Here is a 144,179-nt window from a genome sequence, read left to right on the forward strand (position 1 = left end):
ATAATAGTCATAATGATAGCGATAATAATGATAACGTTAATAGTCATAATGATAGCAATGATAATGATGATAATGGTTATTATAATCAATGATGAATAGTATGATAGCAAAACGATAATGACAATAATAATAACTACAACTTTGTATGATGTTTATCTTTCTACTGTAATGGTAATTGCAATGCATATTGTATCATTCTCATTATTATTACTGTTTATATCAGTCATAGTGACAATGATTGTAACATGAATGATAGTGCTGAAAGAGATAAGAAAAAAACTCTTTAGGTAGCAGTTGTATAACATGATAACACCGATTTTCTTGTATCTATAATAATTCGTCGTCCAGCTGACTTTGCGAGTCAACTTCTGACAATGTTGTATCTAATGTGCAATGATGACTGCATCTTAAATGATATTAAATTATATTGGAGTATGTCAGGCCTGTGAATATTCATTGGATTCCAATAATATCTGTATGTTAATCCATTGTGAGGGTGTAATATGTAATTGACCCGTTCCATACTTAATTCCGAAATCCCCGTAGATTTGATATTGTGAAATTACTTCATTGTTCAAATTGTAAAAAAAAAAAAAAAAAAAAATAGCCATAGTGTAACTTATCACATTTGTATATATTACGTTTGATGATATTGCTGAAAAAAAGGAATTGCAAGTGATGTGCCATACAGAGAATAAATCAAATCAAATCAAATCAAATGAAATCAAATCAAATCAAATCAAATCAAAGTCAATTTGAACACGATGCATAAAGAAATGCGACGCAACACGATGTATTGAAAGAATCATGAGAATATCGTGTTCATTTTTTACAAGTCTTATGTGCAAACTTTTGTAGAGTGCAAAATGTTCATTCAGCGATATTGTGTGTATGTGTGTGTGTGTGTGTGTGTGTGTGTGTGTGTGGATGTGTACTTTCATTCCCTAAGATATCGTGAATAAAAGAGTATAACATTCAATATCTTCAGAACGTTGTACAGAAAGAAAGCACAAAAAATATATAAATCTCTCTTTGTAGTTCATGAGATGTGTTATGAAGCTGATCAAACCCCCTCCTCCAATAGTGCACGTCACCCCAGAAATAGGTTATCTGACGCCTCAAACGCCCTTCTCCTTTTGTTTTGCTTTGGACTGTTACCTTCGGTGTAAAAGACCAGTGAAAAAGGCTCGTTTCCGGATCAACAATTTCTGTAAGAAATGCGAGGGGATAACAAGAGAAAAGAATGACGGCTTGAATGGACAGTTGGAAAGCAGGGGGAATTAAAAAAAAAGAAAAAAAAAAGAAAGAGAGAAAGAAGAAAGAAATGTGAGGTTACAACAAAATTATGTGTCGTACCCTGGCAAGGGCCTGCGCGTATAATCAATGCGCGATGTCAGAAGACGGAATTAAAATCGAATCCTCGCACAGCGGGGGTCGCGTTCAAATTGACAACGGGGGGAAAGAAGGAGGCGGGTAGTGCCGGGGAACGGCGAGCACAAGAACAGGAGGCATGTGGCTTGTGCGGTTTAAAGAAGCACAACTGGACTGCGCGTGTTTCACCCTCTTGCCCGTACCCCCTCTTTTCATCATCGTCACCTTACCACCCCCATTCCCAAAATTAAAAAAGAACAAAATGAAAAAGAGATGATTTTTGGAACCGTGAAAAAAACCCGGAATCCCTCTATTTTTGTTCAGCGTCTTGTGTTGTTACCTCTGGTACATGCATGAATTTGGAAACAACAACAACAACAACAACAACAACAACAACAACAACAACAACCCAAAAACCACGAACCCCCTTAAAAACAAAACAAGAACAAAAAGCCTACCTCCGCCTTCCCTTGCCTTGTTAAAAAAAGATAAAATGTCAACTTTTGATACCGACAAACCAGTAAACCGAGCCCTCGTTTTCTACACTTCAGCCAAATTGAAATTAAAATTGAAATTGAAATTGATATTGAAATTGAAATGATAGCTGGCGGTGGATCCAGCAGAGTATTTCTCACAATCACTATCGCTCTTTAGTATCTGTTAAGTTCCATTACATCTTAGGTATAAACATGACTGAATGTTCTTTGATCTTTGCTTGAGAAAACCCACGTGCACACGCAATGGAATTTATAAGAAGATTAATAGATAATTAGGTATTAGAAGTTTTTTAATTACAGCACTCACGCTTAATGGTATCAAATTTTGTTGCCCAAAATTATTATCTCAATCGAGCATTCACAAAGCCTGGTATATGCGGAACATCCCAGAATGCTTGCCAGTGTGATCGGGGGATTTATACGTACTGTTAAAGGGATGTCACCTTGTTCTTTATGATTTTATTGTCTTGGAGCAACCACCGTCAGTGTGTGTATGTGTGTGTGTTGGAGGGTGGGGGTTATGTGTGTATTACGTGTCTCTGTGTGTGCAACACTTCATGTTCATTTACCTTACCAGTATCATTGCACTTCATTTTTTTTTAGGTATGAAAACTGCATATCGGTAATTTTTTTTTCTCTTCTTTGCTTTTTTGAAGAACCTGTTTGTTAGCTTGCTTTAAAGCTTTTGAAATATTGAGGTTTCTTATTTTTCAGCCAATTAACCTTACTTTGTGGTTTCCTCGGCGTTAATGTTTGCCACTTTTGAGCACTCTTACAGAGTGGATTTGGCGCAATATAGATTCATATTATCATTATTAATTTTTATTATTATCACCTCTTTGGAGAGTCCTGATGGTTCGTTGTCTTGTCCGTGGCTCTCCCTTGAAAACGAGGCAGCCACTTCGACATTATCACAAAACATGTTTGAAACGAAAGTACATGTATTAGATTTTGGAAAATAGGCAAAGATATAAACAGAAAGGTGACCGAATAGGTTACCCATGGCTTAAAGGAATGAATAGAAAAATTAAATGAAAAATACAACAACAAGAAAGAAGAAGGACATGTATGAACAAGTTCATACATTGAGGGTTTATTTTCACTAAAAATGTTCTGCGAGATTTTTGCAATACCCAATCACCCTGGGGATGATAATCTAATTTATCAAACAAAATTAGAAATATTCTACGTTCTTTTTTCCCCTCTTTCTCTCTTTCTATCCTTCATACACACAGAAGCATACAGCGAACACATAGAAACCCACACACATTGTGTTCATACACACATCTTTCACCGAACGGGGCTTCGAAGGAGTATACCATGGGGGAAAAAAGTGACCACGTTTGAAAATATTCTTCCGTAGCCCACCCCATCCCCATTCCCCCTCGCTTTCCTGTTTGAGTTCTGTCGACTCAATATCAAACACGGAAGATTGCCATGTCGCTGGATCGAGCCCATAGAGAAATGCCGGCAGTTGTCTCCAGAACATTGACCGTATACGAAATTATGTCATATCATAATACGCCCGAAGTCACTACTAAGCTCTGGGCGAACTCTTACCAGGCGACTCGACGCGAGTCTAGGGCATCCCCGAACGTTCTTGCGCCCTGGCCGAGGGCACTGCGATCCACGCCAAGCGCAGCGCGCAGATGATACGTCAATCATTAGGCTTCTGCAACAGCCTGAACATGGAGCGCCTTGGGCAAATGAAAATATTGGTAGTATGGCCGATATTTCGTGGTCATGTTGAGCTTTGTTTTTATAAAAACACAAATTCGACGTCATAACAAAGAAACGAGACAAATAGATGCTTAGCGTGAAAAGAGGAGAGAGAGGGATAGAGAGATGTATGACAGAATGAAAGAGAGAAAACGAAGTCACCATAGACTTCTGCAACCCACCAATCTGACGTATTTGCGATGGGAATTACTTGGAACCTCTATAACTTGAAGAAAACCTCCAAATTTGAACGACTTTGCTAAAAAGAGAATACCAGCGAGCAAATAAACATCATACAAACAGTTGTATAGCGAACATGACATCAACCCATTTCCATATTCTATCCTGCGATTTTAGCATGAACTTTGCAGATGACTGAAAGAACAAGAAAAAAAAAAAAGGTTTGATCTTGCTTTTCTCAAACAGGTTCTTCCATACTCGGGCAGTTCTAGATTGTATCGGGGAGGCGGGCGCACTCATAACTGGGGGATGTTTTCTTGCTTTCGTTGCCGACCATTATCTCGATTAATATTGCACTAATTCTGGAAAACAAATGAATTTGCCGAAAAATTGGCGCGTACATTGTCAGCTGATTCGGGCGGCAAAAGTGGAGTATAGTAGAGTAGAGAGAGAAGATGACCAATATATTATGTATATATATATATATATATATATATATATATATATATATAATACATATATGTATATGTTTATGTTTAAATATATATATACATATATGTGCGTGTATATATATATATATATACGCACATTTAATTCTCTAAAGTCGAGGAGAGACACTGAGAGAGAAAGACGGAAAGAAAAAGAGAGACAGAAGGCGAGAAAGAGAAACATAATGTAAGAGATAAGGTGAAATGGAGGAAGGACATAATACAGAAGCTTGGTGAAAAGACTATAGGTGAAATCAATTACCTAATGAAATGTAATTCGAATTAATAATAAAGCGAGTGCCACAGAAATCATGTAAGACTCACGGGCAGCTTTGGGCGTTGCCGTTGACATCGGCTAAAATTGACCCAATTAAAAAAAAAAAAAAAAAAAAAAAGCACCCGTTAGATGATGATATAAATGAAACCGGTGAATTTTTCCTATATTTTTTTTTCCTGTGGTTCCCGGGCTATACATGTAGGGAGACAAAACTAAAGTTATCATGATCTCGTTGTTGTTCTTGTTTTATTTCTCTTTTGACGGCATCAACTCATAGATTTTTTTCTCCTCTCTTTCCCCCTTTCTGTCTGTGTCTTGCTCTCTCTTTTTTTTTCTCTCTCTGACACACTTTACCAAGTACACACACACACACACACACACACCCCGAATATTTTTCCAACAGTTATACTCTCATCTTCTTCTTTTCTTTTTTGATGTCGTAAAAGAAAAACTTTCATCAAGACAACATTGGACATGGAAGTGCTAAAATGAGAAACTATAGAAGAATGTGATCATAAATAATTGAGAATTCACGCACAGTTTCTCAAAATAAAAGATGAATTTATAGATAGATAGATATGTACGTATGTATGTGAGTGTCTGTGTGTGTGTGTACCAAAAGGTGAACCTGTGCGCTATACAAATGACCACTATCATTGTTATTATTTAGCAAATACTTCCAAAGACCTCGTACCGTCCAATATTTGTCTATTTATCCCATTTTTGTAAGTTATTGGACATTCAAATAAATAGAATCAACTTAAATACTTTTTAAAATCTTTTTTAACTTTGATCATCTTTAATATGTTTGACATTGATATTCTAATATGATATAAGAATGATATTACGATAAAAGATAATATGATCATATACAACATTGTAATGCGATATAACATGATACAATGTAATATTATATAAAACAAAATATATAGTATAAACCATAATTAAGTGCAGCCTTCCTAAAGCTGACTTCGCTAGGTACCGAGGGCAATGACCTTTTCCCTTCTATTCTTCTTGCCACTTTACTGTAGAAATGTTTCTAGAAGCCTCCCCTCCCAACCTGGGTCCACAAAGTGGGAAAATATTGTTTCACTTCGACTAAGCCTTTTAGCACAGACTGCGCGTTCATGAATAATCATAATGTCAACATAATGTCCATTTTAGACTGTCGGAAAAGTAAGATTCACTGACTGACATGGCATGTCACCTTTTTAACAATCTTTAAGTTGAAAACAAACGAATTGTGATTCTTTTTTTAAAGATGTGCGAAATATTTTCTGAAAATGTCATTACTCTTCAGGAAAAGAACGATATATTTCGAGCGTTGTGGCTTTACAGAGTCAACTAGTTTTTATTATAGGCTTACTTAGGATTAGTGCTATATATTTACTGATTTTATTCCACTTTCACGTGCACTTGAAATTAGCATTGAAATTCTGGCGGAGTTGGCAAAATATTTTGGTAATCTTTAAAAGAAGGTGAAAGCGTGATAATGGACATCTGTCCGAAATTGCTAAACAACACAAGAATGTCAACCTTTAAGAAAAGACTAAACAGGAAAAAAAAGTAACAGCAGAGGGAAAGAGAGGGATAAAGAGATGGGGGGGGGGGGGGTAGGAAGATGGAGGAGGGGGCAAGAACCATATGGAAGTCATGAATGTTACCAGGATAAACCTAAACTGACAATGGGCTTGCACACTATACGCCTGGAGCAACAATGGGTCTCATTTAGAACCAGCGTCCCGAAGAAGGAGAGGAAGAAAAATAGGGTGGAAATGCTCATATATGCTCTCGAATTAGTTCGTTATCAAAATCGATTTCTCTGTGCGCTGCACTCTCTTGAATCCGTTGAAAGACAAGAGGTTGTCAGTCATTTTAAGATGCAGGAAAATCTGTCCCCCTCTTGTCTTGTGCGTTATTTCCCAATTCCCTCCCTCTCGCTCTAGCTAGCCGTACACGACACTGTTGTTATCTCCGTCTTGTTGCACACGTCCCCACCGGCACCGATTGTGCACGCGTCACCTCCCTCGCCCTCATCGCGCTTGCGCAACTGCGCGCGCATCGTTTCACACTCAAGGTCACAGGGACTGTACTTCGGCGCACTTCTGGCCAGGTCAAGGTTATTATGCGTGTGGTTTAAACAGCGAGGTGCTGTAGGGAAAAAAAAAATCCTATCTACTGGTATTGTGGAAGCCTCTTTAATTGAACTTTCATGCCGAAGTGTTGGCAATTTTTTAAAGCTCTTTACTAGCTAACCCAGGTTCACATTTATCATGGGTTCTCTATGAAAGGAAAAATTAGAATATTCCAAGCCCACACATTCAAAATTGCAATGCACTGTCCAAAGAAGCTACTCAACAAAGAATCTAGGGCACCATTAATGCCCCACTGATGTAGTTGAGTTTTGATTGAATCGATCATCTGCATTTCAGGATTTCATACTGACTAATCAGAACTGTAAGTTCTGTAAATTTCAGCAACCTGCATTTCTTTTAGACCCCGGTCGTTTTGATTTATTGTGTGTATTTTTTTTTTCTTCTTCACCATCATTTTCTTCTTCTTTTTTCCCTCTCTCTCCCTCTCTTCCCCTGACTGCTTTACCCCCACTGCTTACTTTGGATTCTCCTAAAATCTGGTAGGGGAACAAAAAAAAACCAAAACAACAACAACAACAAACAAGCAAAAAAAAAAACAAAACAAACTAGCAAAAAAAAACAACAAGAAACAAACAGAAACACGCAAACACAGATATAAAACAACAACAGCAAAACAAAAAAAAAAAAAAAAAAAAAAAACAACAACAACGCAAAAAGGTGAAGTCATGCACTTTTGAAAAACCAATAACTTAACCCTTTCTGCGCCTGAGACTTTGGACAGTTTGCACAATGCTATGGGTTTTCTGTGCGGATTGGCGCTCAAAGCCCACAAAGGCTTAAGTACAAAATGAAAATATTTTCCAGATGGCGCGCACACACGAAGTTTTCGGCCCTCTGTCGTCTTTCTTTGCTAGATGTTAATCGCTTATTAGTTTCAATTCAATATTTCTCTGTTTGCAAAAACCTTCTATCAGGTCCGTCTTACGCTGAATTAAACCATGGACTGTTGGATATGCGGAACGTGTGTTTATTTATTTATATTACATTACATCTGAAGAAAGATATATAATATAATGTTTCTGATAAATCTCATGTGTACGTCCAGGTATGTTATACTAGTAGTCGGTTCGTTCACCTCTCTTCCAAAGGAAAATCAAAGGTTGATACCGAACATAACCTAAAGAATCAGTAACTACTATTGGCTAGTAGAAGTTTGCTCAAGAAATAACGATACAATGCATACATAGATGGGGTTTTTTTTTCATCTTCTTCGTGAATTTTCAGATGAAAAATATTGCATATTGCATTGCAAAACGACAAGAAGTATGAAGTCAACACACACACACACACACACACACTCACATACACACAAAGACCAAGATGCAGATATTACGTATAATTATGATAATGCTATATGCGTATGTATCCACAGGTTGAGTAATAATTAATCAGTTTTCCGTGAGTGCATGAAGGCTTCGCAGACTCCACGCATTAAAACATGTTGCCGTTGTCAACAGGTTAAAGTATTAGTGCAAATGATATGGATTCCCGTAGAAGAAAGCGTGATGAGCGGCCTTTAAACCACTTACAGGCCACATTAAGGCAGTAAAGGGCTAAGTGTTTCGTTTTCTTTCTTTTTTTTTTCTTTTCACAGTGCCGTCTTCGATTTAAGTTCGCTCTTGCATTTATCCCAGAAGAGGTCTACTTTTCCTCTCTGTGGTAATGATGCTGTTCAATTTGGAATACTTTTGTCGTGATGAAATCTGCGCGATCTTTATCAATTTGTTGTTGTTGTTGTTGTTGCTTAATCTCTATCAGGATTTCTTCCCTAAGTGGTAATAGCGGAGTATGCTCATTTTAACCGTAACTTTTCCATCCTATGAGCTTTGCAAAGATAATTATTCTCCCTTGTCTCAATTCATTCATGAAAACTACCACAATAAAATGCGTTCGAGGTTTGCCATTAACATGACCAGATGATGAGGCACAACTGTTTACCCACCAACTCCATCCCAGCCCTCCCCCTCCCCCTCCCCCCCAAAAAAAAGAAACCACACACACACACACAAACACGTACAAACAAGAAACAAACAACCACAAACCACAAACGAACAAACAAACAAACAAACAAACAGAAACAAAACAAGTGAGTTTAAGGAAAATAGAGAAAAAGAACAGACGCGAATTCAAGAATATTCCTTAACGATCTGAATGAAATAGCTATGTTCAACAAGTATAAAATGTATAGTGAGTGGCTTCCACCGCTTTTTTTGTTAGCGATGTTACCAGCTTGGTGTGATCATGGAGCTATATTCGTTTGTAGCTCCATGGTGTGATTAATAACATACATGTGTTTAACGTCAAATTCAATATTCATTTCTAAAAAAACTGTGATAAGTTCTCGAACTAATCCTTTTGACTTGATTTCATATACATTAAAGGGATCGTATAGTTTTGGTTGAGACCTAATGTCAGGTTTATAACATTTTTTGGTGAGATAATGAGAAACCTCTTGTGAAATATGAAAGAGCGTGTAATTCCACGAGGAATTTAATGTTTATTCGATGAAAATTGGTTTTGTAATGGGTGAGAGATCCAAAACAGAGCGATTCTAGTAAAGTGTGGGACCCACACTTTATCACGATCGCTTTGTTTTACTTTGTTTTTGAATGTTTCCGTCATTCCAAACCCGATTTTCATCGAATAAACTTTGAATTCCTCCTAAAATGGTATGCACTGTACTATTTCGTAAGTGTTTTCTTGGTATCTTGCAAAAAGTTAAAAGCCCAATTCTCATCTCCACCAATACTGTACTATCCCTTTAAGAGAGAGGGGAGCGAGGAAATATAGATGTGCTTTTTATTTTGTTGCTGTTGCTTCTTTTTTATACTGTTGAAAGTGAAGAATAATTGTTCAGGAATTTTTGGAACTTTCTACACTGGCAGAATTGTATAACCTCTCCATTTCTTAATGATTAAACGATGGGCTTTCTGAGCATTGTCTCGCGCTCATGACGAAAAAAAAAAAAAAAAAAAAAAAAAAAAACCTTGCGTGCTCTCTTACACAAGTGAGAAGAAAAATTCCAAACTTTGGATCGAAAAGAGTAAAGCTCTTTTTGAATAGAGACTCATAGAGCAAATGCTAACATAGCCATTTCACACCCTCAATGCGTTTGTCATTAGCAGTTATTTCAAACATTCATAAAACCAACATTTAAAAACTATAATTGTCTTCCTTTCCTGTGTGCAGCTCTGCTTGGATGACAAAAGGAGGGAGGGACAGATACAAAATGAAATAATGTCAAGTTATTTATACCGTAATGTTCTATTCGTAATTTCGATGTGCGCAAGTGTATAACAATGCAATTAATTTAACAATGTTAATGACTAATGTCATTGGGGTCACATATTTGTTATAATGCTGAATGACACGCTCTACTGCCAATGTAAATTGTTTCCAAAGGAGGAAACAAAATCCAAAGCGCCCTCTTTTGGTGTTAAGATGTAGGAATACATTACATTAGGAGGGGGGTGGGGGGAGAAAGGAAGGTAGAGAACTTCCTCATGCAATGTCACGACACTGGCCGAACTGTCGGTGTTCTGAGGCGGAAACAGTACGAAAGGCCTTACGGTTGTTTTACCTCAAACAGACAGGTCGCACTGAAAGGCGATTTCCTCTCTTTCCTTCTCCGCGAATTATCTTCTGCGAGGCTCAGGAAATAAACAGCGACGCCTACAAGAAAGAAAAAAAAAGAGAGGAAGAAAGAAAGAAACAAGCGATGTAGAGGAGGAGAACATTTGAAGTTGAACTTTGCATGAGAGCTAAAAAGGATTGGAAGCTACTCCCGCGGTACCGTATGTAGGAAACCAAAACATTTGTATTCCCCCCCCTTTTTTTTTCCTTGCGATGCATGTTTTCGTCCCAAGTGACTGCATAATATCATGGCTTTGCATTATTACTTAACAGGTCAAAAGACTAGCGAGTCATTCAACTCGCATTTATTTTCAACCCATAGCAGGCCAAAATGCACCAAGCTCCTGAATATTTCATGATTTGCATAAGGGTTGACAGTAGAGTAAAGTTCTTGGAAACTGTGTCTACCTTCTAAAGGAATTAATGCGATAGTAAAAGCAAACAAAGCAGTCTCTCATGGAGATAACAAGAAAAAAAGAAAACCAACAAAGAATTAAAAAATACAACTATCAAAGTGAAGATATTGAGTGATATTTGTTTTATAATTACAAACTCTCATCGTGAGAAAGACTCATTCCAAGTGTTAATGCAGAAGGAATGAAAGACGAGACTTTTTGCAATCTTTTTTCTACTATTCTTGACTTACCATGGCTTTTTGTTTCCTCCAAACTTTTAGCCGTCCAATTCCAACATTTCACAACCCAATAAACTGATATCTTCAACCAAGACCTCTAGGCTCCATGATTTACATTTCTCTCGTTTTCTCTCCTTTTCACCCATAGAAACAAATGTTGGAGTGACTGCCACTTTGTTTAAAATATGTTACACGTATACAGAATAAGTTCATTTATCATCTCCATGATATTCATTTTTTGATAATGTTCCATATTCAAAATTTGACCTTTGTTATTTAACTTTCCCCCCCCCAAAAAAAAATTGTTGCTTAATCGGAATTACAACTCAATAAAGTATTACTTCTTTTTTCTTTAAATCAAAAATGATATTTTGTAAATTCTAAATTCTTAAAATCTAAACCTTATCCGAACCCAATATACACTGCTTCAACCTCATTACATTCTTCTGGATCATTCCAGATTGATTTACCAATCTCACATTCATTACAAAATGTACAATGTCTTCTAATTTGTCTTTCATTAAAAACACTTTTTACGAAATGAACATTCATCATTACTGACTATTTTCATCAACAGTTCCTTGTTCAAAATAAAGATCCTATTTATACGATCTTATACTGAAAATATGTCAAACTGATATCTAGAAAAAACAAAATATCACAGTACGATATTTCTATTTTTGAAACCCCATTTCAAACATATAACATGAGGATATACATTTTGAAAGTTATCTTGTTCATTTTTCTTCTCTTGAAATGACCCTATTGAAATTCATACCATCTTATATACAAACTATTGTAAAAATCGAAAATAGGCAATTGATATTTTACTGGGGACACTCCCTTATTCTGTATCGAAAAATTTCTAAGAAATAAACATTTACACATTTATTTAGTCATTCTTTCATCTTTTTTTTTCATTATATTGAACATAGGACAATGCTGAGAAGGGAAATATACGCAACTGATTTTTGCTCTTCTGTGAAGATTCTGTTCCTCAAATATCTTTATAGGGACATTCCAGACAATTTTCATAATTTCAAAATCATGGAGTACATAAATCAACAGCTTCATGTATAGATTTGTGACATTTATCGTGGTCCTTGAGCAGAGAAATCAATCTTCTGAAACAAAACAGGGATGATGACATAGGAGCCTCACATATCTAAGAAATGTAGCAATGTAATATATACCATTACAATACCTGACAATACCAATACAATATATTACAATAATGCTTGATAAGTTCATCGGTATAGAATTTATGCATGCTTTTTTCTTTGGTGCTGCTTCCTTGAGCTCCTACTCATGCATTCTTAGAGTAACTATTAGGCTGCTATCTCATCATCCTTGTTCATTGTGATTTGTTATAAATGTTGAAAACATTCTTATTCCTCATCCCAATCACTATAAATTCTGAAACTCTGTTCCAAGAATAATTGATTTATGCTTGTTCATATGTAAAAGTCTGAAAATCATCCGGAGGTCTCCTTTAAAAGCCAATTATACTGCGAATGACTTGTCTCGTAGACAAATTACCAAAATTAAAGAAATGATGATAATGATAAAAAAAAAACTAGGTAGAAAATAGATAGGTAGAAAAACAAAGTAAACCATTTTATTTAATTCATATGCTCGCCAGCCGGGATCTCGCTTGAAATCATTAGGAAGGTTATATTTGGGTTTTAAATTTAATGTCTTTCTTACGTATACATGTCAATAGCAGGTTGCATCTTTTGTTTCATTTCAAACATAGTTTATGGCTTTTTCCTTGTCACAGCGACACACAATCGCGACGTTAATAGTTCCTGTCTGAATATTGTCGTTGTCGTTGTTGAAATCATGTGAACTTTAAGGGCATATTCCAGATCCATGAGCAGACGGTATAGGCTGCTAATGCCAAAAAAGTGCAAGCGGGTCAGAAGAAGCATTATCATATCTTCATATCTAATAGTGGTGTCGTATTCCGTCGTAAAGACATTAAACTGTTATGTAACATACCATGTAAATAGCAGCCTTACTATTTTACGTCGCGTACTTGCCGTCAAAGTCGTGTGGAGGGTTTTATACTTTGTCAATTACTTACCCGCTTATTTCGCTCTTCCCCGAGTGTTCCAAACCGTTATACCTGCGCTCGGTTTGTCGAATTTCGCCGCAGCTATCGTGGGTGATTTTTCGATCATACGCAACGGCATCTCCAAAGGGGCTGGATGTATTTCTTTCTGTTGTGACAAAATGGCAGCTACACTGGACACATTTAATACCGGTAAGACCAATATATTCTGAATATCTCATTTGTTGATAATCTTTGAGTTGTAACTTTGCTTACATGTAAAAAGATGCGCTGCTAGGGAAAAAAAATGAGTATGTATGAAGCACTGTAAACGTGTTTGCCTCTTAATTCTGATGAAGTGAACAAAAGTTGTCCTCTGCATTTTTCTGTTTCTGGTCCTTGAGTTGAAGGTGGTCATGGTAGTCAATAACGCATGTTAACCATATCTGTGCTAATGAGTCAAATGTGCACGAATTTCAGACACATACCTATTGATAGGTAATTAATGTCGTTTTCCCCATGTGCTTTACCATGTCACGATGGTTTTTTTTTTTTTCAGGGAAAACAACCGAAGTTTTGCTCTCTAAATATCCTTCAGAACACGGGATAAAATAGGGCGAGCGGATTAGTATTACAATTTACAACCACCAATGGAACATTGGACGTGGTACATGATAAACTGAAATATTAACAAAATTTGCACTCCTGATGTCCAAGTTGAAGGTTATGTGTTAACCATAAGATAAAAAATTAAAAAAAAAAGTGTTTTGAGGAATCGTTGGAGATTGAATAATATCTTTGGGGATTGGAGATGTAAACATTCACAACATCGCGATATACGTGTATTTCGAACTCTTGTACATGTAATTTCAACAGCTTAAACGTTGTCCTGTGTAGGTACTTACATAATCGTAATAATAATAATAATAATAATAATATATATATATATATATATATATATACCTATTTGTACTTCGTTAACAAAATCCAGGTAGGCACTGAAAAGTGACGATTGCACTAAACCAATATACTGTATATATATATATATATATATATTTAATTCATTTATATACTTAGGTATATACATATGTGTATATACATATGTGTTCCACCAATGGAACATTGGACGTGGTACATGATAAACTGAAATATTAACAAAATTTGCACTCCTGATGTCCAAGTTGAAGGTTATGTGTTAACCATAAGATAAAAAAAAAAAAAAAAAAGTGTTTTGAGGAATCGTTGGAGATTGAATAATATCTTTGGGGATTGGAGATGTAAACCTTCACAACATCGCGATATACGTGTATTTCGAACTCCTGTACATGTAATTTCAACAGCTTAAACGTTGTCCTGTGTAGGTACTTACATAATCGTAATAATAATAATAATAAATATATATATATATATATATATATATATATATATATGTATATATACCTATTTTTACTTCGTTAACAAAATCCAGGTAGGCACTGAAAAGTGACGATTGCACTAAACCAATATACTGTATATATATATATATATATATATATATATATATATTTAATTCATTTATATACTTAGGTATATACATATGTGTATACACATTTATTCATATACTTATATAATAGGTGTATAATGTTTATCATTAATTTATACCACTATGTATCTCACAACATGATTTTTGAGCCCTGACAAAAGAACTTCAGTTTTCAATGTAAAAATGCAATTCAATCTTCATCTAGTAAGAAACCTTTGAATCCCAATTCTATAATATTGGGAGGTAAAAATCAAAGAAACAATAGGGTAATCTCACGATATAGTATATAAGAATTAATAAAAAAGACAAAATTAATGATAAAATCATAATCTACACGCCATATATATACAACAGTCACGTGGCAAAGATGAAACCACGAACTGAATCTTGACTTATTGGGCAAGCCATTGCACAGACGGACTTATGGCATGTAATGTACTTATCATATTATGTGAGACATATGCTATAGATCTATGTGAGAAATATGAAAATAATTTGAAATGAAATATTGAGCATCTATTCTTAGCATTTTACGATCTTTTCAAAAGCAGCGAAAATTGTTTTGTTTATATATCAAAACCGTCAGTGAATGTTCCAGAAAGTTCAACAGCTTAGCGCGCCCCTTTGTTCAAGAGAGTTTTTTCTGTGTCACCCCCAAATGTTGAAAGGTTATAACATTATTATGCAAAATATTGTTTGAAAGAAAAGCACTTTAGAAAGCGGCGTCATCTATGGCTAGATATATTTTTAAATCAAGCATTGACATTGCAATACAAACTTGTCAGGATCGAGCGCGGATACTGAAGTACGTAAACACGATGACGTAAATGTTGCAGTCAGATATGTAGATCTTCAGTCTGTGCATAAGTTCACGTTGATAAAGTTGACACTGATAATGTTGATATGATAAAGTGTTACATAAGTGTTTGCATTAAGAACATTAAAGCTTCCAACCAAAACAACAACACTAACGAAATTAAGTCGGTCAAAGATCTGACAAAATAGAAAAGAGTATCACTTGTCAGTCACACTCACTTATACTGATTCGATTATTGAAGACGTGGGTATAATAAGCTTATGGTATAAAGGCAGCTTTAAAATGTTTTGAATCTAAAAAATCCTTAACGAGTGTTCCAGAAAGTTCAACAGCCTAACTCTGTTACAATCTGTGGAGTTTTTTTGTTGTTATTTTTTCTGGGTTAGCACCAAATGTTGAAAGGCTGTAACATTACTATTCAATGTCATTTTTTTTTTAGTGTAAGGAGGAGCACTTTAAAAACGAGGGTCATTTATGGCTGAACAGAATATATTTGAATCCTCAAACTGACGATGTAATACATATTCTCGTGAGAAATGCATACGTAAACAAGGTGACGTAAATGATATGGGCGGGGGACTCTGGTCCGTGTAAAGGTTGACATTAATCAAGTGTTATGTAAGTGTTTGCATAAAGAACATTAAAGGCTTCCAACCAAAACAACAACACTAGAAAAATTAAGTCGGTAAAATATCTGACAAAATTAGAAAAAAAAAAATTTAAAGGCATAATTTACTATATACAGATGAAACAAAAATCCAGCATTAATGCTGTAATTATTTTTTTCTAAAATGTGAGTTAGGGACAGAAACAACCACAGTAAAGATTTGAATCCACAATGTGACCATGCATCACAAAACAAACAAAAAGTCGCACCCCTTGATTTTACGTGAGGACTCAAAAAAGGTTAAATGGGTCAACCGAGTTTATCTTGAGTTTTCCATATTTTCTGAAAGAGCTATCCTTCTTCTACATTATTCTTTAGTTTGGGATCATAACATGAATGAGAAAGTGTGTTTTCAGCAGTTTTTCTACAACTTTTTTTGGGAGGAGAGTAGGATGATCAGGTATGTCTTAGAGGCCCCTTGTCATTTCTTGAAATCCTTTGCACACTCTTCACTTTCAAGTCTAATAACTTTTGAAAGGATAACGCTAACTAAAATTCCATGTCTGGTGACTTTTCATGCTTTTTGTTGGTTTTGTGACGCAGAGTCAGATAAGTATTTTGAAATACACAAGATGTGAACAATAGTTACAATAAAAATGTTTCCCGACTAACTGGTCTACAGTTATGGTTCAATGGGGAAAAATTCTGGTGTTTATTGTGACAATTTTGACTAGTAGGGTGTTTTGTGATATAACAGACCTATACATATGCATCAAATGTAATATCTTGAAAATTTTTAAATCACTGCTCCTAAAGGTAAACAGGACCTTTGACATGTAAAACGTGTAATATCAGTCACACTCACTTATACCGATTAGATCAGTAAAAAGGTGAATATAATAAGCTTGTAATTTAAGGACAGCTTCGAGTTTGTAAGAAATTTCAACAGCTGAGCGCTTTTACTTTCGGTAGAGTTTCTCTGGGTTGAGACGTTGAGAGGTTACAATGTTATTATTGTTGTTATCTTTTAAATGGTACACTGAAAAAGCAGCGTCATTTATGACTGAACATATTTTTGTGTCAAAACATTGACATTGTTTTACTCAGTACATGCCTATTTGTGAGAAGCGCAGAAATAAATACGTTAACAAGATCTAAACATGATCTAATTGATGTATTGTCAAATATAAGGAACTCTAGTCTGTGAACAGTTTGACACTGATAAAGAACATACATAGCTTCTATCCAAAGATATACAAAACTACAAGTATAACACAGATATCTGTCAAATATCTGACAAAATAGAGAAATGCTTCACATGTAATCATGAAATATGTCCTATTAACCACACCCACTAACATGACTAAGACTGATTCGATGAGTGAAGAAAATAATGTCGTTTTGTCAATAGTTTAGCAACTTTTTTATTTTTAAGATTAATTTCATGGCAAAATTTAGTTTCTTGTTGTTGTAAATTTCCCTCTCTCTCTCTCTTTCAAAAAAAAGAAGAATATATATATATATATATATATATATATACAATTCAATTCAATTCAAAGTTTATTTCATTTTTCGACAAAACATATGTTTCACTTCTTTTGATAACAGAGAATAAGGTAAATAGAACATAGTGAAATGAAAAGACTGTACAACAATTGAGGACCTATAGTAATCATACATTGTATAGTAAAAAAGAAACAGAAGTGATCAAAGTGAAGTACATGTATACCGTTGCTTAAAGTGCGGAAAATGGAGGGACCCACTAAAAAGACAGAACTTGTAGTATGTGGGCTCCTCTGAAAATTATATATACAGAGAGAGAGAGAGAGAGAGAGAGAGGGAGGGAGAGAGAGAGAGAGTTATCACGTCATTCAGCTAGATCTTTGGCCTGGATTATTGCAATACGTGTTGACGGTCAAATATTCAACTTTCTTGTTTTTAGCCAATGTGAATGATTTTATTTAAATCTGTCATGTAATTTGTTTGATTTGTTTAGTTAAACAATAATGTGAGATGGTGTTAATAACGTAAATGTATTACATACTCTCTCGTCAAGGTTATAGTAATGTAACACTTTACATCCCAATCTAAAGTGCAATTAGAATTTATATGATATATATATAATCTATCATAATTGTGTATACGTCATGTATATATATAATTATATATTTATATATATATATATACATATACATATATATATATATATATATATATACGTATACATATATACATACATATGTATTTTATCTCTAAAATATACATTTGAAGGTGGAAATTTGACCAAAGCACCTACTCTTTGACACGCGTTGGCGCCATCACGCATGCGTCGTGGGAACTTAACATTGCTTCTCACAAGTGCTTTTGATTTTTCCCCTCCGTCATAACTCTGCATGGTGTATAAAATGCCATTATGTCAGTGATATTGTCGGCAATGCACTTTTTTTTTTCGTACGACTGAGCTACGAGAGATAGTGTGTTCACTTCAATGGCAGATGAGAACGTTTGTGTGTGCGTGTGAGTGAGTGTGTGTGTGTGTGTGTGTGTTTGTGTGTGTCGAGTTAAGGCAGGGAGTGGCGTACCCTGCATGAGGAGACTTAGGTTGGATGGGCCACTTACCAGCGAGGTTGGGCGAGTTCCTTCAATGGTCGCTGGCATAAAAGTGTGAGATCGTCCAGCGAAGCGAACCAGTCCACACGGCGTGTACTAATCGCACTCCTTTCATCTGTCGTGTTTCATTTCTGGCGAGGTTCCTCGTTCTCTTCACGCGTTTCCAACGCCAGAGAAGCCCGGGGCTAGACATAGTCTCAACAGCCCCACTGCAATTTGGCTCGTTCTCATCCCGGCGCGAGGACCACTGCAAAGGTGTCTTTTATGCCTGTTAGTTTCCGCTTAAGCCGGTCATTTTTTGCCGTTGTGAGGCATGATAGTGACTCTCAATTGTGTGGGTCTCACATGAAAGAAAGAAATAGCTGCCAGTGTGGATAAAAACAAATTTGTTGGACAGTACGACCGCTTTTCCCCTTCTGAAAGCACTACAAGTTCAACGAGCATATAGCTATAATAACGTCAACAAAATAAGTCCGGAAAAAAAAAATATGTCGCAGCACGGTTTAGCCGACCCAACACAAGCGTCAAACATACCAGGTGGTAATAATCAGCAACAAATGGATCAGAATGGTGGAAACAAACCGAAGAAGAGCAGCAGGTCGAGAGGTAAGCAATAACCAACTGCTAGAGTGATTAGAAATTCGTGCTTCATTGGCAATTATTAATGCACATTTAATCATTGTTCCCTCGTTTTACGCCTTGCCCTCATAATATCTTCCAAGGAGGAGGTGTAACCCGAGCTGCTCAATGAAGGGGGAATCAACACATGCTTGTTTTTGTTATTATTATTTTCTTTTTTTTTTCTTCTTCCGGCTTCCACTAATTTACAAACGCATATTCTTGAGTATTCGATGGAACGTGAAGAAATGGTCAAGAGGAGTAAATGCACCGAGATTGAATATCTTTGAAAAAAAAAATCTTCCGGAAGGCTGAGTAGGGGTGAATGTCAAGCGAACATTGCTCAGCGGGAACCTGAAATGAAAGGAAGGCCCTCGTATCGCCGAGGTTTTCCCCACACATGACATGGCAAGGTCACCTTACGTGGTGGGTGTACCGTGATCTTGAAATGACTGAATGACTTCACATCACCGCCTCATCACATATAATACTCGGTTCATTTTTTTATTTCCTTTCTCTGTTTTTTATTTCTTTATTTCTTAATGTAAATTTTACAATATTGCTGATTGTTTTCTGCTGCCAAACCTTTTTTAAACACTTCCCAGGAAATATTACATGTTTCAAGCACTAAGTCACAAGATGTGTGCCTTTGCTTCAGGATCCTTTAAGGGATAGACTCTTGACATTTGCTTGAGGGCTTATCATCTTATATTCGCACCAAGATTACAATTTCTTTATCTTTAATGAATTGACCCGTTTGTAAAAGGCGTTTACTGTTCTCAGACCCTGGTGGAACTGTTCGAGTCTTTTTGTTTCAGGTATATTATTACTACTTCTCCTTCATGACAACAATATTTGATGTGAGTTTTATCATGAAAGTTAATACGATGAAGAGGAGAAGGATCTCTTATAGTGAACATGCACTGTGGTGTAATGTGACGTAAATGCAATCATTTTGTGGTTTGTTACTCTGCTTGTTGATTTTATTAGGTCATTTGCAGTTTATGCCGATAAATGAGATTCAATTGTGAGGAGAAACCATGTCAGAATCTCCTGAGAGTGAATAGAGTTTGTCAGGGTATCTCTATGTTGAAACATTCTAAGAGGAGTAGAAGTAGATTTAGTTGAATAATATGCTTAACAATGCAAGACAATGCCCCAAAAGATGTTTTTCATAATTATGAAATAGATAGACAGACAGATAGATAGATAGATAGATAGATAGATAGATACCATAATGACACAATGAAGGTTCGTGAACTTGAAAGTGGAGTGATATTTAGTTTTTTCATGTGTGTTAGCTCCCCTTTTCTAATAGCAATCTGCTGAAAGATTCAACCAGCACACTGACGAAACGATCAGTAAAGTGATTTTTTTTGTCTGTTTTCAATGATTCAATACAGACGTCGAAATAATATGGGCAGATTATGCGTACAATTGCCCTGAACATCGTATTGGCTTTTTCTTTAAAGCCTTCTCAACTTGGCAGCATGAATATTAAGTGGTTTTTTTTTTTCAATTAGTATTCGATCGTACATATATAGAAAAGCGTCAAAATCTTAGAACTGCGCGGAGCAGGCCACTGATTTACCGAAATTGTGAGAGGTAAGGTTGCTACGCTGCCTCCACCTAAGTTTACCCCTAACTGACGGGGCCGTCTCGCCTCCCACTTTCCGGACACCGTGTCGCACTCCCACCCGTCCCTATAGGAAGAGACGCCATTTACACACAGGGAAGGAAACACACGTGGAAAGGCAGGGCGTTCGGCGGGCTCGCGTTATCGGAGCACGCCGCCTTATCCGAGGGGGAAGCTTTCGCCCGGACCTGGAGGGCAGGATTTAATGCTATTTGTGCTGTCAAGGTGTTCACGATTGCTGTAATCCGTCTCACAGCAAAATATGATTTTATATACTCCTAAAACACATCGTCACCGAAATCCTACCTCACGGGGAAGTGGAGAGAAAAGGAAGGGGAAAAAATAAGCGAAAGATGGAATTTGGAGCGAAGAGAGGTGGTCTTTTTACAGTTGTATCGCATCGGATATAAAGCCGTCAAAAACACAATGAATGCCAGACTACAAAACACAATATGCATTGATTTTATGCTGCATATAAAACATTCATATATTTTTACCTACATTCTCAAAAAGGTGATAAAAAATCCCCAACATTTATTAGCACAGTAATACGTATTTTATGTTATACGCTGAGAGCCAATGTGTTAGATAAATGTGTTCTCTTGTTTTTTCTTTCTTTCCAACGGAGAAATGATTGATAAGAGATTTTGCTCCTGCGATCAATGCACCCTTGCACCTTTTATCATTGTGGCATGTAATACGAGGATATACTGAAGGTTATGCGTCATTGTTAAATCCTCTTATTCAAAGTATAATCGGCATAATGGAATGTACCATCTATGTTGTTATCAATGGACATGATGACATCATACATGCAAAAAGTTCATGTTAAACCTCATATTGCAACAACTGTTTGTGACATTTTTCTTTGTTTAATTTTGTATTTCTAGACCCAAAATATGAAGAAGGTGTAATATCATAGGCACGAACACGTTGATATCTAGCTCTTATAAAGCTGTCTGTATCCCTCTCAATCTTAATATCATACACATGTATGTAAATGATTATGGTATAATTGTTTATATGAAGCATGCACGTTTATGTTGGTTAAAGTGATGATATCTGAAAGAAAATGAAGACAGAGGAACATATCGTAATACTATTTAACTTCAAACACACATACACATACACATACATACACAAGCATAACACATACTTAGCCCTTTATACACTTCTAATACGTAATATATTTAATACTAACTATAAAACTACGAACGCTCATAAGAAAGCGTATACTCTGGCTTTCGTCTCATGATTATAATTTGTGTGTGTGTGCGTGTGTGTGTGTGTGTGTGTTTTAGAATTAGTTTCATTTTTCACATTTCATTGTGTCTGCAGTTTTGATCAGGCATTCTAGCATATTTATAACATATCATTATGGATACGGTTCGTTTTGACAAACATTGTGTTTTTCATATCAATATCGCAGAGGAGAAAGGAGCACATTTTATTATAATGAACATTAGCCGCGGCAACGCATGCTTAGCAAACGATTGTGGCTTTTCTTTGTTAGAGTGTGGCTATTCTCAGACGCGAGGAAGTAATGCACAAAAAACCTGATTCCGCCATTGCAGTCCGCAAGATGTAGAAAAGGAATGCACCGTTGTGGATTTAACGCAGGAATTATTGTTTATTCAGAATCACCGCGTATATTATATGTGAATGCAGGTTAACGCACGCAGCGGATGCATGCAACAAAAGAGCCGCCCGATGGAAAGCTTATTAGTGCGACAAATTCTGTGGTCAGTTTCTTCAAAGCTAGTTAATGATGTTATGTGATGATCTAATCAATATATCATTCATATTATGACAAACGAGAGCATTGATTAAAAACTTTACTAATCTCTTAAAAAATGAATGTTATGTATCAGTGATCGTTCTTGAAAGACCACCATCTTCCTATTATTTCGCATGTCATCGTGTATCTTATTCAAAATTGTCTTCGCATTTCGTTTATGTTTATCCTTCAAAGATGGCCTTCATAATTCCATCGCACTATCAAAGGCTTCATTTATCATTCCAGAATATCACTCAAGAAAATGTACAGGCAACCTCACTCCCTTTCCTACTTTCATGGCATAATAATGTAGTACATGTATTCTTATTCACAGCTATGCGATGCCTTCTTCAGCACCTCCAAGTATTGGATATAATGCTGTAGAAAGTATAAGCCTTTGGAAACAATCGACCTTTTTCTCAACACACATTCTGCGGGTGTACACTCGCGGGCTGGCACTCAACGGGTTAAGGTGTGGGGAGTAGATAGGATTTGTACTGGCGTACCATGGCGCAACGTGTCTTGTAACTTTAATCTATTGTGGCGCCCCTGACCTTGCGCGCTCCTCGATAAAATCTCATTAAGCCTTGGGCCTCAAACCATCTCCCCCGAATCTCAGCGCTTGCACAAAAGTGCATTCGCTATCGCTCCAAAAAATCTCGCCTGTTTACTCCATGTGTTTACATGGATGGTCAGAATTTATCTCGGGAATTTTGCTGTTGTCGTTGTTGTTTTTCTTGGATTTCATGAATACGATAATGCATCTCCCCCCAACAACGGTTGCCTGTAGCCTACATCAGTATATAGCGTGACAGTATCATTTGCGAGTCTTTTGTTTCGTTTTGCCTTGCTTTTTCTCTATTATCTTTTTTTTTTTTCAACATGGGCGTATACGAATGATAAGTAAAGCTTTACATTTCAGCCTCCCTGTCACGCACAGTGGACGAAAGAGCTTATCTGAATCTCGTTCCACAGTCAAACCACATGATTTTGATACCATATTATTATGCAAACAATTTTTTTTGAGTTAAGGTATTATGATACGTACAAGTGTTTGTGTATGAGCTTGTGTGGGTGGGGGATACTCTTTGTTAATAGGAAAAAGCATGTGCCCTGTTTAGCGTCTCTAGCACTTCGACCAGTGTTCGGTAAAACGCTGAAATTATTTTCATTGCCGATGGTCACATGATAATAATCACATGATTTTGATTTTTTTTTTCAACCATCAAAAGGGCTACCAGTGCAAGGTAGTTATGATAATAAGATATGGAAAATAAGTTATGTTAATGACAATAATGTAGAATTAATAGTGACGATTATAGAATTTACGTATTAAAAAAAAAGCATAATTGTAAGCTCTCTGATGTTGCAAGTTTAAGATGGAGAGTGTAAGGTATTTGATTCTATCGAATTTCATCTTTTGTCCTCTACAAATAATCAGCTTGAAAGAAGTATTTCAACTGTCCTTTTTAATTGAATGTATTATCTATAATCCAGTATGTGATTACGTTAATGTTGGATGTTGGTGTCTTTGGAATTGAATAACATTGAGACAATCGCTCGGTATACTTCTTTCCGACAGAGACTTTCCGACAGATAAAGTATACCGCCTTCAAATAACACGGAGAACAGAGCTATGCGCGGGATTAGATAATTTATACATATTATCGAGTGTCCAGTTTGTGCAAACTATCGTTATGATGTTGCCTGACATGTTGTTCTGTGAAAACAACCTGTTGTTAGTATGTGGTAGATTTTTGTGTTTTCCTTTTGAATTCCCTACGGAGGTATTACTATTTGTCCTATTTATGATAGTAGAGAAATGATATCAATTTGAAGAGTTTGTTTGCAAAAACCGATAAGTCCATATTTGCCAAATGGAGATATTTGCGATTAAAGGTCAAGAAAAATAAAGAGAATAACGAGATTTTTTTTCTTTGCTTCTTTAGACCATAACTTCAAAAATGTACCTTTATATGTAGTGACCAATTATCATTTAAAAGGTATTATTTTGTACTTTATGACGGAGATCTTACTTCAAAATCTTCAAAAATGGACTTATCGGTTTTTGCAAACAAACTCTTCATTTCATTCTACATGACGAGTAACTATATATCGTGACAAAACATCAGCATGATAACCATGGGGTGTTTTTGACCTGGAAAGAATTTGTGAGTATTTTCTTAGTGTACTGAAGAAACTTTTCATAAGTAGCATTTTAATTAACATAGAGGTTGTATATCAGTTGACGTTTGAAATTCCATATTTTCTTTCACTAAACACTTCACTGCTGTTGCATTCGCTCTCGTTATAATATATGTAACAAGATAGACAAGTGTTGATAAGTATTGATTTTGATAAGTGGTTTTCGATTTAAAATTGTGTTGGGTATATAATGCAATTAAAGAGAAATCAAGTAGACATAGATTGCATGTATAGTAGTTGCCTCTAGACGACACTGTGATGAAAAGCCCTGTGAAACAACTAAATGGTTTCTAATAGCGCTGTACAAGAGTGTAATTATTGTGATTGTGATTTTATGCAATTCAACCTCCTCCTTTTCAAATATTAATTTTGACTTGGCTGACTCGCGTATGTACGTCTACGTAAAATCACCAGCAAAAAGCGCTCTGTTTCTATATCTTGTGATATCTTAGTCCTGACCTTCACAGTTCAAGGAAAGGTTTTTACTAAAAGCGGAGGAGAGCTCAGGGAGATAAAAGTGTTCCCGTCTATTTTCCAACTCTGCCCTTTTGTCGAGTCCGTTCATATTATGTTCTCCTCCTACATGTGCTGGGAAGATGATGGCATGGTAGCTGCTGCTGTCATCCAGATGAAAATAGTATAGGTATGCGGTGGTGCTAAATATGATTACATATCTTCTGTATTTGATGTTGAAAATGACGATTGACTTTGAACTCTTAGCCGTATAGTCCCCAGAATATCGGCGGTTGTTTTGCCACCAACACGGGCGCAAATCTTGGCATTTACACATGAGACATTTTTACCGCTTCTTCATATGTAACAACGGTATAGATAGCGTGACGTACAAGAAAACAACAACAACAAACACTTTACGTCAGTAAACAGGTGACCTATTAGTTAATAAATCGTTACACAAGAATATCCATATCTTCATTCACTGCCGAGACACAACCCGGCACCCCCTATGGAATGTTAGTGGTGACAGAATGTTACAGATTCTAGAAATATCTCAGTTATTGTTAGAGCTAGACTGTGAGTTATTTATTGCAGATGTGTATTGATATCAATTCATAGTATCCATTCAAAGTATCGCTTTAAGTTTTACCAAGTATTATCTAAGAAGATATATAGTACATATATATCTATATATAACTCAGTAGAATATAATGTCTATATTGGGGATACATTCAATGGACTGGAGCGTGTGTGTTTGGAAGGGGGGGGGGGAGGGCGTGACGCATGCAATACAAAGGTAACAACGTTCTCTTTGGATACACAGAAGCAAAATCCTGAACTGCAATGGATGTTTGGTGGTATCATATTTGCGTGGATGTTCCAATATCAAAATAATGGGTAACATTTAAGTCAGTGTTAAGAAAAAAAAAAGAATGTCACACGATACCAACGTATATATATATATATATATATATATATATATAATATATATATATATATATGTATATTGGAGAGAGAGAGGGGAAAGAGAGGAGACTACCGAAACAATGCGAGTATTATGACGTTATTATCAAGTTTTTGAACATTAGTCATACCTTGCACTTATGAAATTCCAAAAATCCACATGTATTTCACAAATGTGCCGTTTCCAGTTCGTCTAATGATTGTTCCATTGCAATATTGCTCATTTACAGCATTTCATGATAATAACGTCCAGAGAGGTCGGGAAAGTGAAAACTCAAAGTGAAATATCTCCATCTAACATGTCATCGCGGATGATGTTATTGTGCGCTGCCCCTTGACATTTTAGAGTAATCAGCAAATAATCTATAATGGAGATGATAATTCAAGATTCCGGCAAATGAATGCCATCGTATTTAAAAGAATCCTAATCACGTGTACAAAAAGAGAAAGAGAGAGATAGAAACAAACAGATAGAATGATATATAGATGGATAGAGAGGGGGTTAAAGAAAGAATATATAGATATATATAGGAAGAGGAAGAGAGCTATGATATTATACAGAGATAGTACGTCGTTTATAGGCAAGTCGGGGTTATAGTTAGAAATGTCATCTCGATGGCAATAGAAGGAAATATATGGAAATATATGGAAATATATCTCCATCTCTCATGTGGATTCATCCGGGAGTGATGATGACAGGTTGGATGATGACTTATTACTCAGTATAATCCCATCCCCATTGTATGTCCTGTCACAATCTCGGCTGATGTAATTCGAGTAATAGCTCTCCGGCCCGGGACAGGCGAAGGCAACAATCATGAACAATTCCGCACGCGGAAAAGAGAGAAAGGAAAACACTGTAATGAATGAATGAATGAATGAAATGAATGAATGAATGAATGAATGAATGAATGAATGAATGAATATGAATAAAGTTATATAAGAGCAAGAAACAGTCACATTGCCGGGGGTGGGTGGGGGGGGGGAGGGGTTGGGGGCGAGGGGGAGGGGCGAGGGGGGGGGGGGGTGTTTATCGGATATGACCTTTCATGCCTAACGAATGTTACATAATTCGGAAGTCGGAAAGAACGGATAAGGACACAACATATTTCATTTTTTATTGTCTTGCATGAGAATAATGAATATATATTTATGAAGAGTTTGTTCGCAAAAACCGATAAGTCCATACTTGCCAAATGGGAGATATTTGCGATTAAAGGTCAAGGAAAAATAAAGAGAATAATAAGAAATTTTTTGCATCTTTTAACCACAACTTCAAAAATCTACCTTTATATGTGTGTGACCAATATATATCATTTAAAAGGTATTTATTTTGTAGCTTTTATGACAGAGACCGTACTTCAAAAATCTTCAAAAATGGACTTATCGGGTTTTTGCGAACAAACTCTTGCATATATATATATATATATATATTATATAATATATATTATATACATATATATACTTATATACACACAGAGAGGGATATATCGATCCGTCTTTCCAAGTTCATGTGATAAATGTAAACTGCAATAGTAAGTGAATATATATCATTTTTGCTTAATAGAAAAGATACATAAATAGGTAGATAGATAAGATTGATTGGCATGATATAGCGTGAGGGGGGTGGGGGGGAGTGTAGTGTTTTGGGAAAAGAACTATAAGAGGTTGTTTATTACAAAACTTCACGAAGGGAGACCTGGTAATATAATCTTATTCTCATAAGATATATAGGTACAGATGATATACCTCATATAGACAGGAGTGTTTCATTGTGTTTAAAAAATTCTTCATTGTTTCTGCGCCTTTTTGATAACGTCAGACATTTTTTTTTCCGGTGGACGTCGCTCAATTTTACTCAAGCTCACCATACTAGAAAAACAAAATAGCCTGTTGGTATCCTATATACATTTCAGAGGGATTTCCGCACAATTATTTGTAACATAAACTTCCTTACAACGCCACAATTCTCTCAATTCCAAATTTATAAACGGAATAAATACCCCTTCGCGAAACACTTTCATAGTCCCAGTACCAAACTTGGTAATTAGAAATGTATCAACTTTTAAAATGATAATGCCGATTTTTTTTTTTTCTTTGGTGACATGTTGGCACCACTTTATTATCAGTATTATAATCTGTTTTTTTCCCCCTTAGGTGGCATTACAAGTGTTGTGACATGCATGGCTGTTTAATTTTGTGTTGAAAACTTATGGACTAGCATTGTGTAGAAACTTGTCATGTATTTTCTTTCTTTCTTCTTTTTTTTTTTGCGTGCAAATGTCTCCAAAGAATGTCAATTCAGTACCAATATCTTTACCTTTGTGTGTATGTGTGTCTTCTTCAGCTCCGGTCATGAAGGAAATCCCTCATACTGCAGATAGTTCGATTCATTTGCTACGTACAGTTCATTACACAGTAATTAGAAGTCAATTTCTATGGGCTTCCATGGGATGAACAAGAAGTGTGTTTTCTACTGGATATAATAATCTCATTCAAGATGGTCGAAAGGACATTGCAAACATCGCTGCCCTTCTCAATTTTTGTACGATTATCCTCATAAGTATGAGGTTGACGAACGCTAGCTGTCCACACGTGCATTATCTTCAAGCTGCTGGCTGTTGATATGAGGCGGAGCAAACGCGCCGGGCAACGGGGAAGTGGCGGGAAGACAGGACTGGCCTGTTCCGCAGAGATGTGTCAAAAGAGCAAGCCAAGGGCGCGGCAGCTTGCGACCATACGCGCGTCAAAACTCTCAACGTGGCCGCCATTTGAAGATCGATGTAGTGGAATACAGTTGGGATCAGTCAGGACTGTTTTTTCCCCCATCTTTTTTTTTTTCTAAAATTAATTGAAACTTCAATCTGCATCTAATACCATCATGGTGCTATAAAATGCTTTCTTTCTTTCTTCTTCTTCTTCTTCTTCTTCTTCTTTTTTTTTGGGGGGGGGGGGGTCATCATATCAATTAGATCAACGATGAGATAAAAGATTGCTGATTAATCGTCTGCCCATAATTTTATACTATGATAATATTGAAAATATGTAATATTTAATCTACAGGATTATACCCGTAGTAACTAGGAAACATACAATATCTTCGTTTTCAAGGTTCGCTGTTTGTGGTTTTTTTTTCTTGCTATCATTTCTACGTAGAGGTAGGAGAGCTTTTTAACAACTGTCAAAATTTCATTTAGTTTGGATTTTTATTCTTTTTTATTTTGATAACTGATTTTGATAAGTCACAGTCTTAAAAGATCCCGTACACAGTAGCATGGGAAGTTAGGAAGATCAATACAATGAATTTCAAGAATTTTCTCTCATCAGATTTATTGTGTGTGTGTGTGTGCAAAACCTTTTTCTTCTTTTTTCCTTTGACTGTTTGTCATCATTGAAGCAAAAGAAAACAAACGCAATCTAAGAAAAAATGCGCTTTTTTATTGACACTCAAGTTTAATCATAAGGAATAAAAATAATTATTCTCTCTCTGAAACGACAAAAGCTATGTTTTGATCCCAATAGAAGAAACGGTGTTGAGGAAAATTGAATTGTCATAATTGAAAAACCGTTTTCTTTGATGTCATTTGATTTTGATACATCCAAATGATTTCCAACTCAAATGATGTATAATTACATAAATTTACACACACACACACACACGACACACACACACATATATATTAATATATATAATATTATACCTATTATATTTATGCGTGTGCGTGTTTGTGTTTTATTTTATGCGCGTACATATTTTTGCATTTGTGATTTTTTTTCGTTAGAGTTGACTATACCGTCATCTTGAAAATGAACAGACGACTTGCTATTATGAATTTTAGATGTGAGTTTGTAAGAAACCTGTAGTTTTATATACATATAAATTGTTTGTTTTGTCGTTACTGATCATCAAGTGATTTATGAGAAATCGTGAGATCTTGTTGTCTGTACCAACGCGTGTACTGATGATCATTTAAGTACGTCACGATGCGTAATCAATTCGTTAAAAAATGTTCGCGCTGGGAGCATGCTGCTAGCATAGACGCAAAGTCCTTCTAATACATAGGTACACGTATTGGCAGAATGCAATGTGTCTACAGAGCGAAGCCATTTATCACCGTCAGGGCCTTTGTGTCTGGGCAGATTATGGTCCATCATTCACAGATAGACAAATTTGGCGCTTTTAAAGAAACCACTCACAACGAGCCGACCAATCAGCGGAACCAATTACGCGCGAAATGCAATCCGTCAACCATTGTCGCGGTGTCACTGAGCATTATGGGAAATTACAGTGCGGGGTGCGTGCGACTTTACGCGTATGTGTGTTTGTGTGTGTTGTTGTTTTGTGCGTTCAGGGCTCGTTGGCTTTTTTTTCGCGATGCCTTCAGGGGGAAATGCAGCCATGGATTTTGCTCTATGCAACTGTGGGAAGCACGATAGCGTAGCAAACGTCCATAAACGAGTTATCGTTTACTATATTGCCTGTATAATAGCGCGTCCCTTGAGTATCTCAGGCGACGAACAATTAAGCATTGAGCGAGTTTCTACTGTTTGATATTCAACAAATGTTTCTTGCTGTAACAAACTGCCTCTTTCTTTCGGCATACAAGAAAGAAACGGGATTCTATAAGGCTGCCATATATGTCAGGTGACAAGTAATTCTTTTTATCTTAAAGCTTCAAATCCTCAACCCTTCAATTGTCTTGTGCACTAAAGCCCTTTTACCACCAGAGTTTTTTTTTTTTTTTTTTTTTAGTATAAATCTTCAAAATATGTCAAGTCATTTAATCAATCTAGGCAGTCCTTAAACCATAATTACCCGCACCTATTTTCTGAGCACTATTGCATTCTGTTTCTATGTTAACTAAGTAATAAAAAGCTGGTTTTTATATTTGTATAATTATTGTGTTTATGAGTTTGTGCTGTAATCGTCTGTGCTTACGTTGTCCATTCTTTTTTGTGCGTTTATTTCCTGATTATGAACATAATAGTTACACACTTGTACACAACCATTTTTGTGGCGGGGGGCCACTTTTTAACAAGAATTCCCTTTTGTTCACTTCTCCCGTACGTTTCCCCGTACCATGTTGATTTCATTAGAATGAAATGGAAAATCTTATCAAATAAAATTGATTAACATAATATTTCACAAATGTTTAAATGATATTGTTCTAAAAATTGATAGTGAAGTGTATCGGTTCATTTGCATTTGCACTTGTTCTGCTGGAAAACAATACAAGCTTGTATAATGCTAAAATATATGTACAATTTTCGTTGACACATTTCTGGAAAGGACCCGTCCTATTATTAAGTTTTTAGCCAACCAACGGTGTTCATCTTAATATTACAATCATTGCTTTCTAAGATACTCCTCCTTTGTTTGCCACGATGCCAAAAATACCTTTCATTTTCCTATTTAAGTTTGATTTGAATTTGATGTGATTTGTTTTATGCACTAGAGGTATTGGCCTATAATCGTAAATGACATGCAAACAAGGACGCGTCATTACAAAACATGAACACAAAAAAAAAAAAAATGTGTATTATTTTAACCATGGTGTAATGCATAACATTACTAAGGAAAACTCAAGAAAGCATAGGCTTGTAAATATTGCCCCACAAAAATGAAAAGAATGGCCAGAGGTACGGAAATGAACATTGTAATCAATACAACATTTTCACCTTGTTACTTTTATTAATTTACATAGCCATACTAAAGACTAAGAACAAACAATGTTCATATGAAACTACCCAACAGCCTGTCTGCAACAAGATGTTCACGAAGACCGTCGATTGAGGCACCTCTGTTTTTATTCTTTTTGTCTGTCTTGTCATAATAATTAAGTGAATAATTTGATATGCTTGGATTTGGTGATTATGTCTGTGTCTTAAACGTCGTAGTTTAGAGAGATTTATAATAAAGTATGTGAGCTATTCATTCATTCATTATTTTTTTCAATTGTATTTCCAAACAAATTTACATGTATATTACAAACGTCAAAATGTTATATGTTATATATATCATGGAACATGCGATATGTAAAAACGCCATCTTATTTTTATCAAAGACAGTATGCTATTAATGTTATGTATTTTGTATACTGTGGGCGGGAAGTAGTGGCGCGAAGCTCGAGAACGTAAATAAACGGGAAGGGGAGCAACGCCTCGTTTGTACAGACAATATCTTGCGTAGCATGATATTCATATTATAATTTATCTAAATTTACATTCTTCGCCCGAATCATGTCAATAATATCAAATAACATGAGTGCGCGGGCAGGAGTTGAGCAAAAGTCGGGCCACTGGTCTCTGCAGGAGGGTATAGTCCCAAGTCTTAACGAAAAAAAAAAAACCAAATCCTGACAATGACTGAACCAAGAAAAGTGTTTTTACGAAATTATATATGAAAATTTGAAGATAGAAAATCGAAGAATCAAGAACGTTTATCTATATATTTACGTGCGTCTGACAAACTTGAATATAAGATTAACTCATCGTAGACAAGACAGTGTGTGACGCATGACATGACAAGACGCAATGTCTTAAAACTCCATCCTCTTTTGACAATATAGAAATCATATGTTTCAAAAGCTTAAAGGATGCTGAGAAAGAAAAGAACAACAGCGATGTGAATGAAATTACCGTGATCAGCTGCAACTGTCTTCCAAATTAGATTTGCATCCAATGATGAAACATTAAAAAAAGATACACGAAGTGCATTCAAAACCCCATCATTACCCTAACCTTTAATATTGAATGTTATTATTTATAGACAACATCTATCCTATTTCATCATTCCAATCTAAAAAGTTTAAACAAATTGTCTGGCAAATTTGTGATAGTGTTCTTAAAAGACAAATTATTAAAATCACTGAACTCTGTTACCAGCAGCACTTATGTATATGTATGTATTTATATTTATTTGCTTATTCTGTGTTCATTATACAGTATAAGTTTCTTCAGTGTATAAAACCCCTTTATAAGAGAGCCCTGTATTACATAAAAACCACAAACCAAAAAAAAAAAAATAGAATAGAGATTGCAATTCTGAACAACTCTTGCACATTGCAATATGTCACAGTGCATAACAATAATTATAGTACATACAATATACAGTATAAAATACAAATAGGTTAAAACAGTAATTGAAGTTTTAGATTGAATATGATATCAAATATAAGTAATACAAAACGATGTAAAATTAGATTAATGTCTTACATACAAAATACAATACGATTATTTCAACCAGCATATAGATCTCATATGACAATGTTTTATTTGACGTCTTTATTAATTGTATCGCTATATTGAATATAGCAATACAGTGTAGAGAGGCAAATTGCTCAGATGGAAAGGGAATCGCACTTTCGGACAAGATATTTCAATAACTACCATTGGGGACGAAAATCAAGAAAGCAACATAAGCAAAACAAACAAACAAAGCGTATTAACTCCGAAATAACATCAATTGAAACAAAAAAGCATTACGTAAAAAAAGACATAATTATTTTCAATTCCCAATGCCTTTAAGATTAGTCTGTCATTGCGATGTATTCATTCAACGTTGAATTTGAAGACTATGAACACCGAATGAATTGAAAATGTAGTTCGTAACGGAATGTACGGTTTCATGTAAACTTGAATCTATACCCGTGCTTGTCCAATGCGTTAATATCGTAAAGTCTGTCTGCATGCATAATAGCCTAACACATGACTTAATGTTTTATTATTAGTTTTTAACATTACTGTTGCCCCCCCCCCCCCTCCCCCTCCCTCTCTCTCTCTTCTTGGTGGATTATTTGCCCAATTCTTGCAATTTTTTTTTTTTTTTCATTCTGGTCGCGTAATACTCAGATTTCACGTACAATGCGATCGTCTATTATCTGATAGTCTGGTTCATTGCCTATGTCTGATAGTATTTCCCCTGTAAAGCCCTTGGTTTGAAGCTTTGATATGAGGAAATAAGTGCAATATTTAAGGCGAAACATCGCTAATGTTTGATATACACTGTGAAACCAATTCTCCAATATCTAATACAGCAAATCTACCGACCAAAGAAGGAAGGGGGGGGGGGGGTGAAAGACATGAAAAGATCTGTGCTTGAATTTTCATCTAGTTTGATCTTTATTTCAGCTTCCTCTGCGTTTCCAGTGATAAAAAGGTACTTGCCGCCCCGCGACAGAACCCTTCCACGCGGCTTGGGCGGAATGCGGCGCCTCGCTCTTAAATAAGGCAAGAACTTGGGAGCAAGGTGCGAGTCGTCTTTCGCTCGCCTTTTGAACGGGCTGCACGCTATTTCCGCGACTCCCCGCACAATAATAATCCATAGAAATACGCGCAAGCAAGTTTCCGATTATTATCGACAATATGACATCATTCAGAACGCCGTGATTATGAGTGGAATTACGCCTGCTGCTTTTCGTGCATTTTTTTTTATTTACCAGTCTTCTTCAGTTTTTTTTTATTGTGTATTTCTGTGTGGCATGTGTGTGTGTATGGATATTATGTCTGCATAAATATTATGTGTATGTGTGCGTGACCTTAAGAACTGCTAAATTCTTCTGACTTGTTATTCCACACACACACGACGTATCTCCGCAGCTTTCGTAGTGTCCAAATAATATGAAAGCATGTGGTATTTTGAGCGATAAAATCATAGAGAAAGAACGAGACGGTTAACAACAACAACAACAACAACAACAAGAGTGTCATCTTGTAGAATCGCTGCATCCTATCTGAAGAATATCAGTGCTTGAACGTGACCTTGTACAAAGGTGAAGACTAAAAAAAAAAAACAAAAAAAAAACCGGGTCTCTTTTGAGAGGGTTCACTAACATACAGAAGCACTACTCAAAAGATGACAACGAGTATACAGCCTGTGAATATTCTATACGTCTGATTAATGCCCACCTTTGTGTATCATATGTCGTGTGGAGGTACAAACTATGTGTATGATAATCATGCTTGCGATATGAATACATTTCGATCGTTCCCTATTCTGCAATGAATTGATGTTTTGAGGTTATGGTGAGAAGTCTGGCAAAATGCTTGACTACTTTGTCCGTTATATAGCTCAAGATGCAAATTCATTTAAGAGCGAAAACTCCTCAATAGAACGTACAAATCATTGACAAATATCATTTAGATTAATATTTCATGGAAAAGATTGTGATGTCGGCGCAAGAAAGCATATCATACAATGTTTGAAATGTGTGATTTTCATGTGCTTAAGCTGCCTTGAAAGTCATGGGTGAAATGTAATAGCATGGTCAGAATTAATTCTATACCACGTTTTTGTTGTCCCTTATTTTTAAAGAAGTGTGATGTTTACCGGTAAGGAGCAATCCAGATAAACTGCGTAAGTGCGTGGACATCTTCACGCAAACACATACACACGCTGACACACACACAAACACAAATGTAGGTCCTACTGAATTATGATTTTAGTAGGCCTATATAATGTTTCCATTCGAGGTTGACGACATCTTCCCCACGCATTTCGCGGCATGTTGGTGACTGATCTTCATTGCAAGATATGTGAGCGTTTCTTGTATTTGTATTTAACGCATTTAAGCCGATATTCTTTCATTTTTTTTCTCTCTTTGCGTTTATTCGCAGGGCATAGTGGGGTAAACCAGCTGGGCGGAGTGTTCGTCAACGGGCGCCCGCTCCCGGACTCGACCCGGCAGAAAATCGTCGAGCTGGCCCACAGCGGTGCACGCCCTTGCGACATCTCGCGCATCCTGCAAGTGTCCAATGGCTGCGTGTCGAAAATACTCGGCCGGTACTACGAGACCGGCAGCATACGACCCCGAGCCATTGGCGGGAGCAAGCCGCGGGTCGCCACTCCCCATGTCGTCGCGAGGATAGCACAGTACAAGCGGGAGTGCCCTTCCATTTTTGCGTGGGAGATTCGAGATCGACTCCTCGCTGAAAAGATCTGTTCTCAGGAAAACATTCCAAGTGTAAGTAAAGACTAACTTCTCAGATGAAGAGATTTAACCCAGGCAGCAAACATACAATACATATAGACATAATCGTTATATACATTATGTTAGAAGTGCACTGATATTAATTTTTGTATACACCCACTTGTTAAGACCTACAATACGTCCAGACACGATGTATATACACTCATATGTTATTCAGTATGGCAAATCAGTTAGAGGGACTAATAGTGCTTTCACTTAATACATCTAAACAGTTTTTCAATATCCATTGCATCTCTTCCTCTGTACTGATACCGCACATTTCAAGGTTGCTTCCATTATTCAGCGCTTGATTTGCCATGAAATCCGGATACTTTTCATATCGCATTTCTCCCGAAGAAAATGAAGTCGGCTGCCAGTAGCGGAGGAACTGCAATCACCGTAATTCTATTCAAGAAAGTATTCCATTTAAACATGTGTATTGCTGTCTCTTTGAAAATGTTTCAATCAGAAGTTGTTGGAATCCGTATACATATATGCGAGTGAGCTGTCCTTTTCGTCGTCCTTATACGGTACTATTGCAATGTGCTTACTTTCAATCTTACAAACAGAAATCATAAGAACATCAATGAATTGGGCAACTTTGAAAATAAAGAAATCTCCCTCCCCTCCCCCATCATTAGCAAAAACAACAACAAATATTGTTTATGACATTCTTCGACGTACGGAAAAATGTAGTCAGGGTTTATGAGGTAAGCAAACACTTACTTTTAAGGTCGCCTGAAATTGAAACGTGAAAGCAGCGTAACTAGATCCGACTGAACATAAATTATATAAAATAATGTCTGTATTTATGTTCATTTCTTTCTGACCACTTTCTCCGTTGAATATCTGTATATATTTATTATGATATAATTATATCTTCATCAAGTCTCCAAGGAAAGGCTATAACGTTGCGTAAGATCAACATTGTCACATGTGCCCTTAGCTGAACTAGTGTAGCTCTATCATGGCTGAACGAATAGAAACGTAAAGCTGTCATTTATACATTAAATTCTGACAACTTGATCAAATTACTATACTATAAAGAGTAAAAGATGCCGATTTAAGACTTCAATTTTAGCAAAAGTTCAGATTTCAGGTCTATTTATTTTTTTAATTCTGTCAATCAATTATAATAATGTGCTTCTGACCACTGGAAAGGCTATCGGTTGGCTTTAAATTCAGGTGTTCCCATCTGAGGTGACGTCACAACAATTATTCATTCATTCATTCTACAACCATTTTACAGAAATTGAATACATAAATTTCATCATGATACATAATAAAGGATAAGTTTACAAAATATTAATTTTTTAAGTCTGACATCATTAAGTCTGACTTCCGGAAAAGAAGTAACCTCTCAAAACAAAATAAAAAAACAAAAACAAAACGAAAACAAAATCCGCTCTCAAACATGTCAAAGCAAACAAACAAAATATAAGCAAACAGAGAAAAAAGGGAGAAATGGCACAAGACACGAATATATAAATGTGCATTATGATCTATATCTTTATTTGCGCATTTCAAATAAACATTTCTGATATAGATAGATGGAGAGAGAGAGAGAGAGAGAGAGAGATGGGTAAGGCGAGTATCAAAAAAGTGCACGGGCATGTGCGTGCAAGAACGGGCGGAACCTTTCCAATATTGCCCCGAGAACAAATCAATACGTGGTTGGCAAACCACAACAGCATTACATAAAAAATAGGGAGGAGGGGGAAAAAGCAGGAGCAGAGGAGAGGGGGGGGGGGGAGGGGACACCATAAGGATTGCATAGAGAGAGGCTTGGAGGAGACAGAGAGAGGAGGAGAAGGGGGCGAGAAGGAGAGCAGGGAGCAGTGAGGGAGGTGGACATAAACTGACCAAAAATAAAAATCAAAGCAGAGTGAGAGGGAAAGATGGAGAAGAGATTGAGAAAGAGAAGAGATGATATATAGGGAAGGAGTAAAAGACAGAGCATATAAACATGACATGTAATCAAGTAGACATGTGAAATTGATGTGAGGTAGGGGTCGATTTGGTAAGGAGATTGGGCCCGAATTGGAATGATCAAGATTTTATAATTATATACAATAAAAAAAAGACGTAATATCACATAATTCTTCGAAGAATTTTTGGATCGCAGTGGATTCGTTTGAAAACACAAGGTACTATTGGACTATAGCGCAAGGTAGTCTTGTTTGTTTTAGATTTGATTCCCAGGACCATTTAAATTCTTGATAAATTCGAAATGCAAGCTATCAAACGAAAACAACCCTATCATCTGATCTACATAAGACGATTCTGCGAATTAAAGTTCAATGCAATTTTATTGAGTTTTTTGTCCAACAAATATTAATAAATCAAGAAAATAATCATTTCTCCTCTAAACATGCCCACAGTTATTTCTCTTAATAACAGAATACAGAAAGTCATTATCAACTCTTCTTGAACGATGGAATCAATAAATCATTTCAATTTTTATACATGCACATCGCATTGGATTGGTTACCAAATACTAATAATTGATATCCCAATGGATCTTACTAAAAACTTGATCCCCAACACGAACACGCATTTACAATAGTGCGCGTGCATCACGAATCGCCACGCAATTCAAAGCGGAATGAAAACGCGTCCTCTATATACACAGCCTATCCTCGTGACAACGCCCGAGATCAGGGTAATTATTAAATATCTATCAAATAGAAGAACCCACCCCCTCCCCATCCTTCCTTTTATTTAATGTTTCGTCTTTGATTTACCTCGAGGAAAGGGGGGGGGGGGGCAGTGATTTTTTTTTCCAAAGAAAGCAGCTAGATCGTGTTTACCCAAAGTTTGTTGTGATAGAGGGGTGACAATGAGTGTTGTTTCCGGCCGAAAACCAACGAGAACAACAGCCGTTGCTTTCTGTCCAACCACTTAATGAAGTGGTAAAGTACGTACGGTATATTCAACATAAAAAAAAAATGTATATTATATTATTCTTAAAGTAGTGTAGATTAAGGCTTCAGCAAGGCAAAGAATAGTGGGTTTACTACTTCTTAAGGAAGTTGCAGCGGGTATGGGCTATATTTTTGCGATGGATGGTTATAATACAGCCTCCTTTGTTTTCCTCTCTGCTTTCCTCACTGGTAGCTTGTGGAATAAAGACGTTGCAAGTACCACAAATATGATTTCCATTTTATATTGTTGATTGCCCTTTGTTGATTCATATCATGGACATTATGGATATTATGGATGTGTACAGTTGTGGCATAGTACGGTGATATTGTTGATGAAAACAATATGACTTTAATCATCTATGGAAGCGATGAAATGACGATGACACCCTAAATACAAATCAAATATGATATTATTTCCACGAAATCATTTCCGAGTTCAAAATACTAGCCCCGTTTTCTTCTTATTTATCTTTGATTTATTCATGAAGTAATTTATCAATAAATCATTACGGTATTAGTAGCCGTTGGTGTATTGATTTATCGGAACAGTACTTTTTAGCTTTGCCCATGTCATTGCTATCCCATGCAAGCCCTGCTTGTCATTTAAAAAGAAATCATGAAATCTGTACCTAATGAAAGCATTAGCTGCTGTAATATCATGTCACTGTATACTGCTTTATGTACCGATGACATTATTGCAAGCATATTGATGTGCGCATCCATGTGCGTGTGTATGAAATGCATTTTGTGTGTATGTGTGTGTTGTGTCTTCGTAGTCTGCCTGCTCACGTATAGGCCTATAGGTCTCAATCAGTGAGGACCTCATGGTATTCGGTGGGACTTAACAAAGCCATTAAAGAGGCGACAAAATTGCAGGTACACTCTTTTTCTTCTCTTACGTTACACATTTTTGTCGTAATATTTAATGAGTTAAAAGGCATAAAAAGCAGTCCTGTGATATAGAGAAAAAGCAATGTCTGGGCAAGATGAAAAAAAAAGAAGAAAAAATGATTCAACTCGTCGACATCAAAGAGAATGAAATAATGAAAGTTAACAATGCGAGGTTGGATGCAAACGATCACTCAGGTCTACAGTGCAAGCACGAGTCTCACAGTAGGAAATGTCACTGCGGACACCATCTCTCGTCTGCTCTTTGCCTTTTTTTCCCGCCAAAAAAGTGAGGCACGGAAAAACGCGTGATTACAGGCATCGCAGTCGAATTTGTCGCGATCCCAACAGCCCCAGTTTTGCTTATTCCCCTAATTCGTCACCACGCCGGTCTTTTCTTCCCCTCTTCCTGCGCAGAAAAGAATGGAGGAACTACGGAATAAAGAGGAAAACAAAACAAAATGAAAGGATGGCGGAGGAGGAGGAGGAATATTCTCGGCAATTTCTTCATGAGTATGATTATTAGGGCACCGGAAAATGTTTCTTTGGCCACCCTTTCGGAAGAGAGAGAGAGAGAGAGGGGAAAAAATCCGAAGCAACAAAGATGGGCGAGCAATAAAAGAAGACAAGTCGACTGACACCAAGCAATCTGTGTGAGATTACATACATGAGCTGTATTCATTCGAATTCGTATGTGAATCGAAAAATGACCTCCCAAAGTACTATGAGCGTGGTTCTGTGTGTGCTCGGAAAGTGCCGAATCTTACAAGGGAAACTTGCACTACTGTGGTATAGTGGACAACGATCTGGACGCTAAAGCATAGTATCCCGGGTTCGAGTCCCAATGTGGACTTCACTGGACATGATCGATGCCACCCACCCTTCCGTCTTGCGCCAGGTTTAAAACCATCTAGGTGCATGTAAAACTACAAGGGTAATAGGCTCACTAATGGATTGGTGCTTACACTGAAAAAGGCTATTATGACCTACGCTGGTGACTTCATTAGTATGATTAGTAATACTACTATTAACAATAATGATGACATTATTATTGTTAATAATAATCTCATTTGCCAACTTCTGATGTACAACATTGTTGGATATGGGATATTGGGAAATACAGTATCCGATAAAGGTCGTCTTGTCAAGCACACACTCAAGGCACGTACAAAGACACACAATCATTCACATGCTACTTTGTTATGTACATGTACATTGTGTGTGGGTGTTTGCATGGGCGTTTTTATGATATATCTACGTCCAGACCACGGTATTAGCTTTCCAAAACAGCTATAAGGACAGTCGTATAAGTCCATCGGTAATGGTTTATTATGACCAGTGAGGATATCAATGTCGCTGTGTATCTCCTCACACAGAGGTATGTTTGCAAGCACCGTATGGCTTCACCACAGCTACCATTCACGAGCGTGATGGTTATTTGAGTCGTTGTCGTGATTAAGTCGCCGATCCTGCCTTTTGTGGTTGTGGTTGTTGTTGTTGTTGTTGTTTTACTTTCGCTATGTTAACGGATTTCTTATTAGTCTTAAGATTCCAGGAATATGATTTGTTCCAATTTGATGTCTGAATGCTTATCTAAGCGATTACAATTTCATTATGTGTCTATCTATCTATCTATCTATCTATCTATCTATCTATCTATCTATCCATCTCTTACTTTCTTTCTCTCTCTCTTATAATCATATGTTATTATATTAACATATTATAGTTACGGTGATTGTGTAAACGTTCATTATACAGACATAGCTTTGAAAATCTCAGATTCTAAGAGTACAGTACAATATTTCGTTTATCATGTCGTACCAAATACACGATATAAGCACTACTGACAGCAACAGTCAGCGCATTTAAGTGTTAAAGTTTCAAAACTTTTTTTTCTAAAACTGCGTTTTAGCAAATATATTTTAGTTTGTATTTTTCTGGGATTCGACTCTTCACCTTTATAAAGGTATCGTGGTGAAGGATCAGTTTTTGAATAAGTATATTAACGTGAACATAACATGCAAATATCCTATCAGCAGTAGACGAAGAAACAAGGGGGAGGGGGAGCTTGGAAGAGGAAATAATTTTGTGCAAAAGCTAACGACAACTTTGTTTTTTTCCGTCTGTGATTTACAGTCATTTACAGCGATATGCCGTCTGAGTTTACCCGGCGAAGATATTTGTCCGGACACCGGAACCCTGCTTCATTGTTCTGACCAAACTTTGAATGAAACAATGGATTATCAATTGCCCAAATCTGTTGCGCCTCTGAACTACACCTTATTTTTGTGTCATATTATACACGTGAAAGGTGAATAGGTCACCGATGTGTATGTTGTCGTGGTGCCGATCGACATGAAAAATACGTCGTCAGAGTGCGAGGCCGTTTTTGCCGCTGGCGGTTTTTGGATTCCGCGAAAGCGTCGCCTGGCCAAAATTCGTTTCCCTTTCTCATCAGTGGTCTGTGGTTTTTATCGCGCTTTTCCTTCCTTTTCTTTCATACTGAAAATAGCGGTAAGAATATAAACGTAAACACGATTAAACCCACCCAAATTCTAGAGGGAGTTTCGTAAAAGGATGATCAGATCAAATGATTAAATCATTCTTGTCACAATTTACATCAGCTCGTCGTTTAAGAGTGAACATCCAAGCACTTTTACCCCAAAACTACCGCAGAGATTCAAACACATCTCTTCAGTACATGTATCAGACTTTTGGGGTTCCCCTCGATGTTCTCAGCAATAGTTCTGCACTGTATAAAATTGCGCGTTCTTTAGCTATGCTTACCAGAGTTTCCTTCATTTTCCCCCTCCTTTCATTGTGTAGGACTTAAGATTTCAATAGGACACAAGGAAGAGGGATAGATACAACGAGCGGCTTTGCTGGGTCATGGGTGTGGGACTCGTCAAAAAAGTGCAAGCTAACCTGGGCAAGGTCTGGGTGTTTTCTTTCTTTACAACCTTCAAGGTCAGGAGCGTTTGTCAAATCCAACACGCCGATCACCACCGGGCCGTCGGCTCCATTCTCACGGGCTAGTCACCCGCATAATTGCTCTCTTGTCGTGCCGCTCTCGGCCCCGCGGGGAGTGTTCCATCCAGCCCCTCCGACGGTGCTCGCTGCCCGTACCCTACCCGTGTTTGGCATGGAATAGAAAGAGGGGGGTGAAAAAGGGCTAACCCCATTGTAGTATGCTTCCTCTCCCTCTCTATACATTGCTGAACAATGCCACACACACCACTTCCCCATTTTTTTCTTATTCCTCTCAATTTCCAACTTAGATATGCTGAACTCTTTTCGAACAACAATACTCAGAAAAGTTCCCCTGTTTACGTGAACTTTATTAATGCTGAGCACAGAGATCGAAATGGTTGTATTTTTTGATGGTGCAAGAGAAAAAAATACATACAGAGAGAGAGAGACAGATAGACAGACAGACAAACAGACAGACAGGAGAGGAGTCTAGAAAGGAGAGATAGATGCACTGTATGAAAATATTCAGATGTCAATTGATAAAAATTGATAATGTTGTAGTAACGTGATACATTATGTACTCTGTTCTACAGCGCCATGAGTATCTTTTAAGGTGGAATGAGCGCTTTATAAGAGTCTCTCTGTTATTATTATTATTATTATTATTATTATTATTATTATTATTATTATTATTATTATAACTATTATTAAAGGGACCTGTGTGTTATCTATGTATATGTAGTAATAGCTTTTATATTGCAATATAGGTCCTACATAATATCAGATGTTGTCAGTTGGTTGTATCGATTAAAGGCAGGATATTTCAAAGTGCATGTTTTATCAGCGTGTTTATATATTATATACATGCATAGATAGATAAATAAAGATAGACATAGAGATAGAAAGAGAGAATGGTGAGGGAGAGCAAGACAGATGAAGATGAAGAAGAAGAGAGAAAGAGACAGAGAGAAAAGATTGAAGTAGAGTGATACAAAGAGAAAGAAAGAGAGCATCATAATAGCGAGTGGTGGACTGTGAAATATCTTATGCGAAATCATTCACTACGCGGCTAGAAAGAAAAGAGAAAAAGAAACACGTACAAGCCGGCTTTTTATTAGCACGTTTCTATTGAGCTTGAAGTTTATTTCACAACGTTTTAAAGGCTACCCATACACACATTTTCTTTCCGATTTTTTTTTTGATATGGTTTGAGAGAAAACTGTGCACGCTACACGGTCACTTTATTCGTTTTTGACAATCAGAAAACGTGGGTAGAGCGCTAGATTTCTATTGTTACCGCCTCGCTTTCATAGCTCACATGTGAGATATGTAGATCCTAGTGCTTATTGGAATTCACGCCTTCCAGTTTACTCGATAACAGAGGTTTTCTCTAGTTCATTTTCGTTGGTTATAGTAATCACCACTTTATCATCTTCGTCATCATCATCGACGCCATCATCATAATTGCTTTCGCTGGCTTCGTCGTATATTTCGTAAAGCGATAAAGTTGCATACACAAGTACAATCCGATCACCCTTTACAGACAAACATGCAGTATAAGGGGAACCCTCATTTCGTTTCGTTTTATTCATTTTCATATCCAAGAAACAATTTCAAACAATCTTACACATCGTCATTTTATGAACATATTGCAAATATTCACATCAAAGCCTTGAATTGTCATGCATAATTAGGTAAAAAACTTTAAACAAAAGTCATAATTAAAGGATTATTAAACGTTGTATTGAGTAATGGGTAATTCAGTAGACATTGGGAAATGGAGTTTCCAACCTTTATGAGAATTATTCAGACACTTATTGGGAAATATTTACCTTTTCTTATTTATATTCTGACACGCCGGGATGTGGATATTTGTTAATACCGTTAATTCTGAATGGCAAAATAGATGATGATTGAGCCCTAAGAAGGGAATTATAGTGCATGGGTGCAATGTATAGGTAAGGTAGTGCATTAAGACACGATCAAGTTTGACCACCCAGACTTGAAAAAAAAAAGTAGAACCAATAAAAATACAGGAAATCGGGAAGTGAGTTTTCCTTTTTGACATTCTGTTCCCGTCCAAGCAGCTTTCTGTTTAAACTGTTGACAATCTTCCCACCAGCTCTCATGACAACTTCGCGATAAAATACGCTGAATTTCAATGAATCAAAGATTTTTTTTCGTTAAAATGTTGGTTTAGATTTGTTATTGTAAATGCTCGAATGAGCTGCAGTAGAATTAAATCAGGCATCACATAATTCAACATGAGTTCAAAGGTATAAATCAGAAAGCATCATGAAAAAACAAACATGAAAACGTGACAGCAATTATACATCAATTTCGTTGAAGAAGAGCCCTGCAGTTATTCTTCACTCTGGGAAACTTTCAGTTTCAGAAAACACAGAATAAATTGCGCCATGGTCACTTAGAGGCATTCTCTACCATTTGCCATGTTTGCTCATGAAACAAAAATACAGCTCTAGTGCTTCAAAACAGTTCTTAAATGTGAGTTAGGGATAGAAACAACCAATAAAAAATGTTAATCAGTATAATCAATGTTAAGTAATATTGTTAAATATACGAAATGTTAACAATGATTAAAAAAATATATATATTTTTTCGAGAATAAGCCGTCTACAGTTATGGATCATTAAGAAAAATAGTGATATCTCCTTATATTTAGGCTTTATTGCAGAATTTTGATATGATTGGATGTTTTGTGATACAACTGACCTACACATTATATACATCAAATGTGATAACTTGATTTTTTTTTTAATCACCCCTCCCATTGGTAAACAATATCTTTAAAATGGGAGGGGGATTTACGACAGAAAATACTCGGTTTTTGAGGGGAATAACGAATGTAGAGAAATGGATGTCCTATAGCGCATGTTAAAGGGATAGTCCACAGTATTGGTGGACATGAGAATTAGGCTTTTAACTTTTTGCGAGATACCCAGAAAACACTTATGATGTCGTACAGAGCATACCATTTTAACAGGAATTCAAAGTTTATTTGATGAAAATGAATGACTGAATCATCCAAAAACAAAGTAAAACAAAGCGATCGTAATAAAGTGTGGGTCCCACACTTTATTAGAGTCGCTTTTTTTTGGGGGGGGGGGGGTATCTCAGCCATTTCAAAATCAATTTTCATCAAATAAACGTTAAATTCCTCATGGAATTACATGCTCTTTCATATTTCATAAGAGGTTACTCATTATATCATCAAAAATGTTAGAAACCTGAAATTAGGTCTCAACCAAAACGGTACGATCCCTTTAATAAATGGATGTCATATAGGATGTCCTATAGGACATCCATTTATCTACATTCGCTATCCCAACCGTTAGTTGGACAAAAACAGAGTCATCCACAACGAACGGGTTGTTTCAAGTCAACTGGTGCACGTTTCAACTCTTGCCTATGTTTTTGCTTGAATTGCTTTTGGTGTCTCTCAGTGCAATATTGTCAATGGGCATAAATATAATGATGCCAACATACAAATGGTAAGCCTGCATACCACAATTTCTGTGTACACAAACAAAACGCATGCACACAGACATACACATCCATACACAAGACACATGTACACGCACACACATCCACACACTCGAACACACGTATACCTCCGTCCACACAAACACACACACGCACACACACCATACACAAGCACATGCTTTGAAGACACAATGCACATACTTCGAACGAACAGACCGATAAAATACTGAGGTGTACAAGTTGACACATTCCATGGTCACGTCCACCCAAGTACGGCGAAGCCCCGACGCCGCTCCAGATCAATTAAAAATCCCATAGACGTTACCGTATAGCTGCTGCTGTACTGGACGTATTCAGTTGCCAGTCTCGTGCCGCTACGTAAACGACATGGACTTGTTGTTGTCATCTCGTGAGGTTTTTCTTTCAGGGAGCAGCATTCTAGAAATAACATAAGATGATAACATCTTTGTTTGGCGTCTCCGAATGTATAGAGCACAGTAACCCATGGTATGCTAGAAAACACATTTATGCGAAACATTGATGCCTCGTCGTTCTAACTAATAGATATCTATCATTGAATGCATAAGTAGATCAAAAAATAGACTAAAACAATTCATTCTAATTGACTCCTATTTTGGTCACTTAGGCCATGGGTTGCTATTTCATGTTTCAATCAGCAAAAGATATTATTCATTTTATAGCTCAATGGACAACACATTGTTAGGCATTTAAATCGGCAATTCTCGTTACTGGTTTGTTTCTTGCAATTATAAACATAATATATATGATTATATATATATATATATATATATATATATATATATATATATATATATAGATATATCATAAGTGACCAGTTCAATCCACTATATCCCAAATAGAGGATAAGGAGTAAACTTCAAAGCTTTCAATTCAATGATAATAATACCATAATTTTCGCCGCACAAACTACCCCAAGTCTGTTGGATTGAGGGGCATGATAGTGCTTGAAACTTGCCAGGCGACAACAAACCCCAACAAAGACAGTAAGGTCGAAAAACAAAATAAAGCAAACAAAGAAGGGAGTAAAAAAAAAAGCAAAACAAAACAAACAAACAAAAACTTCTACTACTTTAACTAAAAAATATGATCCTAATACAGTCTGGTAAAAAGTCACCAAGTTATTGTAAAAACCACATGTATGCGGAAGCAAGTAAAGGCAAATCATAGATCCGTAGTGACAGCCCTGAATGTTTGTGAATACCCTTGAGAGCTAAGCCCATGCCATATTGAGATATACTTGTGGCCCATTACTTTGTAACTCTCATGGTGAAGTCTAACGCGTTCCCTGATAGAGTGTTCTTCTATTTTTGGAACGCAAACTTCTTAAGTCGTATTGTACGATTTGAAAGTTTGTAGGCCGAATACCCATACACTGACATCATATACACACGTTTAGACCACATGCGAGTACGTAACTTTGAGGTTAACTTGATGTTCATTTGATATTGTCAAATGATGTGAACTCTTTGCTGTTTACATCCCTACAGGTTGTAGACGACAGAGAAGAAATTGTATTATCTTGACTCAGGAATATTAGTAAGAATTGTGCATCCGTGTGTGGTTTGCCGACAATATATACTATTTGAATGTTAATACAACCTTATCAATATTATGCAACCTTGAATTATGTTAATCAATTCAGACTTTGAAAAAAAAAAGCTTAAAGATATGATGTTAATTTGATATATGTTTGATTATTAGAATAAGTAATATGTCGTTAACGTGTTAATCTCCCATTGGTTTCTCCGCCTCTACTCATTGCTATCATTCAAGCGAGGGTTAACATCGATTTTGGTTAAAGAGCATTTCATAAGGAATATCAAGTGTTAACACAAAATCAATCAGGTGTCGTCATGATACACCGTTTATACGTAAAGATATTTAACAAGATGACAACCCTTTCCTGACAAAGCGACTGGAAAACAGTCTATTCTCAAGGATTTACTCGCTACATATTATAACAAAACAAAACAAAACATAACAGAGGGAGAGGGAGGTAGTCACGAATAGCCAGACTCGATTTCAATTTAATAAAAAATATGTTTATAGTTACAGAGACATAAAATAACCGTACTATTGATGTAGTAAACAATTTATATTCTACTTTTCAATATATATATTCTTATATGTTCATTCATATTAATTCAAAGACAGTAAATTATCTTTCTACATGTATCTGTTATTAATAATTCTAATGTTCTTTTAAAAAGGTTTATTAAAAATGTAAACTGCCTGAGATGTTTAAGGAGAGCATTCCATGCATCAGATCCATAATGTCTTATAAAAAAGGTTTATGAGCCAACCGGATTTGTGGATTCTGTAGGTGAATATCATTGCATATACGGGTAAGATGGGTAAATGTGTCTTGTTTTATGAAAAATAATCATTAAAAACTTTAAGTAACATATATTTAGTGTACTTTGAAATAAATGTTACTGTTTGAAAATCGTTAATAAATCTGATTTGAAGACTTTTTGATCGATAAAATAAACGATCAGGATGTATTGTATATAAGTTAAATTTATACAAATTCTCACAGCTTTTGAACATTTCTTTTCAATTTGGATATACCACAATTTCCACAATCATGAGATTGCAGTGTTTGAGGTAAGATAGCAAGGAAGTGTTATAAAGCATTACAAGATATTTTTAATGCAAAATATGTTTACGCTGCACACAGCATGCAATTTGTTAAGCTAATTGTGACGATATGATTGAATTGGTTATATGATAAATCCACAATAAATGAATGTCAAACCTAAATCATACAAATGCAATATTATATATTTTATCTAATCAATTAATATGTGTGTCATGAACAATTTGCAGAATAGCATTGGCGTATGTAGTCTGAAAATGCACGGAATTTGTTTGACCGAATATTCAGCGATAATTTATTACAACAAAACCAAGATGACATTTTCTGTTATTCTGAATTTTGATATTCGAATCAGGTTGTGACTATTCTTATGGGAAGCTAAAAGAGTATTGCCATCCGCAAGCAAAAACAAAACCAAAATCGACGAATTTATTATATCATTTACATAAAAAGCATGGGGCCAAATATCGTGCCTTGGGGGACTCCACATTGGATATTTGACATGGATAACTCGTAATCTTGTACGCACAAAAAAAAAAAAAAAATGTTGCCTATCAAATATATAAGTTTTTAAATCAAGAGTCACCAAAGCTTCGCATAACATCATTATCTAAGATTATAAAGAACTGTTTTAAGGCCTTGCGTAAATCCATCTTAATGGCAATTACATGATCTTTTTTTTTTTGTGAAAGTTGTTTTGTAACATTATCTATATATTAAAACTGCACAATGGCAAAATGGTTAAACAACTTTCCTTGAATCCAAACTGAGATTGATTAAGGATGTTACTGTCAAAAACGAGCATAATCTCTTAATATATATATATATATATATATATATATATATATATATACACTCCTTACTAAAACATTTAAAATAACGGGAAGTTATGAGAAAGGGCGATAATTTGCTACCATTTTTGACTTATTTCTATATATTGATATCATTTTTCAATCTTTAATAAATTTAGGCATTTTTTTTCCAAACGATAAAGACATATTGGATATACATGTATATTTTGAAGGAGATGCATTTGAATAAACTATATATAAGTGAGTAATTTCATTTTGAATCTATCATATCCAGTTGAAGTCTTATAACGTAGATTGAATGATTTAAAAGTTGATTAGTTTGTGTTGTATTAAAAGATATTGCTTTTGTTGATGAACATGATAAAGATTTAGTAAAACTTAATTATTACTACCTATCTTTGAAACTAAATCCGCTCCAATGGAGAGGAAAAAAACCCAACTATTTCAGTTATTTCGAAATATCAGAGGGATTTTTTTTCTTGAATACTTTATCATTCATATTTATATGATAAGTTTTGTCACATAATCAGTTTCTTTATCATTTTACCTATTACTTCCCAGGTTGAATTCATACCGCATTGTCTTTTGCAGTTCTTTTGAGTAATACATTATCTTCGATTTTATGAATTAGTTCAGTAAGCTTATTACACATATATAATCTATAAAACCCGCGCTTAGAACTGTGTATTGTTAATTCACACATTGGTTAAAGGGTAACTCCAGTCCAAATATAAGTTAGTCTGATAAGAAAGAGTAAAATACTACGAGTTAAACGGTAAAAGTTTGATCGAAATCAGATGAAAAATAAGGAAGTTGTGACATTTTGAATTTTTGCTGATTTTTGAGGAAACAGTTCTTGAACGGTCAATATGAATATGCAAATGGCAAAGTGAGCATGTCATCACCTCACAAGTTGTCTTATAGTTTGTACATAACGTTTTGAATTTTTCAGTTTTTCATTCAAACGCAATTATGCCCGAGGCTCAAAATCCTGATATATCTAACTGATCACTATTTTAAAGTTATTCAACCAGGAAAAACATCATGTTTTAGACTTCAATGACATCGATAGATTGAAATTTCATCATTTTCTTTTTGTACACTCTCAATGGAGAATTGTGAGGTTATGACACGGTCAGCTCACTCATTTGCATATTCATATCCGCTGTACAAGAACTGTTTTGCAGAAATTGGCAAACTTCAAAATTTCATAACTTCCTTATTTTTCATCGGATTTCAGTTAAATCTTTACCATTGCACTCGTAAGATTTTGCTCTTTTTTTTATCAGACTAACTGATTTTGGACTGGATTTCCCCTTTAACCAAATTGACCGAGTCGTGGTAATGGATGTTACCATTTAGTGGAACATCTGATATACTGCAGGTTTCTGATGATAATACTCCATAACATAAGGGCAGATTGCTTCAAGTTTTCAACGTTGTCTACGTTAATTTTGTCATTGCTATTCTTTTTATATTCTTTTGACTTGTTACTTTTGGCAGAAACCCATTTTCAATATCATTACTATTGTCATACAACTACTACTATTACTACTACTACTACTACTGCAATAACCACTACATCCGTCAACAACAGAACTATCGTTATTATCATTATGATCATAATTCGGGTTTTCATCATCATTTTCTTCAGATTAGACATGGTCTACACAATTTTAGAGTGTGTGCATAGTATTGTGTGGAATGATCTCGATACTGTTGTAAACAGACTGCCATTTTCTTGAAATGAAAGTGGTTTTCAGTTTGCTGACAGGAATTGGCTGATATATATCGACTCATTTTATAGACCGGGCCTTTCCAAATGCGACAAGCATATTTGGCTGAGTAAACGCTTATAAGGTTTTTCCACTCGGACGTTTTGCCACACACCAATAAACCAACATGGATCATGTCATCTGTAAAATATTCGGCCATTGTAAGAACTTGTTGAGCGATCAATTACCTAGGCACCTCATTTACACGCTTTCGTACAGACTGTGAAAGAAAATACTCTCTCAGAGTTCAAATGAGTGAAATGGTGCGCGTTGAAACATTCTGATTGTTGTATTTTTTCAAGCTTGTTATACGAAAACTTAGCACTTGGAATTAGTCGCTGATAATGCCATGTTAGTGTTCAAAACATGATTAAAGGGACGGAATAGCATTGCCTGAGTTGAGGATTGAGGTTTTAACTTTTCGCGAGATGATAACAAACCACTCTATGAAATGTTAAAGAGCACACTATTCTAAGAGAAATTCAAATTTTATTTGATGAAAATAAGTTTTTAAATGGCTGAGATATCCATTAACAATGTAAAACATCTTGATAAAAAGTGTTTCCCACATTCTATAAAGATCACTTTGATACGAATATCTCAGAAATTTTAAAACCAATTTTCAGCAAGTAAACTTTGAATTCCTCTTAGAATTATATGCTTTTTCATTATATATCATAAGAGGTTTCTCATCTCACCCCCCCCCAAAAAAAAAGAGTTGAAAACCTGAAGCCCCATCTCAACCAAAACTATACCCATAGAGACGTTACAATAATTGGTATAGTTTTTTTTTTTCCCTTTCAGGGTGTAATGTTGTCTTCTCTTTTGTTCAATTTGTCTTTTCTTTAGCTATCTTTTATTGTTATTACAAGAATTATCCCTATCTTTAATTACTATTACAAATTATTATCGTTATTACAGGAATTATCCCTATCTTTAATTACTATTCCAAATCATTATTCTTATTTTTGCAAACCGTCATGTTCTCTCCTGGTACAGTAAAATTTACATACAAAGTTTGCGAAAGATTTAGAAGATGATGTTCACAAAATAGGGATTTATAGATTACGTAACGTCCGTGGTCAAGTCTGGTTTTGATCCAAATGACATATCACACGAAGAGAGTAGCGATAATTCACACGAAATAAAGGAAAATGAAAAAAAAAAACACACAATGAAAATGAAAATGATATTGCATTTATTATAACCAACCGGGAGACGGACCTAGCATTTTACCACCACAATCAATCAAGTAATGGAAAGCGTGAGCACAGTGAATGTCACGATGATTCGTGATTATGCCATTGTTATTAAATTGGTATCATTAATATTATCATTAATATGAGTGCGTTTATTTCATGTATCAAGCAAAGAATTTCACTTCACCAACACAAACAGATTTAGGCATGATTACATTCAAAGTTGTTTATATGCTATATAGATATCAATATGTATGTATACGTGCATGTACATGCATTATTACGTCTAAAATATTGCACTTGTCAGCTACAGTCCATGTGTTGGTGTATTCATGTGTTGTAAGTTGTGATCTGTTCGCAGAACCTTGAACATGTTAAAAGAAAGTATTGATCGAAGAGAACATGACAAAAGATGGAAATCCGGTCTGCTCTGTCATATACAAGGAAAGAACTCGAAAATGGATTTTTTTCTTCTTTCTTTTTTTTTTTTATAGGAGGGGTAAAAGGCATCTATTCTATCATGACGAAAATGCTGTTTTTTCGCCGTCCCTCCAGTCTGACTCCGTCCGTACACGGGGGAATACTCCCCGCCAGACTTTTCGGCGAGACACCGAGCTGCCACTCCGTCTCCCGTCGTCTAGACCGCGCGAGCTAGATAGTAGTAAAAACATCATCCTCGGTGGTTCGGCTCTCGCCAACAAAACCATAACAATCTCTAAAGCCTTTTAGTTGCCTTTTTCCCTCCCATTTTTTCTCCCTTATCCTTTTTTTTTATTTTTATTTTTTTACCTCTGCGTGCATGCTGCGTCCGAAAGAAACTGCGGGGACGCAAAATGGTAGGGAAAGAAGATTGGATCGTGAAGGCGAGTTCAGTTACCATCTGCTCTGCCATAGAAATCCAGACTACCGTTCCAAAAACATCAACCTCATATGACGCATTAGAATAACATAGAAATCGATAAACAGCCTGGGATAATGAGTCTAGATGGCGGTTCTTATAGTATGGAACGCCGCGCCTTCCCGTCTACGCTTATTATGCATTGAATAAACAAACGCGTTAACGATATCTCAGAAGCCCTCTTTTTTCGTGGTGAATAGAAATCCAGTATTTTTGTTTGTGCGGTTCCACTACACGGTACCACGACGTTCCCCGTCTGTTTCCTTCAGACAGATACAAAATGCCCTGTTGCTAGGAATAGCACGATACTTTCGGGGGAGGGGGTAATTTATAAATTATATATATCTTTCTTATCGACGATTACGGAAAATGAGTTTGACTGGACCTCCTGCAGACAGTGCAGATATGTATAGGAAATTTTATAATGGACCCGGGTGTACAGAGTTGTTTTACGAAATTCGAAAGGAGAAATACATTTTGCAGCAGTACGCTTTTTGTTCTTACAAGGCCTTGGCCGTAATGGGAAAATAAAGATATTACCATTATGACGATGTATAAACGATGTCTGAAAAGGAAAATCAATGGCATTAGCAGCAGTTATAGATGAATAAAGCGAACTCTTTGTCACAATACTACTCCTGTCTTTCGAGACTATGCCATCGTCCGCCCGCCCAGAAGAAACGAACGCCATCATGTAATTAGAAGACCAATAAAACAAAATCTAAATTAATAAGCGGAAAATATGCCTCATATCACGCGTAAAGAACCTCCTTTTGTCTCGTTAGTTTTCGATTGTCTGTGGCGTATCGATTTTTCTCTACGTTGAAAACATTTTGCACTGTCTGACTACTACGTACTACCACAAAAGGGATCGATCCTCCCTTTTTATGATAAGTCATTTCATTGATTATTTTCAAGTTCATTTAGCATGCAAAAGCAAACGCTTTATGCGCTCTTTCTTCTCACCATACGCTTATAGCGCCCTCTCTCATCTATAGTCTTTCAATGAGAATTATTGTCGTATTTCTCCTCACAGCATGCATTATTATGCCGTCGTATCCGGTATTGTGTGGTTGATTTTCAAACATTCATTTTCTAGTTCATGTACTCAGTCTGTCGGGTTGCTTTCCAAGTGTTTATGGTTAAGACCACAGAACGAAAATACGCAGTAAGCTGTATAATGCAATGGGTTTTTGCTGCTGTTTGTTCGTTTGTTTGTTAGTATGTTTTCTGGAGGGAGTCAGCAGTTGTTCTTGAAGCATATGCACCGCATTTATCCGCACAACATGTATATACACACTGAGCACGTGCCACTTGCAAGATGATTCAAACTTAATGATAGAGTGACAAAGACGATGTTCGTAGGAAATCGACCAAATGTAATCAACATACACGCATATTTGGGACTTTTCTGTTTGAGTCAAGTTTAGTGAAATATTACGTTTTGAGTGATACACGTATTACAAGCCTTGATTTTTAGTGGATCACTCTTTTTGCATCCTGTTCTGTCTACATTTTAAAGTATGCATTGATGTTCTCAGTTCTTCTGCTTCGGTGTACATATTATGCCCATATCTTATAATATATTTACGATTCATATTGCGTTATGTATTTTCTTTTTCAAACTGACCAAACAATGTGTCGCAGGGGGAGAGAGCGCCAGAGAGAGGGTCGAGAGAGAAAAAAATGAATAATATACGAAACATGAGACCGCAATTTCTTGGTTGATAGTATCATTTCAGTGTGGGTATAAGTGTTTAAGAAGATTATAAGTCAGTAGAATTCAACATCCAAAAGCTTCTTTGCTACACGTAATCGCAAGGCATCACATATATCAAAGAAATAAGACAAACAATCAATCAACTAATATCCCACGAATCGAAACATCCAAACCACGTTTTGATGTTCATCTGTCAATACCATAAAATTAACGAGCAAAACCGCTACGATGAGCGAGAAAACCTACAAAGTCATCATGGTACCATCCAATTCCTGACAAAGTATCAATAGTGAAAATGGCGTTCAGCCCATAACGATCAAATAGACGCCCCCCCCCCCCCCAAAAAAAAAAAAAAGACAAAGACAAAAACAAAAACAAAAACAAATACAAAACAAAACAACAGAAAAAAACAAAACAAAACAAAATAAAACAAAACAAAAAACAAAATACCCGCAATATCATTCGGCTGCTATCGCTTAAACAATGGCTCGCGATTGACTCGTTTTCTGTATTACTCGAAATTAAATTCATTTTAACAAACAAGTGCTTTTATAAAATACTTTCATTCTAATTGTATAATCTGTATATTTATGATCATTCTGATCAGTTCGCTATTAAATTTGTGAATATCATCGTTATCATGAACGTTTGTTTTGAAATAGCTGCGGGAAAATATCTGCAAACAAACAAACAAACAAGCAAATTCTACCCTAGGTTATATACTTTCAAGCAAATGATCAGTACTAGATACTGGATAATGTTGATTATTACGTATGACCTATGACCTCTTTTCGCTGCTTCCTTCCAGGTGTCGTCTATTAACAGGGTATTACGCAATCTTGCAGCTGAGAAGACCATGGGACATGGCGATATGTTCGATAAACTGCGCATGCTCAATGGCCAGTGGGCCCGATCCGGCCCGTGGTACGCCCCCAACGTTAACCCAGCGATGACGAGCCAACCTCTTGGTCATACCATGGATGCCTTTAAAAAAGAAGGTAAGTAAAGGAAAAACACACGAGAGTTGTATATGATAATACGGAGCCGTGGAGGCTTCCATTGTTACGGTGCTTGTCTACTAAACGTACACATGAAACATTGGACATCGCGAAGAACAAGATTAGAGGCTGCGGCTGCATTATGTACTCCAAATACACTGCAAATCGACTCCTTTATTCAATGTAAACGAATTGTTCTGTCGCCAGCAAGATTCCTATGACGTATATATGTGATTGTTAATTCTTTCTTCCCAAATGCAATTCGTCGATAAGTTTATTGTCTTACAAAACGATTTTGTCATGTTACGAGCGATAGCCGGGGAAAACAAACAGACTTGAAGAATAGACCCAACTCACAGTTGATCGCTGCAGCACATCCATCGAGTCGCTGCTGCGATCGTAGAGATTGCAGAGCTCCGAGAAAACCTAACTGCACTTTATACACAAGAGGTCACCTGAACTTTTACCTGACTTCGCGTTGCCTAGGCAACGGATGATTTGAGGCAAATTCGTTACACGCATGCCTTGGCATCTTCTTTCATTCGCTTTCTCCTCCACCGTTTTTTTTTTTTTTTTTTTTGGATATTGTATGTGTTAGTTTCCAATGCCAGACTCCTGTGCAGAGAAGCATGCTGTAATCTATCATCAGGAGGGAGTATTTATACATGTTCGACGTCATACATGCCGAGACCCCGTTCGTCACATCAGGAGTTTTTGCGACAGTCACTATCAGAGACATAGTTCTGTTGTCCATTGTGTTTTTTCCCCCAAAAAATGAAAGCTAGTGCATGCAGTCATAAAGCTGCCGTAGTTCATGACATAGGTTTTGCTTGTCAAAATAGTACAGAGAGAGAGAGACAGACAGACAGACAGAATGACAGACAGATAGACAGACAGACTGAGGGAGAGGCAGAGGAGAGAGAGAGAGAGAGAGAGAGAGAGAGAGAGAGAGAGTAAAGTATCAAAAAAAGTAGAGGCCATAGCAAGCGACTTTGTCACGAGGCGACCTTTCATCCTTCATTAGGCCGAACTTCCCGCTTATAGAATAACGCAAACCAATAACGTGGTTCATGCCATTCCGTCGGGGTCATCCCACGAGACCGACACCCACGAGTCATACAACCCACGAGTTCGACATTGAAAACGGGTCCATAAGTCATGCAGCTCACGAATCATACAGCCCATGAGTTCGACACTATAGATAAAAACAGCCCACGAGTTCGTCAGGTACAACACGGGGCTTAATTCGTCGGTATCGTGGGCTTTGTTTGCTTAGTGTCGAACTCATGGGCTGTATGACTCGTGAGCTGTATAACTCGTGGGCTATATGACTCATGGTATGTATAACTCGTGGACTGTATGACTCGTGGGTGTCGGTCTCGTGACGCGCACTCATTCCGTCGAGCTGACACGTTGTATCTACCAATAAACGCATCTACTTATAATCCTAGATATTCCTCTCTGCTCATGATATTGAGATTAATACAAGAAAATTCGAGAAAACCCTCCCCTCTCACTCTCTGTATGTCTGTCTGTCTGTCTGTCTGTCTGTTTGTATGTCTGCCTGTCGCTTTCCTTCTCTACCTTCAAAAAGAGAACGCAGGAGCGTGCCGGATCGACACCTGCAGGCGAAACATGCCCCTGGTCCAGGTGATAGGTTAGAGTGAGCAATGAGGCCGAAACGCAGGGCTCTGTTACGCAAGAATGCGTGCAAAGATTGTCTCATTTAATTATTTCATACAATTACGTGTAAATGTGGACGCTAGAAGGGCGCAATCAAAGGATGGGGGGGGGGGAATCCTGTGCCCCTCCCCTCCTCTGTCCCCCACCATCTTCCAATTCCTCCTAGCTTTATATCGCCCATCTATACGCGGGCGGGAAAAATGGAATCGAATTTTGTGCTCGGCATCGGCAGCTCCACGTGACCTTGAAAAGATGAATGAAACCAAGATACTGAGGGGGAAAAGAAAAGGCGAGATTACCACAACAACGTGGACACTGAAAATAATCAAATGAGATTATTGAAGAGAACACCTCTTTTTTTTTTCCCATAACTGTCAGGTACGATTGTACAATCACCAGCATTTGCTGTCGTTAATCTGCGGTGGGAAGAAATACACCTTTTCTATGGACGTAGACGTGATGATATTATTCGTTATTGCAGTGTGAGCCCCACAATCGGTCACCTTCGCTTCCTTCACTGTGAGCCTTGATCCTGATGTGTGATGAGGTTCGTCAACTCGATGGCACGCAGATCTTCAACAATTTGCGCAATATGTCGCACACGCGGACAAGGAACCGGCGCGGCGGTCTTCCGTGTGTTATCATAATAGGTGTGGCTAAAACATTGCCTTAAATACTGCAATCCAAAGACAAGAGACTGAAATTGGAGAGAAAGGGAGAGATTGGAGAGACAGAGAGAGAAAAGTAATGCAAATATTACCTCACTACGTTTTACTCATACTCACTTCCCAAGTGTGCCTCAGTCGTTCCCCATCAAGAGAATCTGAACGCCATGGATACACCAAACACGAAGCACTTTATTCTTCTTAGACTACAGCGATCATCATCATAATATAGGAGCTTTGTGTCAAGGTCAACCATTTGTGTCGTCAGATTTGTTTCCTCTTCGAAGCGTTAGTATGCTACGAGGTTTACCCGTTCTTTCCTATAGGCATTCACATCACGCTGATAGTGACAATCATTTTTCAGTTTTTCAGTTTCAGCCCTAAATGTATAAAAAGACAATAACAACAACAACTGACTTTTGTCTGTTTGACACCCACCTGATTTCTGCCCATAGAATGCATTTTCTTTCGAAGAAGCTGATTGATTCGTATGCAGTAAAAACGCGTAACAAAAGTCTGAAACCGCTCCAATAAGTTTTGACGACGAGCGCACTCGGGAATCGGAAAGCGACAAAGCACTTAGGTATTGTGTCACGCATCTCCCACTGACAGCAAGCTGCGGAAGGAAAAACAAAACAAAACGAATTGTCCTCAAATTAACCAGCAAGAACATAATACCTCATCTGACCCGTTTCCTACACAGTTCTGCCATCAAAAAATATTAGAAAAGAAAGTGCATGCAGCATTCAAATTAGTAATGTAAAAATTTTGCTCTCTTTAATTTTGCTCTGTTAAAAAAAAGAGTAATGTGTTCTTTTAAAAACAAGCAGTCGTAAAGGAGAGAAAAGGACAAAAGTATGATGGAGGCATGGGATCAAACATGCGATCAAAAGGAACTACTGAGTTGCTTTCGTCAACTTGAGAACCCGCACTACATAATGGAACTGCTGGTTGGATGAATATTTCAAATTCTCAACCACAAACGAGCAGTAATTCAAGCATGTATATATGGCACAATGTGCCTGGTTGATACCGTTCGCTGACTATTGCTAGTCACCTTGGGCGAACCACGAGGGGTTGGCATTATTCTCCCCTTTCTCCTGCAGTACTCGCATGATTCTTTTTTCACACTGTTATGTAATCACTCTCCGTGCCATTTTATATAAGTCTGCATGAACCGAATGTCACATTAATTCAATATAGATAGATGAATCAACTATTTCTTTTTTTCTTAATTAATGTACCGTTGGCAGGAGACCATAGATGGTATCATTAAAATTTCGCTGCTCCTTTTGTTGTCTTTTGGTGGTTTCGGGCGCAATCTTTTCCCTCGACATTCATCGTCACCAGATCGCGTTTTGAGACGGTAGACGACGTCTACGGAGCAGCGTAAACAACGTGAGCAACTCTACGACAAGAGGGTTTCATAGGTCCGCAGGCACAACTCTTTTTGAGATGACTCTGGAATTAGTGCGATGCTTTATTCTTTAAGGAGGTGTCACAGTAGGGGATCCTTTGTTTCCACACCGGGGCATCGGGGGAGCAGCTAAATCCCAGTGCACTCTTGAGTCTAATCGACTATAGTTGCAGCAATTAGTAACGCCTGCTTGTTAATTAACACCAGAGGGCGGAATCTCATTAAACTTGTCAAGTCGCGATGCGTTTAGTGCGCATGGATGTTTATGTGTGTTTTGTGATCATTATTGAAGTGTACTTATTATGTGCCAGTGGGTTTTTTTCCTGTCCAGTTTGGAAAATTTATCGGAGAGAAAGATGGAGGGAGTCAGAATGATAATTATGATAACAAAAGAAGAAAAGCTTTACCTTCTAAGAATATTAAATATGTTAATGTCTGTAGTTGGATTCCGTTTAAGGTGTTCTTTGGCAATATTACGTACAGTCTTCTTGTAGCTCGTAGGATTAAAGGACGCTCCGCGATATATCAACTCCCGTCTGTCAACAATCCCCTTATTCCTGGTTTATCATAATCCGTTTAAACCCTACAGCAAGAAACGGACGTGGGACTTGAAGCCTCGGAAGAGCGTGTCTCCTGCGTTCTTCACCCTTAAGTATACGCGGCAAAGCATCGTGATAGATTCCATTGAAATTCAAACAGATATCGGGTTTCCGCGAGGTGACACAGCATCGTCGGGCAGACACCCGAGCCGGGTGCCCGATTGCTCCCCACGCGCGTGTGGGCTAACGAGTGGTGGCAGCTACAGGCCCCGTGTTTACTCTTTTTTTTTTAAACCTCGTCGTTTTTCCCCCGCAAAGTGGCGCGACCAAGAGTTGCGAGAAGTCTGCGGAACGATGGTTTCTTACATTCTTTTCTAGGGGGTAATATGATACGCATACTTACACCATTAAGGAAGGGAAGAAGGACATAACGGGGGCATTACTGGCAGCGCTATAATAGTGTCAAACTAATGGCATCAGTAGAACCGGAACAAGCGATCAGCCACGCATCATCTTTCAGAAACAACAACAATGCAAATGACGGACCGGGCCAGTGAATATAATGGCGTACTTAAATAATAATAGTATTAAAAAAAGAGAAAGATATGGTGTCACGAATGAGATCGCATTTCTCAAATTTTGCGCTTCTAGTTTCGAATTATTCTCTCATCTTGTTTTCTTTAATTAAATCTAAAATATGCAGCGAACAGACTGATCATTTCCGCCCTGATACCTAACCTTGAAGTATGGTTGACAATTGATACTCATGGGGCATTACTTGCCTTACATTTTGTGCATTTTCTTTTATCACTGCAATATGCAGGGCAAGTGATATTAACCCAACTTTACATGATAACTGCAAAGAGTGCTGTTTTATTCTTTGAATGATTTTGAAAAATGAAGAAATGTAACAGATAATGTAACGAATGCTTTGGATAATGATATTCACAGCCTATATAGAAACATTACGACACAACGTTTCATATTTGATAATTTATTTCATCAAATTTGGATAAATGTCCCAGAAAAAAAAATGGAATTGAAAATTCATAGGCCTATCTTATGGTTGAGCCTCAAAATATGTACCACAGCGACGAGATATATAAAATTATGTCAATATATTATTTTCTTTTTCGGGGGGGGGGGGGGGTTCTTTACCGTTATAATGACAAGTATATACTATTTCCAGTTTCTTGTCGGTGTTATTTACTTACTTTTAATCATCCAGATAGGTATCAAAATACTTGGAGGTAATAAATTAAAGCTTGATTGTTTTCAATATTATGATGGAATCATAAAGATTATTGTTAACCGGTATTCAATCCTAGATTATGTATTGCTACTATTACCATCACTACCGTAAGCTGGATTAGATGTGATTTGGAATATCAGTGTCATAATGACTATGCAAGTTAAAATCACTCTTCTCTTCACTGCTATGCTGCTAATAGTAAGGCCTACCCACTTGATTAATCTGCATCAGGTGCTTCGGTTTTCTGTTTGTGTTTGCTTTTCGCTCGCAGTTTCTTTAATTGTTTACTACGGTAAAGACGTTGTGTATATAAAACATGACGTAGAAACTGTCTAACCGTTTGTGTGCTTTGAGTGTTGATTTTGGCATGGTATAATATCATATTGTGCACACTGTCAAAAGACAATGGCACAGAACGGTTAATTGATGCCATTTCCCCCCAGTAAAGATCGAATGTCGGTTGTGACATTATCAACACGTGTGGGAATAAAATGAGGCGAAAATAAACCTACATTTCCCGCACCTTGTGTAAAAAAAAAGTCCTATACCGTAATCGAAGGGTGGGGGAGGATTCAAAGAAGCAGTCCAATTCTTCAGTTATAGGTGATAAAGCCTATCGTTAATTGTCTCAGCATTCACTCTCCCTATAATCTTCAAAGCTACTTTGTCCAGTGGAATAGAGTTCACTGTGTACTTATACCAGGGAGGACAGGTGGAACACCTCCCTGCTTATACCTAATACACACGCACACGCACGCACGCACACAAACACAAACATGCGTACGTTTTTGTGTATACACACATCAACGCCAACCCATTATCGAAAAGCTGTATACGCGGCCCGTTAAAACGTTTAATGTGATTGTCGCCAAAGTCATCGGCATTCCCAAGTGCTTTTTCTTTATATGATAGAAATTCGTCGTTATCAGAATTTACTATTGTTCTATGTTTGCAGCCTGCGAGACTCATCTCCGCTTTAAATTGTAAATTCAAACACACACAATCGCCATCATTGCGTTAAATGTGGCCTGGGCCATTTCTCGCCTGTATGAGGAGAGCAAATACGAATGAGGGGAAGGATGGAAGAAAAAAAAAAGAGCAAGCCGTGGAAATTATTAAGCATGGCGTTTATACTTTCAATGCGGAAACACAATGCGAAGTACACGTTATTAGTCGCGCAGCAGGGGTCTCGGACCCACCTCGCGAATGCATCTATGCAAAGTGCCCCGGCAAGCGAGGCCGGTCGTTGTGGCGTCGCTTCCAATTCATTCTCCGCCGCCGCAATTTCGATTCTCCATTAAACAAACACGCCCGTGCACGCCAGTCCGCACACTCCTCGCGGCAGCATTTTACCCTATTGCTTATACACACAATACACACACACACACTCACATTTACACACACAAGGGACCCACGTTCACCGCGCTATATACCTCTCTCAAACGCCTCACTTTATATACGCCAAATACACTGATGACAGTTCACATCGTGTTAGTACTTCCGCATAAAATGACTTGTGCAAACTCCATTTATTCCATTGAGCACTCTCGTTTACGAACTTTTCGATCATGCTTAATGAAACTGGTTTCTACAATCAAAGAAATTCCAGCATATAAAGACATCGAATTGCTGTCAGCGATAATGCTTTATGAGAGATCTAGAACACAAATCGAAAGGAGAAAAAGAAAAAAAATGGTAATGTGTAGAATAGGTATTGTTAATTGCAGTGTGGCGACATACCGATTGAATCGTATTCAACGTAGTCCAAAAATGTTGTTTTTAATAGATATCAATCAAAGAATAATGCATCTTATTGTGACATTCATGGATTTCCCAGCTATGAAGCAGGACGTTACCTGATATCATTACAAGGAATCGGCTTCATATCCTATGCCTCCGCGCAGACAGGTGGTAAGCAGTTACAGTCCTTATACCAAGATCTATAGATGCTGCTGATATTCAAGCCAACTCATTGAAACGCAGTGGTATGTTAATGTCGGTCACTCCTATTGCCGATGACCTTGGGTGGTCGAGAAAGGGTTTTTGAAGATTCCAGCGATGGATGTATCAGGATATCAAGGCGTATAGTCTCAACAGGGCAGTTTACACTACAATATACATGCAGGCAACTACAAAGAACATAAATTATGTAAAATACATAACAAAACAGATCCTGAATACCAAGGGAAGGGGAGGTGGGGATGCCTCAAGTTTCAAGTTTCAAGTTTCCTTCCATTTTGCGACAAGGGTAATAATGTACACATCACTTTCTTTATAGTGACAGAAGTAATCTAAAGAAGACAATGTGAATCGAACGGAGAAAACAAGAATATTCGAAACCTTACAGTAACGATACATGGTAAGAAGAACTGAAGTAATCAAAGTGGAATATCAATTTGCATTGAAGGAACCCGCTGAAAAGACAATTGGTGTAGAATGTGTGCCCCTCGTGGAAAAAAAATAATGAAAAATTGGTGAAACAACGACAACAAAAAGCTTGGAAGCTTACTAACAGACAGAGGAAGAAAGAGACACACACACCAAAAACAAACAAACAAACAAACAATCATGAGACGAGACTGGGACAGCAACAAGACTATACTTATATGGAAAATGTATCCTTGTCACGTGACCTTTATTCTTTTCTTTTTTTAATTGAACGGTGCACCAAAAATACCCTTGCGTCCTCCAATGCTTAGATGATTTTTAGTGATGTAGAGAACTTATTGTTGTATGTTTAGCCTGCACCATATCATACCACAACGAGCAGGTACAGTCACAGGATGTATCGAAAACTTATTCGTGATGTTTTAACTCTTATAGTTGTGGCTGAGATGCAGCTTCGGGTTTCCAACTTTCTTTTTTTTTTTGCGAGATAATGAGAAACATTTTATGACATGTGAAAGAGCATGTAATTCTAAGAGGAATTCAAAGATTTTTTTATGAAAATGACTTTTGAAATGGCCGAGATATCAAAAATCAAAGAGGTCCTAATAAAACGTGGGGCCCGCCTTTTGTTAGGATCGCTTTGTTTTACTTTGTTTCTTGATATTTCAGCCATTTCAAAACCGGTTTTTATCAGTAAACTTTGTATTCATCTTAGAATTGTATGCTCTTTAATATTTCAAAAGTGGTTTCCAGCTATCTCGCAAAAAGTTAAAATCTGAATCGCCTACCCTCCTTCTATATGATAACTTTAGTTTTGTCTGGGTTTTTCTTTTTCGAAAAAAAAAAGAAGAAAGAAAAAATAACGCTCCACCTTCTCAACATGATTATGTCGCTGGTGGTCAATTTGTACAAAATTGTATGTGCAAAAAGTTAGCAAAGAGGCAGCAAGTACATTGCGATAAAAATAGTAAAACAAACAAACAAACAAACAAACCAACAAACTGAGTGATATCAAGAAAGAGGGAAAAGGATGAATCATTGACTCTATGAGGTTTGACTCTTCTTGTCAGGGGGTGCCAAAATGTTCACCCGAGACATTATGTGACGATTGTCATTTTCGATTGTTATTGTTATCATTTATACTGTAGTTGCCTAATAAGAACATTAACGCTTTATTGATGTGTGACAGCTTGTAGCCATTACAATCCCTGCATTAATTTGTATCACAGCTTGATCAAACTCCTCAGGATAAACTTGATATTGTTGCAATAAAGTAAATGCATAAATCTAGTAGATACCTTGTTACCTCGAAATTTCAGGAACATTATCACCTTCATGTTATTGGTAAAACTGATTGCGCGCGCGCACATATACACACGCACACACACGCAAACACACACACAGTAGTCACAACGATGGAATTATGTCTCTCTATCTGTCTTTGCGTTCTCTGATAGCTTTTATGAAGTAGACTGAAACCTTTCACTCGTAAGTTTATCAATAGATGGTAAAAGATAGAACTGAATGAATAATTTTCTGAACAGGGGACAACCGACATGATTTCGTGTGTTTTCCGATGGTGAATTGATAATATTCTTGATAGGCAATAAGGAACTGATAATTAGATAAAAGAATAGAGTAGAGTTTTTGTAAGATGACTGCCTAAACAAAAGCCTGTACGACGCAAATACATAGGGCATAGCACCCCATCATTTTTTAGCAATGTCTTGAACATCCTGTTTTTCTTCATCCTCGCCCGTGTGTATTTTTTCCCCTTCTTTTTCTTCTCTCATCGCATCCCTCTATTTCCTCCACCTATTCGATAGTTTTATCCATATTCCTTCCGCTCGAATCAACTCAAATCTCCGCAGCTGACGGCGCGAGGCCCCGGCAATTCCGCCGAGGGTTCGCGGGCGGAGCGGCAGCAGCGCGAATGAGGGGAGCGGGGCGATCTAAAGACGTGAAAATCCCACAGTCAATGTCGCCGGACCGTTCCCCCAGCGCGTCGGCTGGGTGGAAGTTGGACTTCTCGCAAGCTAGGCGCGACGGGTAAGCGTACTTTTGCGCGCAGCCGAGCAGAAGCAATGACGGAGAAAATATTGAAGGAGGTGGATGCAGCGCAGGAAATTACCCTTTCTCTGCCATTGCATGTGGAAGGAGAGGCACGCTTCTTCTTTTTTCTCTTTCTCTCCCTTTTTATATGATTCTCTTCTATATATTTCTCTCTCTCTATCTATCCCCCTCTCTCACTTTTTTTTTGTCTCCCCCCCCCCCTTTCCTTCAATCACCGGCGTTGAATCAGGAGACGGGGGAAAAAGTTAGGCAAAATGATAGAGTGTTTACAAGAGATTGCAGAGTATTCGGGTCAGGATTTGATCATGAAATAATGAGGAAAGTAAGGAAGGCGATGTAATAGAAAATGCAAGATGTAGAAGAAATATATTTTCCTTCTGAGAGTGAGAGAGGAATATATGTACTGCTCTGAAAAAAAAAAAAAGGATAAAGAGATTGGGAAGGAGAGGGGGGGGGGGAAGTAGAGTAGATACAGGTATGAACATAAAATCATGAAGAGAGACCGAAGAGAGAGCAAAATCCTGTTATAAAATGTAGTCATGTTATCAAGTTTGAAAAAAAAAATCATCTTTTCTGTAAGAACGCCCCAAGGGAATATTGTAGGTTGAGCTGTCATTTTCAAGGACATCCATGAGACAGATTGTGTATCTCTCTTTCGACACAAAGATTTCTCACATAGGTACGGTCATATGACGTCATAAAGGAGTCATGGGTATATCTTGCCTTCTTATTTTTTTCAAAGCCGTTTGACCGATCTTGTCTTTGATTAATTATAGCAACTTATTCACAATATTTACAAGATGCAAAGGCAGATTTTTCTGCGTCATTAAGCTCCTGTTGGCAACTATCAAATAATTGGTGACGGAATCTAGAATAAAGGGAAATTTTACTGTCGGAGACAAAAATACATGATCTCTGTACACTGCATTAATGGGGAAAGGACATAAATTGCCTTGCTATTCAACTGTTTACATCATATTATTACTATTGCTATTATTATTCATATTACTACTATTATTATTATCATTATTATTATTATTATTATTATTATTATTACCATCATCATTTTGTTTTAAAGTTGCTGGTTGTGAGAGAAAATAAATAATGTCTAATTCCAGTTACTGCTCACTTTTTCGAATTCATATCTGTGCATTCTTATCTGTAAAGCTTTTTTTCAGTACAGGCAAATTGGTAAATTGGTTACGCTTTAGATGTGTTGGAACTTTCCATACAAAGACAAATTTGCAGGTGTCCGATCTTCTTTTTTTAAGTGCCGGTGGCTTTTGTTATTGTTGCTATTCCTATATACTTTTAATTAGCATTCATAAACTCTATTAGTCTCTTTGTCCTATAATCTGTCCTTAAAGTGATCGTACAGTTTTTGTTGAGACCTAATTTCAGGTTTCTAACATTTTTGGGTGAGATAATGAGAAACCCCTCATGAAATATGAAAGAGCATTTAATTCCATGAGGAATTCAACGTTTATTTGATGAAAATTGGTTTTAAAATGGCTGAGATATCCAAAACAAAGCGATTCTAATAAGTGTGGGACCCACACTTTATTACAATTGCTTTGTTTTTCTTTGTTTTTGGATGTTTCAGTCATTCCAAACCCGATTTTCATCAAATAAACTTTGAATTCCTCTGAATAAAATGGTATGCTCTCCACTATTTCATAAGTGTTTTCTTGGTATCTCACAAAAAGTTAAAAGCCCAATTCTCATCTCCACCAATACTGTACCATCCCTTTAAACGAAATGAAATACAATTACTTTGTTATTATACTTCTGGGCAATATCTGTTTCGTTCCAATATCATATCTTTTTTTTTGCAAGGCCGACGCCTGTATTTACAAAAGTCCTCATTTTGTGGAGACATGAAGAAGAAAGCTTGAAGAATAGATAATTCTAGGGCTACTCCTGCAAGTTTTTCGAAGCATTTTCCTACTTTTGTGGCCCCCTTCCCCCATCATTTCGCCCAGTCTTTGTGAATAAGTATGAATGTGTTTATGTTTCAAATTACGCATACACGAGGGCTCCAGCCTGCATGCTCCCACAAGATCGTGACACAGTCTCCGCGTACGCCCTGCATGCCATGTGTGCGTAACGAATATATAGCGACTGATGTAGGTTTTTCTTCCTTCTCCGCGCTGCTGCCTGCCGACAACAAAAGCAAATGTTGTGCGATGTCTTCCCGTACCTGACCTCGGGGCTGATTCTTCCGATTCAATTCGCCTCATTACATTTCTGTTAGCATTAAAATAACTTTGCATTGTAGATCGTCGGAAGGAAACGAATAATGATAATATTTTTAGCCGTCGAGTTCACGCACTATAACTCGCACACTTCGCGCTACTGCTTGTTAAAGTTATGTTGCGACTTCTATGCGGAATAGAAAGTGTAAAGGTGAGTTAATACTCAATTTTCTTTTTATACCTAAAAAAAAATAAACCAAAAATGGCTAAAAAAAGAAAATAGAGTTGAACCCTTTGCCAAGATTTCTTAGGTTAGATCTTCAGAAGATTAATTTCAGCTAAAGATATCAGCAGAGACTTTGTCATCATATAATGTGAATTGATGTTGCATTTCCATGCTCAATTGAATCATGGAGTACCATGCAGTACGGTTGAACTCTCTTTGTTTTTATTTTTTCTAAACTATGATGAATAATAAGCTTTTATGATTTGTTAGTATTCGGTGCATAGGATGAAATATTTGTGTAAGTTCTGAACGGTTTCTGAGAAACCTTTGAAAGCGTGAAACAGTGCTTCCAGTCAGAATTACTTATCATTATTATCAATATCATTACTATCATTGTCATTATTCGAGTAGAATGTCGTCTGTATTTGGATTTATTCTGACATAAAACTTTTTAGTTTAGTATAGGCCTACTTATCATCATCATAATAATAATAATAATAACAATAATAATTACTATTATTATTATCATCATCATCATTATTGTTATCGTAATTATTTATCGATGTTGGTGTTATTGCTGTTTGAAGGCAAGAAACATGTAACAATACAATAATTATTTACCTCATGAAATAAATGCTGCAATTGTCGGATGAGCACGTGCCTTCACTTCAGTAGTCCCTCAATGAACAGGACTGAAGTCGTCACTGATTTTATTTTTATTTTTCAATCAATTTACAAAAACTACAAAACATCCTCTGAAATAATAGAGCTATAGAGCCTATTATACTCTTGGCAGAAAGTGTTTTGTAAAACGTAACTAATCGACCAAATTATTACTTTTAAAAATGGTATTTTGTAAGCCCACGGACTGAAGTGGGAATTGTAAGGCGCTGACATATTGTTTGATTGTATTGCGTGAGGTGGGGACGATTCCTCTCTGTTAAAAATCAGCTCAAAATTCAGTGGCATATTTACTCTATAAGATACTTATTCTATAATGTCTTTGCTTTGCTTAACTATGTTTTGCTTTGTTTTTACAAAATCTTTTTGTCGCGTTTTACACCATCCCCCTTTTTTCCCACTGCAACATGATAGAGTTGAGATACTACAACGCAAGTCGCAAACTTGGCCCCCAATCTCTCTTTTGCAGTGCGCGAGGGGGTAAAGTATATTAAAGCTACTCTTGTGCGGCAAAGTCCGCCTCACTGGAGCTATACCTGAATACCTGGGGTCCAAATGCGCGTACGCTATACACCTTTCCGCTCGACTTGATCCCCACTGGTAATTTATAGCGGAAAAAAAGTTCACGTTTGGGTCATGGTCGACAGGAACTGCCGAGGTGTTTTTGATGTGATATGATGTGCGTTCCATCCACATGGAGGGGGGACTTTTGAATCGCATTATCGGGTCTTTTTTTTTCATCTATTTTCTTGTTAACTGTATACTTGTCAGACTTGTTTATGAAAAAAAAAAAGAATCAAAAAAGAGAGGGGAATAAAAAAGAAAACATTGTTTATCTAACTGCCGAGCACGACGCATTGTTATTGCTGTCATTGTTATCTTCCGATATTTTTCCTTCGGTCTTTACCACGCTGTCATTTCAATTTCGGTCTTCTCAGGAGAGCTCTCGAATCTCCATAGTAACGACAAATCCTTCATAAAGGTGCTTGATGGAGCCCTCATGTGACGTATTTTATACAATGAAAGAAGTGTTATATCTTTAAGGACGTGCGCCCCATTTTTCTGTATGTTTTTTTATCTTTTATCATCATTATTATTATTATGATCAGAACTGATTCGAGTTAGATAATGTGGCACATTTATTGTGGTTATGACGGCATCATTATTTTGAAAGGACCCCCCCCCCCTTTTTTTTTTTTTTGTTGGCGACTTATACACCATATTTTAGCCTCGATGTTGGTAACAAATCATACTCCTGGTGTTTTTCTATTTGACAATGTTTACTTGCTTTTTACTGCGTACACTGTACATATTTCTGATACGTGTCTGTCTATGTGGTTTCCGGCTGTTTCTGTGACAATTGTCAATAGGATCAATATATAGATTTAGATTACACTTCTGGCGTCTCCTGTTTGTTTGTGTGCTTGTTTGTTTTTTTCGTTTGTTTGTTTGTTTTGTTTCATAGTGCCTGCATGTGTGTGCCGGTTATGGTATGTGTTTGTGTGTTTGTGTGTTTTTGCGTCTGTTTCTATGGCATTGGTCAATACGATCAATTAAGTTCATTTTTTTTTTGGTCAATTCGTGTTTTTCTTTTTCATTTTCACTCTTTTTTTTTCAACAAAACATAACACAGAATAAATCAGGAATTAACCTTGGCCTACATCCGACTGCGTGAAAGATAAATGATGGTTAATAAACAAGTTATGGTAAACTTGTTATAACCGCGTTTAAAACAAAACAGACTAACTTTAATCTCATGCCTTCTTTCATTTATATACAACGGATTTCTTTCTTTGGTATAAATAAAGTAAAATTTAAATGCGTTCATCCAACATACTTCACACAGAACACTGTTTGACTGGTCATGATCTGGAGTTCGCTTATTGTAGTTTGTTATACTGTTCCTTTTCATTGCGTTTCATAGTGCTTGATTCCTGCTGGAGTCTATTAGGTTTGACCTCTGAAACACAATTGAGGAAGTAGGGGTTTAGTTTGACCTTACATTCACTTCCGCAATGGCGCATGCATAAACATTATGTACATTTTACGCATTCATTTTCCCCTTTTCTGTCCCTGAGGGATGTGCGTGACCGACAGACTTTGAAGTTTGTGGTACAGCTGTCCTGTGAGATGTCTGATGGAGTTTGTGGTCATCTAGGACACTCTGCCACTCCAAAATGGATCAATAAGCCGACGAATATAAACGTAATTACAAACGAGCTCTTTCCTACGAGTGCGTAACGCCTCTACTCCTTTACAGTCTATATTAGTTTGTTAACAGGTGCCTTGAAAAAAAAATAAAAACAAAGAAGAAAACCCGAGAAGAGAAGAGATCAGAAGAGAAGAGAGTTTGATCCCAGCACGATCGACTACATAGCAAAAGATAACTACCCGTTTTCGGTGTGGCAGCTACTTTCACTCGCCAGCCGTGTTTACGTACACCTTGTCTTCGATATTACCTTGAGGCAAAGCCAGACTCGCTCCCAAGTCAAGTGGAAGGACGGATATACTCCTGGGGTGTAATGTGCCACGAATGAAGGAGAGGAAGAGGAGGAGGAGGAGGAAGAAGAAGACGAAGATGAAGGAAGGGGGGAAAACACGAATGGGGGAGAATACGTGCGGGAATATAAGGCGTAGAATAGAGAGGAGGCATATGGACAATAACGGAATAACTTCGATTCGGGATTGAGGGGTGAGGTAAAGAGATAGGGGAAAAAAGAAGGGGCGGAGGAGGGAAAATTGGGGGGGGGGGGGCAAGGGACAAGGAATGAACAACATTCATGACATGGTAGGTTTTACGTGGATGTCTTGGCAGGAATTCCTTTGTAGGAGGATGATCATGATCACGGGTATGGCGAATTAATGTCTGAATAATAAATCTCGTAGGATGTCCATGCAAGAACCAGCAAAACGATGAAAATAGAAGGATCTATACTCTTTTAGCAAAAAATGATATCCATCGGAGGCCTTAATAGAAATAACGATATTTACTTTTTTTTATACACAAATTAAGTCTTTTGTCAGTGATTTCATTATAGCTAGCATACAAACCAACTTTGGAGCATAACATGTTGGGAATTAGAAAAATGATATCAACATTCGTACGTGTGAGTGTGGGTATGTTGTGTTGACTTTATGTACAATTTGTATGTATGTATGTATGTACAATGTATGTATAGTATGTATATGTATGCGTGTATGTATGTGTATGTGTGTATGTATGTATGTATGTATGGATGGATGGTTTGATGGATGAACTGATCGAAGTAAGAATGAATGCTTATGATTTATGTGTGTACATTCAAAACTTGGCTTTTGAGAGATCGCCAAACACATGGGATGTATAGGGAAAAAAGGTGCAAAGGGTACACTATGGGAAAACTGCCGATAGTATGTAGAAGCAGTAGATGTAGATGCGACGAGGGGAATGTAGATAGAGAAAAAGAGGGGGAAAAAGTAAAAATCCTTCGTCGGTCTGTTGCCGTTGATGCCCGTCCATAAAATTACCCCTTCGTGGCGAGAAGTGCGGATAGGGCATTTTCGTCGGCGAAGCGTGGCGTAATTGCAAAAATTACGTAGTTCAACTCATAACGCGCTCCCCTCGGGTTTGTATAGTTGAGAGGTGTAGCGGGGCTAGGCGCACAGCAAAGATTCGGCGAAATATGAGAATGAAAATGGCAAAAATTTTAAGGAGCGATGGCTTGGAAGTAATGTATTTATATCAGGCAATTATTGTGCCATGTGGCATGGATTTTTTTTTTTTTCAAATCACCGAACGATACGACGGGTAAGGCTGGAGACAGAAATATCGACTATTTGCTATATTACATAGTCGTAATTCACAATGGACGCTGAAAAAAAAGATATAAAGATAAAGAAAGAATTGGTGAAAATAGCACAAAACAAGGTGTTTCAATATCCGAGGTAACATGTTAACACGTTTGAAAAGCGAAGCCATCACCGCCATGTTCGATATCACTGTTTCGCAAACATCCATACTTACACCAGATAGTGTTTATACTATCACATTGCATCCACCTGTACTCTAATATCTTGGCCCAGTGAGAATAACTCTCTAGCAAGATGAGATCTTATAAAGGCATGATGGGATGCATAGCAACAGCAACAATGACAAGTTCATGAAAATGTACTATAACCCATAAGCATAGATCACGGCGACTACTTCAGAATTCGTCAACAGTTGATAGCAGATCAATATCCCACATTAATTGGGAAATATTACATTATGATGATATTATCGCCACATTGCTTTGTTAATATCAGGAAGAGTGATGTTGATAACTACGTGTATATAGGTTGAAAATAATCCTATTTGTTGCTATATATCAAATAAAAAAGAGGATTGTTATTATTAACGACCATGGCAACGCTAGTTGAGTCTTATTGACCTATGGCCTGTCGGTAGGTTCATTTCTTCCGTAGATATGAAACCAGGTCCTTGGAATGCCCGTAACGAGTGCTATCAAAGAGGAAGTGAAGTAATGAACTTGTCCATTACAAGTAAAAGGGTTTTAATATGAAATGTAATGTACTTTGCCATGCGCAGCATAGAACATCAGTTAATAATACATAATATGTATAATTTAATATATCATATAAAATCATATATCAAAAAGTACGTGACTAAGAACATTCTATGACATCGTCGTTAAGTTTTTCCGATTACATTCATAAGAAAGAGTATTTCTTTTTTAACTGCAACAAATATCCAGAACATTCAAAATAGCATCAGCATGCTGCTTTCTCTTTTCATTCACAACTTTTTCCCCCAATAAAACTTTGTCACGAAATGGCCATACATTTATAGAGTATTTTAATATTTTAGTAAGATACCTGTTGTAAGTCAAAATATGTGTACTATCAATTTTAAGGCTGCTTTGAATGTGAGACCACTGGCGAAGTTCGGGGGATATTTCATTTTACGAGGAGATAGTAGCATTCCAGAGACTTCAACCTTTCAAAGTATTATGATTATAACAGAACGGAAGAGAAATAGATAATAAATGGTTTTGTCATTATTTTTATAATAATAATAATAATAATAATAATTATTATTATTATTATCATTATTATCATCATTATCATTATTATCATCATTATTATCAACAATTATCGTTGTTACAATCGTGTCATTATTATCATTATCATCCTCCTCATTACTATTTCTATCATTGTGGGAAGTAGTAGTATTAATTTTGAATAAAGTTGTCTTTTCCGAGAGTTCTCTCTCTCCTGCTGATGTTGCAAAGTAGTTTACTTTTACTCACATTTTTCCATAACTACTTACGTGGTTTTTTTTTTGTTTCAATGTTTATGAATTGAACACATGCACACACATACACACACACACGCACACACACAAACATGAAAAGAACCCATCGTGTCGACGAGACGACTTTGCAATGGAAAACTCGTGCACGTACGGACACTATCTGCGTCGTCGTTCACTCCCCACCTGTGCCAGAAAAAGAAATCACGCTGTCAACGCGCGCGTTCTCGTCACACAAAGCGCGTATCATGTCTGTTTGTGTTCGTAATTCCTTCCCACTCCGCCTTCACAATGCCACTCGAGGTGAAAGTATTGGTGCCCACGTATCAACTCAGTCTGAAGACGTCCGTCTTTGTACAAATCCTGCTCAGTGAAGGTTTTTATTTCAGTAATCACTTTCGTGTAATCCGCTTACTTCTCTGAATACGAAAACAGTTTTCCCAGAAGACGGCCTTTATGTCGACAGTATAGATTATTCCACGCTTCCTATGTGAGCCTTTTTTTTTCATCAATTTCAATTTAACCCGGCAAAAGAAATGTTCGACATCCAGTAAAAAGCCGAAGTATGCGTTAGAGACCTCGGTATACATGGAGCTGATGTAACCAAACTCTTTCTATCAATCACTGTGTCCGCGGAATTAACGAACTTTTTCTTTTCCTTTAGAATTCAATGTCTAATGTTGATGTATTGTTGCTCTTTAATTCCTTCTCTTTTTTTTTCTCCGAAGCAGCACACAATCGTCATTGGCGCCTATTTTTTTTTCTGTGTTTTTTTTTCATTTTTGAGTCATTATTTGATCTGATGGTGATCATTGAGTGTTCCCGCCAATGGGGGCTTTTAATTGCGTGTAATACGTGCACGGTTATGGTCCCTCGTCACTTTCCGCAGACATCGAACAGCCGGGAGTAAGGGCTTAGCGTACCGCATGAGCCAGGCAGTGTCTGCTGCTTTCAGCCGGTGCATCCCACCGCTGTGAAAGCTCGGACGAGATAAAAATCTCGGGATGTCGGCTGGTAACTTTCACTTTACACTACATCCCCGTCGTCCCTTTTCCCTTTCAGAATGAGGAAATGACCAAACAGAAACGTAAATGGAAAACGAAGCAAAAGAAAACGGCACAGAAAATAAAAGGTTCATTCGGAAGGGGAAAGTATACAAGGAAAGGGACAGGCTCTTGAAATTCAAAATAACGCTCAGTACGACGGGTTCTCCGCCAAAAATAGTAATCCATATGGATCATATCTTGTTTGTTTTGCGTGCTTGCTCTTATTGTATACGCACTGGTTTTGCACATATTTTTGTGCAAATATGTAAGGAAATAGGTAAGGAAATGATGTCAAACTAATGAAAGAAGCAAACAAACAAACTATGATAATTCATCTGCATTTCAAGCCAGGAATAGACCAAAGACAGGGGTGAAATTGGTGACTATCATAATATTATGTCTTTGAGTGTTGTATTGCGAGAACATAATGTATCTACTGGTGGTATACATTCTTTTTTTTTTTAAATAAAGAAATGTATTGTATAGTCCTCCATAGCTAGGGGTGACATTCCAAATTTGAATATTAGTGAGGAGTATATTCCGGCATCAGAGATGTATGGAATTCGCACTGCAAGTTAAATGATTATTGTGTGTTTTAAAAAAAATTGAAGAAAGAAAGGCGATCATAAAGAATGATTATTTCTAGACGATTGGAATGAAAACACGAGCGAATCAATGATCATTACCCGATGTAATCAGCTGTTAAGGCGACGAAGCACGCTGTTACATTGCTTCTTCAGATAAAACACATCGTATAATATAATCTTATGTTCATGAGGGGCAACCATTCACGATGCCTTTTGCTTTCATGACGTTTGACTGTTTTAATCTTCATCCCTCTCTCTCTCTCTCTCTCTCTCTCTCTCTCTGTCTATCTCTCTTTCTCTTTCTCTTTCTCTCTCATGACTGTTTGCTGTTTCTTCGCTGTTCTTTCTTTCATTTTGTCTTGACATAACGTGCGTTTTGTGTTGAGGGTTGCTGTACTTTCATCATGACCTGTTAAGGACTGTTTTTATATTTAAGATACCCAATGAATGTACGCGCCTACCACCTCATTTTTTTTCTCTCTTTCTTTTTCATCTATTTTTTTTTTCTTTTAATTCCTTCCCCAAGCTCAATGTGCCCCTTTCATTGCTGAAAAATTGCCTTTGGCGAATCCCCCATGAATTCGCGATTTTTTTTTCTCCGTATGACTTTGACAGTAAGATATTTTTTCTCTCTTTTTTCTTCTCTTTCTCCCCTTCTAGTTACCAGGCAGTGGGGAAATTGTTATGTTTTTCTCTCCCTATTTCTCTCTCTCTCTCTCTCTCTCTCTCTCTCTCTCTTCGCTAGCGTTTTCTAGCTATTATTCCAGTCACCTTACAGCCACAATTAGAATCACAAAGAGCGAATGGCAGCAGCTTCGACGTAATTTTGTAATGAATGCATATGGAAAATACCTGTAAAATGGTCGGGCAGGGCACGCGGTTATTTTTGTTGCCACAATAGTACCTGGATTCCCCATGTACGCAATGCGTTCGGCAGCGACATTCTACAAATAGCTGCACTTTTTTTCCGTTTTATCTGGATGACGTTATTGTATTAAAATATATCGCTCAACCCGTAGTATTGGTATTTTGACTCAAGCGTCGGGGTATACATTCTAAAACGTTTGACATAATCGTGTATTGGAAACAATAACCGCACATCTTGGCAAACGCTCTCGATGATGTTATGAGTAGAGGCAAACTTTTCAGATGATATCTCCGCTAGGGGCAGATCTGAGTTCAATAGTTCACTTATACTACAACGAGATTGCACAAAGAGTTGAGTCTCTGAGCATCCTATTGCATGTTACTTGAAAGAATGGAACTCCATTTTAGTTTCACATTGCTTTAATGCCTCTTAAAGGGACCGCAAACCCAAAGAGCAATGTGGATTGAGTAAAGCATTAACACTAGTAGAACACATCAGTGAAAGTATGAGGAAAATCGGACAATCGTTGCAAAAATTATGAATTTTTAAAGTTTTGGTGTTGGGACCGCTGGATGAGGAGACTAGTAGAGATTATGACGTATGAGTGAACAACAATATAAAGAAAATATAAAAGGAATTCCACAAAAATTAACTTTTCTAGCAAAATGAAAGAGTACTTGACTAACCGCTTTCGGAAAGCAGGGGGAATAAGTGCTACCCCTAACATATGTCAGTATCAAGCTGATGGAATGTGTAATCTTCATAAAAAATGATTTTTTACTGAATTCCCCTTATATTTTCTTTATATTATAGTCCACTCATACGTCATAACCTCTAGTAGTCTCCTTACCCAGCAGTTCGAACACCAAAACTTTAAAAATTCATAACTTTTGCATGGATTATCCGATTTTCCTCAAACTTTCGTTTATGTGCTCTTCTAATGTTACTGCTTTCACTCAATCCAACTTGCTCTTTGGGTTTGCGTTCCCTTAAAATCATAATATTGACTTAAGTACTCATACTATAGGAACGTTAACCTATAAAAAATGTTTGGTACGTGAGAATGATGTTAAGAATCATATACCATCTTAACAGACGTTCAATAAAGAGTCGTTCTAACATTATATAATATAATGCAAGCACTTCATCCCTTGCTTTTAATGCACGGATCCAAAACCTTTTCCAATTTTGCAGTTAATATCCCACATAAAATCATTGTATTGCTTTGACGTTTCAGTGTAGATCTTAATAGCACAGTGCTACTCTTCATGTTTGGGCAGTGTAATGCATTTAGCTCCGTGTAAAATGATAATGATAATGATAATAATAATGATTATGATAATAATGATACTGATAATAATAATAACGATAATGAATAAACAAATATATATATATATATATATATATATATATATTATGTATGTATGTATATATATATATATATATATATATATATATTATGTATGTATGTATATATATATATATATATATATATATATATATATATATATATATGTATGTATGTATATATACAAATCACTGATCTCGATAGGTGGGAGATATCTAGATATCTCATTAACCCATTCATACTGTACAAACAAGTGAAGCCGCCCCGCCGCCATCTTACCACGCACTCTATGGGCATTTGCACACATTTTCAAACAAGAGACCGTCACGAAGATCACATGATGTCGCGAGCTCAGTACACAAAATGCAAGGCAATATGCATGGTAAAATGGCGACGCGGTAGCTTCAATTCAACTGGTCTATATGAGATATCCAGATATTTTCTATAAAGATCAGTGAATGAAATACTTTTAGTTCATAATCAACATCAGACTACAGTTGGCGCTATTCATCGACAAGAATCACATCTGGCCAATCCTGTGTTCAGTCGTTGTCAGCGATGCGTGAAGTTTGCTTCTCTCTTATGTCGGCATTTGTACTTATGTTTCTTTTATTGCTATATGAACAATACAGATGGCATGAACTACATCCATGACATAAAGGAAAAGTTATTTTGATGGAACATACATTGATCGTTTCCGACAAGGAAATAAAACAGGGCATTAAAATGACCCTTAAAAGACTTCAACACATAATTAATTCGACTTGGCTATCAGAATTTCTTTGTCTTTATATTCTTGCCTTTGCTTGACTTTTTTTCTATCGATTGCATTTCTTTATTGTGTTTGTTTTTTTATTTTACCATTAATTCGACTTGTCTATCAGGTATCGTTATTTCTTTTTGTATTTCTGCCTTTGCTTAATATTTTCCCGCTTTTTCCCCGATTGCTTTTCTTTGTTGCGTTTGTTTGTATATTCTTTTTTGTGTATTTTCTTCGGGAGGGGGGGGGGTGGAGGTTGAATCCTATCATCATGCAAGGAGGATGGGTTTGCAGTAATATAAGAATTTAAAACGAGATCCTACGTACTAACACAAATACTGCATGATATTTTTGTACAATTCAACAAACCACGCAACTCTCGCAGTTGGTCAGTTTATGTTTTTGTTTTTTTGTTTTTGTTTTTTGTATGATCTCTTTCACACCCTAATCTGACGTCTGTTTAACAGGGGAAAGAGATGGGAGGGGTGCCGTTACTTTCAAGCTGTCGGCCTCATGAGCGCTTACCTCTGAGCATCATTCTGATTTCTACCCTTGAGGGCACGTGAAATAAATCCATGCTCAAACTCAGATTCACACAAATCACGCATGTATAGACCCAGGCCTCTAGCTGAATGCCACGCAGAACTCTCCATATTATATATAATTAACAATACCTATAGATACACAAAATGTGACAAAAGATGGCGCTCTAAAGCGATGCGCCACGCTCTATGCTCTCCCAGGCCGAGTCAGGAGTTTACAGAAATCTAAACGCGAAGTAACCTATAAAACAGAACTCTGAATATTTGTGTCTTACAAGCACCGTGTTGTGAGCAAATAATACAATCTTGGCATGATACAATGCTCTGCATAGCTTCGCTACTCTCTTGCTGTACAAAGCAGACACGAGCAACTACTCTGGCGTTGGCGCGTGGGCACTGTTGAACGTTGCAGTATAGCTCCATGGTTGTAGCTTCTGTTACTAGTTTTTCTAAACAAAGAAAACTATATCAAAACACAAACAAAAATAGACAAGGTGAGCCATAAATGACAACAAGCAGTAACCAATCACATGGCTCCTGTCAGTTTAGGAACTACTCAAAATCACGTTTCTGACTCTTTGTAACAACATCAAACCTTTTGGTGATAATGTCTGCGCGCCACCCATTTCCCGTCATAATAAAAGCGCAAAATTAATGAATGTATGATTATTAATCACCGAATGAATTAGTAGCATAAATGGATGGATGAGGACGTGAGTGATTGAATGGATGAATAAACGAAGTATTCCATACATAAATAAACAAGCAAGTAAGTAAATGAATAGATAAATGATGAAAAAAAATGATGAAATTCTGAAATAAATAATTGCATAGAGAGACGATAGATAAAAGTGACAACACAGGCGCAGTGATTTCAAAATATTTCTTTGCAGTAAGCGACAGACAGAGCCCATTATAAATGACTCCGATATATGATGGTTATTCGATCCTTTTAACTTTCATTTCAGTCCCAAAATTCATGTATATAAGGCCTACAAACGTAAAAGAATGATAGTTACTGTATATTCGATGTAACATATTATTATCATCTTTATAGAAACGTATCTTGTTCCATTAATAAAAGGCTATGTGATGAAAATGATCATAGATCGATACGTGGTTCGTCGGGTTTCCTTAGACAATGGGTTAATGTTTTTCTATTCCTCCTCCTCCTCCCTTCTCTCTAGCACACCCCATTGATTTAAAAACATACAAACAAACAAACAAACAAACAAACAAACAAACAAACAAACAAACAAACAAACAAAAATCTGTGCACCTGGCGTTGTCCCGCGTCCCAAATATTATGTTCTTGGAATTCTCTAGCTGAGGTTTGATGACTCATCACATCATGCTTGTAAACAGACTAGTTTCTTTGTTTGTTTATTCACAGTTTAAAAATCACGAATAATGATACAAAGAATTGGAATAACAAGCTGAAGAGGAAGGAATGGATTGACTGGCCTGCCCATTTTGTGGACTTTCTTGGTTCTCCGACAGTCACGTGTAGAGTAACAAGGTGCAATGTCACAGCCACTCACCGCCATGGAAACTGGTTCTAAACAACCTCACCTGGCCCGAGTGTTTAATTTCAATTTCAATTTTCATTATCAGTCTATTCTCATGATATATCGATGAAAAATACATCAAATAACATAACAAGATGAAATAAATCCAGCTATAGGAAGCATAATATTGCAAACAAATAGAACCTCGTGGTCAATCTATGAAAGTTGAAATCTGAGAATAAATGTTAAAGACATAATGATGCGCGGACATGGTCTCAACCCGAGCTATATAACAAAAGACTGTAACATCATTACTTCGACGTAAACTCCATTATAACTGGAACTTGACACGATAAAATCAACGAAACAAAACGAAATCTCGTATCACACAAACACAATATAATACATCTGTACAACAGATGTCTAATAACGTATACAAATTAGATAGGGCGTATATGCTTTAACCAGATGCTTTAACCAGACAGCCAGAAAGTCTGCTGCTTATAGATTTGCCCGACATAACAACAGCTTATGTATGCCAAGTGCGACACTAGAAGTATAGATAACTTTTTGTGTGTGTGTATAATATGCAGGTGTGTGGAATAACAGGTTACCACATACTGTAGGAGGTCCTTAGCCTGCTAGAATTATTGATATCTTGTACTCAGTCAATTGCTATTTTGTATTCGTGTTGTCGGGTTGTTGATTCTATTTTTCTTTTCCCACGACCCCCCCCCCTACTTTAAGATTAAAATTTCTGTAACGACGCTTTTCATAGAAGTGCCTACTTTACTTTAGTGCATTTCTACAAACATGACGATATACAGAGTTCAATGACCGACATGTCTACACATTATATTGTAAAAAAAAAAAAAAAAAAAACTGATAAAAAATGTATGACTTGCGCTTTATTTGTTGGTAATGATGCGGTTTAACAAAAATGGACACTCGAAAGACTGGATGCAGGGTTTTAAGATTTTCTTCAAAATGTCCCTATAAAAGGGTATCAATGTGAAATTAATTAGGTGTATAGCGTCGCCACGATTGATCTTGATCGCTTTATCAGAGTGGGAAAGAGAGAAGGAGAGAGAGAGAGAGAGAGAGAGAGGGAGAGAAGGAGAGAGAGAGAATTTAGAAGGAATCAGAATTACGAATCACTTCAGCTTTGTAAATAACGATACGGCAAAATGTAGAGGGGGAAATATCTCGTGCTGGATGGAAGTATGAAAATTAGAGTACCTTTGTGCTTCTGATTTCTTTCAATTTACTACAATCATCATATCAAAACACTTCGCATTCTTTTCCCGGTGTGGAGTGGTGGTGTAAGAGTGCCTTGGCATAGCAGATTTGCCATTGTGTTTCCCGGAGTGGAATAGTTATTAACGAGGTATGCGATTGATTGGCTGTAAAATCGCGCAGTTGTTTTTTCTTCCCTTTCATTCATACGACGCACAATGTGTGTGCATGTGTTTGTCACTGTGTGTGATGTGTGTTTCTCTACATCTTTGTTTCCTGGCCCACTATTGTATCGTATGCAGATTGTCAAAAGTAAGAATGCTATACTTATACTTAGGCCTATATTGTTTATTGCCCGTCCTCTTTTTTCCCCTTCCTTCCTGCTTCAACTTTCTACATATATTGTTGTTGTTTTCTTTGGAAGGTGCCGATCAGACGACGTAAGATTTTGAAGCTTTGGAATTAAGATGCAATGCGTTTCTTTTTTCTTTCCCCGTTGTTGTCTTTCTGTCCGCTACGCGGCAGTTTGGTGGTGTTGTGTTCTTTTGAGACAAAAATGAGCTGATGGATTTATCATACTTGAACAATGCAATTAGTCATCCAGTATGATGTACTTCCCTTGACTACCTGAGAAAAGTATTTATTTCTACAAGAGTTCGCGAAAGGAGCGAGAAACTAAACTTTCTGTCGCCCTGCGCCCAATAGGCAATCGTGCACTTTTGTTAGAGCAGTGCATTGTCACACTTTAGAAGGGGGAAAACGATCGCCAATTCTGGAACCATTTTGTGTCTTTTCATACAAATAAAAAGCTGCAATTGAATGTACTATTGGCGGAATAAAAGACACCATTTCTCCGTTGTTTATTGCGAAAATTGCACTTTGGTGAAGCGATGTCAATGAACGCACTTGAAATGGAGTGTTTCTTTTCATCAGTTGTCGAAAATCTCCGGCGAGGAGTGGTAATTTTTCATCACGCCTCTTTGGCAATCTGCAACTTGGGTTTTGGGGATAACAGCACTGGCGTCTACGATCCCGACGCTGGTTATTCTAGCAAAGAGTGGAAAAGAAATTGCCATAACTCCCAAACTTTACGTTGTTCTTCACTCATTAGAATATGGAATACTTGTGAGTTAGCCAGCGCGGAAAAAAAAAGTTCTACTGCCCTTTCCAAAAGTCTGCTGAGAAGGGAAAATTACAAACGTTTGTCACTGGCCGCAGTTTCGGAAAGGAGTCAACTTTAGTGCACCGGCTTTCTGTCACTGTCTCTGACGTTTGCACTATATAGCAATCCGCAGATCCGTCTGTGTTCTTACCTTTATGGTTGCAGCAACCTTCTAGAGAGTAATGCACGTGGACAAAGTTGGATAAACTTTTCAGCTGGTGTGTTTATTTCCGGTAACTGAATTCTAAAGAATCGCGGAGTTGACTCTGATGATACTGTTAAAGAGAGGCTCGCGTATTCGTCTTAACTGTCGAATGCTTTCGACGTGTAGTCCTCTTGTTTCAGGCGGACTTTCACGGAGACGAGAAAGGAAGGAAAAACAAAATTGATGAGCAAGAAGACATCAAGAGACAAAAGGAGGACACGTTGGAGAAAGAGGGAAGAGCAAGCTGTGCTATTCTGAGAGCAAGCTTAGCTTAAACTGACGTTACTTGGATTAGCCGCGACTACACTTGGAAAACTTTCTGCATGCCACGCTACAGCGGTTGCTGCGCAGAAGCCCCGATGCCTTGGTTTGACATGTCGAGAGAATACTGTACGCTATCTTCAGTATTGTATTATCTTTAAGATATTCATCCATGTTCCCTGTACCCAGTCTTGATGAAGTGAATAAGGGAGTATGTTGAGATGGGCGGCTCCCTTGTAACACACATTATTTGTCGAAGTTTTTATAATGTACTTCAGCTGACGCCAACGACCTGACTCTCAGGATGAACTTAGGCCACCAAGTAATCAAGAGTATCGAGATGGTATTATAGAGGGAGGGAGAGAGAAAGAGGTAGGTACATAGATAGATAGGTAGATAGACAGACTGACAGACAGACAAACAGACAGACAAACAGATAGATAGACAGATAGATAGATAGATAGATAGGAGTATAGATAAATAGGTAGATAGATGGATAGGTGGACAGATAGATAGATAGATAGGTGAATAGATAAATAGGTAGATAGATAGATAGGTAGACAGATAGAAAGGTATAGATAGATAGATAGATAGATAGATAGATAGATAGAAAGATAGATAGATGTATAGATAGATAGATAGATAGATTATAGATAGGTAGATAAATATATAGGTAGATACATAGATAAATAGATACATAGATAGAAAGATAGATAAATAGGTAGATAGAGAGATAGATAGATAGATAGATAGATAGATAGATAGGTAGGTAGACAGATAGATAGGTATAGATAGATAGATAGATATGAAGAGCTTGCAACCAAAAGGCGCTAAATCCATTGAAAAATGATGGATTTAGCGCCTTTTGGAAGCAAGCTCTTCATATATAGATAGATAGAAAGTGAGAGAAATAGAGACAGACAGAGATACAGATGATGCCAGACAGACAAAGAGAGACAGACAGAGAGACAGACAGACAGAGACAGACAGACAGACAGACAGACAGACAGGCAGGCAGATAGACAGAGGGGAGACTATGAGTTACGGATGAAATAGATAAATAGATTGACAGCTTGATACTTCATTATTTTGTGTAGATCTTTCTGCGAAGATCCTTTCTCATACATCCATATTCTGGTCATTTCTTCGGCGAAAGGTGCCACACTTCGTGTCATGTCTGATGTTGTTGACCCTTGTTTCGCAGTCTCTGTTGATACGATAGGAAAGCCCCTTTCACTTTGTGATGATCTTTCATAGCGGTTTGGCTAACCTTCAATCCTATCACCAATATGCACTTCATCAACAGCATTGTAATTTTGTTATCCCTATTTCATCCATGCTTGTTCTGAGGTACACTTTATGTGTCATTATTCCTCTGCAGTTTTTCAGAGGTATTCATCACTGCTCCGACTTCTTGTATCCATTGCTTTATCTCTCAGTAAGAAGATAAGAAAATAAAGAGAAGAAGGAGAGGAATCAATTTTGAGGAAGAAAGAAAGAAATATTTCCTGTATACTCGTCCATCCCTGCTAAAGCCAAGTGACTCTTTAGTTCAACATTTCCTCTCCCTGACCTTTAGGCGATTGTATTAGTGACTGGCGACTATATCGCCTTTCTTCTCTTCCGGGGAAAAAAATAGAAAAGCAGAACTGAACTTGTGGTAACTGTGACTATCTTGTGCTATAGTACAGCAAAACACGGGCCATTCGAGTTTTGTCCGTTTCTCCATTGCGCGGACTGGTACCGCTTCTTCGTAATTGACTCAATAATCGACTTCTTTTTTTGCCTTTGTTGCTGATGCAGGCGAACATGATGCAAAACCCGACGACGATGAAGACGCCCAAGCAAGGCTTCGACTGAAGAGGAAGCTGCAGAGGAACAGAACATCATTCACTGCTCAGCAGATCGAGGAACTAGAAAAAGGTAACAACTCACTCAAAGTGTAGTAAGAGCTTGGTCGCTAAAATGGGTGAAGCGCCATTTCAAAACATTTTTAAAACATTTTAATGTAAGTCCATCATCAGTTGGAACAAAATGAAACCTTTTCAGACAAACCTCGCTTGTTAAAGAACAAGGTGTTTCATTGAAGCTGTGATTACAAATGTCCCGTGTCTTTATATCATGCGTTCGGTGCTTTTCAGCAGCTTCAATCGCGAATATCGCAAATTGATATGAATAGACATAACTTGTTTTGCAATCACACTCTTCAAGTTTTCAAAAAGCAAAAGCTAGTCCGTCTGTACCATAATCATGCGAGACCAAGCAACAAATTACATCCGATTCACACGAAATGGAGATACTGCCTTATAGATCACTGCTTGCTTAGGAGATGAAGAGCAGTGTTACACAATATCTTTTAAGGAGGAGATACAGCTATTAAAGAAACTGAAGCCTGTTTTGCAATTCAGTCCTTCTTTGCCTTTAGAATGATCGTATTCAAGGCTAAACACCTTAGGAAGTAGTAATGTTTCTTGCAAAGCAAAAAGAGATAGAAAAAAGTTCTTCCCGAGTTCATGTTTTTTTCCTTTCCATAAAGTGTTTTGAAGGTGATTGAGTCGTACTCTTATATTTAAGGAGTTGGGATGGAAAGGACGTTTTGGGTTCATCTTATTCATTTCCGTGAATGTTTTTGATGAGTTTGAGTCGTGTAAGTCTTTGAATATAGGTGCGACTTTTCCTAATCGTGACTCGAATGGCTCGAGGCGCGCACCAGAGAATGACGTCATTACAAGCTAGATAGAATCGAGGTCCTTTATCAAAGACCTTCTTAGGCGCTTAGCAAAATGAGGGATAGAAAGTTGTTGGTTTTCCTCACTGAGCACACGACAAGATGTAGGAGCAGCTCTGTCTTAAAGGTGTAATTCCTCCTCGAAATCCAGATGTACATAGGCAAGAGTGCGGGGGATTAGGCATTTCAACACAAAGTTTCTCGAATTGACAACGGTACTTTAAATCTAGTGTATCTTTTTTGTTTGTTTTTTCTGTTCTGTTTTGTTTTGCTTTTTTATTTTTGCAAATTCTGATTGCGTAACTACGTGTGACACGTCACGTAGGCTGAATGGAAGCTGACACGCGCATGTGCAAGATACGCCTTTAACATGGGCAGAATTTAAACCATGAACTTCTGAGAACTAGGGAAATATTGTAAATTACACAAGGCGTTTGTATTGGTTATACATTGACAGTAACAGTGGAACAGTCGGAAACAGACGAGACGGAACCGAATGAGTTTTGAACAGTTCAAAATATATCAAGCGATGTGCATCATTCGTTTTATAAGTTGATGACATGATTTATACCCTCCAGTAACCATGATTCACCTCTGAGCTGACTAAACCGCACACATGATTATTGCTACGCTTTTGCGATACACAAACAATGCGGCTGGCTGCTGCAAACGTAAGGTCGTTTGTACACTTAGGTCATAGACATCATATCCTATAAACGCCTGGCAGGTGAAAAGTGAAGTTGGGCCTGAACACCAAATAAAAGGCTGGTTACGTGATAGCTCTCATCCAATCATTTTGATTAATATTTATGTTATTATTTCTATGTATTCAAATTATATACCTTTAAATCAGATAAAAGTTGATTGTGCATTCTATGGCAGTGAAGGCGAGGAAACGAAAATTTGTGGGCACCCACAATGATTTGCGCAAAAGGGTAATTGTCCTTTTAATGTCAGCGTCTTTGTTATGTTTTAGGATGGAACGTCAAAAGCATGGTAATTTGCAGAATTTGATATGCAAGTTGAAATGAAATCAAGATGGAACAAAGAGTAATAGGTAGTATGTCACTCTTACGATTTTACTTTCACAACAAACAAGCAGGCGAAACGGTCAGCCAGTGGACCAAAGATTCATTTCGTGTTATTCTTTTTTTTTTTGTGGGGGGGGGGGGGTAACACATTTTTGAACTTCTAATCACTCATTCAACTTTCCAAGATAGCAACCAACTTCAAATCTCATTATATCGCATGCTGACTGCTTATGCAGCAATGCTACAGTTTTGTTTTAATCTATGCAAACTCTACAATGAAATATCTTTAGACGGTGACGTCATCGGTGACATCACAGTAGCTCATCCAGTTTGCGCGCTTTCTCTTTGTCGATACCATTGTGGAATGAAAGCTTGTGAAATTACAATACTATCATAGTTCTTATTGTATTCCGATTTGGTTTGGCTTTTTTTCATACTGTCCTATCACTTGTGTTCTCCTGGTCGGATTCCATCGTGATTAAATGTCTACAGTGAACTTGACCACGTAGAGAGGGTTCACTTTAAAGAGGGATATGATTGGGCTTTTAGTGTGTACGTCGTGGCGCAGCAATTCGTTGCTCAATTAAGAGAAAAGTAGCTGACGCATCTACATATTGATTTTTTTCTTTCCGTTTTTTCTTGTAGGCTATCTCTTTATCAAAATCCCGTTCGTCTTTTCTTTTTCTTTTTCTTTTTAAGCTAAAAATGGTCTGAGTCACGCCAATTATTCATACGCTGACACGGCTAATCGTGAATCATAAAATACACTGAAACTAAGAATCTATCTGGTCAAAATGTGTTGTCCTTTTTCACTCCCCCCCCCCCCAAAAAAAAAAAGACTGAAGTGTGAAGGAACAACCTGTGGGACTGTATGCCGTTCGCTGACTGCATAGCTGTAGATTGGCAGAGGGTACGAGGGGGGGGGGGGTGGTATCAGTCACTCAATGGATGACAAATAGGATCTTTCAACCGACACGATGACCAATTTAAACAAACAAGAAATATCTCTTATCAAGCAAGGAATTTTTAGTCATTGATGACTGTGCTGCGATTGTATCTATGCCGTGGGATCCTATTCACAGGCAATGGTGCACAAAACAGAAATATCGTCGTCCCCACCTACCATATTGAGATGGATGAATATAAAAGACGAAGAACTGGAACAGATAACTATTGTTCGTTGATCTGTTGCTCCTCTCACTCGACAAAATAGATAATTTCACGCTCTGTGGGTACATCCCTCTTCTGAGAAGGCAAGCTCGTTGTTTCGAGAAAATAGCTTTTTTGTATCGTCATGCTCACTTTATACCTACAACCGCGACAGCGTTTGAGCGTTTGATTTGCCGAAAGCCCTTCGCTCACGCATCTGAATCATAGTTGTAATCTGTAACGGATCGTTGGCAGTTGATGGAATTCTGATTTAATATGGGAGGGGAGGGGGTATGTGAAATATCATCAGCGTGAGGTATCGTAGATTGCCACCAGCTCCTAGTTTCATATTATTTGATTCCGTTTCGTTTTCATTCTTCACATCCCCGTCAGAGATATGCGAACAAAATGAGTAGGCCTATCATGTGAACCAGTAAATGTGCATATTATGCACACAATCATGCGGGCAAGTCATATGTGGTAGTTTCAGCGTGTGTCGTTGTTTTTCAGTTTTCCGATATATTTTTTTCCAGACATCAAACATCAGTTGAATGACACATATCTATACCTTTGACATATGTATTTGTCTTATGTTACGATCAAGCACGTACTCATGATCATGTTTCTGGGATTTTATGTTTCTGTTTTCCACATTTTAGTCTCACTCAGTCGACCTTAATAATATTATCTGTCTGTCTATCTTCTGTCTGTCTGTCTGTCTGTCTGTCTGTCTGTCTGTCTCGAAGGGACATTTCTCTCAAAGCTTATTCGCTTTTCAGTTAGCTTTCTCCCATGAAATTAGAAATATCAAGTTAATCTTGCATAGACATTTTAAAAATCAGTTATTATGACATTATATACAACGTCACATACGTTTAGATATTATTGTATCTATTGGGTTTTATTTGCTTTCTCCAAAAGAAAATCTCTTTCATTTCATTTCATTTCATTTCATTTCATTTCACATATCATTTCATTTTTTTTCATTTCCAATAGTGTGTAATTACAGTACAATATTTTGCATATACATAATATACGAATGAATTGAGGCGCATTTCTTAACAAGGGAAAAATAAAGTGTGATGATATACAATCATAATGTGACCTTGCTATGTGAAATAAAAGTTGTTGGAAATGGAAGAGACTTTATTGTAATTAATCTCCTTGTTATATTGTCTTGTTTGCAACTGTTAAAGGGGATGGCTAGTAACTGATCAGTGGGAATCAGTGGGAATGCTGAGGGATGATTGTTCCAATCCTTGTGGGATTCATTTAAGAGTACATTATATATCTATTCTTGTGTGAAAATTATTTGCTTCAGAACGGTCTCATATTCAAGTAATGTGCAGTTTAATGTTTCCAGGTAAGCGTCCCTGGCAGTGACGGGGCATTAATCTGCACATTACTTGAATATGAGACCGTTCTGAAGCAAATAATTTTCACACAACAGTAGATATATGAATCCCACAAGGATTGGAACAATCATCCCTCAGCATTCCCACTGATTCCCACTGATCGGTTACTAGCCATCCCCTTTAATCATTACCAGTTATGTCCCAAATAATAATTACCAGTTATGTACTAAATAATCATTACCAGTTATGTCTCAAATAATCATTACCAGTTATGTCCTAGATAATCATTTACCAGTTATGTCCCAAATAATCATTACCAGTTATGTCCCAAATAATCATTACCAGTATGTCCAAATAATCATTACCAGTTATGTCCCAAATAATCATTACCAGTTATGTCCCAAATAATCATTACCAGTTATGTCCTAAATAATCATTACCAGTTATGTCCCAAATAATCATTACCATGCAGTTATGTCTCAAATAATCATTACCAGTTATGTCCCAAATAATAATTACCATGCAGGTATGTCCCAAATAGTCATTACCAGTTATGTCCCAAATAGTCATCACCAGTTATGTCCCAAACTTCAATGGGACTTTTTTAGTGTCATGTTTTGAATTAAAATTGGAAGTGAATATAACATTATGTTAAGAAAAATGAAATGTGTTGTTAGATACAATATTATATTTCCGTGATAACTACAATATGTATTTGACGTGGCAATTATTTATTAATGGTTTAAAATCCATTAATTCATTAAAATATTTATCGCAATTTGCAGGATGCAGATACTGAAATTTCTTTTGATTCGCTTTACTTGTATAGAAAATCCACAAAAAAAAAGAGAGAAAAAATAGGTTAAAAAAAAAGAGAAAAAAGGAGAGGCGCTGCATTACAGGTTGCTGTGCGGCTTAAGAAGTAATTATAAGCTTATTAGGCTCAACACTAAAATCAGTCGGTACCGGGAGCTAAATGAGGTCTGTTAATATTTAATAATTGATCACCTGGGAACGAGTCTAATATGAAGGCGAGCGGCTTCGGCAAGAGAGTGAGGCGCCGCACCGTTTGCTGGCGTACTACAACTAGGTATACGATCCTACCGCAAGCTCTGTGCCAACCGCGCACGCCTTGGCCTTTATGCCCAATCGGGAGAACGTTGTGAATAATTGACGTAGTCCAGGGAATATGCCGCGGCGATCGGGTATAGTCCGTGTACGCGCATGGGGAATAGACGAAGGGGGAAGAGGGTATTTTGACGCGATTTTAATGCCGTTCTGCAGGGATGTTTGTGTTTAATTCTTCGGAAATTGATTCATGATCATGAGACACTGCGTTGACGACCTAACTCGTCACATTTTTGCTATCGAACCGTCCGCTAGCCGTCTGTCACCCTTTATCGGAACTACTTACTGCTCCGCTGATCTGCGTGTGTTGTCATGGACAAAAGGAGTACTACGACTTGAAGCGTGGATAAAAGCGGTTCCCTTTTTAAGCTGTAGTTCATATAATTGTTGTATTTCGATGTTCTTCCTCCCGCGCGCTGTATTTTATAATGTGCGCATCAACTTTCGCGAAGCTATTTCATCGGCATGCGTTCACCGCAGACGATAATCAACAAACTCCGTCAAAATGTAGTGCTTAAAAGCAATGTATTTATACGTTGTATAATGTTATTGACGCAACATTAAATGACACTAATATCTTGTCGTATACATTTTAGTCGATAACTGGCAACGCTAACAACAACAACAACAAAGGTGATTTAGGGGCATTTATCATCAATCATGTCAGCATTAAAATAAATTGCACACTCACCTTCAAAAAGAACTAACGCAACAGATAGGGTTGCCGCTCTTTCAAAATGTATGCACTTTGAACCACAAAATGTGCTGTAGCTACATATCATACAACAAACACAGAGCAAATTGAAATGATTCCAGCGTGTGGTGATATGTTTGTTTGTGTATAAGTGTTAACAATTTCATATCACAACTTCACACTATATATACCGCAACGGTGAAATTTGGTTTTTACGCTTAATAACATAGCTCTGTAGTATCAGTGTAGTAGATTACTTCGTTGACAAAACGCATATTTCGAGAGGTTGGGGTACAATCACTGTGGTAAAATGAAAATTCTGACTCTGTGTCCCGTACATCTCATCTTCAGCATCATCGCTATCACAGTCATCATCACTGCCATTCTTTGTTCTTCTGACATATAATTCTTCACTATCCCTTGTCAACGCGGTTGTCATGGTTTCATGAATAATGTGTCATGTAGCGCTCTTTTCGTACAATGTTGCACTTAATGGCGCCCGTTGTGTATTTTCTGCTGACTGAGGGCGCACTGCATTAGAGTCACGCAGGCGTTTCATAATGCATTACACCTGATGGCCACTTAAAAGGCTAGAGTAAAATCGCGCTTGCGTTAAAATTCTGAGTGCCACTGCCGGAGATATGAAAAATTTGATGTGAAAATTGGTACATGCATGTATGTATGTTCACTTTGGCAAATTGTCTTCTCCTTACCCCCCCCCCCCCCCCCCGTGCTTCCCCCCCCCCCCCCCTCTCTCTCTCTCATCTTCTCTTCTCTCTGTCTTTGCGCAGATGCTAATATCAACCCCAATGGAATGGCTTATAATTATTTTGTAACATATAAAATACCGCAACCAAAGGGAAGCGTGTAGGGGAAAGGGGGCACAATTGCCATTTCTTGTGTTTCACTCTGTGTGTGTGACTCATTATCGTCATTCTAGGAATCTGAAGATCGAGATGAAACGTCTTTTCATCTGACTACGTTATAAACTCGCCCACAGTGTTCCCACAAGACTATCCATTATGAAGCCTATCATTTTGCCTTGGTCTTCAATTTCAATATACATAATTATGTAAAGATGCGTAATAATTATGTATTAGGCCCTTGCTCCGTTCTTGACCATCCAAGCCAGATCTTAACCCAAACACATCCAGATATACAATTTCTCACACAGTGAGTACCATTATACTTCCTTGTCTCGAACTTGTATGCATGATGATAATTATCTTGTTTGATTATTTTTTTTTATTTGATTTATTGTTCAGGCGTGTGATCAATAATTGACATTTGCTTTTCACTTTTTTTTTTTTACCTGAATGACGATAAAATTCATTGTAATAGTTTTGTATCTTATACCACATTCTACATCACATGACAGGTTTGAAATCTGTTTACTGATAATAACCAGGTTGGCTTCGTTTATATCAGGTGAGGGAACTTGGCATTCGTCCTATAGTTCATACTTGGCTTCCTTTATGCACTAAGATAGCGTTTTGACGTGAAATTATGTTTTATGAAGAACGGGGCACAAAAGCAACATGGGGAAAGCCAGAAGCTATACACAATCTTTGAATAGGATGGAGGAGGGAGGGGGTATTTCGATTCAAATGCCGATTTCTTGATCAGGTAATCCTTACATTAAACATCAATAACTTTATTGCACATCAGGGAAGAAGAACATAAACAAATAGCCACGCTGTACTCACGTCCAGTGGATGCCTCAATCATTACTTATTAATAGATCATGATTAAGTTCAATCCCATTACTTAATCGAGTTGGAAAAAGGTCCCCTTTTTTTTTTAGGAGCAAGCGCCCCGCACTCTAGCTGCAGCGTCCAATGGTATGGCCATGTCCGTGTTGAAGTCCATGGCCAATGCTAGGCGAAGGTGACAACGGTGTGCATTTGCCCGCGTAACGCGATTAACGCCGACCCCGCGGGCCGCTGGGTCTGGCGGATTCTAGGCGGGAGTCGACCGAAGCCGAGGCGGCGACGAGACGGCGGTGGGTCGGGAGACCAATCGTTAGATAGAATTCTGTCCGACGTGAAAAAATTGTCAATCATTCTTTCTATATTATAGATCTGTGCATACATACATTCATACGATTCTTGTACACACATAAAGATATACATGGCTTTATACGTACACACAACCTTACATACAAAACATCCATCTATCCATACATACATACACATACATACATACATACATACGTGCATATACACATATAAATATGCCTACTTTGTACATACATGCATAACGACAAAATATATTATAAAGATAATGTACACACATGCACCATACATACACATAACGCATAATCAAATACACACAACATAAACACACACAATTCATACAAATGGTAATGGTATAATACATGAAGAGTTTTTCTCTCAAAAATAGTTACGCGCCATTTCCTTACATTTTAAAGTAGGGCCTATAAGTCCGTCATCTCAATAGAGCAAAAGAAAACCTTCCCGATACTGCCACTTTCGATGCTTAGGCCTAAAGAGGAATATTATTATTAGACTCTGATTAAAGATATCTCTTATGTTTTATCATTTTCTGGTTTTGTTTGTTTGTTTGTTTGTTTGTTTGTTTTTTTAAGCAGGTGTACTGGCACATATCTCAATTTAGTGAACAAGAATAGAGCTAACTCGTTGTACAATAAAAACGTTGTATTTACGATGGAGCATACTACATATATCTTCGAGAGAAAAGCAGAAATGCTCCTTTTCTCCCAGCATTGAATGTGAAATACTTGAAAGGATGCTGATAATTTACAAGATTATGAGAGCGGCTAATCAATGTTTGACGGAGCTTGCCCATTATATGCCCTGCAGCCGCGTACCAGTAACATGCCGTGTAATAAATAATTCATCTAGAATCAACATCACAATCACGCCAGATGTCATGAATGACAAACGGAATGGTGGATCCATACAAAGTGTATAAGGCAATTATGTATGACAATAAGCGAATATACTTTTGCTACTTGAAGTGGCTGTTACAGTCTTTACTAATCTATCACAGTCAAAACATGCCGGATATCTAGCGAAAGCTGCTGTGTGTTCTTTTGATTGATTATCAAACTGTAGCGTGTGAAAAACTCACATTGATAATGACATTATTTATCCTGACGATAAAGCTTGCTACTTCTACTTTTACTTCAACTGCTTTAATCTACAACTATTGCTAATTCGAGGAGAATTAAACCATCATAAACTACCCCCACTCAACGAATAATGATAATGATAATAATAATAAATAAGAATATAAAATTCTTGTGGGTGCTGTTTTTCAACCGTTGAGAGTAAGTTTTCCTTTCGAAATAAATAAGCGCTTGCGTATGGATATTTACACTGTTCTCTTAAGTCATTTCATTATAGGAATGTAGGAATGATGGGGGGGGGGGGGGGGACTTCTTTTGCAGTGGAGTGGGCACGATTTGCTGCGACAACTTAGTCATAGGTGCTGCTATATCATCGCAGGAAATATACCGTGGTGGGGATCATCCGTGCGCAAACTAATCGGCACACGTACACGCGTGATATAACGCACGGTCAAGCCAAGGTCGCTGTATAATACGTGTCATATAAGCTCATCATATTGGCTCAATTATTGGCGAAGGCTTTGGATGACACCTCAGTTATTTTTTCTTTCTTTCTTTCTTTCTGTTTTTTCTTGCTTGGTTTTGGTCGTCTTGTTTTTTCTCTCTCATTGGCATGTTCTCCTAGTGAAATATTCGGAAAGTGTTCGTGGCACCAACGTACTTGTTCTCCGCTTTCTTCTGGTTTTTATTCTTAGTTCATCATCTTCATCTTTTTTCTCCTCCTCTTCCTCCTCCTTTTTCCTCCTCCTTATCATTATTAGTATAATTGTGATTATTATTATTATTATTATTATTATGATTATTATTATGTCATTATATTATTATTATTATTATCATCGTCATTATTATCATCGTCATCATACTATCATCGTCATTCTTATCATCGTCATCAACATCATCATTATTACTGTTAGTGTCGTCAAAATTTTCTGACTTTCTATACAACTACTCATGATTATGAAAATAATTATTTTGTATCATGTTATCATCGTTATCATCAATATTTACAGGTTAAGAAGTGATTTAAAAACAGTTGTGAACGAAGTCGAGTTATATACTTGTAAGATATTTATCCTAATAATCATTATCATACTTACACTTCTTTTCATCTTCCAACAATACAAATATGAGACAGTCGAAATTGTAGCAGCAGAATCGCTAAATTATTATTGTCAATGTCATTATCTAGACAATCGGGGGGGGGGGGTCACTACGATGCTCTCCTCGCCAAAATGACATGCTCTTTTCGAATCTTCGGCCAAAGCTATGACGCTATAATGAACTTGAGATCTTTCTTTCTTTCTTTCTGTGTTTATTCTATTAAGCCACTCTATCAGTCTATGAAGTACTATGGTAATTGAATGTGGAATAATATTACAATACTGATATTGTTATCTCTATACGAATATGTATTATAATACAGTGTATAATGCAATATTCCTATTGTTATCAAATGCTTGTCTCTGAGAGAATATATTACATTCGGTACAGAGACTAGCATAATAATATATGGTAACGATGACGAGCAGCGAGCGAGATCACGAACGTGGACTCGACGGGGGCGCTCGGCGGGGCGTCTTTCCCCGACAGTCACACTGAAAGGTCCTGGCCTCTAGCTCACCGCGACAGTCTCCTGTACCCACACCCCAGCGTCAATTTAATCAGTCAGATCAGTCGAATGCTGCCGGTCCTTCTCCTCTTCCCCTCTCTTCCTCCTTTTTTATTACAAAATTCATTTTCTTTTTGTTTTGTGCTACCAGTTGATTTCTTTTCTTTCTTTCTTTTTTTGCTCGCGCTTAATTCGTTGGATACTTCCAGGTTTCCATGATGCGCGTCAGCGGAAGAAGTTCATGAATATTGATGGATTCAATCAATCGAAAAAGCTATGGACGCCTAAACAGTGGCGGTTATGGACACACTTAGTGAACCAGACACAAGTGTGAATCCATTGGTCATGTCAGCGTTAGTTAGGTATGACCATTACGAGGAAGGCAGCTCTTGTGCTTTGTTTTTATCATATATATGATTTTTTTTTTCTCCTTTTTTCTCGATTCTATGACTTTCGCTCCCTCCTTCCTCTGTCGCTATCAATCGCCATACTTTTTATCTCTCTCCCCATCCCTTCCTGATCACGTGCTCCTCAGATTATTCTGATTCTCGTAGTCTAACCAACGTCTGATCGATGCCATGTTAGCGAAAAAAAAAACCAAAAACAACAAAACTTACCGGTGTGCCAAATACATCAAGGCATAAAACTGTTTTGTTAATACCTCGACTCAGGGTTTCTTCCAATGCGTATAGACTGTCATGGAATCTTAAGGTGAATGGCTCTGGATCGATTTCCGCAGATGCTTCGACATTTTGTGTTTTGATTGTTTGAAAACAGGATTGCATAATGGATTTTCATATCAAATATAATTTCTCTCTGTGCGGTCAAGTCCCGTTCTTTATCAACCATGCCTTTTTTGAGTAATACCTCTTCCAGGGCTATCATACGCTATAGAAGTCTGATCTTGAAATGTATTTCCGCGACAACACAGCATCAAAAAGAGCAAAGTTCGTAAATAGAAGTTCATGATTATATTGAAAAGCATCAGGCATGATGTTGCATACCATTCGCGATTCCCACCAATCTCCCTGATTAGAACAAAATAAATGTCAGGGTTCGTTGTCGAGGTAAAGTAATTGTTAGAAAATCCAAAACAAAATACACAGCCGAAGTTTGATATCCAAAAACGAATCATACTATCTTTGTATGTCAATAGAGATGACAGATACACATAATGTCGATCTTCGAACAGTTTGACAGTGGAGCTTAGTAGTTAGCTCCATAGTTTGACCAATCCTTTTTGGTAGATAATTATCGTCACAGCTTGCAAGCTTCACAATAATCCGCGAAGTGTCAGTGCAGCACTAACGAGTTATTAGATAATTCAATAACAAAAATGCAGCAATATTTTTGTGAGGGTTTTCAGTGAGAAAACATGTGTTCATGCAAGATGGATATTTTGCTCCTATATCATTGACTGGTTTGAAGCTAGATACTTTGCACAGTGTATGACGCGAATTTATACGAGGAAAATGTGCATTGTGGTGACTAAATAATAGATAAAGAATGTTATTCCATTCGTGTGGACTCTTAAAGAACAAACAAACAGGAAAACACGAATAGTATTTATATCTGTTTTTTTTCTTAGGAATTGTTATCTGTGTAGTAGAGTATTTTTCTGTCTTTAAAAGTCAAGATTATTGGTATTTGGTGTGACATTTAGATGGTAAGGAGGCCATGTTGCCATGGCGACGAGGCAAGTCCGGTACTGCGGCTTCTTGCGGTTAGCATTTCGCGCGAACTCTCATCCAATTAAGACCCAAGGTCCCTTGCACAGCTCTTTGGAATATGAGAGTGCGACCAGTACATCTTCACTCCTTGCTTACCCCTTCCTCCCCCCCCCCCTCATCTTTCTCCATCTCGTCAATACTCCTTTTCTTCTTCTTCCTCCTCCTCCTCCTCCTCCTCCTCCTCTACCTCTTTTCGTTGTTGAGGGAGTTTCGCACCTTCATTACGCCTGACTTCGCGGGTGATATATTGGCCGGTGATAGCTCGGTACACCGAGTCCCCCCAGCGAGCCGTCGGCAGCACTTGCTGTTCTTGAGTAAAATCAGGGAGCGCGGTGCGAAAGACGGACGGCAAATGCAAATTTGTTGGCATCCATACTTACTACTCGTGCGTTGACATGAATGTGTACGTACGTGACGAGAAGGAAGTTTGACATTGAGGCTGATGTTTGTGATAATCTACTCATTTTCTGGAAGACCAGTACAAAGGCTTATACTGTCCGTAAGGTTATACTGAACCAACAAACTGTTAAAATAATTCAGTGTTAAAGACATACAGTTTTATCTTATAAAAACGAAGGAATGACTGTAGGTGAATCTATTCACCGTGGCAGCCAGATCGACATAACTCCAGTAGTGAAGCCATGGTACAATCATGTCAATGGGTATGCGAAACTGAATGGTCTCAATGTATTGCACTTTTGATAGAAAGAGCGAGATGATTCTAAATCATGATGCCAACGATGGTGATAATGTTGATGGTGATGTTCTTCTTCTTCCTCTACTTTTTCTTCTTCTTTTTCTTTTTCTTCTTCTTCTTCTTCTTCTTCTTTTTCTTCTTCATTTTCTTCTTCTTCTTCTTCTTCTCCTCCTCCTCATCTTCCTCCTCCCACACCATCTTTTCTTCTTCTTCTCCTCCTCCTCCTCCTCCTCCTCCTCCTCCTTCTTTTTTTTTTTCTTCTTCTTCTGCTTCTAATGTCACAATGTGCCTGGTTGAAACCGTTTGCTGACTATTGCCTGTCACCTGGGGCGAGCCACAAGGGGTCGGCATCATTTGCCTGTTTTCTAGTTTTGTTGTCTGAGTATGATGATAACGGTACACTGAGATGATGATGATGATGATGATGATGATGGTGGTGATGATGGTGATGGTGATGATGGTGATGATGATGGTGGTGATGATGATGGTGCTGATTATGCTGATGGTGATGATTGTGCTGATGGTGATGATGATGATGATGATGATGATTGTGGTGATGATGGTGAGGATGTTGACGATGATGATGGTGATGGTGATGATGGTGATGATGATGATGATGATGGTGATGGTGGTGAAGATGTGATGGTGATGATTGTGCTGATGGTGATGATGATGATGGTGATGACGATAATTGTGATAATGATGGTGAGGATGTTGACGATGATGCTAGTGACTGATATCATTATCAAAATCATCATTAGCATCATCATCATCATCGCCTTCATCATCATCATCATCATCATCACCATCATCATCATCATTATTGATATCATTATTAATTATTCGTTGTATATCTGATCAACTTTGAACTAACACCACGAATGGATTGTAGGTAAATCGAACGCTTATCAATGGCTAACGTTATATAGGACTAGGTTTACTTCACTCGCACGCATGTAGTTGCCAGCCAGCCCTGCATGTAAGTCATCCCTGGTGGATGTGCCCCGTGATTTAGAGACAGTGAAGAAAGACACACACACACAAAAAAAAGGGGGGAGCGGGTAAGGAACGACAAACGGGTATTAGCGGCAGAGGGTCTTATGACTCATCTCAATGCATTTGCTGATTAATTCCATTTGAATCTCAGTCCATAATTATGACGTCGATTGTAGGGCACAAAAGAGAGTATTCATTTAATTGTATATGACTATTCGTGTATTGCATATTAATACAATCCCTGTATATAGAAAGATGGAGAGAGAGAGAGAGAGGGGGGGGGGGCGGGGGAGGGAGGGAGGGAGAGAGGGAGAAGGAGAGAAAAAGAGGGAGAGAGAGTGATGTATACCCAAGTTCCCATACAAAAATAATTCTGAAGTTATTTCTGGTCAAAACTTTGTTTTTATACAGATCTGTCAAACTCGGTTCAGAATGACTTATTTTTTTTCCATCATGGACTCTTTGAAAAGCATTTCTTTTTTCTTCTCTCCTTTTTTTTTTTTTCAATTGCAAAAGTTATGATTTACCAAGCGAACCCGAAACAGCTGAATGTCATTTTGAGCAAAATCGACTTGTTCCAAATCAGTGACCACATTCATAGTTGTTTGTTTATGCTCTTACAAAATATACCGGTCTGATTTTCGATTGTCCTAAGGCGCACCGTCAAATATCAATCTTCAATTTCTTCGGAGTATCAAATCTTTTTGATGAATTTAACGCCTTTGTCCCGCTTACGCCAAAAGAAATATTCGTACTGACTATAGAGAAAAATTGTTACAACGATATAAAGAAGATTTTTGTTCTTGGTTTCGTGTAAGTTACACAATAATATTAATTTTGTCCCACTCCTGTATAGTTGTTTTTCGTATGCCTGGGTTCCTTTCTTTTGGATGTTCTTTTCCTTGTCCTTAATCATTGCAAAATTTGATTTTTGGTGTAACTTGCGACCTATGATGTAACGACGTATAGCTTCAAACGTTGTAAACTTATTAATGGGATCAGCCTCGAAAGGCCAATGGCCTACTATTTCATTTCATTTCATTTTATCTCCAACACTATTACTCAAATTGTTATGACAATCTCCGTCACACACTTTTCAATTATGATTATGTACTTACCTGAAATGATTTTGGTTTGTATATGTATATCTTGATTGATTGTCTCTCTGTTTGTTTTTTTTACTGAATTTGTGGAAATAAACTTGACAATGCTTGAGTTGAATGATAAATTGTATTGAATCGAATGCGCTGTACCTCTCTCCTCATACTCAACATCGAGTCAGTATGTGTGTAAACCTTATCTATCCGTGGATACGATACAAGGGATTACCGTCTCAACATCTTACTAAATTCTTTTCCAAGTCAACAATTGTCAATCTGACTTTGACGATTGAAGTGCTGCTTTTCAAATTAGTGCATACGTGGCGTTTCATAGTATTCAATCGCGCGGCAACTGTCTGTAACCACTTGGTTTGGACAGACAGTCTTTCTCCCAGGATTTCGTACAAATTATCATAATTACTGTCAATTTCGTCATGCTCATGTCCTTCGGGATGACGACCGTTGTATGTTGTTAATAAAATCATGTAATGATAAATACATAGTGATATAATAATATCTAAAATATATTCGCATCGGTTGATTTGCTTGACTTTTCTTATTTCGTATGTTTTGTACAATGCGGCGTAATAATGTTCCGTAAGGGGGGGGGGGGGGGCAGAATCGTACAAGTTCGTTCATTGAACAGCCCCTCAGCTTTCATTTTTTTTAAATGAAACAACATTTGCGTCTTTAATGTGTATGTTGCACATTGAATATACTATTTACTTGTCTTTCGTTATATACATGTATATTATTTGGAAATGTAAATAAAAATGAATGAAAAAAGAATACATCATCATATCAATCATCTAAGAAATAATAGTCATTTCACATACAAGATTTCACGTTTGTGCCATAACGATCATACTTCGTCTAACTCTTTTTAAAGTGAGAGAAAAAAAAAGGGTGAGAATGTCAGAATTTGTCAGATTCGATCTCTTGATCTTAAAATGTATGGAATGCGATGTGGTTCAATCGATCAAATTTTCCTCCTGTATTGCTCCCGCAGAATTCGAGCGAACACATTACCCAGACGTCTTTGCGAGAGAGCGACTTGCACAAAAGATCGATCTACCGGAAGCAAGGATACAGGTACGGTCTATTTGTCACATCGATCATTGAAAACCAGCTAGTGGACAAAGGCGAAAATTATTCTTGATAGTTCTTCTCTCCCTTTTGAATCGCAATAATTCTTTGTAATCGAAAAAAAAAATTCTGTAGTATTGTAACGTTTACCTATGAAGATGGTCTTCTGTATTTCTGATATAGGCCTACACTTGTATTCAGAGTTACTTTTAAAGTTTGTCTTTTGAACGGCATGTACTACACATTTGAATCGTTTTGCGTATGCATGATGAAATAACACCTGTCTTCGTTTTGTATTTTCATGGGATAATATTGCAAATTTTTAATAATCGCTTACCTACTTAGACTGTTTTATTCACACAATATTTCACTCAATTACTGTTTTTTTTTAACTGACTTTGTGTTTCATTTGTGTATGAAAAAGAAATGCAGAAATGAAATTAGTCAATCAGCCAATCAATCAAAACTGTCTGATGTGTACCGCACGCATTCGGTCTATTATACCTACCCCGAGCGTTACTCCCAATGAAATAAATCTCAATCGCTACATTTATTGGTCAATAAAATCTTCAGCAACGAATAGACAAACGAACAAATAAATCAATGCACAATACATTGATACCTATGATATTCTCGTTGTAGGTGTGGTTTTCGAATCGTCGTGCCAAGTGGAGACGGGAAGAAAAGCTGCGAAACCAGCGACGACAGCAGGCGGAGGTGGGCAGCGTGCACTCGCAGTCTTCCAACCACCTCTCAATCAGCGGCGGCTTCAGCAGCAACAACGTCAGCGTGTACCAGCCCATCCCGCAACCGTCCGCGGCGACCATGGTCCCGCGCACCGCCGCCGACTCATACAGCGCCATCCCGCCCATGCCAAGCTTCTCCATGGCCTCGGCGCCCAACCTCGGCATGCAGGCGGTGTCGCGCGACACCAGCTCGTACACGCGGCTGCTGCACCAGCCGTCCCACGGCTACGACTCGCTCTACTCGGCTCCACCGAATCACCACTCGCTGTCTTCGCACGGACACACCGGCCATCCAGGCATGCATCAACCGCACATGAACAGCGCTTGCAATAATGGTAAAAATCACGTTTCTTCATCTGTCATATATTTTATCTACCAATATAATCTGTGATATTTCTTGTAAGGATTAGACCACAGTACATGAAAACTCAACGGGGAAATTTTGAAATATCGAAATGTCGACCACTTCGCAAAAATTCAGTTCAATGTTGTCTTGTTCAATCATGGGGACATTACATGTTGAGCTCATTGTTAACAATAATGATGTTTACGTATATCTTGATGTCATTCTCTGCCGATTTCTCATTCAATTAGGCGATAAAACTTGATGCTTTCCATGAAAATATTTTTGCCTTTAAATGTAGTGATTGAAAGAAACTACCATCGTCCAGCAATGTAACAAAATTATTAGTGTACGTCTACGTCTACGTCTACAGTGTTTGATCAGTTTTGTGAGGGGCTGGAGATAGGTGGTGCGATGTGTTAAGGAGAGACGCACTGCAATTTTTATATTTTTTATTCGTCTGCAGGAATTCAAGATTGGATTAGCATCATTTTGATTCCTCTTACCTTTTCAAGACCTCAAGCTTTATTCCCGACTGACATTAACAGCGTATAACGGCATTGCTGAAATTCTTATGCCTGTGCTTCTTATTTGGAAAATCAGTTTCTCATGTTGTGTAATGTTCAGAAATCTTCAGATGAAAATATGTATCCATTAGATCTGCAACGATATCATGTTTTAGAAACATTTTTTTAAACTGATTTTTGTTGTTCTTCTCTCCTCCTTGTTCTCCTCATCCTCATCCTCCTCCTCCACCTCTTCCTTCACCTCCTCCTCCCCTCCCCCTCTTCCTCCTTCTCCTCCACCTCCACCACCTCCTCCACCTCCACCACCTCCTCCTCCTCCTCCCCCCTCCCTCTCCTCCTCCCTCTCCCCTCCTTCTCCTCCTCCTCCACTTCCACCACCACCTCCTCCCCCTCCTCCACCACCTCCTCCTCCTCCTCCTCCACCACCTCCTCCTCCTCCTCCTCCACCACCTCCTCCCCATCCTCCTCCTCCTCCTCCTCCTCCACCACCACCACCTCCTCCTCCTCCTTCTCCACCACCTCCTCCTCCTCCTCCTCTCTACATGCTTCTCTCGTCGACAGGCCTGATCTCTCCCGGCATGTCTGTTCCCGTGCAAGTGCCGGGCTCCTCCCCCGCTGACACTCATCCTTCTCACCAGTACTGGCCGCGCATCCAGTAGTCCCCAGAAAAACCGACACTTATAGCGTAGGGACCTCCAGTCGGTCCGTGACGGCAATCAGTGGGTTCCTGCAATAGGAAAGTACAGGGTACCTACCAATCATTTAGGATCATTTTTTTTTCTTTCTTATTGTACATAGCGTATCCACAGTACTGAGCTGCAACTTGTATCTAGGCCTCGAGGACCGCGGATCTGTTCCGAGCCGCGGGTATGCCAGAGTTTTAGAGTTCCTGGCCGCGACGACGACTAAACGCAGCTGTCTCTGTCAGCAACACCGAAAGCCTCGGGAGCGACATGGGGAAGCTGAGCAACATGGTCCGTCTAAAGGTGGCTCCTCAGTCTTTTGTTCGTGACATTCAAACTGTTGCGTGGGACATTGGTGTTTCTATAGCGTTCTCGTCCTCAGCCGCTCTTCATTCTTTTCGAGGATAAGGTGTAGATTTGATGCGACTCGCCGCATTTAATTAATCATCGCTGTAGCGACGTAAAAGAGATGCATAGACCAGCCAGCGTTCGGCATGTTGTCGGTCGCAGCATCTACATGTAACATTAAATGGTACCTCCATGCTCTTTACCTCTATGGACTATTACTTCACTGTGGTATAGGATGGTTAGAAAATGCTTGACAAAGACTGAATTATCGAAATCACAGGTTATTTCCACTCGTGCAAATTGTCTGGTACCTAAATACTACTGTATCCGTGTAATGCCACCAAAAGAACGAAATCATTCTTCAAATCGAGAAATTATAGGTAATGATAAACCGGAGCTACGTGATTCAGCAACCAGTTGCATGAGTATTGTCTGTTAAATCCACACACTATTGTAATCAAGTCTCATTTAAAAAGATTAGAGAAAGTTTTATCGGCCCTCACCCTATCATTACTTTTTAAATTATTTTCACGTTGCTATTTTTTTTTTCGACTGACATGAGATGTTTGATCATGCACTATAAACTGAGCCCGCCTATCATGCCTACTTTGTATATAGCAGTTACTACCGTCTGTACTGTTCCACCATGTTTCCTTTTTGTCACAACAAGGTTACATTGTTATATTTTTGTTATCTTATTTGACCATAATGTAAGACGCCAAGAAATGTTATGTCATTCATTGTGAATCAGATTGTTGCCCTCTTTTGTGGCATCTTTCACATAATCCTATTTGCTTTCCCTGAAAACCAGCAAATGTGATTGTCGGCATGTTTGTTTTATACCTCAAACGGTCTTAAGATTGGCTGTAAGACAGTCCAAGGAAAGTTCTCCTGATAACTATCTTTGTGATGTGAGTGAGTGTGTGAGTGTGTGTATGTGTGTGTGTGGGGGGGGGAGGGGTGATGCGTATTAAAGAGAATGAGGCTGATACTATCATGACATCTATTTCATTGGAAATAAATATGAGTAATGGTTACGTTCGTGACATTGAAGATGAGAGTATCAAATTTTCAGGTAGTTCTGCGACATGCACAATTACTGTGCGCGTCTCCATTCACTTTGCCATTGCTCACATTATAGGGTTCAGCATGATTTCTCAATGCTTCGCAAAGTGAACAGCCGTCGGAATATTGGTAATAGAGCGTTGTAGACGATAAACCACAATGGTTTTATGTTGACTGTCGCCTAGAGCGTATTCAACTGCTCAGGACGTTGTGCAACCGTGAGTCCCCATGGCGTGTTCGAAACTATCAAATCAAAATAAAAAAGAGCTAAAGCGATACGGGATATTCACACACCCAAGCATGTCCCAAGATACACACACGCACACACATCTCGTGAATGACTATCGAGCATAGTTGCATATTTTAGTGTGTGGTAGCATGCCGTCTTTCCCAATTTTGACAGCATCAGTCATTGCATTTACGACATGAAATTATTACGTTTATCTTTTGTTCGCTCTATATGCCAGATACCGGCCGAAATCATTAAGTTTATCTTTTGTTTGCTCTATGCCAGATACCGGGTTTTGCTACGTTGTGAGTGTGTATGTGCGTATGTATGTATGTTTAGACTTACATGTAATATCAACAGACGGTGTCCAGAGAAAGCAAAGAGAATGAGCCAGTGACATTCTACGCAAAGTCGAAATACCAGTCTTGCCTTGTCTGAACGCACAAATTTTCAATGAGCTAGTTATTGCTGAAATAGTATAAATCTCTCTGACCTCTTTCATCACTCTGTCAGTAAATGTGTATTTATATCTGTTTATTTTCCCAGTAGGTTCCCATTATACCATTTCCAACATCTGATGAAATGTTAGAACTATCAAATCTATTCAATGTTCCTATCTGCATTTCTTTTTCAAGCAAGAAACACTATAAAATTGTCCACGTGTATAGTGCTTAAAACAAAGACGAACTAATTCATATCCTCGCATTAGTACATCATACCCTGGCTTACTTTGGCGACCAAAACTAGAACTATATGACCTGAAATTCCTGCTCAGAATAAGATTGGAAGCAAAGAGGTGGAGACATGGAAAGTATTGAACTATGTCATTTTGAACGATGAATTCCAAGAGCAACATTGTTAATACGTTCCATCATGCGGAGCGCCAATTTGCTTTTTTTTTTTTCACCTATATCAAGAATAATTATGACTTACGATTTAGATAGCTGGTGTATATGCCATTGGACTTTGTTTGCTGCGAATGGTGAACTTCATTCAAGGGTGATAAAAAAACAGACAAACAAGCAAACCAACAAACACTGTTACATGTCAGATTTACAAGCACAGAAAACTAATAGAAGCAAACCAATGCCACTTTAAATGTAACTGGTCACACGGATAAGAGGATCTAGCCAGGGGAGACGGATGAATTGAGAATCTATTCAGAGTCTTCTTCGTAGTCATCGGTACACCTTTTGGTATAGAAGTGTCGGGAACTCGAAAGGTATTTGTAACGATGGAAATCGCGCATGCGCGTCGTGGCCATCAGTATAAATTTTTACTCTTTTCCTTCTCTAGGTTATTTTCCGTATATTGCAGCAATAAACAAGGCGATCTATTTTCACTTTTTACTGGTAGTGAAAAAGAATGAAATGAATATCTGAATCAAACAAACGTGGGTGAAGTCTTGCATTGGGGGAAAGGGGGAGGGCGAAATAATGTTTGGGCTATGAAATAACAGCTATTTGCGAACTTGCCGCACAATATGAAAAATAGAGTATTTTGAAAGAAACGTGAACAGTTCTTGTGTTTTCAACCTATTTCAATAATTAGAGGGTGAGAGTTTAGACGGATACTGACGATTTTCTTTTTGTACTGAATGTTGTATTGCTTGTGTGTACGATGTATTAGTGTACCGTGCTATCGTAGTGTACTATGTAATGTATGATGCTTCATAAGAGACGAGTGTGTATAGAAAAAAAAAATGATATTTGATATTCAATCACATACTACTAATAATGACGATTTGAAGTTGTCAATGTCTTACATGGAGGGAGTGAAATGTCTTTGTTGTGATATCAATTCTTCCTCTCTTCTTGAAATTCGAGAAACCAATGATGAAGTGGATTTGCTCACAAACACGAGTATGTTTCATCATTCTTGCCTATTTCTACTAATATTCATTGGAACTTTTTTTAAACCTCTATAAGCATAATTCTTTTTTTTTTACATACGTGGTGTAATTATAGATTTTCCCTTGTTTGCTGTTCTGTACTATGCTCATAGGTTAAATTGCGCCTTTATGGCTATACTGTTGGTGTGGGAAAAGCTAATGAAAAAAACAACAACAACAACAAATAAATTGGACTGATACAATAGATATCAATCCGTTAAAGTATCACACAATCATAACAACGTGTGAGGTGGTCTTTAACTATTTGAGCATCCTTATAGCACTCAGGCACACGCATGACTTGTTTAATTTTATGGCAATACGGCACATTGGGCTCACTACGTAACAAACATTGTGTTACGTCATAAAATCAGCCACTTTTATCCGTCCTTCTCAAGGCAAGTTTTCATTGACTTGGACTCTTGCGATGCACATCAATAGTATTGCAGAGGATGTATACAACGCCATTTTCACCGAAAGAACCGTATTTCTCCACTTTGCCAACAAAATAAAAACAAAAAGTTAAGAAAGGAAGCACAAGACAGAGATTTCTCAAACAATGCTATTAGATGCTGTTAAGATGATTATGTTCCATGCTTGGGTGCCGCATTTTATACAAGAACATATTATAGCATGAGAAGTCTAACTCAAGTAATCGACGTAACAATACACCATTTTTCAGTGTGAAGCTAAAATTTAAAAATGATAATAAGTTCTGTTCATTCAGAAGAAGTAGTACTTCAGGTTGTCGCTATAACTTCGTTTTAGCAAAGTAATGGGAAATCCCGTTAACCGATGATTGCACACTCAGTGACTTATCCATCACTAGTCGGCATTGCACTCCATTTGTTAACCCAATTTGACTATCGTTTTTTGAAAATATAACGGAATGATCTTTTGCTTTTGTGTTAAAAAAAGACAGAATGTTCTGCTTAAAACTGTATAGTTCTTGCATACATTCCTAACCATTTTAACCTTACTTTTAGTGACTTTTTTTTTTTTGTTATTTGGTTGTAACCTCTCAAAGAAAGAAGATTTAAGAAAATATGAAATTCATCATGCCATATCTTGAACAATTGTGATGAATGAAATCCGTACAGTTGTTGTACTGTCCTCGTTTGTATTTCATGTTCTATTTAAATGCATGAGTGCTGCATAATATCTGAGAACCAAAATTGCCGTATTATCACGTGAAATTTCATAGTCCTAGCAGGAAAACAGATGTATAATGTTAATATATCTGTGTGGCTATATATAGTCATTGAAATTTCACACCTTGCCTTCACTCTAACTTTTCTCCTAGAACGTGATGTCAGTAAGGCTATAGTTTCACACTGTCTTGTCTCAACAACTGCCACGGTATGTCTACAGCTATGATTGATCAAAAGTGAATTATCTCAATGTTCGTAGATTTTGTGTCGCATGGTCCCTCAGATGCGACTTCTTAATCCCTTCAATCTCTCAGCGTCGGTGGCGTCCTCTCGTCGCGAACTGAGCAAAACGCGAGCACCATGTTACAAGCCTATTCATGTAGTTTATCAATGGCTGGAGTGACGACTGACTATAATGACATTGACGTATTTATGAAACTAACTATGAATACAAGTACATGTATGTGTGTACATAGGGGACTTTGCTTCGACTCGGGGAGTTTTTATTGAACACTGTCTGAATGTTCCATTTGTATGATATAACCAATCCCACCTTTTCATAGTAGTTAGACATCAGAGTAGATAAACTCGTAGAGGTCAGAGGTTAATCATGAGTCTAGATTCATGGTTGAACAGAAAGATGCATTACAACCGAATTTATTTCGATCTTTTGTTGTTGTTTCTGTCATGTTGTGCATTGTCTATATTATTTCCGATAATTCAATATAACTTACAGAACTTTCAAAGTAAACGATAACAGTTTGTCCGTGTCGTTATTTTACGTGCTGTACAGACAAGTAACTGTTGTTGCTGAATTCAACTTTCACATCTCTAGAAAAGATATTAACATTGCAGTAGTACTTTACCTTCACTTTTAAGAGTCCACCAACAAGACACAAGATTCAAAATAAACAGACTAGTATATTATTGTTCCGTCAGACTCGGATCTCAGTATGATGAAAAAGCGTTAAGTAGTTGAATTCTGGATATGGTAACGCATTAATCTTCCAGTATGCAAAAACATGAATTTTTTATTCTGCATCAAAGTTGATAATGTATTATAATCGGTCCGATTTCAATCTTTGTCTTGAAGTCAACTTGGACAGTGTTTCGAAATGCCCCATGATGCTGGCGATTACGATTATGACAGTGATGATAAAAATATACGACAATGACAATGACAATGATGATGATGGTGATCCATGTTGGGATGATGCTATTGTTGCCGCTGCTGGTGATGATGATGACGGGATGGTAATGATATTGATGATGATGATTATGATGGCGATGATGTTGATAATGATTATGATGATGATGATAATGATGATGATGATGATGATGATAATGATGATGATGTTGATACTGATGATGATGATGATGATGGCGATGATGATGATAATGATGATGATGATGATGATAATGATGATGATGATGATGATGATAATGATGATGATGTTGATAATGATGATGATGATAATGATGATGATGTTGATAATGATGATGATGATGATGATGATGTAGTGGTGGTGGTGCTGCTGCTGCGATGATGATGATAATGATGATATGATGATTACATTAGTTATGATGCTACTGCTGATGGTAGTGTTAATAATGAAGATGATAATATGATGGTGGTGACAGTGGTTGAAACGAGATGATGATAATGGTGGTGGTGGTGGTGGTGATGATGTTGAGGTTGATGGTAGTGGAAATGGCGATGATGATGATGATGATGATGATGATGATAATGATGATGATGTAGTGGTGGTGGTGCTGCTGCTGCGATGATGATGATAATGATGATATGATGATTATATTAGTTATGATGCTACTGCTGATGGTAGTGTTAATAATGAAGATGATAATATGATGGTGGTGACGGTTGAAACGAGATGATGATAATGGTGGTGGTGGTGGTGTTGATGATGTTGAGGTTGTTGGTAGTGGAAATGGCGATGATGATGATGATGATGATAATGATGATGTAGTGGTGGTGCTGCTGCTGCTGCGATGATGATGATAATGATATGATGATTATATTAGTTATGATGCTACTGCTGATGGTAGTTGTTAATAATGAAGATGATAATATGATGGTGACAGTGATTGAAACGAGATGATGATAATGGTGGTGGTGGTGATGATGATGTTGAGGTTGATGGTAGTGGAAATTGCGATGATGATGATGATGATGATGATTATGGTGCTGATGATGATAATTACGATGATCGATGGCGTCGAAGTTGATAGGATATAATTTTCCCCCAGATTTCTTGAAGTGGTAATAATAATCCCTGCCCATAAAATAAAGACAATGCAGGGGTAATGAGTAACGATGGCTTGATTCATAACAGATTTATATAGAATACAAACTGAGACCATCAATATCCAGGCTATTAAAAGGGTAACATTAGACCAACGCAGCATTCAAATTGATATCATGATTGGTATAATGTCGGTCTGACATTGAACCAACGTCGGTCCAATGACAAGCTTTCACTGTTGGGCCAATGTCGACCTGATGGCCAAAGTGACGTCAGAGCGACGCCATATTTCCAACCCTGTGCCAATTAACATACACATTTTCAAGTTAGATTAACACTAGGCAAATGCAGTATTCAAAGTGGAATATGGTTGATATGATGATGATTTGATATTGTGCCAAGGTTATTCCAATGTCAGACTTTCACTGTTGGGCAGTGGTGGGCCGACGACCAGAATGACGTTGAGCCAAAGTCATATTCTGACTTCGTGCCAACATACACCCATGATGTTTTACCAACATTAGATCAACGCAGCATTCAAGGTGGTAACATGGTTGGTATATGTCGGTCTGACATTGAACCAACGTTGTTTCAACGTCAGGCTTTTTCTGTTGCGCCAATGTTGACCTGATGGCCACAATTACGTCGAAACGACCTCAGATTTCGAACGTTGTGCCAACATACACATTTTCAAATTTGATTAACATTCCAGTATTCAGAATGGAAATATGATTGATGTTATGTTGATTTCACATTGTGCCAACGCCCGACTTTCACTGTTTGACCAATGTTGGCCTGTCGACCAAAATGACGTTGAGCCAATGTCATATTCTGACGATGTACCAATATACACGCATGACATTAATTATTTTTACCTACATTGGGCCAACGCAGCATTCAAAGTGGTAACATAGTTGGTATAATGTCGGTCTGACATTGAACAAAAGTCAGTCCAACGTCAGGCTTTCACTGTTGGGCCAATATTGGCTAGGTGGCCAAAATGACGTCAGCGCGACGTCAAATTTCTTAATGTTGTGCCAACATACACACTTGTAAGCTGGATAAACATTGGACAAATGCTACCCTTTTAGTGGATATAATATGGTTGGTTTGACATTGTACCAACGTCACTCCAACGTCAGACTTTCACTGTTGGACCAGTGGTGGTCTGACGGCTAAAATGACGTTGAGCCAACGTCATAATATGATGTGCCAACATACACGCATGACGTTTGACCAAAAGGATTTCACTGTTGGGCAAATGTTGGCCCGATGCCTTATACCCCTTTCCCGCTGAAGGAAATCTTCCCCGAGGGCACCCGGGGAACCCCGCAGTGTTGGTTGAAACCTAGGTGAAACACCGATTAAATTTTGGGCAATTCTTACCCTAGAAGTGTCCTGGGTAAACACCGATAGTTCAACGGGAGTCCCCCGGTGGTTCACCAAGGAACGCCCAGCGTGAAACGTCGTCTCGGTGAAACACCGTGCGAAATATGCAAATTATGTTTTTCGCTAGCTAGCGCCCAGATTAATCCACACGTAGTTGGTGTATACCCATGTAAACATACACACGACTACAGTAGTATGTCGTTCGTGTGACGTTCACAGCCGCGACGGCATTGTGGTATTGCATCGTGTTGTATTGTTTAATTGTACAAATAAACTGAGCTGATTAGAGTGTACTCAAGTTGCCGTGTCTTCTTTTTCTTCTTCCTCTTCCAGTGTTATCGTACGGTACGTTGTGCTTGTCAAGTGCTGGGTGTACAGTGATAGCAAATTCCATTCTTTCTTTCTCTTTTTGTACCCAGTAATGAACGGCTAATGTCGCGAATTACAACACTTTGAGCAATAAAAAGAAGGCCCTCCGAATATGCCAATTACCATCAATAGAGGTAGAGAATTACGAGTACGAACCAACCACTACGCACTGCATACAGTACGTTCAAATTAGCGCGCGAAATATCGCGCCATTATTACACACTTCCGCTGGGATCGGCCGCGGAGCGAGCAGAAAACACGTCTAGGGGAAAGTTGCATAACAAATTTCACCGAGAGCATTGTCGTAGGTGTGAAAAGACGGCACTGAAAATTTCACCCGATGTTGCCCGGTGAGTTCAACGGGGAATCCAACGGCGTTTCACCGAGAGTGGCAGCGGGAAAGGGGTATTTAGATTAGTTACAAAAGTAAGACAAAGAGCCAATGTTGTTCCAACGTAAGCATACTGACTGCGATCATGCCGACCATCGCCAATGTTGGCCCAACGTAGGATAGCCAAACAATATCTATATGGCATCAATGACAAAAGTAAGACGGGTGGTCCAACGTTGTGCCGACGTTATCTCACCGGCTGTGCGAAAACAAAAATTGCCAACGTCGGTCCAACGTAGGTTTGCCAAACAATAACCACCTTCCCTCGGGAACGAAAGTAAAATAATGGCTCAACCTTGTACCACCATTAGCTTGCCGACTGCGACCGTGCCGACCATTGTCAACGTTGCCCCAACTTAGAATTACCAACCAATATCGATCTTGCATCACGGACAAGGTGAGACGGTGGCCCAAAGTTGTGCCAACGTTAGTTCTCTGCGACCGTACCGTACCGCCAACGTTGGCCCAACGTAGGATACCCAATTATATCCACCGACCGCATGTAGCGACCATAAAGACATTTGCCCAACGTTGAGCCAACGTCATCTCACCGACCGCAACCGTGGCGACCATTACTGACGTTGGCCCAACGGAGAATTGTTATCTGGATTGTTTCACTTTGAATTGAAAGATAAATCTCTTCTGACATCTTATTAGTGTGAGAAACTTAAGTTACGAATACTCCAGCATTACAACCTACAAAACCTCTACACTTCAGATAGAAATCTTTACTTCCCTTTACTTCATCATCATATACTTTGATGGAAACGAATCCATGTCACTCATGTCATACATGTCACAGTGATACTATGAACTAGAATTTCGTCCTGTACATTTCCAATTTTGAGGATCTATAAGATACCGCTCGGACCTGACAAATACTTTATTATCCAGAAAGAATAGTAATGTACAAGACAAGGAGCGCCCTCTATCGGTCAGATGAACGCCTCAGTGATCCCACGGTATCGTCCCCTGCCGCCACACGGATCCCGGCCGAAGAAGTGAAGGCGGGCAGGCACCAGGGAGATGGGGGTGGAGAAGGTGTAGATAATGAGGCGAGTATGAAGGCGGCCGAGAGCGACGGCGAGAGCGGCCGTCACAATATATATATATATATACCGGGTGTCCCAAAAAATCGGAACTGTTGATTTTCAGTACTTGCGTTACTTAAGTGATATATTTTTTGACATCATTAGAAACAGCATCTTCCGCAAAAGACAATGATACCGAAACCATTAAATTTGGTTCAGTACTTTTTATTCCACGCCAATTTCTGAAAATGCAGTCATTTTCAAATTTCGCCGGAATTTTGCGACTTATGAGATAATAATTTGAGTGCAGCACGCGATCCATACGGTGAATATTATTGTGTAAGCTCGGTGATCCATGTCAACAAAAGATACAGCTTTCACATTGGGCACGGGCCAGCAAAAAACAGTGTGTGTGTGTGTGTCTGTCTGTGTCTGTGTGTGTGCGCGCCTAATATGAAAGCGTTATCTTTTGTCGAGATAGATCAACGAGCTTACACAAATCACCGTATGGAACGCGTGTCGCACCCAAATTATTATCTCATAAGTCGCATAGAATTGAAAATGACTGCATTTACAGAAATTAGCGTAGAATAAAAAGTACTGATTCAAATTTAATGATTTTTGGTATCATGGTCTTCTGCGGAAGATGCTCTTTCTAATGATGTCAAAAAATGTATCACTTTTAGAGCGCAAGGTACTAAAAATCCACCGTTCCGCTTTTCTGGGGGACATCCGGTATATATATATATATATATATATATATATATATATATATTGTAGCGAACACGGGGCCTTGGCACTTATGCCGTCCGAGCCAACTGTCCATTTGATCGAAATATACGACCACTCTATGAAGAGGATAAAACCTTAAATCTTCCACCATTTGTACGTCACCAATCTACACCTTGCACTTCACACCATCTGATTCAAAGGCACATTCTCACTTTCAAAACCCAACACACTAACAAGTGAATTCTCACTATCACTCCCGACGTCGTTCCTATAGTGTGCCGTTCTTTGACGTCATTCAGAAAGTAAGTCGTTTCCCGAAGTCCGCCCTTGTACTTCGTCGTTCTGCACTTTAGTTCAGAAGTACGTCGTCTTCCGACGTTCGCCCTTGAAGTACGTCGTTCGTACTTTTCATTTCCAAAGTACTGTACTTCGTTCTCCGACGTCTGTTCTTGAAGTACGTCTGACGTACTTGTCCTTTCCAAAGTGCTGTACTTCGTTCTCCGACGTCCGTGCTGGAAGTACCGTAACGTCGGATGTCCGTCCAGAAACTCAGTTATCCCCCGTTGCAGCAAAGCCCGCTCGAGAATGTTCGCAAGGGCTGCTGGACGAGTTGTCTTCTAGTGCAGAACCACCGATGGGCATCCTATATAGTTTCGTCGGCATTCAGCACTCATTCCAACCAATACCTGTCATATACTGAACTCGAATGCATCCCAACTTCGTAGGCGATGTACCGGAACACAAACTTATTTATTTATGGCTATAATGTGTACATACTCATATTCAGAATGCCTTTTCGAATACCGAGTACTAGGTACAAGTTCAATCTCGATCCTCAACTTCATTGGACAGAGCTTATAAACAGAGTATCGTGCAGGGAGTATTCTATTGACTTAGAGGTTATTATATATATATATATATATATATATATATATATATATATATATATATATGTTGTTGTTCTTTTAGATTTGTGGAGCTCTCTGGCGGGTGGGCAATTTGCTCCAAAAAATTATTCAATTATACCCTCAAATGCAATTACAAAAACGTACACAACTTCTAATTATTTAGAAAAAAAAACTAATCAAATTTATTTATGATATTTACAAGTGATATTATTTACATAGGAAGGAAAGGGGACAGGGTTTCGGAAAAGATGTCACCTGCCTACTCCTGCACCGAAATGTAGAGATACGCCGTTTCCGTTGGCAAAGCAGGTAGAGGACCCGCCTGCCGACAGTGCGCACTGTCATCCCTGATGAAGAGGACGCATCGTCGAAAATTCGGATTATTAAAATCAGGATTGACATTTAATACATTTCTCTGTTGTGACATCATTATTGCTATTTCTAGTACTGCCAATACGCGAGGCAACTACAATATATATATATATATATATATATATATATATATATAATGATATATATATATACACATTGTACATATACATGTATTATACACACTCAGCAAAAAAAGAAAGTAAACGCTTTTTCAAGTTTTGATTTCTCATAGAATATTTGGCTGACCGCTAATGTATTATATAAGATATTGAAGGTAATAATTAATTGGCTATCAACCTGGTAGGACGTCAAAAAGGGAAATTTTATGCATGAGTGAACACCATTGTTTATCTCTTCCAGGGCACAAAAGTAAAAATTGCACAACTGAACAAGTTGTCATTCATGCTTATGTGCTCTTCCATAGAATAATAAGAACAAACAATAAATTTCACACATAAAGAAACATGAATGTTGAAGTTGCAAATATAAACTTTTGATCTCTATGATATCTTTAAAGCCCAAAAGATCGATGAAGGTTAAAAATAATGGAGGAAAATGAAGCATCTTATGTCAAACCTAAATTCAAATAAAATAAGAGAAGAAATAATAATAAACAAAAATGATAGAAATTTGAGTTTTTTTTTTTCAAATTAGGAAATTGAAAATAATGTTTGTTTCTTGAAATTGTCGCATGGATTCTTAAATCACTAGATTAAAAGAAATAAACAAATCTTCTTCTTTTTTTGCTGTTTGACGTGGGATTCTCATATAAGTTTTGTCTGTTGTAAGGTATCCAGGGTTGTTGGAGTTGTGAATAATTTGAAAAGTATATTGCCTTGTAATATCCTCTTGTTAATATATGACGCATTCATTTCACCCCATATAATGTATTGTAATGTGTTATGGGCTTCGTTACATCCCTTTAAAGTGTCAAGAGTGCTACGACTCCAAAAGAAAGCACTCCGTGTTTGTACGAACACTCATTATATACAGATATATCTTGCTCCGTCAAAACCATGATTGTTCCACCGTTTTCACACATTGAATGTCCATGACTGCAATATCTTGCAAGTTGCCTCTTTAATGCATAGGTATTTCACTAAAAGTCTTCCCCCACACCTCACTGAAATGTTTTGTTTGAATGATAAAGTACATAGTTATAACACCGTCAGTCATCCAAATCCAATCGCTGGAAAATAGAAAACAAACATCCATTCAAAATCAATTCGACACCTTGGACCGGTCACTTGGAATTCGCTACCGCCCAGTATTCGAAATTCACAATTTAACAGGACGTTCAAAAAACAACTCAAAATATTCTCCACGCCAAATACTAGTTTCACGTTGTTTCACACTTGATCCACCACTTATATCACCCAAACATAGCGCTAAGTTTGCTATTATTCTTGTATTATCTAACTCTTCATTGTCAGTTGATCCAATCACTGCAAACCCTTGCGGCTTTTACGGGACACTTTTTTCTTTCACTTTTCTCCACTTCTCTTCTCTTGTTCTTTTTTTTAAGTCTGATTTTTTGTTCAAAGTCTGACTTGTTACCACTTTATTATATGACGATCTTTGTCATTCCTTTGTGTATTATGCGTGAATTATGTTATTTTTCATCTTTTTAACTGTATAAATTCTAAATGTTGAATGAAATAAAGGAGAGTTCTATACTCTCAGTCAATTCAATAATATAGTTACATATATTACATATACAGCTGTATATATATATATATATATATATATATATATATAATATAATTTGTGTGTATTGGCTCCACGAAGACATGAAGAGACAAACAATAATGCCTTTTTGACCAATAAAGCATGAGTATGAGTATGATATAGGATTTCCCGCCAAATTACATCACATTTGCATTCAAATTAACTACAAGGCTTTCACATTCATCAGTTCATGTCAGTTGCCACAATGTTCTGCTTTTAAGACTCATCTTAATTCTTTCATAGTCAATCTCGTTTCATGTCATTTCTTTTAGCTTCTATTTTATTCAATCTAGAGGAAAATTTATCCAATTTAACGAGGCAAAGTCTTATTCAATTTAGCGCCAGCTGGATAAAGGTTCAATTTCGTTCTCAAAGTTACAACTTTAATTTCATTATAGGAGCATAACATCGAACTATAATCATTCCAATTCAGTCAACATAAACAAGTTCTATTTGACGTTCAATTTTCATTGTTAAAATCATTTGACTCTATAATTTATCTTTATTTCGAAGAATTTAATTAGTTGATTTCCATTAACGCTTAAGTATTTCTTTTTTTACCTATCTTTCTTCCAGTTTAACTGTATGCATAATACATCAATTTAACGCCTCAAATTTCATATTTTTACTTGTCCAGATGTACACCATCTGGCAACCAACCACGATCAATTCTGCTACCTTCCTCGAATATATGCGTTGCTCGATACAGGGGTAGAAGTTTTTTATTCTTTCTTTTTCTTTTGGAGAATATCGATAATTATGTACATGTACGTTATTCTCCTGAGTGTTGTGAAATGTTCCACCTCGTTGTAAGGGAAAAGGTTATACGGAAACTGTTATGTTTGGTCCAAAAGGTAATTATAAACGCCGGTCAACTGTCAACAGTTTTGAAAGAAGAATCCACTTTATTACATCTGACGTATTTCAATCATTTTCTATTTTCTACTAGTATATACACCAGAAAAGTGCCAACAATATGTGTATACAAATGCGGTGTCCATTAGTAGGGAATTTGAAAGTGTGTGTGTGTGTGTGTGTGTGTGTGTGTGTGTGTTTACCTAGCATTGCATAATCCTTCTATTGAACACAAATTACCTAAAATCCACTCGACAGCGCCACACACGTGGTATTTCAGACTCATTACAACAATCTATGGACTCGTTCGCAAGAAGGAACTATGATTGCACTCTATCAACATGAAGTGAACATAATATGACAATAAATGTGCCGGAACTATAAAAGTAAATGGTTTTAAAAATTTCCCTCAACAACTTTAAGTAGTATATACCGTGTACACATATCAAGACCAGGTGTTCACCGCATATCAATATTCTTCAATTCTCTTCAAGTAAAAGTTTCGCTGATATCAAGAAAAAGTGTCTTCACTAACTGTTATACAGGTATATCTTCCTACAAGTACACCTTTCCAAAGTATATTTGGCTTACCCATTCAAAGAAATATTTCAGAAGCATGATCACTATTTTTTTATTGTGAAATTAAAGTTAATTCAAAAGCCGTGTGAGCAACACCCCAATGGCTTGAAACAATTTTTATATTGTAAGAACATTAATGTGCAAAGTGAATACACCTCACTGTAATAACGAATTCCAATTATGTACATACCAGACAGATTGACACACATACAAACACAATAGATTCCCCCACCTTCGGGAATGAAAACTGACGAGGCAGTCTGTTTTGCTTTGTTGGTGTTTTTTTTTTCAATCGAGTTGTCCCATAAAGAATAACAGAAAAAAAAGAGAGTGTATATTTACGCAGTTAAGGGCCCTAGTTTTACTCGATACGTGATTACGAGATAATCTTATGAGACTTTAAAGAGTCCTATTGCAATATACTCACCAATACGGCTTTAAACACTTGTTTTCAGCTATCAAGTGAAAGATTTCGAAACTTCAACCATGTGATTATGTTGATCATTGAATGATTACCCAGCTTCAAGTGGCAGTACACTCTATCATTCACATGAGACGGCTATGAGAGCTTTGTTGGGTATGACGCCAGTGGTTAAGGTCACAAGGTGCCCCGGTAAGTCAGACGTTGGATTGGTGAAAACCTCCACCGTTAAGCCCTTTTTACCAACCATCCCCATACCAACAACAAATAGCGTGTTGCATGAGACAGCCAGGTCATTTTGACGTAGGCCTTTCCGGAGATCGACATTTGTATCCCGCCAAAAACCTGTTGTTGTTGTGTAACGCTCGATAGTGGAACGATACCTGATGAAGAGGCGCTGCCCTGTTTTTTTTTTTTTTTTTTTGGGGGGGGGGGGGGTTTGCGACACAAAGAAAAACCCATTACAAGGAATACAAAGAAAAAGATCAAAGAAACCGCAAGAGACAGTTTGATTTGATTTTTTTTTTGCGATTGTTTGCTTCTCGTTGTTAAAACTCACGACCCTCTCATACCTATATTGTGGGCCTTTTGATTTTAAGACGGGACATTAAGCGAATTATAACGGTATGTTGAATGTGAGGAAATAATCATTATAAGTGAAAAGGTAAGATTTCCTCTCGCACTCCAATCTCAAATTGTCTTATTAAATATTAGAAAATGATAATTATTAATGAAAAGATTGTCTTACCATATAATAGATGGTGTTGATAAAAGAAGAATACCCCCCCCCCCCCCCCCCCCCGCCAAAGCATTGGCGATACAGAGTTATTTCAATATTTGGACTCCCAGGATTTCACTCATCTTTTTTTTTTCGCAAACTTTTTTCACTGGGAGGAATTAAGAATTAATATTTGTTCTTCACTGAGAGACATGTGTACAGATATGGAACGCCATTAGGGAAACAATACAAAATTGATTTCACTCCAGCCAATATTCATTTCACTTTTAACAAATACGTTTCACTTACCAACATTTATTTTAATTTTTACAAAAATACATTTCACTTTTGAATAAAAATTCATTTCACTTTTCACAAAAATACATTTCACTTTTAAATAAAAATTCATTTCACTCTTCACAAAATGTATTTCATTTTATAACCAAAAACATTTGACTTTTCACAAAAATTCATTTCACTTTTCAAGTAAAAAAAATAAATCATTTCATTTTTCGGTAAAAAAAAATCATTTCACTTTGGCGTACCATATCACTCTGACGAAACCATTTCACTGCGATAAAACCATATCACTCTGATAAAAAAAAAAAAGATACGTTCCTCTTTTTTCCCGGCCAAAAGGTGGCGCCTGTGTGAGAGGAGTCACAGTGCCATGGCACTTTGTTAGCACTGAGTTGAGGTGAGTGGCCGGCCAGCCGGGCGGCTGGCTATGCAGTACCTAGATTTAGCGCGCTACGCCGACGCGGCAGCGATGCGAGGCGAGCTAGCAGTCGATGGCCCTCGCCTCGGCCTCACCCACATGCACGCTCGTGCCGTTACATGCATACTACATCGAGAATTGAATCTACGCCTGACTTGCTGAATAATGCATGCATCTTGGACTGGAATAGAGGGTTCGATTTATCGCAATACTCATTTTCAAAGATGGGTACCGTACGGTATGGGTACGTTTCAGGCCCGTAACTGGAGGAGGGGGGGGGGGGGTTCAGGGGGTTCGAACAACCCCCCCCCCCCCCCCCACGCTAGCGAGCAGGGTCCGCTTAAACAAAAGAAAAAGTGAAACATTCTTCCCGGGCAAAGCTCCAAATACGACAGAAGAATGATTTTTAAAGATAAAACAACAACCAAAATAAAACAAAAACAAAAACAAAAGCCAGCATGACCCAAACTCAACTAACGTCTCTTGCGCTTCTCCATATTTACTACCACAAAGTGATCAACCTGGAAGAGGTGGTTGATATCTTCAGCAACACAAATCGAAGAAGGATGATGCTGAACTTGGTATAGATAATATAGGTATAAGAACAAGGGCGCCGGAAGCGGGGGAGGGGGAGGGGTTGCAGGGGTGGCACTTGCCCCCCCCCCCCCCCCCCAAAAAAAAAAAAATGAAATCCTAGCTACGCCGATGCCCTTTCCTCGGTTGGTTTCCCTCAAAAAAAAAAACAGTAAAAGTCTAGGGATTTAGAGCTTCCTATATATAATTATTCCAAATGTCTGTCCAAAAAATCTCGTTACATTTAGTGTCAAAACGCACCCTCTTGAAAAAAAGCTGGTGACTCCCCTGCAATGCGATCACGTTTAAGCTTTTAATGAATACATTTCAGACGAATGACAAAGTGAAAATGGCTCGCTCGCTCTGCCCGTACATAAATATAGTAAAATGAACAGTTTTCATAAAACAAACATCACTGCGAAGGACTATCATCATAATATAACTTATGAAAACTGTTCATTTTACTATGTACGGGCAGAGTGAGCGAGCCACTTTCACTTTGCCATTCGTCTGAAATGTATTCATTAAAAGCTTAAACGTGATCGCATAGTTCGAGCAATAAAATTATTCTTATACTGCTAAAATGCATAGAAGAAAGGGAATACTGTTTGTCATAAGTAACGTGTACATAATCATATCTGATGTAACCGGAATTAAGCGCAAATAAATCAAATCAAATCAAAGAAAGGGAAAATGTAAGGTTTACAAAAGGTATGTTTCAGGGGGCACACTCAAGGATGCGAGGCTACCATCTATACAATAAATTTACTCATAAGAAAATATTATAGTGTATAGGTATTATAATGTATTGTTAAAAAATGATATCTACATTTTGTGTAGTATGTAGCGCAATTCATATGGAATTCGTGAGAAACCATTTCTAACCCGAAATTTGTTCGTAGCAATTCAATAATACAATGTAGCCGTGGTGGCTTACTTTGTGCTGATTTATACATGTAACAAGCTATGCATTCTAATAGAGTGTTTGAAATTGTTCCTTTAAGTCAGTCTTCTGTATTGATGATTATTTGTCAATTAGTGCTTTTTGTGGAGATTCAGATAGTGATAAAAAGTATGGATGATAAGTGCAGCGATAATTCCTACAGTTAGTTCAAAGTTGTGTTACAGAGGTTTGACACATACAGTTAGCATTGTGTGTGTGTATACGTGTGTATACAGGTTGGCCATATGACACATTTTAGACAATTAACGTTGTTTAATTAGTAAACATGATCAGTTATGGGACTGAAAATGGTGTTGATGTTTGATTTCAATGATTTCAATTAAAGTGTGAAGAGTTTAAAGGGATAGATTAACTCTGTGTAAAAATAAAGAAAGAATAAAGGAAATTTTAGGGGAAATTGATAACCATGTCTATAATGATTTAGCACAGGTACTATTAGCTACCTCATGTCCTTAACTCTTGAGCTTGGTATATTCACGCCTGTTACTCTGCTCATGCTCTCAATATTAAAGGTAAAGTTCACCTTCATAAACATAAGGATTGAGAGAATGTAGCAATATTAGTAGAACACATCATTGAAAGTTTGAGGAAAATCGGACAATCCGTTCAAAAGTTATGACTTTTTGAAGTTTTTGTGCAGTAACCGCTGGATGAGAAGACTACTGCAGTGTGTGAATAACTTAGATGTCACATACGTACAACAATATAAGGAACATATAAAGAGAATTTCACAAAATTTCATCTTTTGAAAAAAGTACACATTCCCCCGACTCGTTACCGACAAATGTTATGGGTAATATTATTCCCCCTGCCTTTAGAAAGAGGCAAGTCAAGTGCTCTTTTATTATGCGTTAAAAGTGAAAATATGTTGAATTTTCTTTACATTTTCTTTATACTGTTGTACGCATATGACTCACAAGCTGTAGTAGTCTCCTCATCCAGCGGTTCCAACACAAAAATTTTAAAAATTCATAACTTTTGCATCGATTGTCCAATTTTCCTCAAACTTTCACTGATGTGTTCTACTAATATTGTTGCATTCTCTCAATCCTTATGTTTATGAAGGTGAACTTGTCCTTTAAGCAGTTGAGAAGAGAGACTTATCCTCGGGATAGTATTGTCTGTTTGTCATGGACTCGGTACAAGTTTTGAACATGAGAATGTACACACTATACCTGTAAATAAACAAGTTGGTGTTCCGGCACACCGCCTCTGAAGTTGTGATACATTCGTGTTCAATGTAAAATACGTATTGGTTGGAATGAATGCTGGTGAGACTAGGATGGCAACCGGTGGTTCTAGTGCAGAAGACAACTCATCCAGCAGCCTATGCGAGCATTCTCGAGCGGGCTTTGCTGCACCGTGGGATAACTGAGTATCTGGACGGACGTCGGAGAACGAAGTTCAGTACTTTGGAAGGAACAAATACGTCCGACGTACTTCCAATATGGACGTCGGAGAACGAAGTTCAGAACTTTGGAAGGGACAAGTACGTCCGACGTACTTCCAGAACTGACGTGGGAGAACGAAGTTCAGAACTTTGGAAGGAACAAGTACGTCCGACGTACTTCCAGAATGGACGTCGGAGAACGAAGTTCAGAACTTTGGAAGGGACAAGTACGTCCGACGTACTTCCAGAACTGACGTCGGAGAACGAAGTACAGTACTTTGGAAATGAAAAGTACAAACGACGTACTTCCAGGGCGAACGTCGGAGGACAACGTACTCTAGAAACGACGTCGGGAGTGAGAGTGAAAATTCACTTGTCAGTGTGTTGGGTGAATTAGATATGAAAGTGAGAATGTGCCTTTGAATCAGATGGTGTGAAGTGCAAGGTGTAGACTGGTGACGTACGAGTGGTGGGAAACTTGAGGTTTTGTCCTCTTCATAGAGTGATCGAATATTTCGATCAAACGGACGGTCGGCTCGGTCTGTATAAGTGCCAAGGCCCCGTTGTTCGCTACAGTATTTTAATAATGAATTATGATTTTATTCATTTATATATTTATTATTATTATCATTATCATTATTATCATTATTCTTTTTTTTTTTTTTTTTTGGGGGGGGGGGGGGGGGGGGGGGGCAAGTGCCTCCCCTGCAACCTATCCCCCTCTCCCGCTTCCGGCGCCCTTGTTCTTATACCTATATTATCTGTACCAAGTTCAGCATCATCCTTCTTCGATTTGTGTTGCTGAAGATATCAACCACCTCTTCCAGGTTGATCACTTTGTGGTAGTGAATAGATTATGGAGAAGCGCAAGAGACTTTAGTTGAGTTTGGGTCATGCTGGCTTTTTGTTTTTGTTTTATTTTGGTTGCTGTTGTTGTTTTATCTTTAGAAATCACTCTTCTGTCGTATTTGGAGCTTTGCCCGGGAAGAAGTTTTCACCTTTTTTTTTTTGTTCAAGCGGACCCTGCTCGCTAGCGGGGGGTTCATTCGAACCCCTTGAACCCCCCCCCCCCTCCAGTTACGGGCCTGAAACGGACCCATACCGTACGGTACCCATCTTTGAAAATGAGTATTGCGATAAATCGAACCCTCTATTCCAGTCCAAGATGCACGCATTATTCAGCAAGTCAGGCGTAGATTCAATTCTCGATGTAGTATGCATGTAACGGCACGAGCGTGCATGTGAGTGAGGCCGAGGCGAGGGCCATCGACTGCTAGTTCGCCTCGCGTCGCTGCCGCGCCGGTGTAGCGCGCTAAATCCGGGTACTGCATAGCCAGCCGGCCGGCTGGCCGGCCACTCACCTCAGCTCAGTGCTAACAAAGTGCCATGGCACTGTGACTCCTCTCAAACTGGCACCACCTTTTGGCCGGGAAAAAAGAGGAACGTATTTTTTTTTTGGATCAGAGTGAAATGGTTTTAGTGCAGTGAAATGGTTTCGTCAGAATAATATGGTACACCAAAGTGAAATGATTTTTTTTTTTACGGAAAATGAAATGATTTATTTTTTTTTTCTTGAAAAGTGAAATGAATTTTTGTGAAAAGTCAAATGTTTTTGGTTAAAAAGGTGAAATACATTTTGTGAAGAGTGAAATGAATTTTTATCTAAAAGTGAAATGTTTTTTGTGAAAAGTGAAATGAATTTTTATCTAAAAGTGAAATGTGTTTTTGTGAAAAGTGAAATGAATTCTTATTTAAAAGTGAAATGTATATTTGTAAAAAACAGAGTAAATGTTGGTGAGTGAAATGTATTTGTTAAAAGTGAAATGAATATTGGCTGGAGTGAAATGAATTTTGTATTTTTTCCCTAATGACATTCCATATACAGATATCACTATTGACATTTTGGTGAGTTTTTACATTTCATAAATATATTATAATATCATTTACTGTTACGGTCAAGTTCACACAAATGAATGCAAGGCGGTCTCAGTGAATTATTGAAATGAACAAATCTTCCGGAGCTTTATTAGGAATTTGCTTAACAATCAGTTTCCAACCGGAATAATAATTCTTTAAAACATTACAGCGAAATCAACCATAACAATTCAAGGGTAGAAGGGATCGTTTCAACGAAAAACAACTTAAAGACAGATTATGTAATACCTGGCCAGGGTTTTACCCTCAGAAAACCAACGTCGGGGCCCTACTCATCTGCGACGTGACGGGGAGGCGACGCCAGACGCTATCACGTGGAGAATGCGTCGATGCACGGGGACGTCGCTGAATCTCAGGTCAGCTTGCAGCTCCGCGACTATGCCGGGCAGAAGGGCGTTGGCCGCTGGGTGTGCATTGCCATTCACACAGTCTCGACGCCCTGGATCGACCTCGGTAAGGCTTCCACTGGTTGCTGTGTAGCAATCGCAGGTGGGCGTTTGCTCCAGACCGCCTGATGGTTCGCCTGGCTAAGTCGACGAAAACTTGTTGTCACCGTCGTCGTCGAAGGAAAACGGGCTAGAGGCAGATTGGCATCTCCTGGATTATCCTGCTGTTTAAGGCCCCCTCACAACTAAGAGAATTGCCTGAAATATGACTTGCGATGGCTGGCGAAAGGCATTTTTGGAAAAATCGTTTTCAATGGTAATTGATAGTAAGTTATATTTACCCTTCGTGTTTAGGTTCGTACACCTTCTGAACTAACAGTTGCGATTATTCAAATTCGCACGGGATTTTTGAACATGTTTAAAATTTCCCGACGAACTGAAAAATCGTCTGTCATTTGCATCTCTTATTTAGTCTGCGGTAATCGTTCGTTCATCGTTTGTGTGCTATTGTCACGCATAGTCCCTCATCGCGCTTTCGCCAAGGTGGACCGATCTCGAAAGAACCCTAAACGAAGCAACACGATGACTAAATATGACTTGCGCATAGAAACGAAGATACTATGACAAACGTATTTTCGCTTCCCATCTTCTATGCGAAGGGAAACTGAGATTAACTTTTACTAAATTTGAAAGGCGATGCATACACGAAGACAAGTCTAGGAGATACTATGACAAACTATGGATTGCGAAGTGATACGAATACGAGCGAATGACCTGACGAAAAATTGGCGAACGCTGAGCTGCTCTCTGTGATCAGCCACTCACCGCGCTATTCATATATAAACATTCCACCCGAAAGTTTCAAAGTTTCTTCAGAAAAATGGAAGATGCAGCCCGCCTCAGAGTCCAGTATTTATACTCGCAATGGCCCAGAATGAATTTATACATCAGCAGCTGAACCTACACCAGTTCATCAGAGGCCGCTTCAGATGGAGACGAGGCGTCAAACAACGTAAAAAAAGGACGTGGCTGAACCCTGCCAGAAGAAGGGCTTTTGGAATCTACGACCAGCTGTTGGTTAAGCTCCGAAGAGAAGACCCTTCGACTTTCAAGAAATTTCTCTGAATGCCTCCTGAACTCTACGATGAAATCCTGGAGAGGGTCAGAGGAAGAATCAGGAGGCAGTACACCTGGTACAGGGAGCCGCTAGAAGAAGGTCTCAAGTTGGCAGCTACTCTCCGTCATCTTGTGTCTGGCACCAAGTACTCCTACATGCAATATGGGTGGAGGGTGCCTGAAAACACCCTATCTGTAGTGGTGAGGGAAGTGTGTCAGGCCATATGTGACGAGTATGCAGATGAAGTCATGACAGTCCCTTCAACCCCTGGTGGATGGAGACAACTTGCTGGTGGATTCTACAAGAGGTGGAATTTTCCCCACTGTGTGGCAGCTATTGATGGCAAGCATGTGGCCATTTCATTTCATTTCATTTCATTTCATTTCATTTATTTTCATTCTTCCTTTTTTGAACAAAACATAACGCATAATACATTTGGAATTACATCATAAACATAAACATTCGACTATGTAAAAGATAAATGATACAGATAAACAAGCGAATGCATACTGGCAAAAAAGTACAAAGTTATGCTGACAAAAAAGTACAAGGTTATGCTTCAGTTGAGAAAGAGAGAACTGAGAGGTCCACTAAAAAGCAAGCTTGTATGTTGTGAACCACTCAAAAAATGAACAAACTTATGAATTACTTATTTACAAATACTTATCACAGATATAATTTACGATAGATTGGAACAAGACAGAAGAAATACAAAAGACATGACATGACTTGACAGAAAAGACGGAAAGAATGGTGAGAGAGAAAGGGGAAAAAAAGAGAATGCTTACACGCTGAAAGCCTCCAGAACTGTCTGGCTCGTTATACTGCAACTACAAGGGCTTTTTTAGTATAATCCTGTTGGCTATAGTGAACAGTGACTACAAATTTGTCTGGTGCGATGTTGGTGGTAGGTATGATACAATATTGGAAAGGGGGTAGGTCGAGTCAATTTAGGGGTACGTCAGATTTGTTATCACCTCACCTCCATTGTTATTATTTCAATATTCATTTTTTTACTAAAATGATAGCAATTGGGCAATTCATCTCAGTTTTTGCTCGATACATTTTTCTTCTTCAAAGACGTGCTTTAAGAATAATTAATAATGTTGGATATTTATTTCACACAAATGACCTTTTGTGTAGAAGCAAAAATCTGAAATTGATTGATTTGTTTCATTATAATGCCTTTGCCTCTTCCTTTCATGTTGCGTGGATGATTTCTCTGGCCGCACTGAAATCTGGACGGACATGGTCGCTTTTATACTCCCCGAGGAGCGCACACACACGTACGAGAACGCCTGATCTATTCTTTCGTCTTCGTTTCCAATCGCACGCCATATCAAACCATTGGTCATTGTTCGTTCGTCTTATCAGGTCATATCAACCCTTCGCTCGCCTTCGGCCGCAATTTACTCAAAGAAGTGAACCGAATAATCGTTATCCTTCGCATGTCATATTTATCCTTCGCTTACCGTTCGTTAATCATAGGCTGCGTTTATCAACTTTCCCCTGTTTAAACGACTTTCGAAAGCCCCTTCGATAGCCCTTTCGATAGCCCTTTCCATAGCCCTTTCGAAAGCCCTTTCCATAGCCCTTTCGAAAGCCCTGTCCACTCCCTGTACTATTAATGTGCCGCTTGTTTTCGTCGGCTGCGTTTATCAACTTTCCCCTGTTTAAACGGCTTTCGATAGCCCTTTCGATAGCCCTTTCGAGAGCCCTTTCCAAAGCCCTGACTGCCTGTACTCTTAATGTGCCGCTAGTTTTCTAGGAAGGGACGGCGAAAAGCAATTACCATCATAAAGACATATCTTCCTTTGAGAGTGACGAGTCATGATACAATGCCACATGAATCAATTGTCTTCCTATCTGTGAGGCGCTCCAGTTTAGCACATACTTCAAATATTTCTGAGTGGCGGCATGAGACATGGGATCAAAGGGAATGAGACTGTTGTTACTCTATTTCTCAAACCTTGTTGGTGAAAGAAACACCTCCTTGTTCCAAGCATATGCGTGCATTACACACAGCTGTATGTATACACCTGTGTACACGTACTCGTGTGCACTTAATACGTGGCGCGCGTCTTTTCAGAAACCGGAAACGCATGGTTGCGTAACCGCAGTAGGGCGACCTAAAGGGCTTTCAAAAGAGCTTTGCGTTTATCAACTTCGAAAGGCTTTTACAAACAGGTTTCTGATAACCTGCTTAGGAAACCTGTTTGGATCGTCACAAATTTGGGGCTTTCGAAAAGGCTTTCCTATAAAGGGCTTTCAAAACAGCTTTGCGTTTATCAACTCGTGAAAATTCCTTGAAAGCTGTTTGGATAACCTGTTTCTGCCGAGAAAGGACAGTTGATAAACGCACCCTTTCGTAAAAGGCTTCCCTAAAGGGCTTTCAAAACAGCTTTGCGTTTATCAAGTCGTAAAAATTCCTTAAAAGCTGTTTGGATAACCTGTTTCTGCCGAGAAAAGGAGTTGATAAACGCAGCCATAGTTGACTGTAGTTTATAATCGGATGATTTGAGGGCAATTTTATTTGAAATCGTTGAATTCGTCCATTCGTCCCCCTTCGTCCCCCTACATTCGCTCAGGTGTGAGGTTTTTTTTTAGCACTTTAACTCAGTTCACAGAATACTTGTCTTAGGGAAAGCAATTTCTCCCAAGACCGTGGACAGGACGTTGAGAAAGCTATTACAGTCTTCTCTAACCGGAGTCTGATTGTCCATGGCTGCGTTTATCAACTCCTTTTCTCGGCAAAAACAGGTTATCCAAACAGCTTTCAAGGAATTTTTACGAGTTGATAAACGGAAAGCTGTTTTGATAGCCCTGTTGGAAAGCCTTTTACGAAAGGGTGCGTTTATCAACTCTCCTTTCTCGGCAGAAACAGGTTATCCAAACAGCTTTCAAGGAATTTTCACGAGTTGATAAACGCAAAGCTGTTTTGAAAGCCCTTTAGGAAAGCCTTTTCGAAAGCCCCAAATTTGTGGCGATCCAAACAGGTTTCCTAAACAGGTTATCAGAAATCTGTTTATAAAAGCCTTTCGAAGTTGATAAACGCAAAGCTGTTTTGAAAGCCCTTTAGGTCGCCCTACTGCGGTTACGCAACCATGCGTTTCCGGTTTCTGAAAAGACGCGCGCCACGTAAAGTGCACACGAGTACGTGTACACAGGTGTATACATACAGCTGTGTGTAATGCACGCATATGCTTGGAACAAGGAGGTGTTTCTTTCACCAACAAGGTTTGAGAAATAGAGTAACAACAGTCTCATTCCCTTTGATCCCATGTCTCATGCCGCCACTCAGAAATATTTGAAGTATGTGCTAAACTGGAGCTGCCTCACATACAGGAAGACAATTGATTCATTAGTCCATGGGCCAAGACCCGAAAAATGGGTTGTTGGTACCATCTGAGGTGGCACAACCTTTTTGGTGTTAGTTTGTTTGTCGGGCATAGATATGCTTATCAAGCTATGATAGCATTTCCAAATGAGTAGCTTAGTCATAATAAATGAATTTTTAACCAATTTGGTCTCGTTTTTATGTCCCTATACTTCTGAATCGAAACTAAACCGCTATACAAAGAAGAGCACTGCCTTCTGTATGTCCACAGGTGTTCTGTTGTAAACGCGGTGCGCTTAGTCTTTATTCAAGGCAGGGAAGGGAATATCCAGAAGGTTATGATGTCCACAGCTGTCACGCGGTGCGCTTAGTCTTTATCTAGACCAATGTACCGTTATCATAATTTATCTAAAGTTCCTCATAAAAGGGATTATCTATACTCTTTTTATACTACCCTATCAACAAATACATCAGTTTTAAACAAAAATCACTCTGTTCATTTACAATATCATTCATTACAATGTATCGTAGTGTACCGGTTCATTGTTTTTGCATTATCTTATATTGTTGGAGGGAAATAAAGCGACATTGGCGTGGTATCAGCGTTTTCACCGTAGCCTTTTCGCCGGAAAATAATAAATAATTGAAATATACGGTAAAATTCATGAGGAATTGCTTTTGTTGTTGCTGTTTTTAGATAAAAGGATATACACTGTATCATACGCTTTGGACATTCCCTTTGCCGTCTAGAATAAAGACTAAGCGCTGTGGACATCATAACCTTTGGATATTCCCTTCGCTGCCTTGAATAAAGACTAAGCGCACCGCGTTTACAACAGAACACCTGTGAACATACCATAGAGCTGCATTGTACAGCTCTATGGAACATACAGAAGACAGTGCTCTTCTTTGTATAGCGGTTAGTTTCGATTCAGAAGTATAGGGATATAACAACGAGGCCAAATTGGTTAAACATTCATTTACTATGACTAAGCTACTCATTTGGAAATGCTATCATAGCTTAATAAGCATATCTATGCCCGACAAACAAAATGACACCAAAAAGGTTTTGCCACCTCAGATGGAACCAATATCTGGCCTGGCCCATGGACTACATGTGCCATTGTATCATGACTCGTCACTCTCACAGGAAGATATGTCTTTATGATGGTAATTGCTTTTCGCCGTCCCTTCTTAGAAAACGAGCGGGACATTAATAGTACAGGCAGTCAGGGCTTTAGAAAGGGCTCTCGAAAGGGCTATGGAAAGGGCTATGGAAAGGGCTATGGAAAGCCGTTTAAACAGGGGAAAGTTGATAAACGCAGCCGACGAAAACAAGCGGCACATTAATAGTACAGGGAGTGGACAGGGCTTTCGAAAGGGCTATGGGAAGGGCTTTCGAAAGGGCTATGGAAAGGGCTATCGAAAGGGCTATCGAAAGGGCTTTCGAAAGTCGTTTAAACAGGGGAAAGTTGATAAACGCAGCCCATGTCGACTGACGAGACCAATGGAGTTTATAACATAAGCATTCTCACTTACATGGAAAATTCCATCAGGCACGCCCAGCTTAATATATTCACAACATAGAACTCAACCTGGGCGAAATGTGTGGGGCTGCGGTTCAAAACGATTGACTCAACATTAAAATTACGTAACCGGCGGTGTTTACAAACATTCGCGATCGCGCACGTGTGATCGCATACACATGATCATAAAACAAAGAACTATATTCTAAAGTGGTTATATGGGCCAATTCGTAACACCCCCACCCCTAAGTGAGAAAATATTACTCTGAAGTAATATTTTCGTTATATATCAAAACACATTACAACTTTCAACTACATTATCCTGCATAATTTGTAACACTTAATTTCATACATCGGCTTTTTTAGCTGCACTTCTTAGGGTATCACCACTCGCAATATCATGGCTTGAATGCACACAAAACATACATTATTTGACCAGTCCGGATTATGATAACACGGGAACATTATCGTATGTGTTTCACGACATTATCTCTTCACTTTGCTATAGATTTAACATTCTGTCTGTGTTGTGACAGACCTATATCGTAAATATTCTATTATGTTTGCACATAATGTTTCCATACAAGTACCGGTAACAGTTTGTGGAGTAATTACTGTAAACTGGAAACACCTTAATTTCAGAAGGAGCCATTCTATGTTTCCCTTAATACAAGATACTTTTGATGATATCATATCCTTCCATAAAAAAACAAACATTTGAACCCTGTTTGTCCATTCTTTCAAATTAATTTCAATCCTTCGAGCTTAAGATTTAATATAACCAAAGTTTCTTATGATTTCAGATATCCCTTCTTTTTTTCCACTCACAAAAAAATAGAAAATGGCCGGAACAAAACTAACCATGTGTCCTAAACTTGAGACGTGTACACTAAAAATGAACATTCCCTTTTTACTTTTTGCTTCAACGACAAACTACACTCCTGCTTGAGTTTTCCTAATACTAACGTGACCTCCCAAAGGAATTTCATGAGCAACTCTCTGTACAATGTATCTCCCTACGATAATTCACTGGTAACACTATTTGCTGTACCACTGACCGACTCTCACTGCCCGGCCTATCAGGGGGGCGCCCCTTTCTCATCAACACACCGGATCTCCAGCGGAAGCACTATGGAATACTAGAAGCTTCATTCTCGGAAACAGTAGTAAGAAGCAAACGTTCAAGTGTTGGATCTTTTTGCTGCGCTGCAATCAGGGAAGAACGACAACACTTGTCATTACTAGACTGAGCAGAAACATCATCGAGTTTAGCAGAAAACGCTTCTGCCAACCGAACAGAGTCATGTACAGACCGAAAATCATCTGCCATGTCTTGTTTCGCCTGACCTAATTGTGACCTTGTCACCACACAAACAGGAAATATATCCAGGAATTCTTCTCGCAACTTCTCAGTTTCAGGTTCAACAACCGGATCACTTGACACAACTGGTGAGACTGAAACCTTTCTCCCAGCCAAATCGTTCCCCATCAACAAATCAACCCTATCCATGGGCAGACCAGGAACCACACCAACCGTAACTACTCCAGTGACCAAGTCACTCTTCAAGTGTATCCTATACAAAGGTACAGAAACGTAGCTTCCATCAATACCCTGTATCAGTGCACTAGCACAAGATGAACCATCAGCAGGCAATTTATTCACATCACCTACAAGGAGAGACTGAGCTGTCTCGGTGTCCCGCAGGATTCTCACCGACTGCACTGTACCGTCACCCGACTGCCAAGAAACCTCACCCTTTGACATGAAGCCACGGTAACACTCAGACATGTTATCTACACTTTCAGGGTAAGTAGTTCTATGCACTTTTTCAAGACGGTCATGCCCCCAAAACAGCAGCATCAGTTCGTTCTCCTACAATAGCGAGTACAGGTTTAGCACCCTGTCTTTTACCATCCTTTTGTAGCTTCCAACACTGTATCTTAACATGTCCCTTCTTGGAACAATAATGACATGTGAACACGATCCGGATTATCATCCGGCCTAGAATCTTGCCTGTCCAACTTCATAACCGAGCTATCCGAATTACTCGAACTATCCGGTTTGCTCATTGGTTGGGACTGTAAGCCTTTCCCCAAATTCCTATTGGGCTTTGCTGGATACGCACACCCATCAGCGCGTTTCCACTTGGAAGCAAAGCCACCGCTTGCGCCTTTCTGTGGCAGCAAGTCAAATTCGTCAGCTGCTATTGCAGCATTACGCAAGTCAAGACCCTTCTGTTCTTCAATATGAGCCCTAACATGACTCGGGAGAGAGTCCTTAAACGACTCAAGTTTCATGACCTCTCTAAGAGAATCATGCGTGTGTGTGACTTTAAGAGAAGAAATCCACCGATCAAAACTTGCACTCTTTTCACGCGCTAACTCTACATACGTCTGACCGGGTTTCTTTCTCGCTTCACGGAAGCGCTGTCGATACGCCTCCGGTACCAACTCATACGCGGAAATGACAACAGCTTTTACCACGTCATAATCCTCAGAGTCAAGTTCTGATAGCGAAGAAAACACCTCTTGTGCTTTGCCCGTGAGTGCTGTGTGAACAAGAACAGTCAAATACTCAGTGGGACAATCAAGTCGCTTGGCTATCTTCTCAAATGCACTGAAGAACGAGTCCACTTCGTCTTCATGAAATTTCGGCACAATTCTAGTATTCTTAGCTACATCAAAATATGTCTGACGCTGCCTAGATTCTAGATCAATTTCGACTTTGCACAGTTCCAGCTGTTTGGATTGCGTTTCCAACCTCAGCTTCTCTAACTCAATGCGTGCTAATTCTAGACTAACATCAGCCTTTGTGTGAGCTTCGTCAACATGAACAAGCATGAAATGCTTTGCTAAAGCATCAATCAACTCATCTTTACGAAGTTTTGGGTCTAGTTCAATACATAGGTCGCCACCTCTTTCAATTCAGCCTTTCTCAACTGTTTAATCTTTGGCAGAGAAACATTACCGTCCACAAAATTCTGCACTGAAATTTCCCTAGATATGGTTCAGTATATACAATACTTAACAAACCAATATAAACTTGCTGCAAACTTTGCAACTTTAAAACAACAAGAGAACAAGAACAAGCATACTTAGACTTAATTTGAACAATGTAATACAAGGCTTGCGAAATTCGGCGTCCCGGACAAGCCCCCAATTTGTTACGGTCAAGTTTACACAAATGAATGCAAGGCGGTCTCAGTGAATTGAAATGAACAAATCTTCGGAGCTTTAGTAGGACTTTGCTTAACAATCAGTTTCCAACCGGAATAATAATTCTTGTTTAAAACATTACAACGAAATCAACCCCGACAATTCAAGGTTAGAAGGGATCGTTTCAACGAAAAACAACTTAAAGACAGATTATGTAATACCTGGCCAGGGTTTTACCCTAAAATTAAAGAAAACCAACGTCGGGGCCCAACTCATCTGCGACGTGACGGGGAGGCAACGCCAGACGCTATCACGTGGAGAACGCGTCGATTCACTGGGACGTCGCTGAATCAGCGGGCGATGCTATCTCAGGTCAGCTTGCAGCTCCGCGACTATGCCGGGCAGAGGGGCGTTGGCCGCTGGAAGCGCATTGCAATTCACACAGTCTCGACACCCTGGATCGACCGCGGTGTACGTGGCTCCCACTGGTTGCCGTGTAGCAATCACAGGTGGGCGTTGGCTCCAGACCGCCTGGTGGTTCGCCTGGCTAAGTCGACGAAAACTTTTTGTCACCGTCGTCGTCGAAGGAAAACGGGCTAGAGGCAGGTTGGCATCTCCTGGATTATCCTGCTGTTAAGCACTTTAACTCAGATCGCAGAATACTTGTCTTAGGGAAAGCAATTTCTCCCAAGACCGGGGACGGGACGTTGAGAAAGCTATAACAGTACTCTCTAACCGGAGTCTGATTGTCCATGTCGACTGACGAGACCAATGGAGTTTTTAGCATAAGCATTCTCACATACATGGAAAATTCCATCAGGCACGCCCAGCTTAATATATTCACAACATTGAACTCAACCTGGGAGAAGTGTGTGGGGCTGCGGTTCAAAACTATTGACTCAACATTAAAATTACGTAACCGGCGGTGTTTACAAACATTCGCGATCGCGCACGTGTGATCGCATACACTTGATCATAAAACATAGAACTACGTTCTAAAGTGATTATATGGGCAAATTCGTAACAAACATTACATAATTATATACATGTATATATGTGACCCTGCACCTCAAAACAAACAAAAAGTCGCCAGACATGAATTTAAAGTTAAGGCCTTATTCTGAAAGAGCAGACTTTAAGCTTTAAAATGATGTATAACTCAAATCAAATGGACTCTCTTAACCTATCTAAATATTGGAAAGAAAGCACAAACTCAGGAAAAGTGTGAACTGAGAAAAGAGGCTCTGAAGTACAATGTGTGGACAAGGTTTGTCAGAAAATGAAAAAGGGATTCTAAAGACACACCTAATCACACTATTCTACCAAAAATGTTCAAGATAAACTGCTAAAAAAACACACTTTCTTGCCCGTTTTATGATACCAAATTTTAGCATAATGTAAAAGAAGACCCGCTCTTCCAGAAAATATGAAAAAGTCAAGTTCGGCTAGGTTGACCCATTTCACTTATTTTCAGTCCTCACGCAAAATCAGTGTGTGCGACTTTATGTTTGTTTTGAGGTGCACAGTCACATATATATATGAAGAGTTTGTTTGCAAAAACCGATAAGTCCATATTTGCGAAATGGAGATATTTGCGACTAAAGGTCAAGAAAAATTAAGAGAATAATAGAAAATGTTTTGCTTCTTTTGACCATAACTTCAAAAATATACCTTTATATGTAGTGACCAATATATTATTTAAAAGGTATTATTTTGTACTTTATGACAGAGACCGTAACTCAAAATCTTCAAAAAAATGCACTTATCGGTTTTTGCAAACAAACTCTTCATATATATATATATATATATACATATATATTGTTTTTGTTTTTTACACAATGCATTGCATTGATAACGTATATGGTTTTGATCAATAATGACCAAAGCACACCTACATACACACACACACACACACACACACACAAAGAATTATAATAGCCTCTCCACTAGTCTCTTCAGTGTTGCCAATGCTCTATGCCCGAGTGACCTGCAGATTATCCTTGTTTACACTGTACAAATAAACATGCATTGAATTCAGTCTCTAAAGGAAGTAAGATTTGAACTTGTAAAACTACTATGTTACTGCGGAATACGAATTCAATTTGAAATTGGACTTGAACTTCATGTATCATCTCCAGTTACACTGTATACGTAAAAAAAGAATACTATTGAAAAAAAAAATCGGCGGTATAGGAACAAAGTTAGAGGTAACATTTCAGAGGCAGGGATTTCACACGCATTGATCGAAGTTCGAAACATCGAAATATCGTATACATAGATAAACATTCACGAGATATTATACTTGTTGAAAGTTCCTTTGTATGATAATATGGGTTTTCGGCTTGCCAGATCCTATCAAAAAGAAAATCCTTGGAAGAGGTATTAAAGCGTATCATATTGTCAAGTGAAATAAGAACTGGCAATAAGTATTTGTAGCCAAAATTAACCTTCCTTAGCAATTATTTCTATCCCAGGAATTCATCATATTATGCGTGAATTAAAATGTATATTCTGTCGTGTAGTAATTTCTTTAAACAAATAATAAGGTAAATTAATACTAACAATAAATTGTCACAAATTCACCTTCAATATTAATCAATGTCCATAAATGAATGCCGTTAAAAACAACACAAAAAACAACATAATGATCTACTCGAAAAGATATATGAGGTTTTCGTGAAAAATGAAATGACGTCGGGAAAGGCCAGAACATTGCCACATAAAAAAAGATCAATAACATTTCTTTTTTTTTTTTTTTGGAGGGGGGGGGGGGGATTCATACACCTGAATTCAATTAACTTATTTAAAACCATTTTATTCATAACTTCATTTCGTTTCTCAATGGATGTAATGTTGTATGTATCCTTGACATTATATATTCATTACCATTCGTCGACGTTTGTTTCCCTCTAGCTGCTTCCCACAAGAGTAGTCGTTAATCATTGTTATTATCACCTCCGCCAAGGGAGGATGTTATGTTTTCGTTACCATTGGTTTGTTCGTTAATTAGTTCGTTAGTTAGTTAGTTTGTCTGTGTGCAAAATAACTCAAAAAGTAGTGAACGGATTGGGATGAAACTTGCAGGAAAGGTTGAGAATGCCACAAGTACCAAACGATTAACTTTTGGCAGTGATCCGAGAATTTTGGGGGAATTTATGAAGGATTTATGACATTTTGGCAGGTAGGGTCAATGAACTTGGGAGTTCAGGCTGCGCGTATATGAGGTTTGCCTGCGCGCACTAAAGTGCGTGCTCTAGTTTCTGCTGGGGTGAGGCGCGCCGTGCAGCTGAGGGCTTATCACGTAACAAAGGCTTCTATATTGGGAAATCAGGCAATTTTCAGCACACAATGCAGTGCGTATGGGTGGAAATCACTGAAGAACAAGATCAGAGGTGAAAATGATTTGCATGCTTGGCGGAGGTCTGCGCTCTCAGAGTGCTTCTCTAATCATTTAACTTTTGGGAGGATCGACTTCTAACGTGCATTGAATATTTTTCTTATTTTCCTGACATGATAATGATATTTCATACCTTCATCGTAAACGTCGATACTAGAGTAAAATTTATGACTCTGTCCGGTATAATCCAATTGCCGAGGTGCCCCACTTGACCACACTGCCGAGGTGTTATCGATAGCTTCACGATATATCAAATACTGGTCTGACCAGTAAAGATACCTGTAAAGCAGTAAATGAGAATATAACCTTCTCTTCTTATAAGTTATACCTCTTCAGCTGGTTTTAGCAATGTCATGTTATATTATGGTGTAAGTTTTTTACATCTGCTCTGGATATTGACTCAAATCAAATTCATACGTAATTGCTCCTCACCTTTTTTCCCCAGAACATAAGTTATCTGCAATAAAATTGTATCTCAACAAGGTGTTTTTTTTTTTTTTTACCTACAATGCTATTCCATATCTTGATTTGAATTATATCAATTCCATACCTTCACTAAAGTTCAATGACTTTGACAGTGAAAATTCAACCTTATATTAAGTCACATTTCTGGTTCTTTTTTCACTTTCTGCTGCAGTACCTATTCAAACACCTGATAATAAGTTATGTGAACCATCTTTGATAACTCTCAATGTCAGTATTAACAATGCTTCAGGAATCTTATAACTTGAGAAATATTTCTTTAATGAGCTAAGGTAATTAAAATGACTAAACTACACACGCATACACACAGAGACATACACACCTCTCCACGTTGTCAACTGCAATGGAAATTCGTACGTTTTTAACACCCTTGGCAAGGCGTTGCAAAAGCGTGAAGTTCGGAAGAGAAACGACAATGATTGCATATTCTCTTTCGACGACCATGTCACTGTTTTTCACTAACGTCACGACGACTACGAATAGAGCGCGCTTTGACTCAGAAAGGGCAAGACGAGTACAAAAATCATCTGGTGAGAGGGAGAGAGAGAGAGAAAGAGAGAGAGAGAGACAGAGAGAAATTATTCGACATTAGATAAAGACATTGAATCGTCCCATTTGTTCATTAACCCTTTAGCAACTGACCTGTTGTACATAATGACCAACGGTTACCCGGAAGGTTCTGCAATTATTGCTCTCATTTCCTTAACGATGAAAAATAGCTCCTCACTGCATGTTCATATGTGTCTATCATTAGTTATTTTATATGACAACCTAGAAAAACTTTACAAAGAGAATTGTGTGTCACCGAAATAAGTTAGACATCCTTTTTTTTGACCTTCGACCTCTTTCAAAATACATAACTGTGTATTCTTTACAGATCAAAACAAAATGTCGTTGGAAAAGGATAAAGATATTAAATAAAAATATACGGGCGGTTTCCGGCTTTTCATTGACTAATGGGATGAAGCTTGGTTCCACCCCATGCTGTATTTGGTTCTAATGACTATTAGTTTAAACTTTAAGCAATAGAACGGCTTTGAGACGTTTTCTCACAAGTAGATTTAAATTGAATTCTGTATCTTCATATAATATGCTTACACATAAATGCGATATCGGTCGCAACCAAACTTGCTCGCAAAAACCAATCAATTGAGTATATGAATATAAAAACGACCCAAGTCCATGGAAGACCATTTCGAGTAAACTTAAAAATAAACTTCATATCTTTTTTATTTTTCCAAAAATGTTCTAATTAACTGTGATGGGAAGGCAACATTGTATATACAAATTAGAACATATATTATTATGACAATTAATATTTACATTAATTGTGGAGACGCCATTTTGTGTGATGGACTTGGGTCGTTCTTTGTATCATATGGACTTGGGTCGTTCTTTGATTCATGTACAAGATTTTCTGCTCTAGAGATAAGAGAAGGATGATAGAGGGCGCTATAATATGAATGTTAGAATGACCCAAGTCCTTCATTCTAACATTAATATGTGACCGTGCGCCTCAAAACGAACATAAAGTCGCACACGCTGATTTTGTGTGAGGACTGAAAATAAGTGAAATGGGTCAACCTAGACGAACTTGACTTTTCATATTTTCTGAAAGAGCGGGTCTTCTTTTACATTATGCTAAAGTTTGGTATCATAAAACGGGCAGGAAAGTGTGTTTTTTTTTAGCAGTTTATCTCGAACATTTTTGGTAGAATAATGTAAGTAGGTGTGTCTTTAGAATCCCTTTTTCATTTCTGAAAAACCTAGTCCACACTCTTCACTTTCAACTCTAATAACTTTTGAAAGGATAGTGCTACTGCTTTGAAAGTTGACATTGATTATGGACAGAATGTGTTAATGAGGCATGCTTAATTTCAGTTCAATTTGATAATCCCTTCATTGTTGTTACTCTGGTGATTTACTTCCTGTTTTTTTGTCCCATTCATCACACAGCCAGCACGGTTTGATAAGCTAAAGCGCTTGAATAGACACTGTACCTCAGAGCCTCTTTTCTCAGTTCACACTCTTCCTGAGTTTGTGCTTTTTTTCCAATATTTAGATATTTAGATATTTAAGAGGGTCTATTTGATTTCAGTTATACACCACTTTAAAGCTTAAAGTCTGCTCTTTCAGAATATGGTCTTAACTAAAAATTCATGTCTGGCGACTTTTTGTTTGTTTTGAGGAGCAGGGTCACATATAAGATTTAACTCATTTATTTCAGGGCACTTCAGGGGGTAATTAGGGTTTATACACAAGATGAGTCCATGCACAAGCTACAATTTCCCATGTCAAACTGAATTTGGTCCCAAATTGGACCTTTTTTTTTCAATTTTAATTGTTGCTTAGTCGTATATCCTTAGAGGGGACTTTTGCCGTTAGTTTCGTATTTGCCTGTATACATGTATCGGATTCACTCTTTACTTGCGACCACAAAACATCAATCAAGACTCGAACACTGACGATAATACATTGTTTCAGGCTTCACGTTAGTAACTCAAGTACGTAAATTATGCTGTGCACTGGTTGTCCTTTAGGCTACTATCTTAATCCATTTCAACAAGAGGATACTATATACTATTCTCATTGGTTCTGCATTTGCCCACATAAACGCATCTATACTTGCGCTAGCCAAACTTGAACTTACTAGTGTACACCGTTTCAGGCGTTCCGTCATGAATGCCAGCCCGAAGGATATGACCTGCAGTGGTTGTCCAATAGACTACTTGATCCTGTCGATCGTATGTAAGATCATTGGCTTCCGCTCGAAATGATCTGTTGATCGTGAAATTCATTTTCGTTCCATTCGCCACATAAATGTTATTGTGATCACCAAGAATTACAATGATGTCTTCTGTAGGCGTTATGAAATATGAGGAGACACAAGAATATCGCATTAAATCTGTTTATCACAGATAAGTAAACTTTATTTTGTTTTGTTTTATCTTGTTTTGTAGTGGCGGTGGATGCCGCAGATATTATCTCCTTTCGTCGCCTCTGGAAATGGCCAGTATCGGGACAGATAGGAAATTTTATTATATGTTTTTATTTCGTAAGATCTAATAGGAATTAATTTATACATTATCATTATTAGCATCAATAGTGACTTTTGTTATCATTACCATCGTATTAATACATGTAGTTATAAAAGTAATAATGATAATTATAGTAATCATCATCATCATCATTATCATAATCATAACCTCTTTATTAATTAGATTAGTATTATTATTATCATTATCATAATTATTATCACCATAACAATTATCATTATTATTATCACAGCTTTATTTCTCCCAGATAGTCTCTTCAAAGCCTGCAGCTCCTTCTCTTTCACAGACCCAGGCCTCCACATGATAAAATAAATAATTGCCATCGCAGCTCAAAATAATATTCATGCAGAGTGGAACAATAAAGCATAATGTCTACACAATCGATCACTTACTGACATTTAAATGTATTCAAATGCATTACTAAATTTATTACTTTACAGAAAGAAATAGGTTTGAGATGCCCCCACATTATAAGAACTCGCGTCGCGTTTGCGTACGCAGTACTTGCAGACGTCTGCCCATACTTATATCCATCCGC

General features: G+C 37.9%; 1 protein-coding gene across 1 annotated transcript; it reads left to right on the plus strand.

Moving 5' to 3' along the window:
• Window positions 1–19,052: 19,052 nt before the first annotated feature.
• Window positions 19,053–105,138, plus strand: LOC139741975 (paired box protein Pax-6-like). The gene is made up of 7 exons (XM_071652539.1): window positions 19,053–19,170; window positions 35,835–36,181; window positions 56,327–56,516; window positions 86,252–86,371; window positions 102,787–102,869; window positions 103,506–103,944; window positions 105,041–105,138. Exons 1-7 carry the CDS (start codon window positions 19,053–19,055, stop codon window positions 105,136–105,138), a joined length of 1,395 nt encoding a protein of 464 aa, XP_071508640.1.
• The last annotated feature ends 39,041 nt before the right edge of the window (window positions 105,139–144,179 follow it).

This window comes from Diadema antillarum, unplaced genomic scaffold (assembly GCF_040938485.1).
Source record: "Diadema antillarum isolate AM-2024a unplaced genomic scaffold, OU_Dant_1.0 seq00000968_RagTag, whole genome shotgun sequence".
NCBI lineage: Eukaryota > Metazoa > Echinodermata > Echinoidea > Diadematoida > Diadematidae > Diadema > Diadema antillarum.

Excerpts from the sequence above, each read along its gene's own strand:
- LOC139741975 (XM_071652539.1), top strand. The coding sequence starts at position 19,053 with ATGTCGCAGCACGGTTTAGCCGACCCAACACAAGCGTCAAACATACCA. Across the intron at positions 36,182-56,326 it reads CTCAGGAAAACATTCCAAGT|GTGTCGTCTATTAACAGGGT; the intron begins GTAAGTAAAGAC and ends GCTTCCTTCCAG. Across the intron at positions 102,870-103,505 it reads TACCGGAAGCAAGGATACAG|GTGTGGTTTTCGAATCGTCG; the intron begins GTACGGTCTATT and ends TTCTCGTTGTAG.